The sequence below is a fragment of the Mastigoproctus giganteus genome, chromosome 6 (genome assembly GCF_048544385.1).
Source record: "Mastigoproctus giganteus isolate SK-2022 chromosome 6, ASM4854438v1, whole genome shotgun sequence".
Classification (NCBI taxonomy): Eukaryota; Metazoa; Arthropoda; class Arachnida; order Uropygi; family Thelyphonidae; genus Mastigoproctus; species Mastigoproctus giganteus.
In genome coordinates, this window is record NC_143580.1 from 20,377,014 (window position 1) to 20,492,273 (window position 115,260).

At 37.2% G+C, this 115,260-nt stretch overlaps 1 protein-coding gene and 1 non-coding gene across 2 annotated transcripts; one reads left to right on the top strand and one right to left on the bottom strand.

The window, feature by feature from the left end:
* Positions 1-1,503: 1,503 nt before the first annotated feature.
* On the bottom strand, positions 1,504-91,178 carry LOC150084050 (sodium/calcium exchanger 2-like). Its single transcript, XM_090375873.1, has 12 exons — positions 91,069-91,178; positions 70,544-70,916; positions 49,586-49,712; positions 38,950-39,166; positions 36,393-36,460; positions 33,559-33,726; positions 33,089-33,267; positions 31,462-31,697; positions 26,232-26,570; positions 12,830-13,008; positions 4,063-4,392; positions 1,504-1,966 (listed from the first exon to the last, which is right to left on the bottom strand). Exons 2-12 carry the CDS (start codon positions 70,885-70,887, stop codon positions 1,730-1,732), a joined length of 2,424 nt encoding a protein of 807 aa, XP_090231999.1. The 5' UTR covers positions 70,888-70,916; positions 91,069-91,178; the 3' UTR covers positions 1,504-1,729.
* Positions 91,179-101,125: 9,947 nt separating this feature from the next.
* LOC150084051 (U1 spliceosomal RNA) lies at positions 101,126-101,289 on the top strand. Its single transcript, XR_016547123.1, has one exon. It is a non-coding gene; the product is annotated as a U1 spliceosomal RNA (small nuclear RNA).
* The last annotated feature ends 13,971 nt before the right edge of the window (positions 101,290-115,260 follow it).

Consider the following 115,260-nt stretch of genomic DNA (forward strand, 5'->3'; position numbering starts at 1 on the left):
ATCTTTGTCATCTGCAAATTTTGACATCATGCCTTCATAGAGGTCATTTATGAAAATGATAAACAATAGTGGTTCAAGAACTGATCCTTGAGGGACACCACACTGACATTACACCAATCTGAAGAATATCCTCTAATCACAACCCTCTGCCTTCCGCCCTACAGCCACCCAGCAATCCATCTTAGAATTTTACGAATAATCCCAACCTGTTCAAGCTTATACAGTAACCCCTCACTGAGTCAAATGCTTTGCTAAAATCCAAATAAACTATGTTGAAATTGTTCCCTAAATCCAGCTCATGAGTAACTGTGTCAAAATACCATCCTAAGTTAGTTAAGCATGATTTTCCTTTAACAAAGCCATGTTGTGTATATAATCTTCTGAATTTCCCCAACCTTAAGTACCAATGGAGACAACCTAATCCAATCCTTAATAGCTTGATGGACAAAGGAAAACTTCTTACAATCCACTCTAATCCTTTCCCCTTGATTTGAATTCATTCCTGCTAGTTCTAGATCACTTAGTAAAATGAATGAAGTCAAGGTTTTCATGGTATTATATACCCCTCAGAGACATAAGCTTGAATAAGATTCCTCCCACCAAGACACCTAGTTACCAAGAACTGTAGCCCACATATTCAAAAGTCTCTCCTAATAAGGGCATCCTTTAGAGAATCTCACCAAGCACACTGTCCATCTTTAGAACTTTGAAGAAGCTCTTTTTTATAAAGGCATGGCCTCAATGATCAACTTGTTGCCTTGCAACTACCATGTTTTTCAGGAAACTGGGAAGCAATTTGGAAGAAGTCAATTCCAGGCCAATAACTAGCGTGAAGGAGGCCATCCTATAAATGCTGGCAGTAACCAAAGACTTTTTGGTGGATAACTGCCTGAACAGTTGGAGTTGCAGAGGTTTAAGATCACTTTAATGTCTCTAGTTCATAAACAAATAAATCTGGTTTTCATTCAACTCACTCTTGTTATCAAAGTTTAATACAAAACATTATTTACTGAAAAGTTTTGTTACAACATTATTTACTGAAAAGTTTTGTTACATCATAAAAATAACTATAAAATTAGCTAGGTAGAAATTATCTCTGGTTGCACATGCTTACCAAAAAAAAAAAAAAAAGCATAAATATGATACCTTTCAACAGTTATCCAGAGATTCATGCATGTTTTCAAAATTAAAACTTTGTCACATTGGGCAACAAACATTGAATCTGCTCTCAGTTTGACCTAACCAGTTTAAAAAAAAAAAAAAAAAAAAAAAATTGTTCAATATGAACTATTATCCTGTACAAAGTTGAGATATTAGTATCCCTTGATGGGCATTAAGTACAAATAAGACTGTATGCAAAATACATTGAAGAGAAACTTCACAGCCATTATATTCAAATTTCTTTTGTCTATAAAAGTCTTCTTAAAAATAATTATATTAATCTATATCAACACCTATTAGTGACCTTTGATAAAAAATAAAATTATTTGCATTTTCCCTTCTGCCAAAAGGAAAGAGAAGGAAGAATGAGTGCATTTAATTTAACACATTATCATAAATGCCAGCATTTTATGTACAATTAAAGATTCTAAACAAAACACAGATTTGTACCTACATACATTTGTATCAATTGACACCCTTAGAACCAAGTTCTCAAGATATAAATGAGGCAAATATTAATGAACGTGCAACAAATGTGAATTCACATCAAAAAAAAGTCTAAAGTCTCTTAAATCTTAATGTGCCCATAAGCTTCCAGTGAAGATAAGATGATATACAGAAACCATAAAGAGACTAGGAAAACAGCACTTCCAGTAGCCATCTTTCTTGGACCACCTAATTCACCCTTGCCAAATATAGGAAGAACTCTTCTTGCCATGAGCAATGCTATGGCAGTTAGTGACACGGCTGTGTAAATCCCTACACTGAATCCAAGGGTTCCAGAAGGAACATGGAAATGCTCTCCCTGTAAGACAAATAAAACAAAACAAATTTTACTCTTGTATAATAATCACAATTTCTCTTTTCAACACTTAATTTTTTCTGTAAACTCACTTGTGCAGAGAGAAACAAACTCTTGTGTATGTGTATAAATACTTAATGAAGAAATAAATATCTAAAACATTAATTACTTATCCAAAAATTTGACAGACAATAGCAAATGCTTTATATATTAAGAGAGACTCTTCACTAATCTGTATTGTCTGATGAAATTGAGGTTTTAAAAAGAAATGGAAGTTAAACTGAAATTAAAAAGATCCTCTTTTTGAGAAGTGCACAATTTTGTGATTTTTCAATGTCGTTGAAATTAACCCTTTACCAGTACCAAGTTATATTTTTAATGTACCAGGTACATTAAAAATATAACATTAGCAGAAACGTGAACTTTTCTCACCATTTTTATGCTTCGAACAAAAGGCACAAAATAATTCAAAATTGTTCATTTTTAAGATGGTATCTTAACTTTCAATCTTTTATGAACACAATTTTTTTTTTTTTTACTTTGAAAATATATATTTAATTTTTTTTTTTTAAATACCCTCTCCAACGCATTTCACATATGTGTGTTTTTATAACACATCTTTAATGCCCACATTTGGGCATTATCTTCGCTGCTGTCAAGTGAAACTTGAAAGAAACAAATATTGAAAAAAAGTGTTCTGCATTGTTTTGAGTCTTACTGCAAACAAACAACCTCCAAGACTAGAGAGTACAGTAGAACGTCAGTTATTCAGAGAATCAGTTATCCAGAATAATTTGTAAGGCTGATTTTTCTTCTTTTTTTTTTTTTTTTATATATTAATGGTAGTATTAGAGATAAATGTTTATTACATTACGAGAGTATTTCTACCTGTTTTTTTTTTACTTTGTATGCCTGGTGAAACGTTGGATTAGGAAACCATGCATGATAGAGTTTAGCCATTCGCTTCCGTGAACCCAATTTTCCATGGCATATTTTGTTCTCTTCATTTCATGTTAATGTTTAGTTTAGCTCCAGATTTGGTAAGAATAATATCAGCCCAAAACTGCGCAATTTATTTTTCTCAGTTTTTTTTTTTTTTTTTTTTTTTTTTTTTATGTAAAATGTCAACAAAACGAAACAACACTTAAAATGGACAAAAAAAAAAAAAAAAAAAAAAAAACAGGAAGAATGCAATATAATTAAAATGATATTATTAAGGAACTTGAGATTTAGTAGTAAAAAAGGTCACAACAAAAAATGATCAAACATTTTAAAAAATTATTTAAATTTTTTCTACATAAAATTTGCAGTAAAATACCTATCCTATACATACACATATGTAAATGTGTGAATTTTTATGTATAAGTTATTATTATTTTTAATTAAATAAGTTTTTTTTTTCACGATATTTAGTCTTTTTCTTTTACCTTAATACATTATAATATAATTTATGTAATCTTGCCTTATGTTCGATTATCCAGAAAATTTGTCTATCCGAAAGAGGTCCGACATTAGTTATTCCGGATAAGTGACACTCTACTGTATTTTCATTAATTTGCTTCAGATAAAAAGGTTACAACAGCACCCGTATTTTATTAGACCTACATATGCCACTAATTTAAATTCTTCCTTTGGAACACTTGATAATTATCATGCAAGAATTGGCTTCACAAAGCCTAACAAAAACTTTGCTTTTATTATTTTTTATGGTAAAACTTCTTCTATAGCAAAAGAATTAATGATAAAGATCAAAAGTCAAACTAATAATTATAAAGGAATACTAAAATTCTCATTGACAGCACTTTAATAGATATCTTTATTTTCAAATTTAAGTTACTTTGGTAGACATTCCCCACCACCAATGCACCTAGTAAAGGGTTAAAATCTAAAGTGTTAAAAAAAACATGTAATGTTCAAACCACGTGGATTGGCGAGAATAATTTTTAGTTTATAAATCACTTGCTATTTATCTGTTAATTATTCATCACAAGACTTGGAGCATTAACTACAAACATATTTAAAAATTCCTGAAATTTATTTAATACACACTGATGTTATCTATATTCTATTATACTGTACTCAAAAATGCAATGGCATACCTTAACTTCCCAGTAGATAGCAGCAAGAAGCCATGGCAGGCCAAGTCCCAAGAAAACATTTACTGAATTGCTTCCAGTAACATTGCCAATACAGTTATCAGCATATTTCTCTTGCCGAGCTGCTGTACGTGACGCAAAAAGATCAGGTAAAGATGTTCCTAGTGCCACAAATGTTATGGCTGTGACTGTATCTTTGAGCTCTACAAGGCAACCAAATATGCTAGCAAAATCACCAACAATGGCTGTCAAAAGACCAATTGCTCCAAGTGAGACAAAAAATGTCAACCATCCACCAAGAATAGAAGTAGGGGGCACCAGAGCAAATATTATCTGCAATTACAAAAATAAGACAAGATATGATATAATGGAGTTAGTTAATTTTTTTTGTTTATTTAAGTACAACTTGCTATAAAAGAAAACACCTTATAATCTCATCTATTTACAATAAACTAAATTTTTAGCAATAAAAGTTACAAAAAGCATGATAATCCAGGAGTCTCAAATCCATGAACCATATACAGTTGCCAGTTTATTTTCTGGAGTCTTTCTATTTATTTTATTCTAATGACTTTTATTAACATAAATTACTATAGCCACCAGCTAGATTTTTGATTAAGTCTAATTTAGTGATCCAAGAATTTTTAAAATTTAAATACATGAATTATTAGTAGAAAAGACAACATTCAATAGCAGTACACTGGCAGCCAGTATAAAATCCTTCATTTAACCCCAGCGGCTTACATCTGGTGAGTATGGGCTTGGCACACAGGGTGTGTGTGTGTGTGTGTGTGTGTGTGTGTGTGTGTGTGTGTGTGTGTGTGTGTGTGAACACAGAATAAACCCCACACTTCATAATATGGGTTTGTGCTAAAAACTGGATTTTGAGAATGTTACACTGTGGCACACATTGCTAAATTTGCTGCCAGTATTTTAATTGGAGACTGATAGCATTTTCTTTATACCTTTCTCTGTTTACTGACATCTCTTCTTTCAGTAACATAGCTCCTCAAGGAGCTGTTGTGGCCACCAAGAAATTCCTCCAACTGCATCAATCATGTGCTCTATGAGCAGCATCACAAAATGCCATGCCCAGAAGTTCACTGATCCCATCCTTTTACCTAGTTAGCATTAGCATTAGTAGAAACATATGATGCAAGCTTATGCAGCATCAGCCATAAAAAAAAAAAAAAAAAACAACCACTCCCATTTCACCCCTCCGTTCGTTCGAAATACCTGTCCAGCTGAGCCTTAAATTTATTTAGGCTATCAACTTCCACAAGGGATGGAAGTCTGTTCCACCAACCAACTACCCACTGGCTAAAGGCAAATTTCCGCACATCTATCCTACATCTGTCTTTCCTCAATTTGAATTTATGCCCTCTCAGGTGATGATTCTGAGCAAGAGGAAGAATCCCATCGGTATTGAGCATGCTCAAACCATTCAAGGCTTTATACACCGCTATCAGATACCTCGCCAGTGCCTAGTCTCCAGACACTGTAATTTGCAAAACTTAAGCCTTTCTTCATAAGAGCAACCCTTTGTTCCATCACTAATCTTGTTGCCCTTCTCTGTACTCGTTCCAGCAGCTCTACATCCTTCTTGAAATGTGGCCTGACCATTGCCTTATACAAGGGAATAATCACCTCCTTATCCCTGCTAAAAAAATTCCTGTATATCATTGACAAGACACCATGTGCTACTCTTGCAGCCCATCTGCACTGCTCAGAGAACTTCATATCTGCCTGCACAATAACTCCCAGGTCCTTTTCATTCTCTACCACTGTCAGTGTAGTACCACAGAGTTGATACATTGCTCTGGGGTTACTGTTTCCCCATATGTAGTACTTTATATTTGTCAATGTTAAACTTATCTTCTCAGCCCATCCAGATCCTGTTGCAGCAGCATAGCATCAGTAGTGTCCTTAACAACCCTGCCAACCTTTGTATCATCTGCAAACTTGGACATTAAGCTTGATATACTATCATCAATATCATTTATAAATACAGAAAACAATAATGGACCCAACACTGAACCTTGAGGGACTCCACCAGGCCCGGGAAAACTATGGCCCGCAAGCTTTAATTGTATTTTCGAAAAAAAGTTTACTTATTTTTATGCCTTTTGCGATGCCTTTTTGAAAAATAAATTTGTATATGTAATACATTATAGAATTTGTCGACTTGTAAATTGTTTTATCATCTCTCTATTGTTCAAATTGAGCGCGATCTGGAGCGAGCCAACGGGTGCTTTTATAACAGTATAATTTGCGATTATAAACTAACCACGCGAAACTACAGTAACAGACAATCGGTGATGACGACAACGGCTTTGCTGCGGTGGCGGAGTAATAGGATAGGACTGCTGACCGGCCGCAGTTCCAATGTTTTCTCTGATGGTCATCCCGCAGTTACTTTTTTTGCGTTATCTTCGGTTATCATCTTGGTGCCAGTAGCGATAAAAATAATATTTACATCCTTTTAAAAATGAATAAAAAACGAATAATTCAACGAGTGCATCGTGTCTTCAATGAAGAGTGGAACACAAAATATTTTTTTGCTAACATAAATAATGAGACTATTTGTCTCATCTGCCGGGAGAGTTTCTCAGTGTTGAAAGAGTACAATATTAAAAGACATTTCACTACTAAACATTCTGAATACGGTGCCAATTTAACTCCAGAAGCGAGAAAGAAAACTGCTGATGGATTGATTCAAAATTTATCTAGACAACAAAATATGTTTACGCGGCTAACTAAGGAACAAGAAGCTACTGTAGAGGCAAGTTTTGTTATTTCTCATATAATTGCAAAAAGCAACGAGCCTTTTTCTGATGGAGACTATATTAAAGAATGTATGACTGAAGCTTGTGGAATTATATGTCCTGACATTAAACACAAATTTGAGAATATATGTTTATCTCGGCGAACTATAGTAAGAAGAATTGAATGTATCGATACAAATTTGAATGAGCAATTATTATCAGTATTAGAATCCATAATTTTCATACGTGGATGTACCTCTAATTTTGAAATTATCGAAGAGATTCTTTCGATGGAATCTCTTAAAGACCAAACAATGGGAGCTGATATATTTTAAAAAGTTGAAAAATGCTTAACAAGATATAATTTACAATGGAACAAAATGGTAAGCGTAACAACTTTTTTTTTTTTTTTTTTTGATTTGGTAGTTATTGGCGCATCGGCTTCTGTGGCCATATTGCACCTCCCAAGGTTTTTGCAGTACTTTGATCCAAGCCCGAGGCGGGAATCGAACCCGCGACCTTTGGGTTGCCGGGCAGGTACTTTACCCACTCGGCTAGCCCGGTCGGCTGCGTAACAACTGATGGAGCACTAAGTTTGACAGGTAAAAATGTTGGAGCGTTTAAGAAAATTCAGGATAAAATTTGTGAAAATTATCCTGATTATAATTTAATTACAATTCTTTGTATTATACATCAACAAGTATTACGTAAAAATGTGTTAAAAGTTGAACATGTCACATCTTGTATTATTAAACTAGTAAATTTAATACGATCGAGGGGCCTGAAACACAGACAATTCTTTAATTTTCTTCAAGATATTGAATCCGAGTACACAGATATTACTTATCATAGCCAAATTGGATGGCTTAGCTTAGGAAAAGCTCTTCGGCGAGTATGGAATCTTAAAGATGACATCGTTCTATTTTTAGAACTGAAAAATATTATGGACTTCCCGAATTAACTGATAATAACTGGATTTGTGAATTTGTGTTTACCCTGAACATAGTGACACACTTAAATACTTTCAACACAGTGTTACAAGGGAAAACTTTATACGCCCATGATATGGTAAAAAGTTTGAATGGATTTCGATTAAGACTCCAGTTGTTCCTTCGACATTTATTGATTAATAAGGTAGACCACTTTCCAACCATGAAGTTGCTGAAGATTCCAGAAAATAAATTTTAAAAATATTGTGAAATTATCAACGCTTTGAATGACGACTTTTCACGAAGATTTGGCGACTTCCGAAAAATTGAGACAAGCTTGGCAATAGTGCGCGACCCATTTTCAATAGAAATTGATAGTGCACAGAGTGAACTACAGCTTGAGATTATAAATCTGCAGTGCGATACCGATTTAAGGGAATTGCACCGTTGTGAGGAAATTTGTAAATTTTACTATACTCTTAATTCGGACAAATTTGACGAACTTAAAGATTTTGCCCAAAAAATGTTGGTTATTTTTGGATCAACCTACATATGTGAACAAGCATTTTCCATCATGAATCTAAATAAAAATTCTTTACGATCAAGCATCACCGATGAACATTTACAAGCAGTTTTAAGAATCTCAACTACAAAATCAACACCCAAAATTAAAAAAAAAAAAAAAAAAAAAAAAAGTTAAAAGATGTAAAACAGTTCCATTCATCTCATTAAATTCTTGGTTGTTAGAGATAATTTTTTTTTATGTTATATTTCTTCTTCATGATAACAAATAATATATATCTAAAAATAGTATTTTACGTGTGGCCCGCCTTCTTTTTGAATTCCTCATGTCGCCCTTCAGCCAAAAAGTTTGCCCAGGCCTGGACTCCACTAATAACATTAGTCCACGATGAGCAGTGTCCACTGATTACCACTCTCTGTCTTCTCCCCCTCAACCATCCCTTTATCCATAGCAGCAATTTGTCTCCAATGCCACACTGCTCCAATTTGTACAGCAGCCTTCCATGTGCAACAGTATCAAAAGCCTTTCTAAGATTCAAATATATAATATCAAAGTTATTCCCTGCATCCAGTTCTTTTGTGACTGCATCATAGTATCCAATCAAATTGGTCAGACAAGACTTTCCCTTAACAAAACCATGCTGTGTCCGAGCCATAACTGAAGTCTTGTCTAGATGATCCTGCAGTGCTTCTTTAACCAGTGCCTCCATTAATTTTCCTGGAACAGAAGTTAAACTCACAGGTCTATAATTACTTGTGTTAGCCTTTGATCCTCCTTTGTGAATTGGGGTCACATTTGCACATCTCCAGTCTATGGGTACCTCCCCTGAGTCCAAAGAAATTCTCATAATTATGTCTAAGGGTTGCTTACTTCCTTTGCTGCCTCCTTTAATATAAAACTGGATAGATCCCATCCACCCTGGGTGCCTTTTTTATGTTTATCCACAACAATTTCTCCTCCACTTTCCTCTCAGTTATTACAAAATCATCTAGCTCACTGCCAGAGTATACTTCACCTCTGGCATTCCCCTTCCTGAATAACTCCTCATGTGTGAATGTAGATGCAAAATATTGATTTAGTTTGTTAGCCACCTGAGCAGGAACCTCAACTGTTGAACCATCAATATCCAGTGGACCAATCTGATTCATCCCTTTCCTTCTAGAGTTTACATAGGTAAAGAACTCTTTTCTGTTTTTCTTTACATCCTTTGCCAAGGATTTCTCATAATCTGCCTTTGCCTGCCTGATCTCCTTTGTGACTTGGTTACAGACCAGCTTATATCTATCATAGGCTTCCATGTCACCCATTAATTTATATGTATCCCATGCATTTTTCTTCTCTGCCATATGTCTAATTAGTTCATCTGACATCTATTTAGGCCTAAACCTTGAACAATATTTCTTAGTTGGTATGCAAAGCCTTTTGCAGGTCTTCCTCTGCACCTCTTCCCCTCTATTTTTCCTTCCATTAAATTCTTCAACTGAAAGTTTTCCCTCCTTACTATGTGTCCAAAAAACTTGAGTTTTCTTCTGTTGATGCTCTATAGAAGAATTTTAGGCCTGCCAATTTTATTCAATATCCACTCATTTGTTCTTCAATCCAAGTAAGAAATATGCAGTATTCTCCTGTAACACCACATTTCAAATGCCTCAATTTTCTTCCTATCAACTGTTTTCAGACTCCATCCTTCACATCCATAAGTGGAAACTGGAAAAATTAATGAATCAACTGATTCTCAGTTTCAACTTTAGGGGCAGACCTTGATCTCTCCATAATTTTGTTAGATCAGTGACCAACATTTTAGCAATTGCCTGTCATCTCTTTACATCATTTGAGCAGTCACCATTTTTATTTATTCTTGACCCTTAAAAAAAGTAATCAAATTCATCAACTGACATACAATTGTTATATTAAAATGATATTACATATCAAACCAAAAAGGATGAAATATATTCAAAGACATATAGACATAAAAATTTTACTAAATATTTGATTTTTAAAGTCTCTACAAGAGTTAACTAAAATTTAAATTTTAACTGATTTGGAAATAGTCTTATATATCAAAATCTACTCTGGTTTCTTATTTTGAGGTTAACATATTTGAGAGAGTGCATTCTTCCACATGCCTTTAGTGGAGGCATACGATGCAAGAAATAAGCTTATGCAGCATCAGAAAAAAAGAGTCCCATTTCACCCCTCCATTCATTCCAAATGCCTGTCCAGCTCAGCCTTAAATTTATTTAGGCTATCAACCTCCAACAACAAGAGATGGAAGTCTGTTCCACCAATCAACTACCCACTGGCTAAAGGCAAATTTCCACACATATATTCTACAACTGTCTTTGCTCGCTTTGAATCTATGCCCCCTCAGGTTCTTAATCTGAGCAAGAGGAAGAATCACATCAGCATTCAGCTTGCTCCATCCATTCAAGGTCTTTACACCTCAATCAGATTACCTCGCATGTGCCTACTCTCCAGGCATTGCAATTTGCAGAACTTAAGCCTTTCTTGGTAAGAGCACCCCTTTGCTCCCCTCACCAATCTTGTTGCCCTTCTTTGTACTCATTCTAACAACTCTACATCCTTTCTAAAATGAGGCCTCCAGACCTGTACACAGTACTCTAGGTGTGGCCTGACCATTGCCTTGTATAACAGGATAATCACCTCCCTGTCCCTGCTAGAAATATTCCTATATATCATTGACAAGACTCCATGACCTGCCTTGGTAGCCTGTCTGCACTGTCAGCAAACTTCATATCTGACTGTACAATTACTCCAGGTCTTTTTCACTTTCTGCTTCCCTGAGTGTAGTACCATACAGTTTGTACATTTCTCTTGGGTTATTGCTACTCATATGCAATATTTTACATTTGTCAATGTTAAACTTCAGTTGCCACTTCTGAGCCCATTTGCCCAACTTATCTAGATCCAGTTGGAGTGTCATACTGTCTTTAACAACCCTGCCAACCTTTGTATCATCTGCAAACTTGGACATTAAGCCTGATATACCTTCACTATATACCTGATAATATCATTGATGAATACACAAAAGTTTTCCATTGAGATGACTGAACTTTTGTTTTCGGGTCATAGCCATACACCCATGATTTATAACCAGTAATGATGGAAGAAGAAAATGTACACCAGCAGCAGCACATTAATGAAGACCCTGACATGCAAGAACTTGTGCACTATCACATTACCAAATTTTAATATTAAGATTGACTGACATTGCATTAAAAATGCATTGGCACAGTTAAATAACAAACATCAAACAAATGTTAAGCAAATCCAAACAGTAATCGTAAGAATCTGTGCTAATGTGTGAAAAGAGGGGAACCCATATTTTAAGATTTGACATAAGAATCAATGTTTAAAATTTGCATATACAGTGTCCATAAATGATTCACCACATTTCAGATGATTATTAAGTACAAACTAGAGCTGATATATGAATGCGTTTGTCATTTGAAAGAGTCACTCAAAAAGTTATGGCATCATGTAGATGTTGCTAACAGTTGCACCTCACAATAACTTGAAATGGCAATGGTACAGCAGAAAGAGATGTGCGTATTGTGGTTTACTGAGTTTAAATCTGTAGTTACAGTGTCACTAGGAATATAGAGGTGGGGTACCTTCAGGCATGTCCATTAAGCAATGGATAGAACAATTTAAGGGAACTGATGTGTCCTGCATAAGAAGGGTTGGGCTGCAGAAAGTGTCAAGGATGTTGAGTGCATTCATGAAAGTTTTACACACAGTCCAAGGAAATCTATACATCATGCTAGCAGAGAACTAGATATGCCCCGATTGACCATTCAAAAGATTCCCTACCACTGCCTGAAACTTTAAGCATACAAAATCCAACTTGTGCAAGCATTGAAACTGGATGATCCACTACATCGGAGAACATTTGCTGTGGATATGCTCAAATCGGATTGAAAATGATGACTACTTCCTGAACAAAGGTGTCTTTAATGATAAGTCCACCTTCCAACTGTCCAGTAAGATCAACTGTTATAACTGCAGGATCTAGGGAGGCAAAACCCCCTCATCTTTAATGAGGTTGATTGGGATTCCCCAAAGTTCCCTGACCCCCCTTGCTCACTGGATATAACCCCACTGGACTTTCTGGGGAATTATGCAAGAGATCAGGTGTATCATATGCCCGTTTGCAAATCTGGATGAACTTTGCAACCCAATCGCTGATGCAATTGCTCCCATGATGCCTCAAATGTTAGGAAACACTTGGCACAAAATTGTAAACAGTTTGGCCATCCTACATGCTACAAATACTGCCCGTGTTTTGAGTTGTTCTTTCTACTGAAAAAAACTGTTTGCTGATATCTCTTGCAGTTCCTGTTATATAATAATTTGTAATGTGATCAATAATTTATGGATATTCTGTACGTTAGAGATATGCCAAGGCTGGGATAGTTAGAGGATTATAAAATTAAACTTATATTATTATGGACCAAAGTGGAGAAAATCTTTAATGTGTGATCTCTGACAATAACTTAAGTATAAAACGAATGCAAATGATTTATATTCACCTTCCAACCAAAAGTCAACAAATGTAAGAAGTAGTCCATTGGGGTAGCATTTTCTACATCACCACCATTGACATTCATTGCACATTTAATTTGTTCTGCCCAAGTTTCTGTGTGCATCCTGACACTATCAACGTTTACACTGGTCAACACTGAAATTCTGTTCATGATGCAGTTGAAATCTATAAAAAATAAAACATACCAATTAAGCTTTTTGATGCACACATTCAAATATATTACTTTAAATAAAATATGAAGTCAAATCATATAATTAGTATAAGATAATGTAGACAGAAATAAAGCTTATATGAATTAGTGTGATATCCCAAATCAGTTTCAAGATCAGCTAACAACAGTTTATTGTATGTTGTGGTAGTTCATAATCTATTGCTTATAGCAAACTAAACAATACTTAAGTTTCAGTATTTGGTCTGCTATTAATAGAATTTTATTTCATATTCAATTTTTTTTACAGGATGGTAAAAAAAAAAAAAAAAAAAAAAATTTACAGTACCAGCAATTTTTTCTCAGCACAAAACTGCAGAAAAATTATATACGAATTATGGTAATATTTCGTTTGTTACAGGTCATGCCTGATGATATGGGCCAAATTTACCTGATTATATGGATGAAGGTCATTAATATACAATAGGAAAAGAACTGAAGCTTGGGGGATACCAGCATTAGTGGAGAAGTTAAAAGACAGAGAGCCATCTACCATCACCCTCAGTAAGCATTGAGAGAGAAAACTGGATAGCCAATTACAAAAAGCAGTTCAAGAGCAACTGCTTGTGTTTCACCAAACTTTTCCATTGAATTTGTCCATAAATGGGTAACATAAGCCAGAATATCACCAGTGGATCAACGCTGACGGAATCCATACTGGCGACGTTGATCAGACGGAAGGTTTCTAGGTAGTTTAAGAGTTGACAGTTAATTGATTTCTCCATTACTTTAGAAAGATTAAAAATAATTGCGATGGGATGATAATTGGATGGAAGGGATTTGTCACCCTTTTTAGGAACTGGCTGGATATGAGCAAATTTCCAAGCAGAAGAAAAGCACCTTTGGAATAAGAAAGTGAAAAAAAGGTGGCAAAGAACAGGAGAAAGTTCAGGAGCACAGGTTTTGAGAGCAAGTGGAGAAATACCATCAGGACCTGGAGCTTTCTTAGCATCAAGATTTGTCAAATTCATTTTGACATCCTTTGATGGAAGACCACAGGAGGCACTGAATAGAGCATGTTGGGAATGGCAAGAGGTGTTTTACCAAGATCATTAATACATGAGTTGGAAGAGAAATGGGATGCTAGCAAGTCAGCTTTATCCTTGGCTGAAGTGACAACAGAACCATCTGGTTTTGACCAAGCTGGAAGCAGAGATGGGCAAAAGTTGCCGCCAATAGCTTTCTCAACAGATACTGGAATGCTCGACTTCTGTTTGGACAAGTAAGTTTTGCACTCAGCTTTTTAAAAATCTAGTTTTGACTGATTAATAAACTGATGTTCAATTGTTGCAAGCTTTGGTCTAGACAGAAAATGAACCTGGAGATTTGGATGGAAGCCAATTGCCATATGCAGCATTTTTATCTTGAATAGCCTTAGCACATTTATTGGAAAACCAAGGTTTAGATAAAGGACAGATTTTAAGTGTAGTGTGGAATAAAGGATACCATTCTTACAAGAATAATTTCACTGACACGATCTGAGCAAACGCTGACATCAAAAGTTTTGAAACAGTAATCCGACCAAGGAAAAGAAAATGTTGCAGGTCATCCCGTTTTGCATTTTTGTAATGCCAAACAACATGAGGTTGGGAATAGCCATGAGATAAAGGTTTCATTGGAGAAGAGACAATCACCAAGTTCTGATCTGAGGTGCCTTAAGGACCATTCACTTCGACCATATACTTAGAAGGTCTGTTTGTGAGAAAAAGATCAAGCATGTTGGCTGTATGGTTAGGATTGTCCAGTATTCTGGTAGGTAAATGAAAAATCTGTGTGAGGTCATTAGTAATTGCAAAAGACTCAGCATCTTGGCCAGCTGGATCGATATGACTGGAAAACAGAAGCCAGCTGGAGTTTACCTCACTGTTAGTAAAGTTGGACTTGAGAAAGTCAAGTGGGGAGATGGTAGAGACAACAGATGAATTTGACAGAATGAGGTAGAGATGTTTTAAGCCAGAGAAGATCAAAAAGAGGAGATTCCGAATTACTAAGTCTCTGACAGGGAATATTGGAATTGACATATGCACAAGTATCACCTTTGAGGTGAAAGGAATCATACAGCGAATAATTTGGGCAACTAAGATGAGGAGTAATTGAATCAATCAATAACTCAAATTCTGTCAGGAAAAAGTATATGGAGTTTGGCAGATTGCAAGGGTAAATGGAAATCATTGAGATTAGAACTGAAACCACATATATTTGTGAAATGAACTAAGGAGTGTTTAGAAGGTTTAAATTTTCTTTTTGCAGATAAGCTTACTCTATTAGTTTTGACAATTCATGGTGAATTGAACAGTAAGAAAAAGTGGGGGGGGGACATGCTATATGAAGTAATGAAATTTTTGGATATGGCATACACATGGTAAAAATATACCCAGATCCTTGACATAACATGGCCTCTACAATGCCTCCACATACACACTACTCAGACTCCCTCCAGTCACTATTTGGCAGAGTAAAGGTAGCAAGATTATACACTAGCTCAGAGGTTCCCAACTGGTGGTTTGCAAACCCCTGGGATTCGCAAAAGTGTTCCAGGGGGTTTGCACTAAAAATTCTATAATGCTTAGATTTACATAGGTATTATTGTAAACAATAAACAATAAAGTAAAATAAAATTAAATAAAAAGTAAAGTATTGGCAAAGAAAGAAACCACATCTCCCACTTATAATTACTTTACTATCTTACAATATATCATGTTAAATAAATATCTAAAATTATTTCTTGACTAAATGTCTAAGAGTATGAAAAAGGTTATATGTGGGTAATGTGAGACATAATCAAACAATGCATGAATACTATCTGAGTAGTAGAAATGATGGAAGCGCATTACCCATGCCTAAACAACCTTTTTCATACTCTTAGACATTTAGTCAAGAAACAGTTTTAGATTAAACCATGCACACCATCAAGCATATCTCATATTGTGGAGTTATACTTCATAACTCCACAAGTTTGTGGAGTTATGTTTGCAGAGCAATCGGGTTTTTTTTTTTTTTGATTTGGTAGTTGTTGGCGCATCGGCTTCTGTGGCCATATTGCACCTCCAAAGGTTTTTGCAGTACAGTGATCCAAGCCCGAGGCGGGAATCGAACCCGCGACCTTTGGGTTGCCGGGCAGGTACTTTACCCACTCGGCTAGCCCGGTCAGCTCAGAGCAATCGGGTATGGGACATGATACTGCCAAGGGGGATGTCTTTGTGTGTGCGCGATGCAAGGAGTGTATCGATATCAGGCAACAACTCGGCATTCTTGTGGGCCTATATGAGAGCTTGAAGGACAGGGTGGATGCCCTCGAAGAAACTAAATTGAGGGGCCCATCAAGCTCTCAGCTGCCCACATCAACGCCAGAGCTTGCACTTGGGCATCGCGTGACACAGAGACAACCCCTAAGGCAGAATGCGCTGGTCCCGAAGGAACTAGTAGTTGTTGGTGACTCTATTGTCAGGGAAACGGGGAACATGCTTTGTAAAAAAGATAGGTGGAACAGGACCAGGGTATGTCTGCCAGGGGCAAAGGTTGATGACGTTGTAGAGCGAATATAATCTTTTAAGGGCACAAAAGGTGATATAGTTGTACACGTTGGCACTAATAATATTAAGAGTAGGAGACCGGCAGAATTACTTAACAAGTACAGGTCACTGTTGAACAAAAGCCGAGAATTAGAGTTGAATTTGAAAGTGTCTGCAATTCTGCCCAGACACGATAGGAGGGAGTATATGATGAGAGCCTTGTCGATCAATTCGGCCCTGGAAAGATTGTGCAAGGCTCAAGGGGTAGAATTTTTTTCAGCCTGGACTGTACTTGTTAACAGGAGAGATTGCTTCTACAGGGATGGGATACACTTAAATAGAAAGGGTGCAAGAATATTTGCTGATGCTATCGAGGCAGTGTTAGGTGGGTCGGAAAACTGCTAGCTTGGGGGGAGACAAAGACCAATAGATTGACAGTAGCCACTGGCAGAGGTGAAAGAGATTCTTGCACTGCTTCTATTAGAATGAGCAGAAGCCTGAAAAACAAGATGCATGGTATTTCAGAGACTGCTGGGAGCCATTGCGGTACAAGTAAACACATGGGTTGTGTTAGGGTAGCTAAGAATAGAAACAGGTGCAGGTATACTTGCGTGTACACCAATGCTAGGAGTTTAGTAAATAAATTTGATGAATTTGAGGTATTGCTCAAAACATCGAAGGCAGATATTGTTGGGATATCAGAGACGTGGTGTCACACAGATATAAGGGATGCAGAACTGCAATTTGGGGAGAACAACGTCTACTGAAAGGATAGACAGGATAGGAAGGGAGGAGGGGTTATGTTATTAGTTAAGAAACACATAAAAACCAAGGAAGTGAAGCCAGTCGACATCGCTGGACAGTGCAGTGTGGAGTCAGTTTGGTGTGACATAAACATTGGGAGATCAAAATTGAGAGTAGGAGTGTGCTATAGGCCTAATGACTCTGATGAGTATAATAAGGAACTGTACAGGGAAATAGAGTGGGCCAGTAAATCAGAGTGTCTTATAATGGGAGATTTTAATTTCCCAGATATTGACTGGAATTTGGGGGCTGGTTACTCACACACTAGCAGGACTTTTGTGGATTTATTGGATGATTGTTTTCTACATCAGCATGTTCGGGAGGCAACTAGAGGGAGTAATACTCTTGATTTGATTATCAGCAGTGATTCTTCATGCATTAAGAATCTGCAGATAAATGAACCACTAGGTGGCAGTGATCACAGTGTGCTCAAGTGGGATTTACTCAAAGAGGTAACTACCATTAGGGGTAAAGGGAAGGGTTATTGCTTCCGTAAAGGCGACTACGATGGACTGAGACAGTATTTAAATTCTATACAGTGGGACCAACTGATGATGTTACCAACAGCAAATTCAAAATGGGAAGCATTCAAAGAACTTATCTTGGAAGCTACTAGGCTTTACATACCAACTAAGAAATATTGTTCAAGGTTTAGGCCAAAATGGATGTCAGATGAACTAATGAGGCATATGGCAGAGAAGAAAAATGCATGGGATACATACAAATTAACACATGACACAGAAGCCTATGATAGATACAAGTTGATATGCAACCAAGTTACAAAGGAGGTTAGGCAGGCGAAGGCAGATTACGAGAAATCCTTGGCAAGGGATGCAAAGAAAAACAGCAAAGAGTTCTTTACTTATGTAAACTCTAGAAGGAAGGGGATGAATCAGATTGGTCCACTTGATATTGATGGGTCAACTGTTGATGATCCTGCTCAGGTAGCTAACAAACTAAATGAATATTTTGCATCGACATTCACACATGAGGAGTTATTCAGCGAGGGGAATGCCAGAGGTGTATTCAACTCTAGCAGTAAGCTACAGAATCTTGAAACAACTGGGAGTAAAGTGGAGGAGAAACTGTTGAAGATAAACACAAGAAAGGCACCCGGGGTGGATGGGATCTATCCAGTTATATTAAAGGAGGCAGCAAAGGAAGTAAGCAAACCCTTAGCCATAATTATGAGAGCTTCCTTGGACTCAGGGGAGGTACCCATAGACTGGAAATGTGCAAATGTGACCCCAATTCACAAAGGAGGATCAAAGGCTGACACAAGTAATTATAGACCTGTGAGCTTAACTTCTGTTCCAGGAAAATTAATGGAGGCACTGGTTAAAGAAGCACTGCAGGATCATTTAGACAAGACTTCAGTTATAGCTCAGACACAGCATGGTTTTGTTAAGGGGAAGTCTTGCCTGACCAACTTGATTGGATACTATGATGCAGTCACAAAGGAACTGGATGCAGGGAATAACTTTGATATTATATACTTGGATCTTAGAAAGGCTTTTGATACTGTCGCACATGGAAGACTGCTACACAAATTGGAGCAGTGTGACATTGGAGGCAAATTGCTGCTATGGATAAAGGGGTGGTTGAGGGGGAGAAGACAGAGAGTGGTAATCAATGGACACTGCTCATCGTGGACTGATGTTATTAGTGGAGTCCCTCAGGGCTCAGTGTTGGGTCCATTATTGTTTTCTGTATTTATAAATGATATTGATGATGGTATATCGGGCTTAATGTCCAAGTTTGCTGACGATACAAAGGTTGGCAGGGTTGTCAAGGACACTACTGACACTATGCTGCTGCAACAGGATCTGGAAAGGTTGAGCAGATGGGCTGAGAGGTGGCAAATGAAGTTTAACATTGATAAATGTAAAGTACTACACATGGGAAACAGCAACCCCAGAGCAACGCATCAACTCTGTGGTACTGCACTGACAGTGGTGGAGAGTGAAAGGGACTTGGGGGGTGGTTGTGCAGGCAGATGTGAAGTTCTCTGAGCAGTGCAGACGGGCTGCAAGAGTGGCTCATGGAGTATTGTCAATGATATACAGGAATTTTTCCAGCAGGGATAAGGAGGTGATTATTCCATTGTATAAGGCGATGGTCAGGCCACACCTAGAGTACTGTATACAGGTCTGGAGGCCTCATTTCAAGAAGGATGTAGAGCTGCTGGAACGAGTGCAGAGAAGGGCAACAAGATTGGTGAATGGAACAAAGGGGTGCTCTTACGAAGAAAGGCTTAAGTTTTGCAAATTACAGTGTCTGGAGACTAGGCACCAGCGAGGTGATCTGATAGAGGTGTATAAAGCCTTGAATGGTTTAAGCATGCTCAATGCTGATGGGATTCTTCCTCTAGCTCAGAAGAATCACCTGAGAGGGCATAAATTCAAATTGAGGAAAGACAGATGTAGGATAGACGTGCGGAAATTTGCCTTTAGCCAGCGGGTGGTTGGTTGGTGGAACAGACTTCCATCCCTTGTGGTGGAGGTTGATAGCCTAAATAAGTTTAAGGCTCAGCTGGACAGGTATTTTGAACGAACAGAGGGGTGAAGTGGAAGTGGGGTTTTTTTTTTTTTTTTGGCTGATGCTGCATAAGCTTGCTTTCTTGCATCAAATGCCTCTACTAATGCTAATGCTAATAACTAGGTTGTCACTATTGCAATAACAGGGTACCTGCCCACCCACTGATGAGTAAGCCAAAAAGCTTTGAAATGGTGATATCTGGGTGGTGGTATCCACTGAGAATAATATCATTAGTCTTCTCCATTGGTGAAGTTACTTATTCAGAGCAGTGCAATACCTCGGCAACTCATTGCGAAGGTATTCACAATATAAGATATAATCAAATGATGTATGCATACTACCTGGGTAATAGAAATGATGGAAGTGCATTACCCATACCTAAACAACCTTTTTTAAATAAAAAAGTTTTCCATACTATTTTTTTTTTCATTCTCAAATATCATTGTTATGTATAGGTACTTTTTTTTAGAACTTATAATACTTAGTACCATGCGTGGGTTGAAGGTTGAAAAAATGAAAGAAGATACATGTTGACATTAGACTTGAACTTCTGTAGATTGGCAGCACATGTTCAGATTGGTTTGAAAGAGAGTGGGAATTATAAAAGCCAAAAGCCAATTCAGAAGAACAGTGCCCGTGGAAGTATCTATAGAAAAGGCATGCAGCAGAAACAAAACATCTATAAGACAGAGAGCAGAGAAAGACTTACAGATGAGACAAAGCCTGAGAGAGGTTTTGGGAGCACAGCCCCAGATGTGGGAACAATATTCCATGTTAGGGAGGATTTGCAATTTCTACTGAGTAAACAACTGTTTGGATGAAAAGTAACACCGAGAGTGAAAGAGAAAACCCAGTTTTTTAGATGCACAGGAAGCAATATTTGCAATGTGCTTGTGCAAAGAGAGATTAGAAGTCAGGATAATCCCCAAGATCTTGTCTAGAAATCGTGGATGCATAGGAGCAGAAGAATTCTTTTTGCGAGACTTAAGACAGGACTGAGTTTTAGAAAGATTGAACTTAAGTTTTCTTTGCTCTACTGGAGAATTGCCTGGAGATCAGCATTTAAGGATTTGGCAATGGATACTTGAGAAATTCAAGCTGTTTGAGTAGGGCAGGTTTCTCAAACTGGAAGGTGGAAAGCAATGTGCTATCCAGCAGCAAAAGTATGAATAGGATTTCCGGTCAATGGAAGAAGGCTATTAATACAAGAGGAAAAGAGTGGGAGAAAGAACTGAACCTAGAAAACACCAGCATTAGGCAGAGAAGTTAGAAGACAGAGCCATCTATCATCACCAGCAGTGAGTGGTCAGAGAGAAAACTGGATAACCAATTACAAAGAACAGCTGGCAAACCATAGGATGGAAGCTTATTTAGAAGACCCTTATGCCAAACATGATCAAAATTCTTTGAAATGTTAACTTTTCCACTGAATTTGTCCACAGATGAATAACATAAGCCAGAATACCACCAGTGGAATGACACTGACGGAATCCATATGGGCAATCTTTGACCAGGTGAAAGATTTCCAGATAGTTTAAGAGTTGGTGGTTAATTGATTTCTCCATTACTTTACAAAGAGTAGAAGTAACTGCAATGGGACAATTGGATGGAAAGGATTTGTCACCCTTTTTAGGAACTGGCTGGATATGAGCAAATTTCCAAGCAGAAGCAAAAACTTTGGAATAAGAAAGTGAAACAAGATGACACAAAACAAGAGCAGGTTCAGGGCCACAGGTTTTGAGAAGAAGTATTCTGTATTCATTGACCGCCGTGTACTGGTAATGGTTTGAGGTGATTTACCAAGATCATCAATACACGAATTGGAAGAAAAATAGGATGCAAGCAGCTTTATCTTTAGCTGATGTGCCAACAGAACTATTCAGTTGTGAGAGAGGTGGGAACAGAGATGGGCAAAAATTGCAGCCAATAGCTTTAGAAAGAGACCAGATGCTTGGCTACCATTTGAACAAAAAGAAAGTTTTCTACTCTTAGCCTGTTTGAAATCTAGTTTGGTCTGATTAATAACTGGTTTACAGAATATAAATAATGATAATTTTTATTATTATGCAATGTCGCTTATAAAAATGTACACTGGTGTGCATAACTTAAGGACCAAACAGGTTTTCACCTGTACCTTCTCATAGAAGTGGCATGGATATGGGAAAAGCATACCAAATGAACCTCATGAGGTACAGAAATGAAGGAAACAACACTGACACAACAATGGAAACAAAACAGTACAGAAGGGCTTTATTCAAAAAAGGCAACATAGCACTGGCTGCCAAGATATAGATGAAATAAAGGGAAGAGGTGGTCCTCAGTAGGAGATAGGGCCACCCCTAATGTCGATGCAGGCTTTGCACCGCCTGTCCATACTTAAAACAATTAGCATTAGTAGAGGCATTTGAGGCAAGAAAGCAAGCTTATGCAGCATCAGCCAAAAAAAAATAAATAAATAAATAAATAAATAAAAAATAACCACTTCCACTTCACCCCTCTGTTCGTTCAAAATACCTGTCCAGCTGAGCCTTAAACTTATTTAGACTGTCAACTTCCACGACAAGGGATGGAAGTCTATTCCACCAACCAACCAACCACCCTCTGGCTAAAGGCAAATTTCTGCACGTCTATCCTACATCTGTCTTTTCTCAATTTGAATTTATGCCCTCTCAGGTGATTATTCTGAGCAAGAGGAAGAATCCCATCAGCATTGAGCATGCTCAAACCATCTAAGGCTTTATACACCTCTATCAGATCACCTCGCCGGTGCCTAGTCTCCAGACACTGTAATTTGCAAAACTTAAGCCTTTCTTCGTAAGAGCACCCCTTTGTTCCATTCACTACTCTTGTTGCCCTTCTTTGTAATCGTTCCAGCATCTCTACATCCTTCTTGAAATGAGGCCTCCAGACCTGTATACAGTACTCTAGGTGTGGTCTGACCATTGCCTTATACAAGGGAATAATCACCTTATCCCTGATAGAAAAATTCCTATATATCATCGACAATACACCATGAGCTACTCTTGCAGCCCGTCTGCACTGTTCAGAAAACTTCATATCTGCCTGCACAACCACCCCCAGGTCCCTTTCATTCTCTACCACTGTCAGTGAAGTACCACAGAGTTGATACGTTGCTCTGGGGTTGCTGTTGTTGATAAGTTCTTGTGGTAACATTGTCCATTCCTCTGTCAGTGCCATCTTCAGCTGGTGAACATAAGGTTGGCAGAGTTGTTAAGGACACTACTGACACTATGTTGCTGCAACAGAATCTGGAAAAGTTGAGCAGATGGGCTGAGAGGTGGCAAATGAAGTTTAACATTGACAAATGTAAAGTACTACATATGGGAAACAGTAACCCCAGAGCAATGTATCAACTCTGTGGTACTACACTGACAGTGGTAGAGAATGAAAAGGACCTGGGGGTAATTGTGCAGGCAGATATGAAGTTCTCTGAGCAGTGCAGATGGGCTGCAAGAGTAGCTCATGGTGTCTTGTCAATGAAATACAGGAATTTTTCTAGCAAGGATAAGGAGGTGATTATTCCCTTGTATTAGGCAATGGTCAGGCCACATCTTGAGTACTGTATACAGATCTGGAGGCCTCATTTCAAGAACGATGCAGAGCTGCTGGAACGAGTTCAGAGAAGGGCAACAAGATTAGTGAATGGAACAAAGGCTTAAGTTTCGCAAATTACAGTGTCTGGAGACTAGGCACCGGCGAGGTGATCTGATAGAGGTGTATAAAGCCTTGAATGGTTTGAGCATGCTCAATGCCGATGGGATTCTTCCTCTTGCTCAGAATAATCACCTGAGAGGGCATAAATTCAAACTGAGGAAAGACAGATGTAGGATAGATGTGCATAAATTTGCCTTTAGCCAGCAGGTAGTTGGTTGGTGGAAAAGACTTCCATCCCTTGTTGTGGAAGTTGATAGCCTAAATAAATTTAAGGCTCAGCTGGACAGGTATTTTGAACGAACGGAGGGGTGAAATGGGAGTGGTTGTTTTTTTTTTTTTTTTTTTTTAGCTGATGCTGCATAAACTTGCTTTCTTGCATCATATGCCTCTACTAATGCTAATGCTAACATTTTCTTGTGTGTGTGGGTGTGCTGCTAGGAGTCTCCCCAGAGCATCCAATATGTGTTTGATGGGATTTAGATCAGTGGAATGGGCAGGTAAATCCATATGAACAATGTCCTCACTTTCCAAAATCATATCAACAGCTGCAGTGCAATGGAGTATGGCATTATCATCCAAAAACCCACTCAGGGCCAATGGCATCTCAGAACAGACACACATGAGGCAGGATTACCTCAGTACAGTACTGACTTCCAGTATCGTCCGTGCAAGATGACACCTTCCAGGACGAGAACACCTCGACCACCATATTGATCCCTTTCAGTGATGTTTGTGGGGTGATACCATGTGCCAACCTCTTGCCAGATCAGCTGAAGTCCAGAATTGCTGCTGAGACTGAATCTACTCTCATCAGTAAAGAGTACCTTACCCCATTGCACTGCTGTCCAGTCCTTGTGTTTGATGCACCACTGTAAACAGTGCCTCCGATGGGCTGGTGTTAAAGGGACACAGCATACTGGCCATCAGGCAAACAGTCCACCTTTGTGGAGTCACCTGGCCACAGTAAACTGTGATATCCTGCACGGCTGGTTTGCAATGGATCCCTCTGTCTGGTGGACAACAGGATCCGCTATATGTATCTGAAGGATGTGGTCGGCCTTCAGAATGATTGGTCCTTCAAACAGCTGTACCTGTCATTCTGAGGGCCGACCACGCACGTGAGACAATGTTATGGGCGATACTGAACTCTGCAGCCACACACCTCGCACTTCAACCTTCCTCATTATTCTACCCCAGGTAAAGTCATCCAGATGTTGTCTGGCCATTCATTTCATTGTCTGTAGCACTGTATGAAACCAATCAAACATCTGTAATGATCATGCTCACCATTTGGTAATTTGCACATAACTGCTGAATTTATCTATTTATGCGAGTCCTCCCGTCATGATTCAATTTTTTTTGCATGTGCACCAGCTTTCTACTGAAAGGCCACAGTTATGCAAATCGCCACAAGCTGTTTTGTTTGATTTTTTGGTTGTAACCTTTAGAAATAGTGTTGGTCCTTAAGTTTTGCACACCAGTGTAGCACTGGAAATATTTTAAAATAAAAATTCAGTACTTTTATACGATTTCAGAGAATATAGGCTTAGGGGTTCACGATAAAAATATTATGTTGAAAGGGGTTCGCAAGTCAAAAAAAAAATTGGGAACTGCTGCACTAGCTGATCCAGAAGCCTCCTAGAGAGTTGAAAATAGGTTTTATCAGGTGTACTAACTAGCGGCCAGCCTGTAAAGACAGTTTTAGAGCTGTATCCTCGAAATGTAAGGAAGATTGGATCTCTCGCCATGATGTCCACATAACCTCAAAAGCCATCAGTCATACTGCATGATGGAAGAGATGGGGAAGGATTGACCGGAACTTAACTCTGGAGACTAAACAAGGGTTCCACCGCTTCAAGCCACCAATAAGCAAAGTGGTGGTATTGCACCGGTTGATGAGAGTCATCTACCACCTAGCTACTTTAACATGTATAAATATTTTGGAAGGATAGGAAAGCTAGGTGAGGTGGGGTAATTACTGCTGCTTATTAAAAACTGACTAGACACAACAGAAGCCTTTCCAAATTGAACAAACAAACCAGAAGATTGTGAAGAGCCTCTACATGCAGATGGAGAAGTGCAAGTGCCTTCTTATGGGAGACTTAAATTTTTACCCTTATTGGCTGAAACAAGTGGGAGGAGAACTCACCATGGGTGACAAAATCTTAAAATTAACTAGACAACTATTATTTACATCAGCATATAAGGGAGATTGATAGGGACAAAATATTCTAGACTTAACCATCAAACCAGATAGCATCACAGGACTGGCAATGGGAGGAAGTGATCACTAGATGATAAGCAAAAGACTGGAACATGTTTCATTCCAAATGAAGCCCTAAATTGTCCAATAACAAAAAATTTAATCAAATTAATTTTTTTTTTTTTTTTTTTTTTTGCTTCCAAAGCTGTAATGTGCAATGGTAATTCAAAATGATTTTTTATTCCATGTGGCACAACATTTTTGGTCTCTCTCTCTCTCTCTCAAAAAAGGTATCAGTAATAAAATTAAAAAGTAAACTAATTTATCTCTCAAAAATGAATAATACCAGTAATACTCAATATTAAAGTAACCAAGAGCTTATTAAAATATAAATTACAGTATAATCTATGAAACCTTCAAATATTAAAATCTAATATTACTTTCTCACCATCATCATTAGTAATGGTCACAGTAGTACGATTTATTTGCCCAATAATAGCGCCTCCTTTGGGTTCAAAAAGCTGTATCTCAAAATGCTCATCTTTCTCAGCTTCAAAGTCATCTATGATAACAATCTTAATATATTTTTCAACTTCCCCATGGTTGAAGACAATATCACCTTCCCCGCCCACATAGTCTCTCCCACTTTTTGCAGATTTATCAATTGTTTTCCACTTTGCTGACACAATACCGTCAGCACCTTGCTTCCGAATAACTGGTATCTGAACAAAACCAACACTTTCCTGTACTAGAAGACCTCTTCGCTTGAATTGCAAAAACCCAGGTTCTGTAAAAGAAATGGAAAAAAGGTTTATATATGTAGCAAAAAAATTTAAAAAAGACACTTTTTTCTTAATGACACACAATATATACTAACAGAGCCTAACAGTACCCCCTAGAGGTGCAACTTTGATTTTGATTCTGCCCCCCTCCCAAACACAGAAGAATCTAGAAAAGATTCCTATAAGAACTTTAAGCCATATACTTTGGACCTTTTTTTGAACAGTAATTGGAAGAATGAATGTGTATTTATATTTTTAACTTTCTAATTTTACTATTGGATACTAATTGTATCCAATAAATTTTAAAAATACAGTAATCATCATATTGTTTAAAAATTCTCTGCCAAAGAAAACAGGGCTGAATTTAGATTGAAATAAATTAAAATCAGCACTCTAACTTCTTTTTTATTGCATAAAACAGCAACATACCATAAAAATTAAACAAAAATGCAATAATAAAAAAAATTATAGAACTTTTGGAGAATACAAATGTTCTGTAGAATACAGATTTAAAATCACTGACTTAAATAATAAGCTGATCTTAACTTTTATATTTTGCTTTAACAGTTAGCTTATAAACCTCATAAGTCATTTGGAATTATACCTTGTAAGCTCAGAAAAAGGCAAAGTGGCCTTCAAAACATCACCCAACCTCCTTTCTCATTTAATTATCATCTTTCTTAATTTTAGTACAGGGCAAGCAAAAAATGATGCAACCCATAAGTGAAATATTTATTGGTGGTATTAAATGAAGGCAGTTCAACTAGTATCATAAACAAATATACACAACTGTGACTAAACCAGCACAGAAGAAACCACACAGGTCATGTGATTTTGTAACAGACTTGTGACAGTCATCTTTCAACAAAAAGTGCACACAAGCATTTTTTTTGCAAGTGCAACAAGCATTCATTATCAAACATTGCTTAGCATCTCATTCAACTTTCCACAGATAGTTTTTGTGAGTTTTGTGATGCATTTTCCAGGTCTCCTGTGCCAAATAAATCAACAATATCTCATCAGGTGAAATTTTTCCATGTCACAGGAAGTGTGCAAGACAGAACATTTCGGTTGGACATCATGGAGAGCATGTAAACCACCTTCAATACTGTCGGTGGTTTATATGCTCTCTATGAAAATCCCCAAGAAAACTTTCACACTACTGTGGATTATATTACTGAAGTGTAAATAAGGCTACAAAGATTTAAAAACTCTATCCATATCATGCAGGAACTCAAGAAACCTAATAGGGAAAAAGAAATCCCATACTGTAGGTAGTTTACATGCTTCATTCGAGTGGGCATTAACATTTTATATAAAGTTTTCTTGTTTAAATATAAGATAGCTTATCATTACCTTTTTGTGGGAAATATCTTCACCCAACACTCACATCAAATTGATCCGGTTAATATATAATATAAAAGATCTTAGTGTGCAACACGATAATATCCATATTAAAAGATGGTTAATTTATGCGGTTTTATAAAACTAATAATCTTGTATTCCATTCCCGATGTCTACTTACTGCTACCAAGGAAGAGCAAAGCATAGTTTATGTACATCAATCTATCCCAAACTAAACCCATCAGCAATGATGGGCTAGAAACAGAAGACAGTTGTCAAACTATATTAAAAATATTTTAGACTAGACTTCTTTATAGGTGATTAAGTTATTTCAGTTATGAATTGTGCTCACAAGAAGTAAAGTGACAAATTTAACAATATCCACGCTCTTATAATTTAAAATTAGTGCACCGCGACAAGATTATTTTTGTTAACCAATGTGAATCTCACTATTCACACATGTGCATAAAGGTCCACGAGTCCGAAATAGTGTATGGTCTCCGCACATTTATAGAATTACAGTTTAATTTCATTTCAAGTGTTTCAGCTATTAAAAGTTATGTATTCATTCTGTGTATTAATTACTTTAGCCTCGCTAAAAAAAAACAAAACGTGGTTCTCCTAGATGGCGTGAAAGGAAAGTTCAGATGCACCTGTCCTTTTCACCCTCACATATGCCAGGTGTTGTTGTAATTGCATCATAAGATAATTTTGGGTAGAACTGATGTAAAAGGAGTTGCATTCCCCACAAACAATGTTATAGACTATATTGGTTTGCTCCATGTTAGATAGCGAGGTTGGCTTCCTCGTCCTCAATACTGTCTGGAATTTACTTAATCGGTTGTGCAGTTGCACAACCGATTAAGTAAATTCCAAAATAGTTATTTTGAATTCTGTGTTTTTGAAAAATGTTAATAAACTGTTCATACCATTGTTGTACTTAAGGAACTTAAATATTTTATTAATGTGTAGTATTCTTACTCAGCAGAACTAGTTCGGATTTTTGTTTCGCCTGTTGCTGAATGTACCCAATTATACCTAGTGTATATCCCCTGTTTAAAAATCTTGTTGCAAGGTCCCAGAGTTCGTCATTGAGAGATTCTTGTGTAGAACTATATTCGTACGCACTATCATCATCATCATCAGCCATTTTCAATCCACTGCAGGATGAAGGCCTCTCCAGCAACTTTCCAGTTCCTTCTGTTTTGAGCACTGGCCATCCATTTACTACTCAAAAACTCATGAATTTCATCTATCCATCTCCGCCTTTGTCTTCCAGGTTTTCTATAAAATCACGCACTATAAAATTGGTTAAAAATGATACTCCTTTTATACATAAAAGGGTGGTAACTTGAATAATGCAAAAATTTCCCTGTATTAGTATGTCATAGCTGATCCTTGTTAACAAAGAGTTAAGAAAATTTATAGAGTTCTCACCTGGGTTTTCCTTTTCCAAAGTAAATTTAAGTCTTGTGTGTATATTATTAAAAGAACCCATAAGATTATTTACATTATCTTCATGTTAAATAACAAGGATATCGTTCAAGTATCTACCATAAAATGTTAACCTGGGAATGTACAGATTTAAGTATAATTGCCCAATAGTGTTAAGATAAATTTCAGCTACTAAACCACTCAGGCAATCGGGAGGCCAAAAATTTGTCTGTAAATGTCTGATTGAAAATCAATGCAATTAAGCCTCTATAAGAAATCTGATTAAATAAAATATTTCAGTTGTAGGTAACTTCGTTTTATTTAACATTATGGAATTACTAGTAATAAAATCCCATAATGTATTGAGCGAATATTTAACATCTACATTAGTATATAATGAGACATCAAGAGAAAACAATTTATCATCATTATCCAATTTTGTCTTTTAATATATTAAGAAGTGAATTGGAATTTTAATGTAAGACAAAGGTTTTATGATTTCATATAAATAAGATGCTAGAGATGCAAAAGCTGAATTTTTGTAGGAGACAATTGGTCTAATCTAATACTCCATTTTATGTAACTTAACTTGTACAAACAGGGTAGGCACATTATTAGTTCTTGCTTTAAGATTCTTTAGTGTTGTCGTTGTAATATAATCTTTTCTTCTATATTCAGTTAAAGTGTTATTGTATTGTTTTATCATTTTGACAAACATACTTCTATTTTACAATTGACAGGTGGAATTATTGAATATGATAGTCTTCGATTTCTCAATATAATCTTCCCTATTTAAGACAATCACAGTGTCCCCTTTATCCACTCTTTGTATTACAATATTATCATTTTTCCTTAGTTTTTCTTTTTAACAAGGCTAAAATAATTAATACACAGAATGAATATATAAAAAACTCTTAATAGTTGAAACGAAACTGTAATTCTATAAACATGCAAGACCGTACACTATTTCGGACTCATGGACCTTTATGCATGTGTGAATAGTGTGATTCACATTGGTTAACAAAAGTAATCTTGTCACGGTGCACTAATTTTAAATTATAAGAGAGTGGATATTGTTAAATTTGTCACCCATAAAGAAGTCTAGTCTAAAATATTTTTAATATAGTTTGACAATTGTCTTCTGTTTCTAGTCTATCATTGCTGATGGGTTTAGTTTGGGGTAGATTGATGCACATCGACTACGCTTTGCTCTTCCTTGGTAGCAGTAAGTAGACATCGGGAATGGAATACAAGATTAGTTTTATAAAAACCCTATAAATTAACAATCTTTTAATATGGATATTATCACATTACACACTTTGATCTTTTATATTATATATTAACCGGATTAATTTGATGTGAGCGTCGGGTGAAGATATTTTCTACAAATAGGTAGGATAAGCTATCTTATATTTAAACAATATTATTTAAAGTAGGAAAAATTGGGCTTCATAGCTCTTATTTGAAATAAAGTTTTCTATACTGATAAAGTGTGGTTTCATCTAAGTGGTACATTAATACTCTAAACAGAACGTGGCATGCAGAAAATCTACATCGTTCATGAAAGACCATAGCACTCCTTGAAAGTTTGTGTATGGTGTGCTGTCTCTTGACCAAAAGTTATTGATCCCATTTTCTTTAGTGATATGGTAACTGCTCAATGTTAATAGGAAATAATAATGGATTTTGTATCCTTATTGGAATGTGATGAGCAACACTACTGGTTTCAGCAAGATGTGGTTATGACTCAAAGCAAATTCAACAATGCAGATGTTGTGCGAATTCTTTGGTGATTGCATCATTTCTCAAAACTCACACATAAATATGGAATGGAAGTGGAGCTATGCAAATCAAAGCACAATTTTCTTTCCAGTGGCAATATTCGGGATTTTTTTTTTTTTTTTTTTTCCGTACAATTCTCTTCCACATCCTCTGAAGAACATACCTGCCAAATTTGTTTGCATTTCCTCCTTAGATAGTATTGGAGAGAGTTCTAGGCAAGGAGCTAGAGCTAGTTGTGGCCATCCAGTATATTATGTTAAAAGGATATGATTTATAAAACTAAATTATAATATTTTAATATTAAATTATAAGTAATAAATTTCAGCAAATATTTACCATCATCATCAAGAATGGTTATTTCCATAATACATGTACGACCAAGGGCTACATCTCCTACATCTTCTTCCTTGATACTTAACTTTAAAAAGAAAGTTTCATCAGGCTCCCACTGGTTGTCATTTACTATCTGGACCTGCAGTTTCTTATCAGTCTCATGGGGTTCAAATGTGATAGTTTCCTTAATTGGTAGGTAATCTTCTCCAGCTACTGCAGTGCCATTTATAGTCTCAATCCTAAAACAACAAAACATAAAAACCACCTTCTGTAAACAGAATCTACCATCTCTAATGAGCGTTTGGTTTTAAATGAAACACTACTTAAACAGAATTCAATTTGTACAGAAAAGAGACTTGGGGAGATTATGGTTAAAGCCAACCAAAAAACATAAAAGGCATCATCAAAACACTAAGGAGAATTAAAAAGGGTCATAAATCTGAGAATTCAAAATTTAATTTTGTACTGGGGCCCAATAAGAATTTGCTATGTTACTAAATGCATTCATGGAAGGAGGGGAAGAGTTACAGTATGATCCAGAATGTAACTTGTCCTTATTACGTTTGTTTCTACAGAAACATTTCCAGGAAAGCAATAGTTGCATAACTCTAGATACCTGTTAGAAGTTTTTCTCTAATGGCATGGAGAAATGTACTTCAATTCTTTATTTTAAAGTTAAACTGTAAAGTTTAACTTTACAATTTTTAACAGTAGCTGTACAAAATTTGAGATTTCCTCAATTTTAAAAGCCCACTGACTATGCTTAGAATTAATGTACCATATAATTTGTTTGTTGAAAGAAGCTTATTACAATGTGTTTCTGTAAAGAAGCAATAGTATTGAATGTTGCTTCCTAAGTTTTTCTAGTTTTCAATGACAACAAAAAGAGCAATAAACTTCATTTATGCTAAATGAAAACAACCTCATTGTAGCATTCATTAAAACATTACCCTCCGACTCTTTATAGTTGGACTCTATAATTATAAATTCACACTGCACTATATCCACTGAATCATAAAGAAAGTGGCAACTATAATTAAGTTACTATTCTCCTTTGTAAAGAAGCTCACGGAAACCAAAACCTACTAAAGAGTAATGTGAATTACTCTTTATTGTAAATAGGTTTCCCTATTAAAAAAAATAAAAAATCTCATTTAGAAATGGGGAATCATTATAAGAAACTGACAGTTTCAAATATTGTCACGCTGTTGTTGTTGTTATTTGGTTTTTAGGAGCATTAGCAACTTGGCCATATTGCTCCGATATTGTCATGCAAATACAGCATTGTTTATGAATTATGTATTGAAAAAATTCCATCATCAGACAGACAAACTAAATTACCTGATTATGTGAATACAGTAGAATCAATAAATGCAAAGAGAATATACACTCTTTTAACAGTTCATTCTAATAAATTTTTTTTTGTTTTAATTTTTGTCAAATAACACTAATAAATCTTTTTTGAAATGTAAAGAAAAGTGCAAGAGGGATTTTGCTGAATTATATATTGTTGTTTATAGGGTTTTAGAAGCATCAGTAACTTAGACCATATCGTGCCATATACATGAAGCATCTTACTGAACAAAAAAAAAGTCTAATAAATAAGAATCCAAAATAACAACTGTCTCACCTGCAATGAGCACGACTTGACACCTTCCCATGACGATTAATTGTAACAGTTACATGGCCAGCATTCTCCAAAACAGCTGCAGTAGCTGCAGTGAATTCAACAACGGCAATATCCTCCCGTTCATATTTTGCTATCGTTTTCACTGGCTTCACATCTTCCTCCTCTAACATGTCATATACCTGAAACAGAAACCAAAATAGTGAGTCCAAGTATCTACTCAGAAAAACTGATGAGAAACAAGACACAAAAATGCAATAAAAAATTGTTTATTAATTATAATAATGAATGGTACAATCAATTCAGAATAAGAAATAAAAAATAAGTAGGCAATGCAAAGGGAAGAGGAAGCAAAATGGAAAAGATTAATTTAGGTTATAATAGAGAGAAAAACCGCAATGAAAAAAGGAGAAAACCATCTATGTTGGTGTTTAAAAAAGAAAACAAAAAAATAAAATAATAAAATAAAATACCTGTTGTAGCTTTTCACTAAGACGAGGCTTTGTTTTCTTTCCTCCTGAAATGTCCCTAATAGCTCCAACCCTGTACCACATTCTAGAGTGTGGATGCTCATCTATAAGTCTAGCAGCTGCTAAACAAGCTGCATCTTCATCTGTAAGTCCTGGATGTTTCCTTATTTCCTGGAAAAAATACAAAATATATTACATCTAGATGGGTCATTCTGCATATATAAATATTTTTTTTTTTTTTTTTTTTTTACCAATTTATGCAATGAATTTTAATTTATTTTTTAATGAACAATAAAATAGTTTTGTTAAGATGTCTTTATACTTTTATACATAATTTGTTTAGATGTCACATTTGGTCTGGACTGAAGTAAAACCAATTGGTAATGAAAATGTGAGACAGAAATGATGCAAAGCATCATTTAGGAAGTGATGTCACTTCCTAAATAATGCTAACTCACTGATTACATTCACTAATTAAAGAATCAACTAACGTTGATTCTGTAAAGTAGCAGGCATGACCCTGCTACTTCCTCTACTGAATCAATGTTAGTGAATAAGTTACAAGACATTCTAGCCATTCGATTTTAAAAATCAAAAATGGTTTAAATTTTCAAAGATGTTTTTATATAAAATAAAACATCTTTTGTACTTACAGGGTGCACACATCATTTTTTTTTTTTGTTTAAGAGTCTGAGAAACCCTTCTCAAAGTACCATAAATGATGAAACTTTTGATTTAAAGACTGAATATATGTGCTGGAGGAAAAATCTTCTTAAAAGAAGCAAAGAAAATGGGATGCTTCTTGATGGGGGTATTATAATTGATTTATATTCTTTTAAGATATTTCACATCCAGCAGTTGTAGACCAACCCATAAATCAAAAAACCAGCAGACACTAAAAATGCATCAAAAATGATAAGACTAGGACTGGCAACAGGGGTACAAAACCTAGGAAAACATTACAGGCAGGGCTCCTTCCATCCCTACTCCCAATTTTGGAAGGCTAGTTTTCATTTTTGCGCAATAGTTTGGTAGAGAACATTGATTTTTTTTTTTTTTTTTTTTGCAGTATCTAAGCTAAAAGCAACCTATCTACCTTCAAAAAGGTAGGAGTTAAATATGGAAAAAGGTGCATGCACTGGGAATGATTTCTACGAAGTAAAACTGATTCATAATTCCTAGAATTTGCCCTCTATCATCCCTTTCCCAAAGCCAAAGATCAAGGGTAAATTTTTTTTGTAGTAGCATAAATGCTCAATCTCACATGTGTATTTGTTTCTGTGTATGTTACCTCAGGACCATATCAAACTTGACTAATGAAACTGTTCAAAATCAACAGGATATCAACAAGAAATTAAATTCTGTTGATTTACATCAATGTACTATCCAACAAACATAACTATTAATACATATCAGTAACTTGAATAGCACAATCCACACACACCGTAACAGATACTTCTTCTGTATTATACAAAAATCATTCTTGCAGACTATTTTTGCAAGATCTATATTGTAAATATCAGTGCTAGATCTAAATTTAATCAAGTTATTTGCATAATCTAAAGAGATGATTTAAATGGAATAGCCACTTTATCACTATTAACAAGTAAGTTAATGTTTTCCAGTATGTTAAATTTCAGGGTATGTTAGCAAATAATTCATGATTTATAACAAAAAAAAAAAAAAAAACTGAGCAAAATGTAATGACCTTTATGTACAAACCAAGAATATTTCATTTCTGCATATCTACCACATTGCATCCTCATTCTTCTGACCAGTGCATGACAACAGACATAATATCCAGCACTTCAGCTAAAATAACATAGTACATTGATATGCACTATGTGACATAAACAAAAAATAAATAAATAAAAATTGCTTTATTTCTATTGGTCCAATTTTAATTAAATTTCAGAAGGCTCAATGTATTTTTCAAAGAGACCCAAATATAAAATATCATGAAAATCCAACATCTATTAGCAGTGTTGTTACATGCACATGGACAGACAATGCGAAGACAATAGGCACATTACACATATATGCTAAAGCACCTAAAAAGGTTCCTGTACATAACTGATAAAATACTGTTCCTGTGCAATTTAAAAAAAAATAGTGTTGATGATAAGCCATTTAAAAAAGTAACCTACAAACACATTTGTAAGCTGGAATGGGATAGCAACTTGTCTATTTTACCCATTCCTATCAGCTGCATCCCAAGAAGTGGCCAGACATGTCGATGTGCCAATTTTCTTTTTTTTTTTGGCTCCAATTAAAAAAAAATAAATAAATAATAATCTGGTTTCATTCACAACTGAAATACTATAATATTTGACTTTATTATTATCAAAAAATATATTTGCATATTAAGAACTTATTGTTTATGTGGCTAGGTCATCAATATTTTCAAATAAGTTTAATTCAAATTAGATAATATTTTGCTAATAAGGATATGATATTATTAAAATTAGCATAGGCATATGATGCAAGAAAGCAAGCTTATATAGCATCAAAAAAAAAAAAAAAAACCACACCTTCCCATGTCACCCACCCATTCACTCCAAATGTTTGTCTAGTTCTGCCTTGAACTTATTTAAGTTGTTGACCTCCACTACAACAGATGGAAGTTTGTTCCATCAACCACCCACTGGCTAAAGGGATTAGTTCCTCTTTAAGAAGCATTGGACACTTACAAAGGAGAAAAAAACATAATAAAAATGAATATGTCATGTGTTCATGAAATTCTCATTTTAGAAAAGTTTAAAAGTATGTGTGGCCATAAAAATTGCAGAGTTTTCCCACATGCATATAATGATTATATTTAATTACATCAAACCTACCTTGATAAATTTAATGAGAGAAGTTTTATCTGGTTCTCCTTTAGGAAAATATCCCAACATCCTTTTCTCTGGAAAAAAAATGTTTTTAAATAAAATAAGAGGCATGGAGTAACTGAAATGCTCATTATATTCCTAACTATAAAAAAACTCAAATAGCAAATTAACTTAAAAAACTCTGGTATTCTAAAATTAAATTTTAAATTAATTAATTTCAATACCAAGATGCAATAAACATAATGCAAACATAATGCTCGCCGAATGACTATTCAATATAACTATAAAATTAACTTTGCAACTTAATAACAATAATAAAAAATAATATAAAAAAAATAAGTTTTTTCAAAAATACACCTTAATTTCGATAAAATATAAGGTGTGGCTTTACCATTTTTTAAAATGAGGCATTTTATGTTGCAGGGATAAAGGCAACACCTTATACTGTATTTTATCAGAATTAAAGATATATTTTTGAAAAAAATATTTTTTATTTATTTTTTTTTATTATTTATGAATAGAAATTTTCATACTTTTTTTTATAAATAATAAAGTATGATTACGTCAAAAGATGGTTTACAAAATTACATCCTTCCTTCTAATCATATAAGAAGAGGGGGCAGGTCCGAAATGCAGGTAGCCAATACATGCAATGGCTGCAGGGTTCATTGCTTGATTTAGCTCAAATTCTGATGGAATGCATTGTCTTGCGAATTAGGAATATGTGCAAAATTTCAGCCTTCTATCTCTATTAGAAAGTGACTGAAAAAGTGATCGGCAGATTTGATGACAGAGCCAGTGACTTAATATAAGGTATATAAAAACACTTTTCTCATCAATATGGTATGGATACATATTTACTCATCATGACATTATTTAATGATGTGCTAAATGTTGATGATAAATGAGGATACACCACATATTTATCTATAACTTAAAGGACTGCTTAGGGAGGAGTGTATTTTTAATATTCAAAGCTTATAGTATAATAATAATTTTAAACAATTTAAAAAAAAAAAGATTGAAACCTGCTATAACAATGTTATTTTAGAGAATATTAAAAGTAAAGGAATTTTTGGCATTAGTTTATCAATATAGTTTAATAAATATAGTATCATAAAGCTTAAGGATCTACCTCTATGTCCTATAGAGTTAGAATTTCTGAACTTAAATTCCTTTTTTTTTTATCATTACATGATTTTGAAAAAAAATGAGAAATCATTGATGACTTTGCTGGACCATTTCTATTTATTGTTTTGTGGGGATCTATCTGGATCTGGAAAAACACACACACACACACACACACACACACACACACACACACACACACACACACACACACTTAACGTAAAAAAAAAAAATCTCTCTCCTTTGTTCTTGCATTCAAAATTTATAGACTGGCTAAATCATATCTATTGTCTTTCAAGATACAATCTCCCTGGTTGGTGGCTATATAGAAAAAAACTAATAATGTGCCTGCATTCAATCTTCTCTTGCCAAAGATTCTAGGTGAGTATAGATCTTAACCGAGCCACTCGTATTTAGCGTTGGTTCGATTAATGTAAGGTTGTCCAACTTCAAACCACTAAGGGACTGCATTATACCATTGATATCTATTCATTGACCACACTATAAAAAATATTTTTCTAATATACTGATATAAAAGTCCTCCATGGAATCTTAGTGAAGATGATACAGTGCCATCTACCACTCATTTGGAGAGTCTTGTTTTAATTCTCATCACTGTCTAGAGGAACTTCTAAAGTCCTTTTCAATCTAGGCTGTAGTTAGCTGATCTCAGACAGAAGGAGTAGAGTTCCCCCCAAGTTATTTGGGTTTTTTTTCAGTCCACACAACATGCAAATTGGTTCATGAACACACACACACACACACACACAATAACTAAAGTATGAGCAATAGGCTCTGCTGTTATTAAAATAAATATTAGTATTTTTTCAAATACTGATACAAATATCTGCCCTGTAATGATGTTAAAATACTGTAACATTATATATCAAAATTAGAAAATTTTAATAAATATGATTCTGAATAAAGATGTTTATTAGATGTCATATGAAATCAATTGGAAAATTGTGTTCAATACTAAGTAAGCATTTTCTGTAAAGCATTTGACAAGATTCACTTTTTTTTTTTTTTTTTAAGAGGAGGAAAGCATTAACATATATTTTGGAAAATACTCTTATTACCACATGCATCTGTGGGCTATTAGTTGGATAGTTCTGGACTAATAAATTAGTAGTAGGCAACTTAATCAACACGGATTTAGTGCATAGCTTTTAAACTATGTTCTAAAGCTGGTTTGTGTTTAATATATATGGGAATTTTAAAAAAATGAGAGAGAGAGAGAGAGAGAGAGAAAGAAATCTTAAGGAAAGAACTGCAGAATTTTAGACTTTACAGGATTTCAACAGCTTTCCATAATTCTGCAGTTGTAGGCGTTACCCTTTTCGATATCTAGTTTTAATACAGTTTGCAATGTTGTTTATGGGTGAGTGTCAAGTTCAACATTTTCACATGTAAATCCACTGTGAGAAACACTTACCTGGTTCAGTTCCAAGCTCCAACTGCTTTTTCTGCTGTACCTTTGACCCAAAGAAAATATTCTTATCCACAGCATACGAAACAACCACAAGTAATGGAAAGAAGAGAAATGTGATTACAGCTTCCCACACATCTATTCGATTTGGAGTTATACCAACCAGAATAATTAGCAGCCAAATATAAGCAAAGACACTGAAGGATGCTGTGATGGCAAATACCTAAAGGAAGAGAATTTCACTTAATCCCAATAACATTCCACTCATATATTAGATCAAGTTTATATCAGCACAAAGACAACTAAGAATTTAATATAGTTAATGTTGTATTTATAAACTGCATGTTCTAAAAAAAAAAGTCGATTTGTTTGTTTTGGAGTAACAAAAGAAAAAAAGTTTTTGGTAAATAAAACCCATTCTACCAATTTTTTACAATTTCTACCAACTTATTCTGAACCTTCCCAAAACTGATGGAATTCTGATAACTCTTTCCAATCTTACTCCTACAACACAGCATATCTTATATTAGATTTTATCAAGTCTTTCTGCATTTATATACTATTCAATATGTTTGGAATAAAAGTAAAAAAAAAATTTTAATTCTGCATTAAATAAAGAATGCTATTTCTTTATTTTGATATTATGCTGGATGTAAGAATGAATAATATATTTAAAACAGAAATAGATTTTAAAAAAAATCTTATCAATATACACACACACACACACACACACACACACACATATATATATAATAAAAATTATTATAAAAAACTATCTCATTTCCAACACAAAGCAGTAACATAAATCTAAGCTGAAACCAAAACTAAGCAAATACTAGAAGTCACAGCATCACATCAATGTTATTTTTTCTTTAATGACCATACTTCTACAATTTTAACATGATTATTGCAGATCAACTAGTCCTTACTGAAGGAATACTAAATTTGAACTGACATAATTTTAACTGATATTTCAAATATTATTTATTTAGTTTTTATTACATTGAGATTGAAAATATGTTTGCTAGGTTTTAAGGAAACCTAAGGTAACATTTAAGTTAGCACCAGTTCTGTCTGGAATTTATTACTTATTCTGTTGATTTATTATTTTATTTAAATTTTTTACTTATTTATTTCTGCATTTCAGAATACCATTTGCAACCAGTGATGTATCCAGAGTACAGCCAGTATTAAAAATAACAGTAGACACTATTAAAAATTATAACAAAGTGCTATTTGCCAACTAGGCTACAAGTTTGAATAAAGTAAAGCAGGGTACAATAGTAAATGCATAAAAAGCTACTAAAACATTGTTCTTATCAATTTGTATGGAATCAAAGATGAGTATCAAAATGTGTTGCACAACAAACTAATTAAATAAGGCCCCATATGGTAACAGAGAATGAATGAGCAACAGCAGTTCCAAAGGAAATGATCTGTAGATGAAGAGGAAAGTGGAGAAGAAAATAAAGAAATAAAAGTTAAAATATGAACCAGGCACATACCTGAGAGAGAGTTTTTCTATGCTTTCCAATGAGCTACTGCTCTAACAGAAAAGAAGACAATGGGAGCTTTATTCTACAGAAAATGCAATTTCTTTAAAAAAGACAATCCAAGTGGGGAGGGCCCACCTGCATATGATTAAATTTGTTGTTGTTAGCGTTGAGCACATTAATCCTCCATTACTTACTCCCCTAAATGAAACAAATTTATTCGTGTGGCATCTGTGAGATATCACTTTATTTTAATTGTAAAATAAAAAAATTTGCTTTTTTTCACTTAATTGATACAGTGTTCTATTAATTATGATATTCTAAACTCAATAGCAAAATATTAAACAAATAAATGAGAGAGACCAATAATAATGAAGAATATTTTAGAATTTTAAGTCACTCATCCCCAAGAATTGAAGCACAGGTGCTCACAGGATGTCTGGCAGATGCAGTGTGAACAACTGCATTTTTATCAGCTGTTCAGATTTAGACAGCAAAAGTAAAGCTCTATGTCAAGATTACATAGCTCTCACTGAAGCCTCACAGATTCCACATGCAAATGGGACTTGAATAGATGAGACATTTTTGCTCAAGTGGAATCTGTTAAATGGCAAATAATTATAGATGTACCTCTCTTTAACAAACTTCCATATAGTGAATTTTTCTATGTAGCAAGCTTTTTTGAATTCCCCTTGGTCATTAGTCATTACATAGAAAATAGTTTCCATATAACGAACTGATTTCAAGAGACCTGAGTATGCATTGTTTGCACTTCTGGCCTTTAGGCAATAAAGCTGATGTTGTATAAAGCACAATTTGAGAGCTAAAAGGATTAAGAATTAATCCCTTTAGTTTTTAAACGCTAAAGGAGATTAATTCCATGAATTAAGAGCTAAAACATTTACAATTTAGTGGTGCCCGTAAAACCCTGCAGGAGGAAACTGGCCAACCACGGCATGGGATAGAAAAATATGGAAGGTTTTGGAAGAGGTCTTTGCCTGACAGTGGTCAGCAATGGCTAAAAAGAAGAAGTAAAGCCTATACACTACTGTACCAAGAAGTTGCGCTGGTCAACTGCTATCTGTGTCCACAGGCATTGGCAAAGATTAAGGCATATTCCTGATGCAGACATTGGCTCTGGTCAACATGTTTCCTGCTGTAAGCATCCTATTAGAGAATTAAGAGAGAGTGGTTTTCCTTTATCCTGGAAATTCATCTGTTGTTTCGAAGAGATGAGTCATCCACACGTTTACTAAATTCACCTGTCCCTGTTTACATGCTAGGTAAAAGTGGTCCCTAAATCATTTTTTTGTAGCTGCTGCAAGTGACCTTACAGCATCTAAGACAAAATCCTTGAGTGCAGTGTGAAAAAGTGGAAGTGCTTAATAGTGTAGATCGGAGCGTTAAAAAAAAAGAAAGAAAAATCACTTGCAATCGAAGAAGACTATACCAATTAGAAAGAAACAGTTTTTAAAAAAAAATTATGGAGAACTACAAATCTAAAGACATATTCAACGTTGATGAAACAGGTCTATTTTTTAAATGTTTGCCGAACAAGACATTACTTTTCAAGGTGATAAATGTTTAGGTGGTAAAAATAGTAAGGAGAGAATTAGTCTTGGTTGGTGCAAATATGGCTGGTAATGAAAAACTGAAGATTTTGGTAACAGGCAAAAACAACCTCTATGTTTCAAAGGAGTAAAATCATTAGAGTTGGGCTAAAACTGCAACAAAAAAAAATGCTTGGATGACAAGTGAAATTTTTTGAACAGTGAAATGTTAAATTTCGATAGAAAGATGACGAAGGAAAACAGAAAAATTGCGTTGATTGTTGACAACTGCCCCACCATTCGGTAATTTCGAGACTTACAAGTGTGAAGCTTGTTTTCTTCTCCCAAATATCTCTTCTAAACTGCAGTAACCAACAGACCAAAGCATTATCAAGAATTTGAAAATGCACTACCGAAGGTGCATACTCAGAGCCAAACCAAAGTATTTCCATGCCCTGAGCAGAAACATTTTTCAGAGCTCTGTTACTAAGGATATTTATATTTCTTGCCTCATTGTTCTGTTTTTGGCACTCTTTAAAGAAGAGTGCCCCAGGCAAGGGCTCTACTAGCCCATGCCTTAATCCAGCACTATGCATACTGAAAAAAAAAATTATACTGAGAATAGAAACCAACCAACCTATAGAATCTATGGCAAAAGCGTTTTAGCAAATGCTAAAACGCTAATTAACAGAGATGAGAGAGAACTACTACAAGACATTAAGCAATTTTGGGAAGAGTTCCAAGCCATGTTTGATCAGTGGAGAAATTGTTCTTGACGAATTTTTAGGAGTTGATAATGATGTCATAGTAGTTGAATATCCGAGTGACTCCAACATTTTGGAGCATATTTAAAGAACTGGACAATATCGACGATGAGTTGAGTGAAAATGAGGGCAATATTAAACCTACCAAACAAGAAATGTTGGCAGTATTTGAAACTTTGCGTCGAGACCCTCAGTGGGAAGGAAATGTAACAGAAAGTGTAAAAAAATGAACATGTTTTATGAACGGTGTACAGTAGAATTCAACATACAACAAAAAATAACCAAATATTTTACGACACAATTCTTAAAAGTGTACTAATATATTGTCCACATCATGAAAGTAGTCATTTTTTAATATGTATGTATTAACAAATTAATTTGGTGAAGGTAAAGAAAGCCAACACAAGAACCACTGGAAACTTTTAGTGGTCAAACACGTTTCCCAATACCACAGCTTCACCCTGCATTCTCAGTAAACAAAGTGTGTTATCGGTAATGGCAGTAGAAGTCAATAACAATGTATTGATTAATTTTTTCCCATTATTAAAAGCAGATTATTGGAGTTCACGAGTGTAATGCCTTCACAGCAGAAATTTACTTACGGGTACACCCTCCTGACTGCCTCAGTCTTAGGGTGTTTATCCCCCCCCTTCCCGCTGTTTTAACCTGATAGGAAAACAACTTCTACTGCAACTAATGATAACATGCACCATCTGTAGAAGTCATTTTCGTATCGGGTTAAAAACAGTGAGAAAGGGAATAAACACCCCATAAGACTGAGGCAGTCTGGAGGGTGTACTCAAAAGTAAATTTCGGCCTACTCGTGAACTCCGATAATCTGCTTTTAATAAGAATAAAAAACTAATCAATACATCGTTATCGACTTCTACTGCCACTACCAATAATACGCACCATCTGTTTACTGAGAATGCAGGGAGAAGCTGTGGTACCGGGAAACACTTTTGACTGGTAAAAGTTTCTTGTGGTTCTTGTGTTGGCTTTCTTTACCTTAGCTACTAATTCTTTTAAAATGTTAGAAAATTTATTCATTCCCACTTATTTCTGATTTATTTCCCATCTTTTACTATATTTCTGAATTTACAGTATTTCTCATTGCTGAAAATGTCTTTCTTCATAACGAAATTTCGGTTTAACGAATTTTTTCAAGGGAACGATCAATTTTGTTATAAAGAGATCCAACTATATTTAACTTCTTGTAAATTTTATTTCAAAATGAAAGCAGAAGATACTGCATAATCATCTGGAGAATATTGGTGAGGAAGGACACAGGAGGTGATTTATAAAATTAAAAAATTAACAGAATTTTAAAAAAGAAATACCATATTATCAGCATAAGACTAAAAGTTATTTTAAAAAATTTCTATTATTCATAATTTACTGTATTTTACTTGAAATCTTGTACTCAAATTTTGTTTTCATATCAATATTTTCGTTTCCTTTACATTATAATATCATTTAAATTAGCACATCTTGCTGGACTGGATAAATTCTTCTTTTTATGAATTAAGATGTCAAAATATTTGAATATAAATCACAGTAGTACTGCTCTGTGCATATAATCACATTGTGCAGTTTGGACTATCCTTCTTGCCTATTTGTCCGAAATGAAATTGTTTATTTTCAATTTTATGGCATCGTAAATGGAAAGAAAGCATTCAATATAACATATGATCACGTTTTTAATGTCAAACATTGAATTACTGTAACTTACAAAAATGTAAAACAAAATTATTTTATTTACAAATTACTGACTGAAGTTAGTCCCAGATGCAGACCACCTATTTGTAAACTCAACTAACGTTCTTTAGTTATAAAATGCAATAAACAAAAAATGCATCTATCTGTGCATTAGATACTCACACTAGCATCTAAGATTACACTCTGAAAACCAAGAGTGTAACTAGGAATTTTGACACTCATGGTCAACTATTCAGAAATGCATTTAGTTTTCATAAAAATAATTAAATTGTATTAAATTATTATCCATGAGATGGTATTTTATTAAAAAATGTTTATAATAATTGAGTCAGATAACAATTCGCCATATTTTTAGAATAACTGCATTTATAATTTACTTTATCATTACTCCATGTTTATGCCCTAGATTTAATTATGTCATCCACTAGGACTATGTATAAGTATAGTGTGAAAGCATCAGTAATACAGAGCCAAATCTGAATGAACAGAATATTAACAAAGGGCATCGTTTTAAGTTATCTCATATTGTGAATACCTTCACAGCGAGTTGCCATGATATTGCACTACTTCGAATAAGTAACTCGTCACCTGAGGAGAAGACTAATCTTACTTATTCTCAGATGGATACCACCGCCCAGACGGCACAGTTTCAGGGCTATTTTGTATATGTGTGGGATAATAACTCGACTATCCACTTGTCCTTATTAGACTTAGAAAAGCAAAAAGGTAGAGGGAAAGTAATAGTAGGAGTGGAAGAGGAAAAGAAACGGTGTAGAAGAATGAAAGGGACAGTAACTCCAACTCACACCGCTCAAAAACTCAAACTCCTTGAATAGGCAACGCTTCCCCAGTGAAGAAGGCTGTTGTTACCTATTCTTGGAAACTCCGGACATCATCAGGCTCCCCCTGGTGCAGTTTCAGGGCTATTTTGTATATGTGTGGGATAATAACTCGACTATCCACTTGTCCTTATTAGACTTAGAAAAGCAAAAAGATAGAGGGAAAGTAATAGTAGGAGTGGAAGAGGAAAAGAACCGGTGTAGAAGAATGAAGGGACAGTAACTCCTTCAACTCACACCACTCAAAAGCTCAAACTCCTTGAATAGGCAACGCTTCCTCAGTGGAGAAGACTGTTACCTATTCTTGTAAACTCTGGAAATCATCGGGCGCCTCCGTAGCCAGGTGGGAAGGAGCAGCAGTGCGTAGCACACGCTTCTTGATTAGACCGGGGTTCGAGCCCGTCACCACCAAATACGGAGGATGCGGAAAGGTCAGAGAATGACCACCGCATATCCCGGAGCAATATGGCCTTAGTTGCTAATGCTCCTAAAATCCAAATACCAAAAAAAAAAAACCTGGAAATCATCAGGCTCCCCCTGTGCCTTTTCAGGGCTATTTGGCCCTTCTTAGGTAGGTTACCTGAGTGATGCAATGATGGCAAAACAGTTATGAAGTAATAACTCCACAACAATATGAGAGGTGCCTGGTGGTGTATATGTATTTAGATGATAAAGCATTTAGGGCGGAAACGGTGCCATCTGGGTGGTGGTAATCCATCTGAGAATAAGTAACATTAGTCTTCTCCTCAGGTGAAGAATTACTTATTCAAAGTAGTACAATATCATGGCAACTCGTTGCAAAGGTATTCACAATATGAAGATATAACTTAAAACGATGCAGCTTTGCTAATATTCTGTTCATTCAGATTTGGCTATGTATTATTGATGCTTTCGCACTATACTTATACATAGTCTAGACTTTTCTATAGCTTGAGGCTTACACCCTAAACACCGAAGGAGGGCCAAATAGCCCTGAAACGTCACCAGGGGGAGCCAGGATGATGATGATGATGTCCGGAGTTTCCAAGAATAGGTGACAACAGCCTTCTCCACTGGGGAAGTGTTGCCTATTTGAGGAATTTGAGTGGTGCGAGTTGAAGGAGTTACTGTCCCTTTCATTCTTCTACACTGTTTCTTTTCCTCTTCCACTCCTACTATTACTTTCCCTCTACCTTTTTGCTTTTCTAAGTCTAATAGGGACAAGTGGATAGTCGAGTTATTATCCCACACATATACAAATAGCCCTGAAACAGTGCTGTCTGGGTGGTGGTATCCATCTGAGAATACGTAACATTAATCTTCTCAGGTGAAGAATTACTTATTCGAAGTAGTGCAATATCATGGCAACTCGTTGTGAAGGTATTCACAATATGAGATATAACTTAAACCGATGCCGCTTTGCTAATATTCTGTTCATTCAGATTTGGCTATGTATTATTGATGCTTTCACACTATACTTATACATAGTGTAGACTTTTCCATAGCTTGAGGCTTACGCCCTAAAAGCTTTATAGTCTAAATACATCATCCACTAAGATAAACCAGTGCCTGTAGGCGGAGCCACACTCGCCGTATTACAGATAGCCTCTGTTGAAAATTTTGTACTAAGAACGCTAATTTCGCAGAGTAGTTATATTATTATAATTAATTATATTAAAGTATCATCCATGAGATGGTATTTTATTAAATAAAATGTTTATAATACTAGTCTGTGACTAATTAACGGGAATGGGCATAATGTGCCGTCTTCTACCTGGCAATTCAATTTTTATTATTCCAGCAGCACACGCCTAAAAAAAAAAAAAAATGGCCCTTTGTAAATGCATGCAATATAATCGATTCGTTGTAACTTCTCAATTTTTTCTATGAAGTTATCCAAAGCCATGTTATCTTTGCAACGGCCAACTACAAAAGCTTCTTCCAGGTGTATACGGTTAAAGTCAGTGATGTGTCGAGGCAATAAAGAGGCCGTTTCCCTCCCCAAAAAAACCTTACTAAGGTTCGGGGGGGGGTCGATCCTTCATTCTTACCCCCATTTCCCTTTTGACACCACTGGCGACAGTAATAAATAATACTGAATAAGAGCAACAGTGCATTTTCCATATTCTACACAGACTTTAAACAAAAACTGCCGTTTAAGATTCTATAACAGAACTATTTACATGATCTCCTTTATGGTTTTCGTAATTTCGCACTTTTTGCGATTTTAGTATTAATCAGGACAAATGATGCAAGGAAGCAAACTTATTCCTACATCAATAAAATGAAAAAAATAATTCCTAAGAGTAACAATCCAATTTCGTTTTGAACTTAGTCTATCTCTCTGACTACAACTTATTCCAATGATCAACACACTTTCTGAAGGTGAACTTCATGAGATCTTTATCTTCTGTTGCTTACCAAAATTGTACGTCTCCTTTACAGTCGTAACTAGGTATTATTGCGACCGTAGAAAAATAATCGTTGCACCCCATAAATAAACACTATTGAATGAATATATCGTGTAATAACGAAAAATGTGTAGTGCTCATTCATTTTTCGGGATCTCAAAGTTTAAGTACAAGTAGCAATAAATTAATATATCTTCTTAGGGCAAGTTTAACCCAAGCACAGTACTAAGTACTGTAGGTTCTAATACCTCTCGTGTTTGGGGTTTACATTAAAAAAAAAAAAAGTGATCTGTCCTATTTACGGTTCTCATTCTAATTTTATCTGCGAATGTGAAAATATCTCCCTCATTCATTCTGCTTATTTCCTTAAGGTCCTTAAACACCTATCAGGTCACCTTTGATGTGTCTATCTCCAGGCTCTGCCAGTCCATCATCTACAACATTTGTCATAGGGACAATCCTTTGTACCAACTAATCTGGTTGCCATTCTTTGTACCGTCTCTGGAAAGATGCCTCTTTTATGTGAGGTCTGAATATTGTATTCAGGTCTGGAGACCTCGCCTAAATAAAACAATGACGAGACTCCAAATTAAGTTTCATTGTGGTTTCATAAAGGAAATAATTGCATCCTTCTTCTGCTGGCAAATGTCCTTTTGATCATTGATAGCATACCCCTAAGCAGAGGCGTAGTTAGGACCATAATCTGCCACGCTGGTCAAGTGCGGGTTGGCAGATCGACCGTATTTAGCAGTCAGGGGCTTGAACCCCGGTCTACTCAAAGAGCGTGTGCTATTTGCATTCCCGCTCCCGATCACTCTTACCCATTGATCTTTGCAATACCGAGCTAGCTTAGCGATGGGGGGGGGGGGTTGATTGGTTGGTTTGGTTTAGCGTTTAATGGCGCATTGGCAACTGTGGCCATAATACACCAAGTCAAGATGGGAGGGGGGGGGTAGTTTCCTGATTTTAAACCAGCGCCAAAGGGGAGGAACTCTTTTCCTAATAAACTGCTTAGGGTTTCCCCATACCACTGGTTTTAAATTGGAAATCAAAATTACACAAGCACTGCGAAGCAGTAGGAAGAGCTAATAAAGGAATAATTTAATACAAAATAAAATGTCCGATTTCTCCTTATTATTTATTGAAATAGAATCAACAAACCTGACAAATTATGATGCTGATGTATTCGCAAAGACAAAGGCCAGAGGAAAAAAAAAAAAAAAAAGTTTTAGTTTTATTTAGAGTATTGATGAGAAATACCTTATTTTCGATTTGAATGTTATTTATTATTGTATTAAGTTATTATTTCTATTATCTGAGATTTTTTTTTTTTACTTTTGTGATCATTACCTGATATAAGTGTATGTGTGTGTTATCAATTATGATATTAAAAAGTTTCTCTTGTATTGAATTTTTTTTTATCTAAAATACCCAAAACATGCCCCTCACACGTAAAATACTCCTCCCGAGGTGATTTTGAGCCTCAGGCCTCTAAAGGTCTAAATTTGGCTCTAGTTTCAGACTGTAGTTCAAAGACTATCATATGATATTATCATTGTTCTAAATAATAGGCGAAGGCAAACAGATACCAACAGTCACAAAACAGTTTTGCATTGACCTTGAAATCGGTGACAGGCAGTAAGTTAGTAAAGTGGTTGATATTTGGCCAGGGCAAAGAATGCCTGGTTGTATTACAGTAACGCATCTCATAATAACAAGGCCATAGTATACAGGTTTTTATGCAGAGAGCCATAACTAAAATAAGGTTAATATTTTCAGATTTAATAACAAAGATTAGGCTTTATCATAACACAAAAAAATTGACTTGTTCTATTTACAGTGGCAGTAAACTATTTCAGTGCAGTTATCTATTGTAGTTATACTTACTCCAATCATGCGTATCCTGCGACTCTCTTCATTTGGAATTGACATCACACATACTGCCGAGATGACCAGCAGATTAAAAGCTGCTGAACCAACGATGGTTCCAGGGCCAAGCTCTCCAGCATGAAACCTTAAAATATATACATAATATTAGTTTATATTTTGTTTTCTACAAAAATGAATAAATGACAACGATTGACTTGGGTTATTCATCTGGAATTTGAACTTTGGCAGCTGTTCGGATTTTTTTCAAGACGACTGAAAGGAATGCATACATTAACAATTCACATACTGTACGAAGTGTGACCAAGAAGTTTAGGGACTGAACTAATATTTTGGAAATTGTAGCAGCCATTCGGATGACCCTCGTGGGTCATCCGAATACAATTGGTATAATCACCGATTTCCCCCTCCTACCCCCACACCGGGTGGAAAAGGTTAGAGTTTGAAACCCGTCAATGATAGGAGGAATTTATGGGTTTTTTTTTTTTTTTTTTTTAATAATGTGCTGAGTTAGTCGGTCTCAGGTGAGAATAGCACGGTTCCTCTCCCCTCCTCCAGAAACTCGGTTTTTTCGTCAGCAAACAGACCACGCAATTTACAAACATTATATACGGCGCAAGTTGCTGACGTGTCTAAAACCCTACAACTAACCAACCCATTCGGATGAACCCTTTCTCTTGAAGTACTTGACACTGTACACACCAATTCCAACGTTTCTGCAACTTCTGAAAACATTACTGATAGGCTTATTTTGGAATTGTTAATAGTTCCTGCGTCGTTACAAATCCGTAACTTTTAAAGGGAGCTTTAAGCTAGGGAAACAAAAAGAATCACAAGAAGCTAAATCTACTGTGTTACACTGTAGTGGTACATAACTCTAAAATTACTCTCATAAATAAGTATAATGCTATGTTTGTGCACTATTATGTGTGTTATTGAGTTGTTTATGGCCCCTTTGCTACCAGAAAGCAGTGATCACTACAAGGTTATTTTTCAGTACCCGTATATGGCCCATCTAATCCCATATCCAGCATCCATACAGACCAGAGCAAGTCCTATGGATGCCGACAGTTCCCTACTATCTTCTATAGTAGGAGGTGGCAAGTGAGTGCATTGAACCATTAAGGCTAGTTATGAGAGCATCACTGGACTCAAGAGAGATTCCGTTGGATTGGTGTAAATTGGAACATAAAAGCGGTTCTAGGAGTGCAACAGGAAATTACCGACCGGCCAGAATAAATTCAGTAGTAGGGAAAATCATGGAGGCAATGATCGAGGGTTGAATTCAGGATCATTTAAATGGAAATGGAATTCTGTAGGATACACAGCATGGTTTTGTAAAGGGAAAATAATATTTAACAAATCTGGTCAGCCATTTTGACAGGTCATTCGTGAGCTGGATTTAGAGAATGATGATTTCGATATTGTTTATTTAGATATCAGCAAAGCATTTGACTCAGTCCCACATGAGCGGTTAATTTATAAGTTGGAGCAGGCTGGAATCATAGGAAAAATCCTTAGATGGATAGCACGATGGCCTGAGGGCACCAGGCAGGGGGGGTTGTGATAAATGGTTATTCCTCAGACTGGGTTAATGTAAGAAGCGGGGATCCTCAAGGATCAATATTGGGACCAATAATCAATATTTAGTTGATTTGTTTTTGATTATCTTAAATGACATCTATGAACGGATATAGGCTGCGATGGCTAAACTTGCAGATGATGTAAAGATCAGTAGAGTAGCTAATGATCGCCGCCAAGCAGAACTTCTTCAGAGTGACCTAGATAGACTACCGGGATAGTCAGAAAAGTGACAGCTATGCTTTAATTCAGCAAAATGAAAGGTCTTACATTCACAAGGTCTTATAATCTTGGCCCCGGGTGCCAAGCGAATTCGAGGTCAAGCGATTTTTTCTGCGAAAACAGAGTGCTCATCAAAAGCGATTAAAGTTTTTTCTAATTTCCTACGTTTCTATTAGCTTTATTTCTATATTGTTCTACACTTAAAAGCCACAAGTTAGAACAGAGAAAGGAAACTCACCTTTCTTTATTTATCCATATATTTCTATTTCCACTAACGAACTAACACTTTAACCGCTTGGCCTCCTAGCGGCACTGCTCCTGCCTCCCCGTGGCGGGGCCGGAAATCTTGGCAAGCAAGTCCACTTGCCAAGGGCTAAAAGGAGCAAACATGGCAAACACAGACCATCAGCAGGATATTGAGAACGAAAATCCAAAGAGACAAAAGACTGATCGGATGGAGCAACCTTGCCCATCGTTCTTAATTATCCACTCTCTTACTAGTCAGCCCATTAATAAATTGTCTCCGTTTGTCATACAAAAACATCTGGAGGGTATTGCAGGATCTCCCAAGATGGTGAAGAGACTGCAATCAGGAGACTTACTAGTAGAAACCACCAACCACAGACATTCTGAGAAGCTGTTACAACTGACAAGTTTTGCTGGAATTCCAGTTAAAATATCCCCGCACACAACCTTAAATTCATCTAAGGGTGTGATATCCAGTTGGGACTTATTAAACGTTACTGAGGAAGAAATAACCCAAGAGCTGCAGGGACAACACGTAATTGAAGCAAGACGAATAATGATCAAAAAAGATAATGTACTTACACCTACAAGAAACATTATTCTCACCTTCAATACACCCAACTTACCCTCCTCTGTAAAAGCAGGTTATTTACTTTGCCGAATCCGGCCTTACATTCCAAACCCTTTAAGGTGTTACAAATGTCAGAAGTATGGCCACTCACAAACTGTATGCAGAGGAGTTCCTGTCTGCCCTAATTGTGGTTCTGCAGATCACATACAAAGTAACTGTACAGCTACAAAAATGACCTGCCCAAATTGCAAAGGTGACCATCCTGCATATTCCAAGACATGCGAAAAGTGGAAAACCGAGAAAAAAATAGTAAAATACAAGGTTGAGAACAAAGTAAGTTACCCAGAAGCGAGAAAATTAGTTGCTCCAACTATAACCAAAAATATGACCTATGCCAATGCTGTGAAAAAATATCAGACCGTCTCCACTCAAACTGATGTAACAGTTCCCACTAACAAATCAATTTCTGATTGGGCTAGAAATGTTCTTTCTAAGCAACAATCCAAGTTCTCTGACCAAGCCAATAATACTCCTCTGACAATACCAGCGGCCTCACCTACTCCGGTCATAGATACCATATCTCATAGTTCAAACGCAAATGTAGTAAAAAATTTTCAGGACACAACCATGGACACAGATGGCACATCCATACAGGATGATCCCCCTCTAGAAATCCATGCAGAAGAAGAAATGGACACAGGTCGACCAGTTTTCTCTAAAAAAGATAAAACTAAATTAGAGCGTCATAAGCCAGTAACCTTCAAAAAACAGTCAGATACAGCTCCTTCAATAAACCACAAATAATGCCTTGTATTTTACAATGGAACTGCAGAGGCTTTCGTTGCAACACAGATGATATCCGTGATCTAATTAGCCGATATTCTCCAGTTGCCCTTTGTCTTCAGGAAACTTACCTAACCTCGCAAATTTCTCCTTCAATAAAAAACTATTGTCTTTATCGAAGAGATCGTAACACAGCAAATGCTGCCCATGGTGGTGTAGCAATCCTGATAAACTCAAAGATCCCAACTAAACATATTCCACTTCAAACTGAAATAGAAGCTGTTGCTGTTCATATAACTCTGAATATTTCAATAACAGTTGTTTCAATATACCTACCACCAAACCATGCTTATTGTTTAAAAGATCTTGAAGATCTATTCCTACAGATACCTCCACCTCTCTGTATATTAGGGGATTTTAATGGGCACCACCCCTTATGGGGCGATCCTAAACTAGACACACGTGGTCGACTCGTTGAAAGCTTTCTAGAGTCACAAAACCTCACCTTACTCAATACTGGTACGCACACTCACATACAACTCCCAACTGGACACACCTCAGCAATAGATCTCTCAATTTGTTCTCCAATACTCTTTCCAACCATAGAGTGGTACGTTTTAAATGATCCAATGGGCAGTGACCACCTTCCAATCATATGCAATGTTTTAATGTCACAGACTCCATCAAACAAGCTCCGCAGGAAATGGAAATTTGTTCGCGCAAACTGGGCAAAATTTCGATCATCAATCTCTCTTGACGAGGAAAAAATCCAGCTCCAAAATATTGATAATGTAACAGACTACATCACATCACATCTCCTAAAAGTGGCCAAGGACACAATACCATTATCAAACCCCCCTGATCGCAAGCATTATAATTATTGGTGGAATGATGAGTGCACAAAAGCAAAGAAAGCAAAAATCAAAGCCTGGAATTTATTTCGGCGATGTCCAACCACAACCAATCTCATTAATTATAAGAAGCTAAGAGCAAAAGCACGATTTGTACAAAAGCAAGCTAAGAAAGAATCCTGGACCCGTTTTGCATCGACCTTTAACAGAAACACTGATCCGAAAACTATATGGAAGAAAATTAGACAGTTATCTGGTAAGTTTCCTACTATACCATCTCCAATCCTCTCCTGGAAAGGGCAAGATCTATCCAATTCCTTAGACATTGCTAATGCTTTGGGCAATACTTTTGCTGAAATATCAGCGGCATCAGCATATCCTACATCATTCCAACGAATTAAAAACACTAGAGAAAAGCATGCCATAAAATTTCAAACCGCATGTACTCTTCCATATAACAAACCTATGCAATACTTTGAACTTCTGCATGCCATTAGAACAGCCCACAATGGTGCAGCCGGGCCAGATGGGATTTATTATGTCATGCTTCAACATCTCGATGACAAAGCTTTAAGACTGCTTCTGGTTTTTTACAATCGTATATTTTTAGAAAACGTTTTTCCAAATTCTTGGCACCACTCTACTGTTTTGGCATTCCTAAAACCTGGGAAAGATCCAACTAACCCCTATAGCTATAGACCGATCTCTCTCTCAAGCTGCCTGAGCAAAATCCTTGAAAAAATTGTCCACCGAAGACTCGTATGGATCATTGAGTCACAACATCTAATGAGCCATAACCAATATGGCTTTCGTAAAAATAGGTCATGCTTAGATCTTATGGTCAAGGCTGAATTCGCCATTCGAAATGCCTTTGTTAAACGGGAACATCTTGTAATGGTTTCAATAGATATCGAGAAGGCTTTTGACACTACCTGGCGGCATGGCATACTTAGTGATCTTTACTCTCTTGGTTTGCGAGGCAACCTTCCTATTTTTGTTCAGAACTTCCTACGTACTAGATCGTTTCAAGTTCAGTACCAAGATGCCCTTTCCAAAACGTTTATACAGGAAGAAGGAGTGCCACAGGGATCAGTACTGAGTGCCACTTTGTTTGCTCTTAGAATAGATTCCATCATCAATCAGCTTCCAAATACAGTTGAGACCTACCTTTATGCAGATGATCTTTCCATCTCCTGCCATTCCCAAAATATGAGGTCTATTGAACGGCAGCTCCAGATATCACTTAATAAAATTCAACAGTGGGCCAGCCTCAACGGATATCGACTCTCGCAGCAGAAAACAGTTGCCATCCATTTTTGTAGACAGCGCAAACTTCATCTGGATCCTGAACTTCAAATTTATAATGTCTCCATCCCGGTCACTAATAGCATCAGATTTCTAGGATTAACATTTGATAATAAGTTAAATTTTATAGACCACATTAAAAATGTACGTACTTCCTGTCTAAAAAAGTTAAATATACTCAGAGCTTTATCCTCCCAAACATGGGGCGCAGATCGTACATCTCTGCTTCGGCTGTACCGGGCATTAATCAGATCCCGTCTTGATTATGGAGCTCCCATCTATGATTCAGCCAGATTGAGTGCATTGCGTTGGCTTGATCCAATTCAACACAGTGCCTTGAGACTTTCACTCGGTGCTTTCAGAACATCACCAGCACATAGTCTCTACATTGATGCCCATGAACCCCCACTAACTTTACGTAGGAAAACACTGTTATTGAACTATGCTGTCAAGATACAAAGCTGTGCCATGCATCCGACTCAGTCATACCTGTTCAATCCACCATTAGAAAACCTTTTCAGAAATAAACCAAGCGTAGTAAAGCCAGCTGGTCTTCGCTTTCTTGAACTGATGCAAATTTGGAATGTTCCCATCCTTTCTGTGCAACAGACAACAACTTGTCCTCAACCACCATGGGTTCCACCACCTATACCGACCTGTGACACCTACCTCTCTCAATGGGGTAAGAACATTTTACAAACATCAAATAACTTCACGAAGCTCACATTCAAAGATACTTTGACTTCTCTCCAATTTATACAGACGGCTCTAAATCTAATTCAAACGTTGGAGCAGCTGCAGTGTTTCCAAATACCGTTATTTCAGCATCCTTGCCATCTGAATTCAGTATCTTCTCAGCTGAATTATATGCTATCAAACTAGCTTTACAGAATCTCTCTTCTGACTGTGCTTTAAAATCTGTTATTTATACTGATTCCCTCAGCTCAATTTTGGCTTTATGTAACCCCTTAGATAAAGTACACCCTGTTCTAGATGAAATAAAAAGCATATTACTACAAATTGAAGAACGCAATCAACTGGTCACCTTCTGCTGGATTCCAGCTCATTCTGGCATTTTGGGCAACGAACTGGCTGATAAAGCCGCAAAAAATCCAACTAGCTTCGACTTAACTGATATTCCTGTTCCGCCATCAGATTATGCATTAATCATTCAGGCTGCAAGCCTGTCAAAATGGACAGCAATATGGCACTCTCAAATTAATAATAAACTCTTTCAATTTAAACATGATCCAAAAATTTGGCGCTCCAGTGTCCGCACATCAAGACGAGAAGAGGTAGTCCTTTCAAGGGTAAGAATAGGCCATACTTATCTGACCCACCTATATTTACTCACAGGGAATGTCCCGCCACAGTGTCCACTTTGTAATATAAATCTGAGTATTAAACACATTCTCATTGACTGCCCTTACTATGAACAAGACAGAACTTCAACCCTGCTATCACTGGTTAATCTTCGTAGACCAATAACTTTAGAGAATCTCATTGGAGATGATGCAGATATTTCCGAATTTTTCAACTTCATAAAGCAAACAGGACTTTTTAATCAATTCTGAATTTATGAAACTTTTTCATCTCTTTTTTATAATAAATGAATAGGCGCATTATGGCCAAAGTAGCCTATGCGCCATCAAACCTCCATATCAACAACAACAACAAATCTTATAATCTTGTTGGAGTTGAACTAAAGTCAGTAGTGGAAGAACGGGATTTGGGAGTTACGATACGGTCAGACATGAAGTTGTCCGAGAATTGTAGACAGGTTGCAATGTTGCATGGTGTCCTATCGATGATTTATCGAACATTTGCTAGTAGAGATAAGGACGTCATAATGGGTTGGTCACTCACACACTAGTCAGACTTTTGTGGATTTATTGGATGATTGTTTTCTGCAGCAGCATGTTCGAGAGGCAACCAGAGAAAGTAACACTCTTGATCTGGTTATCAGCAGTGATCATTCGTGTATTAAGAATTTGCAGATAAAGGAACCACTAGGTGGCAGTGATCACAGTGTGCTGAAGTGGGATTTACTCAAAGAGGTAACTACCGTCAGGGGTAAAGGAAAGGGTTTTTGCTTCCGTAAAGGTGAGTACAGTGGTCTCAGACAGTTTTTAAATTCTGTACAGTGGGATCAACTGACGATGTTACAAACAGTAAATTCTAAGTGGGAAGCATTGAAAGAATTAATCGTGGAAGCTACTAGACTTTATATACCGATTAAGAAATATCGTTCAAGGTTTAGGCCTAAATGGTTATCAAATGAACTAATGAGACTCGTGACAGAGAAGAAAAATGCATGGGATGCATATAAATTATCAGGTGACGCAGAAGCCTGTGGCAGATATAAGCTAGTCTGTAATCAGGTCACAAAGGAGGTTCGGCAGGCGAAGGCGGATTACGAGAAATCTTTGGCAAAAGATGCTAAGAAAAACAGCAAGGATTTCTTTACTTATATAAACGCTAAAAGGAAGGGGATGAATATGATTGGTCCATTTGACATCGATGGTTCGACTGTTGATGATCCTGCTCAGATAGCAAACAAACTGAATGAGTATTTTGCATCTACATTCACACGTGAGGAATTATTACAATTTGAAAATGGAAGAAGGTTATCAAATTGTAGCAGTGTGCTTAATGATTTTGTAATAACTGAGAGCAAAGTGGAGGAGAAATTGTTGAAGTTAAACATAAGAAAGGCACCTGGGGTGGATGGGATCTATCCAGTTATTTTAAAGGAGGCGGCAAAGCAACTAAGCAAACCCTTAGCCATAATTATGAGAGCATCCTTGGACTCAGGGGAGGTTCCCACGGACTGGAGATGTGCAAATGGGTCCCCAATTCACAAAGGTGGATCGAAGGGTGACACGAATAATTACAGACCAGTTAGTTTAACTTCTGTTCCGGGTAAAATAATGGAGTCGCTGGTTAAAGATGCATTGCAGGATCATCTAGACAAGACTGCAGCAATAATTCAAACACAGCATGGGTTTGTTAAGGGAAAGTCTTGTCTGACAAATTTGATTGGTTATTATGATGTGGTCACAAAGGAACTGGATGCAAAAAATAATTTTGATATCATATACTTGGATTTCAGGAAAGCTTTTGACACTGTTGCGCATGGAAGACTACTGTACAAATTGGAGCAGAATGGTATTAAGGGTAAGTTGCTACAATGGATAAAAGGATGGTTAAGTGGGAGAAGACAGAGGGTGGTAATCAATGGGTGCTGCTCTTCGTGGACTAATGTTATTAGTGGAGTCCCACAGGGTTCGGTGTTGGGTCCATTGTTGTTTTGTGTATTTATCAATGATATTGATGAAGGTATATCAGGCTTAATGTCGAAGTTTGCAGATGACACAAAGGTTGGCAGGGTTGTTAATGACAGTAATGGCAGTGTGCTACTGCAACAGGATCTAGATAATTTGGGCAGATGGGCTAAGAAGTGGCAACTGAAGTTCAACCTTGACAAATGCAAAGTACTGCATATGGGTAGAAGTAACCCCAGAGAAACGTACCAACTGTGTGGTACTACACTTAAGGTGGTAGAAAATGAAAAAGACCTGGGAGTAATTGTGCAGTCAGATATGAAGTTTTCTGATCAGTGCAGACAGGCTGCTAGGGCGGGTCATGGGGTTTTGTCAATGATATATAGGAATTTTGCTAGCAGGGAAAAGGAGGTGATTGTCCCTCTGTATAAGGCAATGGTCAGGCCACGCCTTGAGTACTGCGTACAGGTCTGGAGGCCTCATTTTAGGAAGGATGTAGATTTGCTTGAGCGTGTACAGAGAAGAGCAACACGATTGGTGAGGGGAATGAAGGGATCCTCTTACCAAGAGAGGCTTAAGTTCTGCAAATTGCAGTGGCTGGAGACTAGGCACCTGCGCGGTGATCTGATTGAGGTCTATAAGGCCTTGAATGGGTTGAGCACGCTGAATTCTGATGGGATCCTTCCACTTGTTCAGATTACCAACCTACGGGGACATAAGTTCAAATTAAGAAAGGACAGATGTAGAATAGATGTGCGGAAATTTGCCTTTAGCCAGCGGGTAGTTAATTGCTGGAACAAACTTCCATCTGTCGTTGTGGAAGTTGATAGGTTAAATAAATTTAAGGAGGAACTGGACAGGCATTTGGAGGGAATGGTGTGATTTTTTTTTTTTTTTTTTTTTGGCTGATGCTGCATAAGCTCCTACACTTGCTTTCTTGCATCATGTGCCACTACTACTACTACTATAATCACATAAAGGTGATTTTATAACCTTTGTGATTAAATTATAAATTATTATTATTTTTAAATTAGTACCGAAAACAGTATTTTTGTATCAATACCTGTATTTGAATACCGGAAAAAAATGACCGGGATCTCGGTATTGTAAGCCCTAGTAGTGCCCCTTTATTGTTATCTACGAAGATAATTTTCCTACCAAGGAAACAAAAATTTCAATTGTTCATCTTTAAGTTTATCAGTGAATTATGATACTTGGATAAAAATGTGGCCTCATTACAAAAGAAAGTTGTTAAAATAGGATTTTGAAAGCATCGGCGACTAATATCACATTGCTCAGTGTATATTGTCAGTAAATTGTATGTATTCTGTGGTCGAATTTCTGTTTGCTGGATGAAACACCACAGTTTCCGGAAAAAAAAAAAAAAAAAAAAAATGCTACCCTCGCCTACAACCGACTACCCAGCTACGTTGTGAAAAAGGTCTATAAAAATTCATCGAAGGGACGAACTCAGGTCTTTCCCACAGAGGATGGCGATTCTACCAACTCTACTATCCACCAGGGCCAGAAATGAAAGTTGTCAAACTTTTCGTAATTCGTGGAATCCTTGAAGGAAATTCAAGGAGCAAATGTACAAAAGATTTGTGGTAACAGCAGCCTGACATAGCCGAGTGGTCAGGAAAGAGAGTACAGTAGCACACACTCTTTGAGTGGACCGTGGTTCAAGCCCATGATTGCTAAATATGATGAACAACTGTATATCGACCGCCGTAGCCGGATGGTCAGGCGCTAGGGTACATAAGTACACGTGCTTTGAGTGACCTGGATTCAAGCCCATGACTGCTAAATAAGGTGCCGTTTCTTGCATTCTCTCGACCTTGTCAACTCCTTTGACCGTGTGGTCGTTCCAGTGTATAAAGAGAAAATTTATTTATTTTAATTTGTTTAATATATGACTTACTTTCAACTACGAGTTGACTTAGTTCATGACTTGCTTTAACCTCGGGTGGCCTACTTCAAGAAGATTCGTTGCACTCATGTGATCAAGCATTAAACCACTAATTCTGAATAAATTTCTCAGCTTCAATACTTTCTTGATATCCATGACCGTGACTTTCAATTAAAAGGAAAGGTTGACTAATGGCACTGAATTGGGGTTATCAAGCTCACCGAGCATGACCATAGACCTCGAAGAATGTTTGCAGTACTTAATGTCAATAAACCGATGGTGACATTAGAACTTTTTCAAAGAAAGAAAAAAAGTATGTCAAGAATTAGCATTATGCTATAGAGAAAAAAAAAAAAAAAATGTTTGTTATGAAGCAAGTAATACGAGATTAATGTTTATGAAAGCTGGTAATTGAGTTAATAGAGAAAGACTTCCAAAAGCTTGCTCTAGGCATACCTTCCGTTCGTCAAGAGTTCAATGATTTTTTTCAGCCATGGGAGTCTTCTGTACAAAGAAAATTTAAGAGTTCAAACTTAATACGATGAATGTGTACCCAAAAATGAATGATTGAGTGAATATCAGATTTGGTAGTCTGGGACACATTTTTAGAGGCCCTAAAAGTAAAGTCGAAGGAGCCTTGGACTAACAGCTGTTACGGGCGAAAGGCTTTGTAGCAACTGTGCCTCGGTAAATGCTGGCCTTATCGCCTTTTAGATCAATTACCTCTAAAAGTGGCTTTTTGTTGCAATAGGGCAGTGGTTTTCAACCGGGGTGCCGCGGCACCTTAGGACGCCGCAACAACATTCCAGGGGTGCCACGTAATTTGGGTTTAAGTTACTTAAACTTATTTTTTTAAATTTATGTTTATTTCAATATAAAGAGGTGTGCAGTATCTTTTTAATGTTGTGGTGATCTATAATTGATGTTTACTTAGTACCTCTATATAAAGAATAAAATTATATACTGTATATATATAATTTGTATTATGAAATGCAATTTTTATAATTATATTATTGTAATAAATATCATATAACATATATTTTTAATATTATATATATACTGTATATATATTGAGAAAATTGTAGGGGGTGCCGCAAAATAAAAAAAAAATTACCTAGGGGTCCGTTATTAAAAAAAAAAAAAGGTTGAAAACCACTGCAATAGGGTTTTAGAAGCATCGGCAACTAAGGCCATATTGCTCCGTATATACGGTCTGTAAATCACGTGTGTGTGCTGTGGTCGATTTTCTGTTTGCTGGTCGAAAAACCCAAGTTTCCAGAAGAAAATGCCTAGATATACCCTTGTTTGAGACCGACTAACTCAGCCACATTGTGTAAAAGGCTCATAAAAATTCCTCAAATCATCGAAGGGACTCGAACTCAGGTCTTTTCCACCCAGTGTGGGGGTGGACAGCGATTCTACCTAACTATGCTACTCACGAGGGCAAGAGTGGTTTCTGCTATTCCTTCAACAAAGGTGGCATGTTTTGCTTATAGTTAACTCAGAGAAAGTAATTTCACAGTTCCAATCGATTGATCATGCTTTTTTGTTATCTCAGTAACTTTTTATTATTATTAAATTGAAGAATCGGAGCGAGGACATCAATAAAATTTTCAGTACCAGTGTATAATGGCTGCATCAGGCAATAAAAAAAAACAAAAAAAAAAAAAAAACATCCATTCGTTGAATATTTTACAAAATAAAAATAAAACCGCAGGGAAATATGTCCTTGCGTACTAATACATTTTATAAATAATAACAACAATAAAGTCGAATTTAAATAGCCTAGGATCCTAGAGTGTCATCTTGTCTCTGAAGCCTTGCACTTTGCTTCTGGAAGATATCATTAATTGATCAGAAACGCTATTTAGGCCTAATATTATATTAATGCCGAGAGATTCACTGATGGCGCCCCAGTCCGACTACCAGTTTATTAACAATAAAGGAATCTACAGGGAACGTGAAATTAAATGAACATAAGAATCGAATTTTTAGAATTATTAGTTGGCATACCTTGGTCAATGATGCATGCTGCAATAAGAAGATTCTTGGTACTAGAGTTACTGCAACTCGGAAGGAAAAGATTTTTACAGTTATGGTGCTTCCCCACACCTCTATGTCGATTAATAGATAATAACATATGTGCAGCTTAGATGGTAATGATCAGTCTAGGCTAGGGATGTTACATACTAACCAGATTAGCTTAGTTATTAGGGGATAGGGACCAAGTCAGCTGCAGGCGTTTGTTCTCTCTCCTGTATGTACGGCGGCTAAGCTTTGAAAGCTGCAGGTGGTAAAAGGAGTGTGTAAGAGGGGGATGACCCTAGAACCCATGTAGGGCAAGCCTACTCCAGGCGGCCGCCAACTTGGTGGTCACATGAACGAGTGAGCAGCCCAATTGGGTTGAGCCATATAGAGATGAGTGAATAAGGGCGCTGTCCCTTTTCGGGCTTTTTTGTTTTTTTTTTAAGCCATACAGGCTACTAGATAGTCCCAAAGCAGGACCAATAAAGGGTTCCTGAAGGGTTAATTCCATAGAAATATCCAGAAACTGGAAAGCACGTCTGGTCTAACAAGTACTCCTATCTACCCACTGATGAAGGCTAAAGATCCAGAAATGGCACCAGAGGATGATCTTAATCATCTTTGCAGGACTCTGACTGGGTAACAACAGTCCCCGTCAGGGGGCATGGAGCTCTGAGTTCGTATGAATTATAACTAATTATCCATTTCATTCTTCTAAGGCATCTTTTCCTCTCCCTCTCTTACCATCACTTTCCTACCTCTTTTTTTCTTTGCTCAGTCTTATAGGGATATTGAGGATAGCTGATATCTTTATCCCATACTTCAAAACGGTGCAGTTTGGGTGGTGGAATCCGCCGAGAATAAGTAACGTTAGTCTTCTCCACATGTGAAGCGTTACTTATTCAAAGCAGTGCAGTACCTCGGAAACTCCTTGTGAAGGTATTCACAATATGAGATATAATTAAACGATGCATGCATACTACCTGGGTAGTAGAAATGATGGAAATGTATTACCCATGCATAAACATCTTTTTACACTCCATTTAGTCAAGAAATATTTTTAGAATAATGATTATATTTGATTTATAAATAATTTTTATAATACTGTATATCACGAGTGAATAAATGTTTAAGAAAAAACAAATTTGAATTTTTGAAAAACTAATCCTGAAATTTGTATCTAGCTATGGTCCTGCCACCTATGCAACAAATTTTAAAATTAATTGACTGTTTTAATGGATTTCAAAGGATATTGACTAAGGTTTTGTGTAGAATTTATATATTTCTATTCTTTTTTTAGAAGGGATTTTGTGGGAATGTTATTAATCTTACAAAAAAAAAAAAAAAAGAGATCTGCACTCCGTTATATTTTTAATGGAAATATGAAAATACAGTACTTTAGTTTTAAATTGTAATATTATGATGCTGCAGACGACATGACGTTTCATTGGCAACTTGCCAAATCAGTGTAAAGACGAACAAATTCTTACTAATTTACTAGCCATCACATTTATATTACATTATTATTAATTTTTTTACATGGTTAACAAAAAAAAATGCCATATACTATTCAATTAAACAGTGAAATAAAACAAAACGTTACAAGCTTCTTTATGGTATTAGTGTGTCTGACATTTTTTTTTTTTTTTTTTTTGCTCATGTTGTGTAGCTTGCATCATATGCTACAACTAATGCTGCGCATATGCTTTTACGAATATTGTTATATTAATAAAAAATGTTTATCTTCTTGATGGTAGCAACGCCTGTAGAATGAAAGAAATAATTTATGCTTCCATCTGGAAAACTATGAAAGCATTTTGAATGAATGGAAACAATTTATGCAACTTAAATAATGGAAATACACGATAGCAAAATATACGAGGTCTGTCCAAAAAGTATTCGGACTGTTACAATATGGTCGATACCCATACTTAGGGGTTGAGTTGCCTCTTCGAAATAGCGTACTTCCGAGGGGAAGAAACAAGGTTACTATTTTAATACCACTCATATACCACGTGATATGAATAATATAGTTTATTAAGCTATTCGACTAAACCACTATACATTAAGTTGACGTTTCAGGTATCTTACAGATACCCATTATTACACCATGCTGCTGACAGACTCCCTTTCCGATGTTTCCAGAAACCACGAAGAAACAGTCCAATGATTTTCTCACTCGGAAGCACTCTGGTGACTTGAGGGATTCTGTGTTTGGCTAAAACTGTAGTGGCAAATGCCATGGCAACCAGTCTCTGTAGTTTCATTTTTCCTTCAAACTGCATTACGAACGCGTCTCTGAACTTCATAAGACTCTTTAATTGTTTGGCCTTATTCGTAGGGTGTGGAGCTTATTGGTAGTGATAAACAAATTCAGTAAAAAAGAAAGCGCCAGGAGGAGTTCCACTAAGATGACTGCTGTTTGGTTTCGGGATCATGCGTGTATGGGTATTTCTAAGCTATCAAAGTCGCGTACCAAAACAATTTTTCCACCTGGGAATATTAAGTTGGTTTTTATGGCTGTGATAAATGGAGACACTTCCCGTTATGTGTAAATTTGTGTTCTTTTTAGGTATGCTATATTACGAATTGTTATATTACATCTTCTGTTATACGTGGGTTTCATCAAATATTTATGCTAACTTCACGAAGGGATTAGGCTTGATATCAGTTCCAAAAGATCTATTGAACCGATGAATAAGCCAAGCTTCGAAACGGTGCCGTCTGGGTGGTGGTATCCGCCGAGAATAAGTAACGTTAGTCTTCTCCACTGGTGAAGCTTTACTTATTCAAAGCAGTGCAATACCTCTGCAACTCGTTGTGAAGGTATTCACAATATGAGATATAATTAAACGATGCATACATACTACATGGGTAGTAGAAATCATGGAAGTGCAGTAGCCATGCATAAACTTTCAAAATATATTATTAATGACAACGTAATAATAAAATCTTAATTATTAAAACTTCCCAAACCGCGGATCTGGGATGACGCAGTTTTGTATTTGTATATGAAATAGGCGTTTTAAGTATACGCCGCTACGTATGCTTAAACTGAAGAGACAGCATGTGAAGGGTTTTGTTTGTCCTTTACCGTGTGGTTCTCTGAATCTTTAGTGAAGTATCACGTGAGTCATACTATAAATTAAAAAGGACTATATATTCACGACACACTAGAGTAATTGCCATCGAACCGAGTTTTTCCAAATAAACTCCTAATGCTAATCTCACAGCAAACCATTGTGTGGGTGTGTGTGTGTGTGTGCGTGCGCGCGCGCGCTTGCTCTCTTATCTTGTTTCATCACCCTATTATTATTTATTTATTTATTTTTTTTTTTGGATGGCGAAGCAGTAACATATGCGTAAAGCGCCTATTTATCTTCACCACGTCCGTCTATTCACCCGTCCGCATGTAATAACTCCATTCTCGGTGGATAGATTATTAAATTTTATATTTCGCTCTATTAGAGTGATTTATCCAGCCAAATTTCATTAAAATCGAAACAGAAATCCGGCAATTATTATTTTATTATGTATTTATTTGCATATATATCACACAGGCACTAGCGTAGCTACCCTTTTTCGGGCCCGGAGGCAAAGAACACGTTCAGGTCCCTACTTAATGAAAATTGCAAAAACAGGAGACAGCCAAATACGCCGGGTACTTAAAGGACCCGGGCCCGGAGGCAATTGCCTTGCCTGCCTACATGGTAGCTACGCCACTGCACACAGGATATTCATATACAGTATATCGTACTCGAAGCACTGTATATTATGTTTATTGCTGTGAGCTGATTGAAGAAAATAAATGGGCAACTATGGCAGATGGGCAGAAACGAAATGTTCTCAGTTCGCGCATAAAATTGTTGCTTTACTTTCTTTTCTTGTTAATTCATGATTTGTATTTACTAAATACATAAATCATAAACTGTTGCTATTTTCTTATTATATTAATTACTGCAGAAACGTTAAAGCGAGTTATATATTTCAACTATCGTTGAAATCAAAGAACAAGTAAGTGCATTACGAAAGCGTTGACAGTATACCGCAACTGTTTAATTTATTAAATCACAGAACCCGAAATACACGTTACGTTCCACTCTGTTGATCACACACACACATCACTGAATTATGACCACCCATCTAATACTGTACTGTGTTGGGCTACATTCGCAGCCGCAATTCGCCTAAGCATTGACTCCAGTAGCTATCCGAAGACATCCGTAGGGATCTGCAGCTGTGCTGACTATAAGGCTTTCCACAGTGTCGGAATAGATGACGGTTGCGTGTCCATACGCCTCACTTTCGGTCCAAAACATCCCACAGGTGTTCAATTGTACTGAGGTCAGGAGAATTTGGAGGCTAATCAACATGGGTGATATCTTCACTGAGCACAGTTCCCGATGACATGGCGCATTATCCTCTTGGAAGGTCAGCTTTCTGTCCGGGAAAAATGCATTGGCAAGGTGTGCATGGTCTCCTAAGAGCTGCCGATAGTCCCCACCAATGAAACGTTGATCCATACGCACTAGGAGTCCTAGTTCTTACCTCCAAAAGATGCCCCGTATTAAGCAATCACCTACTTGGGTAGTGAGCGTGATACACGATTGGTACATGGACTCTTGTTGTTTGCGCCACACACACACACACACACACACAGAGTACATTGGCGTGTTGTATCGGTATTTGGACTCATCCGACCAGCACACTCGTTTTCAGTGTTCCAGTGTGCAAACCAGCGTTTTGTACATATTTTAATGTACATGCGAAATTACGTTTAAGCCTGTATTTTATCATAAATAAATCAGAATAGCACCAGCTACTAAAACTATGGCAGTATTTAAATAATAATACCCAACGTAAAAATAAATCGTTTTAAATTTTTTATAAACGTAATGCTAATTGCAGTCTTCTTACACATTTATAGACACTTGATTCGGGGCTAACCTATTAATACTTTTTTTCTCTTTTCACCTGATTTTAATCAAATTAAATTAGTGTAATCACTGTTATCAAAAAATATATAGGGGGCGCTTGTTTGGAAGACTGATCCACAAGAATTTATAAAATATTTATTGAATTACATTTCATAATAATTAATACCCAATAAAGTTATTTGAAGCTTTCGTTACCAGTCTTATGTAATATTGGTATAATGTTCACAGAAACGGATAGAAATTAAGCTAATTACTTATTCTTTATGCATTATAGATTGACTTCTGACGAAGTGCATATAAACATAATTAGCATTACTTTATATAATAATAATAATTATATTAATTGACTCCAGTAAATATCCGAATATAATATAATTATATAAATTTATATAATTATATTAATATAATATCGGTGTGTAGATACACCACAGCCAACTCTTAAGAAATTACAAAGTAGTTGTAGGCATCATTTGCTCTTTCTCATATTGTGCTCTGCCTTCACGACGAGTTGCCATGATATTGCACTACCTCGAATAAGTAACGCTTCACTAATAGAGAAGACTATTGTTACTTATTCGAGGTAGTGCAATATCATGGCAACTCGTCGTGAAGGCAGAGCACAATATCTAAAGAGCAAATGATGCCTACAACAACTACTTTGTAGTTTCTTAAGGGTTGTCTATGGTGTATCTACACACCGATATTATATAGATATTAAACTCTTAATGTATTATGCCTTGTGCATTTAGTTATTTTAAATATAATTATATTAAGTAATTAACATTACTTAATATAATTAGTTTAATTATATAATCTTGAAATCTTCCATCTGATCAATGATCGCCAACATCAATCCATTCAGTACTGATCTACTAGTGATATATTGCCCTCCACCACAATGTAGTCTTCGCCACTTGTCACTCGTTTGGAGAGGTCTAGGTTGAATCTCGTCGACGACTGGAGGAATTTCCGCAGTCCTCTTCCATTAAGGCTGTAGTTAGCAACTTTTTCACTAAATCAGTCATATTGACTGATTTAGTCGGTCTCAGGCAAGGGTGGCAGGCTTTTTCTCCCAGAAACTCGGATTTTTTTAATCCAGCAAACCGACATAGAACACATGCACAGCTTATAGACATTATGTACGGTGCAATATGGCCTAAGTAGCCGAGTGGTCAGGAACGGGAGTGTAGTAGTAGTAGTAGTGGTATGTGATGCAAGAAAGCACACGCTACTTGATTAGCAGTACGGTTGATCTGCCAATCCGTTCTGGACCAGCGTGGCAGATTATGCTCCATTTCCCTCAACATGAACTCTTCATTTAAAGAAAAAAAAAAAAAAAAAAAAAATATATATATATATATATATATATATATATATATATATGTTTTTCTTTTTCGCTCCCAGCCTTAATTTTCTTTTAAACATCTACTCACTCTGTACAAATCTCAAGTCTACATAGAAAATATAGTAAAACCTCGATTTAACGGACCCCGATATAACGGATTTAACGGACTGGGCATAATAATACAGTAAAAATTTTTTTTTAAGGTTATACAAAACCTCAGTGTTATTATTAATTAAAAATTAATTAATACTAATAAAATTAATTAAAAATCACCTATTTCCATTATTGTTTGATAATTACCTACTTTTATTTTTATAATCAAATTCAGGAAATTGTAGTCAAGAAATCGGTTTTTATTCTTTCTCAAAACGTGTTCAAATAGCTGCTTTCCCAGATTACTCAGATAAGATAAGAGCAAGCGGTGACTTGCGAGCTGAACATGACTCGGGACACTAAACTGCAGGTCTACCAACTCGCTTTATTTCGGTCTCAGTCTGCCTCAACCTATCGTGCGGTCAGGCTGTATACAGTGTTTCTGTGATTTCTGAATTGTGACTTTATTTATTAAATAATTTTGCAATCCTTACAATTTAAAATGGCATCAAGTGATAGAGGAGTTAAAAGAAAGCGTATAAACTTAAATGTGACACAGAAATTAAAGCTAATTGATAAATTAGAACAAGGTGTCTCAGTAGCAGATGTTTGTGAAAATTACGGCGTAATGGAAAAAAAAAAAAAAAAACTGTTTCTGATATCCGTAAATCAAAGGCCAAATTGCAACATAATTTTATATTGTACAGTACTGTATAATTGTATTAAAGCTTTTTTTTTTTACATTAAGAACAATAAAAAAATGCCCCCCCCCCCAGGTTACATTCGATTTGACGGACACCCCCCTTCTTCCCTATTAGTCTATTAAATAGAGTGTTTACTGTATTGTTCCATGGGTGGATTTGAGAACAATATTCCACCCATGGAATATTGTTCCCACGACTTGAGTAATACCCCCAAAACTCTGAAGCTAAATTCCCTTCTAAACAGGGCTGCCAGGTTAATTAATGACCCATCTCTTACAAAGTCTCTCCATTTTGTCTCATAGATGTTCAGTTTCTACTGAAAGCCTTTTATATATATACTTCCATGGGGACACTGTTCTTTGAATTGGTATTCCCCACTCTCTTTAAAATCAATCAACTTCAAACTCACAGAACCAACTTTTCCTCTTCCTCATTCATCCCTTCCAACTTCTGAAACAACTTTCCTTCATATGCATTGCTGAAAAATTAAAATCTACAGAAATTCAAGCGTAATAGCAACAAGTATGTTTTGCCTTCTCAACCTACAGGTTGTGTACAAGGTACTAAGGTTCTAATACTTTTCGTGTTTGGAGATTTCATTAAAAAATGTATATATATTACTATACTGGTCTCTCTGCTAAAGTCCATAGTACTGCACAAATAATGCAATGGTGTTAATTATCATAGAACAAATTTGCCTTTGCAACGAGCTGCCATGGTATTGCACTACTTTCAAACAGCCAGCTACTCCAAATAGTTAATTTTCCATATGTTTAAAAGATGAGACTGCTATGATGTTCTGTTGCAGGACTAACTAGTCTCTCATTAGATAGCAGGTGATCTCTAGTCACAAACGGACAAATAAGTTGTAAAGATGTTGTTAGACGAACTTCCATAGGGCATACGAAATAAGGTTTCATAGTTGTAATATAGATAAAAGTTCTGTTGAAAGCCGTGCAATACCAAGACAACTCGTTGTTTCTTTTTTCCTACCCGGTGTGGGGAAGACTGTGGTTATACCAAATGTGCTACCCACAAGGACCCGAGAGTTATGAACTGCCATAGTTTAATAAGTGTCTACATAAATAAACTAATGCATTACCTTTTCCCAACGATTTCTATAACGGATAGTAGAATTTCTGGTGCACTGGAGCCAAGTGCCATTAAAGTCAGGTTGGCAACGGTATCATTCCATACTCTTACTTCAATTACCTCTGGTTCAGTTTCAACAGCAGTGGATAATATAATTTTACGAGTTTTGCTGGTAATTTTCTCAATGGAACACATAAATATATCAGCAATGATGGCGATCCCTAAGAAGCAATAAATTAATCCTACTAGATAAAGAAAAGCCCGTGACTCTCGACTCCAAGTATACTCATTGATTATTGGTAGTAGCAACCCTTCATCGGAACAAGTGTAGTTATAGAGTGTTCCCTCTGACATCTTGGTGCTGATAATTATGACGTCACTTCCTAGAAAAGAATTAAATTATATTAATAATTCAGTAACAATAATTCTGTCTACAAATAATTTGTTTGTTTAATAAAGTGCAAACAAATAACAGGTTATTTGAACTGAAACCTGAACCACAAGTATGGACATCTAGCCCTCGTAAAAATAGAAAAAGAAGAGGTAATCTCAGCCAGAACCCGAATAGGTCATACTCACCTCACACATCTCTACTTGCTTACAGGAAATGATCCTCCATAGGGTGCGCACTGCTCGCAACCACTTACAGTAAAACATACTTCTTGAATGTAACTTGTTCAACAATGCCCGACGAACGTCTTTCAGTATCATTTCAGATCTACAACAACCTCTGTCTCTCAATAGCATCATAGGCAAAGCAAATCTCTCCGAATTCTTTCTGTATTTAAAACAAATTCAAATGTATGACCGTTTCTAACTGCTTCCCATGCAGTTATCATAAGTGACTCAATTAATTTGGGAGGCGCAATATGGCCTAAGCAGCCCTTGCGCCAGAAAATACCACAACAACAACGGGAATTGCTTAACACTTTGAGTTGCTCACATTGACATCGGCTGCACAATGTGAAGGAATGGGTTAAACGCGACCCGCACACCCCTGCCTTAAGGGTTGAGAATAGAAAGTTTTGCTATCCTAGAATAGGAACAGCTCGAACAGAAAATATACCATACCTGGAATGCAAACTCTGAATCGAATCACTCAAAAATCCATAAGGCTTTTAAATCAGCGAAAAACTACAAGACTCAGCTCTGGTCGTGGATAACACAGTTCGTAGAATCGCCATCCTTCCCATGCCCTGGGGAAAGAGACCCGAGTTCAAATCCTGTCAATGACAAGAGGAATTTTTATGGGCCTTTTTCACAAAGTGGCCGAGTTAGTCTGTCTCAGGGGAGGGTAGCATAGTTTTTCCTCCCGGAAACTCGGGTTTTTCGTCCATAAAATCGATCACAGAACACACACAATTTACAGTTTGTTATTTGGTTTTTTAGGAGCATTAGCAACTAAGGCCACATTGCTCCGGGAATATGCGGTGGTCATTCCCTGACCTTTCCACATCCTCCGTATTTGGTGGTCACGGGCTCGAACCTCGGTCTAATCAAGAAGTGTGTGCTATGCACTGCTGCTCCTGCCTACCTGGTTACGGAGGCGCCCCAATTTACAGACATTATATACAGTGCAATGCGGCCTAAGTTGCTGATGCGCCTAAAAATCCCAGAATGCCTCTTTGGTTACCACTGTTGTAGTGGGTTGTTATATGATTGCCTTATAAAGGCCACAATCAACCAAATTCTGTTAACTTTCGTTGGCCTCTGGAATCACGAACTGTTTCCGACCACAGGGTCGCCTTTTTCTGGTTGTTATTTGGTTATAGGACCAATCTCGATGCACTCGAGACATACAATCGTGAAAACCCCAGCAAGGTCCAAGTTAGAGTCACTTAAATCTTTCGTCTTGCCTATTCTCGCACTGAGTTGCACATAGAGGACCCCCTACGTGTCTACCCACCTGTTTTATATCACATGGAAGTAGCGCTCCATTTCATAAAAATGGAGGTGTAACTAATAAAGTAGCTATTCATTGCAGGGTTAAATTACTTAATCTTTTTCGTAGACCTACGCTAAATTCTTTTAATACACTAAGATTTTCGGAAGTTTGCCAGGTTGAGACCAACTTTATTAGCGTTAAGAGGTGAAAGAAAGAAAGAAAAAAAAAAGATTTTGAAATCATTTTCAAATTATTGAAAATTCAAACGCCAAGGAAACCTGAGCGAAGGAATTCTTGGGGCTTTGAAATCTTGGCTCAGCCTCCAATTCAACAGATCTAGCACCATCAGAATTCCATTTATTCCCTAATTTGAAAAAAAAAAAAAAAATCTGGTTGGCATCCATTTTTCCACCGACAGCGACGTCATTGTTGTAGTGGATACATTCCTGTAGACTGAAGAGAAAGCTTTTTCTCAGCTGGAATCAACTCATTGCATCGTTGGCAAAGGTGTATTGACTCCAAAGGAGAGTATATTGAAAAGTAACATGTTACTAGAATCCTCAAACAAATCTTTCATATACTCAGGCCACGAACTTTTCAAACACAGTACGAACCAAAAAAAAGAAGAGGTCAGGTTAGATTGTTCAGAAAAGCACTGAGTCCTGGTTATTAATGAGTCAGTATCATGTTTGTAAATTGTGTATATGTTGTATGCTCGGTTTTCCAGTTTTCAGGGAGGAAATCCAATTTATTTGAAAGGAGAAACCCATGCACTTCAAGCACTGGCAGATTAACTCAACCGCTGTTTAAAAAACAATAAAATAAAAAACTGTAAAAAAGTTCCTCTTATCCTTAATAAAGGTTGAAAATATCGTATATTAACTATCAGTTTGGTTAGCCTGATTTGGAGTTTGAGATTAAACATGGAGAAATAACTATAGTCTACAGTAGGGCGGGCCTCCCTAATCATGGAGCTGATAATGCACCAACTCTTCAGGGTATATTACAGTAGGCGATTTAAAGACGAAAAATAACAAGACATTAGTTACAAAGGAACAGACAGACTTAAACAAAAATAGAATAGTTATCAATAAGGTACTACAACAGACGTAAAGAAGTTTATGAATATAAATAACATTCTATAATCATTCCACACATGACTAAGTAGGCTACTCAATGTACTCAATTTGCGAAGTGCAGCAGGTCACGATGTTGCAAACGTGTCAAGAAAAGCAAATGTTGTCCATAGTTTCTCATTTACTTATGTGGCTATTCAGGTTTAACGGCTTTCGATACTAGCTATCACCGGTTTCTTTGTAACTGAGGACTCTTGACCATTCTACTGATGCATCGCATCAGTACAGTAACCTCTTGGTTAACGAAAACTAGGCGCTCCTGAAAAGTAATTCACAGAGCGAAAGTTCGTAAAGCGGGAGCGATGTTCTCATAGATACAGGTGTCCATAAAGTTCTTGCGCATTTTAAAACTGCAATAGCTTAGGTCCTATATAAGGCAAAAACAATCTGTAAAATTTGTATTAATAGTGGCAAATTATGCAAGAAAGCAAGCTCAAAGCATCAGCAAAAAAAAAAAAAAAAACCACCATCTATCCATCTCCTCCAACAGTTTGCCTAGTAGTTCTTTGAATTTATTCAAACTACCCACTGCCACAACGACAGATGGATGTTTGTTCCAACAATCAATGACCTCGCTGGCTAAAGGCAAACTTCCACATATCTACCTTGAAACTATCTTTTCTCAATTTGAATTTATGTCCTCTTATGTGTGTAGTCTCAGCAAGAAGAATATCGAGGTGCCTATCCTCCAGAAGCTGCAATTTTCAGAAATTGCAGTCCTTAGTAAGATGACCATTTTATTCCCCTCACCAATCTGGTTGCTTTTCTTCTCGGGCCTCGCACTGAAAAGTGTCTCCAAATCTTTACAAAAGGTACCTTTCAATTCAGGGAAGAACTCCTAGCTGTCCTTTTCCCGAACACCAATTCTCGCACCCGGGTTCACTAAAACTCTAGGACCGGCCTTGAGCTAACTACTACTTTTAATAACTATTGAAGTTAAACGAAACCCACCATTCAGATAATCTAGACTTGAATATCTTAAAATGGAGAAGGAAAATAATAATCGGGAGTTATTTTCAAGAAAAAAATTTTTAACATTCGCTAGAAACATAACTTAAGAATTACTAAGTGTTAAATCGTCAGCTCATCAAATTAATGTATAACCCTTTGATTACTTCTTATAGTAAAATATTCAATAATTAAGTTTACTAATTATGATTGTTATAATAGCAATTAACTATCACAGCGACGAATTAAAGCTCCATAAATAAATCGTTTTACAGATGATGCTTAAGAAGAAGCATGCAGCTTACCGAGAAACAGCAACACACCAGAAAAGTGTTTTGCTCTTGTAGGACAGCTCCACGCGAACCAACTGTTCTTAGGTGTGAGCTTTTAGTAACCTAGAAACCAATTCGCCAAGGGACTACATTGAAATCATCGTAGTAAACAGACCATGTCGGTGAAAAACACGGTCAAGAGCTTATTTGTTTCATTTCCAGTACTGTTCGGAAGACACGGGAAAGATTAAAAGAAATTATAAGTTGTACACATATCCCTGTAGTAAATATGGCATTACTGATGGTAAAATTCGACCAATAAGGAAAAAAAAATATATGTACTGGAGGAAAAGACAAAAAAGAAGCCAAATTTAGTTCTGCGTGTAGTAAGGAAAAAATACGATGAACAAAAATGGAAGGTGAGAACAAATCAAACGTATCTTGCAGCAGTGACACAGCTGGCTTGTCTCCGGGAAACAAAATGGCGACAGTCATCCCACCGATTTACTTCAACAGAAAACAATCTCTTCTTTGCGTGACAATATCACTTCGGATTTTCCATTGATAGTTTTTCTACTTTAAACCAAAGCAATTTCGAAACAGCTGTGTAAATATTATTTCCAGACATACACGTGCGCCAGCTAGTGGTGTAATTACATTTTTGGACTAGAGCCAACCAAACGACTTCACTTCTGTATATGTAAACTTTGCTATTATATTTTCAATTTTAATGAAACAAGTGTGACGTCTACATATAAAATATTGTCATAAAACAGTAAATAAATATAATATATATTTAATAATATACACTGAATGATCACTGAATTATGACCACCTACCTAATACTTCGTAGGTCCTCCTTTTGCCCTCAGTACAGCAGCTATCCGACGTGGCATTGATTCAACAAGATGTCGGAAGCGTTCTCGTGAGGTAGGGACAATCAACCTGTGTGTAATGCGGTCAGAAATGCAGATATGGAGGTGATTGGTGTATCCAGACGCCTGATATGCCTTTTCCATAGAGTCCCACAAGTGCTGTATGGTATTGATAACGGGGGAGTTCGGAGGCCAATGGATATGGTGAAAGTCAGAACTGTGTTCCTCAAACCATTCCTGCACAACAAGTGACCGATGGCTCGGCGCATTATCATCTTGGAAGACACCATCGCCATTCGGGAAAAGTGTAACATAGCGGGGTGTACACAGTCAGCAAGCAGTTGACGATAGCGTAGACCACCGATACATTGTTCACAAACCAGGGGTACAAATTCCTGCCAGTGAAACATGCCCCACACCATACAACCGCCTCCACTGGCTGCACTTTTGATACCATGCATGATGGATGAAGAACCTAATGTTGTTGATGCCAAATCCGTACACGACCATCCACGGCGTGGAGTAAATAACGTGATTCATCCGACCAGCACACCTTCTTCCAGTCTTCTAACGTCCAACTTGCATGCTCTTTGCACCAGGCGAGCCTATTACGCCGATGAACCTTGGTTAGGAGAGGATGCCGTAGGGGTAATTTGCTGGTATCGCCCATACGTGCAGCGTCCGACGCATGGTCATGCCAGATATTGTTCCGGGTTGGCCCATGTTGTATTGGGTAGTCAACTCTTTAACAGTGCTGCGCCTGTTCAAGTCGTCGGACCCGGCGCTCACCTCTAACATCAGCCTTTCGCTGACTTTTGCAGTTTTGCCGTCGGGTCGTTGTTTAACCATTTTGACGACAGTCCTGGTACACTTTAACTACGGCGGCTCTCCAACACCCACCAGTTCAGCCGTTTTGGAAATGGAGGCACCAGCTCGTCGAGCACTCACAATCTGTCCTTTATCAAAGTTCGATAAATCCTTCTTTTTACCCATCACGCTCGGAATGGAATTTTACTACTTACTGAACCACTGACACCTTATCTATGCTACGCAGGTTGACTAACTCTACATTCTCGTACCTCACGTGGTCAACGGGTCGCATTCAGTTTCCATAGGAGTGGTCATAATTCAGTGATCACTCAGTGTACAGTAATTAATACAACGTTTTCCAAACTTGTTTTATCACAACCACAAAATTAAACAAGCATCTCTTGTATATCTCCCTCGTTCAAAGATGTTTCACGTATTTTTAATTAAGTGTGAAAACAATTTTGCAGCATTACACTACAAATTTGTAAGATTTCATTAATACAAATTGATTCTGTAGCCATTGACCAAACCCACCACAATAGGAATATTTCCTCTTTTCCAGGAAGAAAGCATTTAATCTTTTTGACCAATCATCGTACACATACGTTACCCTCCAAAGAGCGGATACATGTCGGTTCCATTGGCATCACTGCCAATCACTTCAGTGGTATGTAATTTTTCCTTTTGATATACTTCACATCCTAGGTAGGCTTTAACAGGTATGAGTCCTCCATTTATCGTGAACAGTGACTAGTTGAGTTATCGATGTGTGACGTGTTAGTCCGGCCTCACCCTCGTGGCCGTTCGATAGGACTCAAATTGGGATTCTGCGTCAGCCATTCCAACTTTTGTACATTCATGTCCTACTGAAAGAAACAAGAGTCTATACCAAAGAAACTGCCACACAGTAGGGAACATGGAATTGTGAAAAAATTTATGGTAGGAGGGGAACCTCCACCTCCTCCGGATTTTATTGTTGGCACAAAGCACTCTGACAGCAAGCGTTTTCTAGAAATCTTCCACACACCCGCCTATCTGATAGGTGTGGCAAGATTCGTCACTCCATAGAATGGAGCAGGTTTGCCATAGTCTGTCTTGGGACCGCCCTAACTTATAAAAAAAAACCTAGAATGAATTTCCACTGCTCTATGGGCCAATTACGACGTTTATTGTAGCATGCACGGAGAGATCGCTGATTGTGGTTGGTGACGTTTTGCTTATGCGCCACCGATCTCCCATGAAAACTGAGGCTGTGGACATACTATGTACGGGAGGTACAGAGTATGTTCGTACAGACCTTAACGTCCATTGACCCCTTTAACTAGAAGTTTGTTTCACAGGATATCCGACGAAATTGTCATAGTAGCCTTGCGAGTACCTCTGGCGACGTGGTTTAACGTCCGTGGTCTTCCCATGGGTTGCTGGCGATGGTAGTATCGTCATGCTTCAATTCGATGGTAACATCACCGAATGTCGACTTTGGCTTAGGCTGTTAGCAATTGTACGAATTGACAAACCAGCAATGTGACATCCCAAAAACAACCCTCTTGGGTTGTTTTTGGGATGCCAATCACTTCAGTGGTATTTAATTAATTAAACTACCAAAGTAGTTTAAATATAAAACTTTAAATATAAAAACTGATTTAAAACCGTTTGTGTTAATTACAAGCGACTGACCTTGCAAGAAGGGAGGGTTAAAAAATATATTCACATGCATACAGAATGCTTTATTCCCTTCCCCCATTTTGGCTTCATCATTACTATGATTTTGATGAATTATAAAAAGCTTCATGTCTACAGAAGTCTGTTTTCATTCATGAACAACATACAAAATTAATCACGGAGCAAAGGTCTGCACACAGTGACAATAAAACTGCAATTTAATTGGAGTTTCATAGTGAAAAAAAAAAGTTCTTATTTATATCCCGTCACAACCAGACGTCAGAGGAAATCATGAACACAATCGATAATCGCATTTGGTAATCACGCAGGCTTGAACTACGGTTCAATCAAAGAGCGCGTGTTACTCCAATCCTGACCACTCGATACATCAGGTAACCCTTTAAACAGAGGAAGGGACTATGCCACCAATGGAACCCTAAATCAGACTGGGCCAGAAGCAGAGAAATACATTATCGGGCACTTAATAGAACTATGGGCTAATAGCGTATTTGCCCGAATCACTGAGCTGATCGGTATGGAGCGAAGGGGGACAGAGGTGCTTTTTCAGTTCAATTTATGCTCAAAAGGGATTGAGATCGAAGATTGGGCTAACCAGGGGAGATGCTCGAAGTTTTTCTCAAACCGCTCTCACACATTTTATGCGGCGGGTGGTTGAACTTCATCTTAAGAGTATCCTCTCCATAAGTAAATACGACAAAAAAATTAGATATGCTCTGACGATTACGGTGCCCTCAAGGGGGATCAGAAGACCAAGGGTATGCCATAAAAACATGCCCGGTGGTCCGTATTCTCGAAATAAATCAAGATGATTCCAGTGCCCTGTGTGGTTCCCTCCATATGTGCTGAAAAGCATAATAATAAGACTCCTCCAACTATACTATCTTCACATAACTTGTCTGAATACGTCACATACCTTGTTACTTCTTCGATTTGCATATTTTTCAAGACTGTTGCTTAATACGATGCCCAAGCAGTTATACAATTTCAGTGTATATATAAGTTTCTAGGAATTCTTCCCCCGGCCACAAATCAAAGCCCTGATTTAATCTATTTTCCACTTTATGACTTTGGCTTGTCCGTCTATATTTGTTGGTAAATTAATCCCAATAAAAATTGTAATGTTACTCTTATTGATGCTATAGGAAAGGGGAGAAAAAGGATTCGTGGTAAAGTGGGTGTACCACGAAAATAATAAATCTTCAGGGTTCTAGGAACCAAAATCTTGGCGATATTTGATGTGTTATAAAAAAAATACTGTCACCTATTGTGAATACCCTTATTGCATACTGTAAAGGCCCGTGGATAGCGCATTATGCTCTCTCTGTTCTACGCGGTGTGCAAGTACAGCGATTTTGACAATTTTAGATACTGCTTAATATCTACAATTCTCTTTTTCAACCTGCTCACGTATCCCTTGAGGCAATGATGTAAGCAATGGAGGAGTTCCACTGTCAAATGATCTCACATCCTGCCCACATTTTCCGGGAAAAATAGGAAAAAAAGAAAATTAAAAACATTCATATGACGGAATGACTTCACTCAAAATAATCCTGTAGAATGAACCTAATCCAACGCCTTTTCTTTGTACTTAAAGGAAGTAAAAAAAAAAAAAGACAATGGCAAATTACTGGTGAGAAATGAAATATAGGAGCCAGCCAGAATGAAAAGCAGGATAACCTCACACTGTATTATCATGTCCTCATCCAATCAAATTAGCGCTAAAAGTTCAATCTCAAGTTCTTTCCAACGATTTCTCTTGCTTTCAAACTATTTCTAGTTATTTATATTCAATTATTTGCATATCTATGATAAATTTGTTTTAATAACCCAACTTAACGAAACAGCAAACGTAACTAATGTTTAAATAAATAATTTTTATAAATTAATAAAATGACAAATATATCTGAAAACCAACGCGCCACCACACGTCAACCAAAAGAATGCGTTAAAAATCGATAATTTAGAAAAATCAACATAGACATTATTTATGGAATAACAGATAGCGCAAGATAGAAATGTGTAATAAGGAGTTTTTAAAATGTTTTTGGTAATCATAAAAACTTGTGTAGAACATTTAGTTGTAATTTCTAAACAAATTGTTACAGTGGTTTAAAATTATTCGTTTGATTATACTGATATTTTTGCTAATAAAATATGCATTTCACTTCACTGCCTAAAATTCTAGGCTTATGATGCATTTAATATCGCATCATATTTTTACAGTTAAATTATTAGCAATATCTCAGTAGAAGTGATAATTTAAAGTTCATGTCGGAAGGCGAATGACCCTTAGAGTTCACAGATTTGTAGGAAATTGCTATACGTGAACAATGGCTACAAAACACACTTGACCTGTCCCAGTTTTCTCCCCATTAGAAATGTTTCGACAGTCCAATTTAGTTCGTTATCGCGACGAAATAAATCTGTTATAAGAAACAGTACTCTTTTAAAAAAGCAAAGAAATTCTGCGGATCATAATTTCACAAGAAATGTGACCCGAATTCCAACTGTAGGTTAACATTGTCAACTGCTGCGGAACGGTATGTTTTTTTAGACACGATAAATGTAATGTCGGCTATGGTAGAGTAATTCTAGGGAAAGAAAGAAGGGGTAAAAAGTCAGTGTTACGCAAGACTGTCTAAGACAACTATCAATGTCTAGGTCAGATCGAATAATACTGATGCGTTCATCATGGTGACAGATTTAGCTTAGCGAAACAAAAGTCAGTCCTGTTACACCTTATTTTTTGTCAATAATGCAGTGGATGAAAGTGGGAATATTACTGGGGTAGAGTTATTTTCTTCGAATGCCCGTAACTAGTATACTACCGTTACCATGGAGTAATTATTTAGTCAGATATGAAGTTTTCTGAGTAGTGCAGACAGACTGCCAGAGCAGGTCATTGGGGTTTAATCAACGATATACAGAAATTTTGCGTAGGGAAAAAGGAGGTGATTATCCCTTTGTATAAGGCAATGGTCAGGCCACGCCTTGAGCACTGCGTACAGGTCTGGAGGCCTCATTTTAGGAAGGATGTTTAATCGAGTACAGAGAAGGGAAAAAAAAAACTGGCGAGGGAAACGAAGGGGTTCTCTTACTGAGAAAGGCTTAAGTTCTGTAAATCTCAGCGTCTGGAGACTAGACATCTGCGAGGTGATCTGATTGGAATGTATAAGGCCTGGAATGGTTTGAACAGGCTCAATGCTGATGGGAGTCTTCCTCTTGCTCAGATTCCCCATCTGAGGGGACATAAATTCAAATTGAGGAAAGACAGTTGTAGAATAGATGTGCAGAAATTTGCCTTTAGTCAGCGGGTAGTTGATTGCTGGAACAAAGTTCCATCTGTCGTTGGAAGTTGATAGCTTAAATAAATTCAAGGAGGAACTGGACAAACTTTTAGAGAAAATGGGTGTGTGAAGTGTTTTTTTTTTTTTTTTTTCTTTTACTATTACTACCATGGTTACCAGCCTGGCCAATAATACTATTGTTATTTTGTGTTACTAAAAAATTAATTATGTCATTTTTCTAATGTAATCTAGAAGCTCCAATTACAATGACGTCATCAGACCACCTGTGCATATTTGTATGAACACTGGAGAGAGAGATGACAACCCTTTCCATACATAACCTTGACACCGAAGTTCCGCCTCACACGCAACGTCATTTATAGGCAAACAAAACCACACAATAGCAACTGAAATTGTTATTATTATCAGTAAAGCATGCGCAGGAATGCGGCATCCGGCCGAGTTAGTTGTTGACTTTAGTCAGCGCTGCGCATGCGCAACTAACAGAAAGGCTGACTCCTACACGTATCGTAAAATGTAAGAAGGCTAACCTGTTTCTCGGGCATGTATGACATTCCGACTTAGATCAGTCGGAAGTGGGAGTTAACCAAGCTTGCTGTCTTAAGGGAATTATCTTAAAAGGCAGACAGACCATATGAGGAAAAACTGGTATATCGATAGATTCGAAATCATGTTCAAGTTTAAATAAAATGGATTTAATTAAAACAATGAGATTTAAAATAGCAATTGTATGGCGTGCCTTACGCACCCTTGACATAAGGTACCAATGCGTAATGCAGGTCAAGGCGGATCTTTTACCATCAGTGACGTTTCGGAGAGTACGTCTGAGGGTTGCTTGATTACTGTTACGAGCCCGAAGAATGAGGGGGAAGCGGAAAGCACGAATGTGGATTAAGCGGGTAGGTCAGGCACGTGTGTGTGTGACGTGGAGACAAAAAAAGCATGATGTCAGGGCAGAATCGCGTGGGAACAAAAAATAAAAAAAATAACGCTTTCTAAAAGTAATGAATAATATTTCTGTTACTTCAAGGGACCTTCTTGCGCGGGGTTAATGAGATCAAATATCGATGTGCCGAAAATCCAAAATAGCTGGAAATCCAATTACAATTTAGATTAGATGACATGCTCAGATTAGAGCAATGTCATATTCCACTTTCCTGAAAATCCAATTGTCTTATTTATTCCGAAAAGATCCAGCTGTTCTTACTTATTCTTTACCGCAATTTCTTCCCAGTTTTATTTAAATTCAAAACCTCTTCTCAGAACAGAACGCTAGTAGCAAATCTGAAGTTGCCCTGACAGGGAGTATTGTTATGACACTGCGGCTGTAGTTATTCTCTAACAAAGTCGCTCGAGTCCTTATCATACAAATAATTCTACTGCACGATTTTCTAAAGATATTTTCACCTTTCTGAAAAGACCCTGGCGGAGACCAGCCTGGCTCACCTCCCAGTGGTGGCGGCAGGCAACGTAGGATCCCATTAGGGGCCCTGGGGCTAAGCAGCCAGAAACACAACAGAATACTACATAAACTAGACACTTTTTCCTGGCTTATGCAGTAGTTCTGCATTTCATTAACAGAGTGCATAGGGCGCAGATGTGGGAAACCACCGGTGGCGCTTGACCCTAAATATTATGTCACTGTGTTCTGAAAAGAATTTTTCCTAAAAATATGTTGTTGTAGGGTTTTAGGACTTCCTAAAAAGGATAAGGATCCTAAATGCGTTAATTGTTGGAGATGAAAAGGTTCTTTCTGACCATGCAGCTGTCAATAAGACACGTCCCGAATACTCTCGTGCGCTCGATATTGTTCAACGCAGAACGGACTATGGTTAGGTTGTTGACAGCGTGGTTGGTGGGTCTCCTCAGGCGTGCTAAACATGATATAATCAGGTTAGGCTAGTCGGCCTATTGGTCATTTGGTCCTGGTGGCTGTGGAGCGTAGCTCCTGCATCTGAGATGACATCTCGGCTGGAGGAGGTTTCTCCCCTGTGTGGTTTTAAGCCGATTAAACAATGTGATAGTTTTGGGCCCTTAAGATCTCTGTAAAAATGTGAGATTAATATGACTAAAAAGAAGTCAACCAGCGTGGTGACTATGTCTCAAGTCTGTTATGACTGATAAGAGTTTAAAGATTGTTCTTTTCTTTTACACCGGATTGGTTGTGGCAAAGTTGATTATTGTCTCATCTTATATTTGTTGAGAGCATTAGGTAGTAGTTCCCAACCTCCTCGTGGTGGGGATGGTTACTCATGGTGGGGTGTAAGTGCCCATCCCTACCACGAGGCCAATGGTCGTTCTCAGAATAATCTCTTGTAATTATTTAGTTTTATGTTTGAGTAGACCCGGTTGGGTTTATCTGTTATCGTTTATTAACAAGATAACAGATGAGCTTAAGATATATATATATATGGTTGAAAGCCTATGGGGCATCTAGATTGTCAGCTTACTCAAATGGTCTTCCGGAATACTTTTTTTTCTTCTGAAATGACATCATTTTTCATCCAATTCTTTCTGAAAAACAATCTTCTAGCTAACACCAATTCATGGTCCAATTCCAAACCTGATCCAATTATTCTTTTTCACGATTCCCTCATACTTCTTTTTTCCTGTGTATTCCTTCTCGATTTGAATTTCCACAATTTTTAATTATCATTAAGAAATATATAAAAATCGAGATTAAAAGTTGATCATGTGTGAGTGCTCGATAGGTAGATATAAAGGCAAGTCCCACTTTTTAATTCTATTCTTATTTGAATAAAAGAAAGTTTTTAAAAATCAGATATGTAACAGATAAAGTTTTTCTGTGTGGACACAACGTGAATATTGTTTTTATTTAAAATAATAAAAAAGAAAAGAAGAAAAAAAAAAAAAAAAAAAAAGAAACAGATCTGTTTCTGTGATGGCTTCAAAGACCTAATGGGGTGATTTTGGCAAAAAGTTTCTTAGATCAGATTGCCTAAATCACAATTCAATACTAGGGAAATGAAAAACAAAGAATGGGTTTCAAAGACATATATTAAAGTGAAGTCAAAGAGAAGAAAAAAAGCTCCCTCAGTGAATCCTTTACGCGCATTAATTTTGTAAGGGTTGGATGCAAGCTTAATTTTTGTTTTTCTTTGTTGGCTTTGCAAGAGGGGTTATTTTGCCTTGGAACTAAAAGTAGTGATCATGCATAGTCTAAATAAACATTTAGACTATGTATGATTACAAAAAGTACCGAACTTTCTATGAACAGTCAATGTGAGGAAAAGTTGCTTTGCCTTTATTTGCAAAAGCAAGTCGCTTTTGGCTGTTCAGTTATTTAAGTATAAAACGCAGTTGTATTGCGATCATTAACAATCATTTTTAATATCGGTTGTTATAAGTACAAAAAAAAAGTTTTTTCATTTTCGGGCATGTTAGCATATATGCTTAATCCTCCTATTATCTTCATCCTGTCTGTCAGTGCGCATGCAACACCTCGATTTCCAGTAGACAGATTTTCATGAAATTTTATGTCTTGGTCTTTTAGAAAGATTTGTCGAGCCATCCTAAATTTCATTAAAATCGGAATAATAGAAATTCAGTAATTATTATTATTTCATAAACTGTCCATTTATCATATAATGCAGTTGTACTGGATATTATGTGTGGCGATTGCACAGAAAAGAATTTCTCGGTTCGCTGAAAAAAAAAAAAAAAATTTGCTTTTTTTATTATAAATCATGAATTATTACTATTTCCAAACGGGACTGAAATATAACCATATCGCTGTCTTCAACAGACGCCGCTATCACTCACAACCACCAACTGGCACACCTATGACTACCGCAGCTCATTCTATCGACTAGCTTCCCAACTGCCAGTCACACCAGAAATTAAATAACTCAGCCATAAGGATATACCAATCCCAGTAATGAATCTGTGCTCCACAGGATGCACAGTTGCAATCACATCACCAAGTTCTATTATGTGGCCACTCGAGAGTCGCCTCGAATTTTTCCCTGTCCATCCACAGATGCTCCGACATGTTCTCTGCTGCTCCTGGAAGACTTCACTGGGTGATTCTCAACTTCTCTTGACAAAGCTTCCACCAGAGATTCTTGCCGACGCTTCTCTTTGCATGGGATAAACCAAAAGGGATTCCTGCCTTCACCTCTTCTCCTGAAGTTCCTTTGCTGACGCCGCCTCTCCATCGGCGTGGGATTAGATGCTTTCGGGCTCTTTTGTTGGCCTGGGACACTCCTCAGACTGGATTTCAACCACCCTCGATGAGTTCTCATCGAAGGGGTTCTGCTGACGATGGTCAACTGACAGGCGTGGGATCACCTGGCCGTTTGGCTCTCTGCTGGGCTAGCCTTCCGCTCTGCCTACCCTTGCTTCCTTCCCCTTTTCTTATCTTTCCTATCCAACTCGCTCCGTTCCTCTAACTTGGCCTCTCTCCTCTCTTGCTTTGCAGGTGGGGAGAGAGCCCGTAAGGCGTTCCTTCTACCTTCCTGGCCAGTGGACGGATGCTGAAAGGCTCCTCAACGCGGATTTGTGGGGAACCACTGGAACCGTTTGACAAAAACACTATGTTTACTATTAACTAACTTATTTCCTTATTATGAGAATGCCATGGCTCAATGGAACTTCTGGCTGGTTGACAATGCACTGAACTCGCTTAATATTTCATATTACAGTACACCGTTGAAAATATAACTTTCATTAATTTTCAAAGCAACAGATCCTTAAGGAAATTGCTTCTATGTAGAAGTTTTTATTTTCACACTGATAAATGGAAGTGCAGTACTTCCTAGCTCAAGCCAGAGCCATCAGATGCAATTAAATATAGCCGATATAACTGGAGTTCAGAGAACCGTTATATTTAACTGCCGGTGGAACGATGTAAGGAACTTTCCCTCATATTTACCAGTCTGTATTATTCGACTCAAGCGTGGGGCCGAATAAGACACACCTTTTACACCCACAGAGTCGCCCCAGAATTGAGCAAACAGAAATTGAGCCCACCCGCCACTTAAAAAAAACAAACACCAAATAAAAGCCGTTTGAAACCATCTTAATAGCTAGTAACAGAACGCTAGCCATATATCTGGAATGCTCCCCTGAAACAACCCCGTTTCTTTTAACCTTTTTTATTTTTCATTTAAATTGGGTGTCTGAAAGATACCATCAAAACGAATGTAGTTTAGTCCTGCTTATCTGTTCTACCAGAACCCTTTAACCTCCCAGCAAACAAACTGTTCCTTCCCCAATCCTGCTGTATCAAATGAACGTAGTTGTGTTTATACATTTGGCTGTTAACAATAGTAAACACCTCGTATTCAGCATCCATGTCGACTTCACCTCTATAAAACCAGTTTTTTACCGTCACGAATGGATTGAGACGCCCACTATAGCGTTCATTACGCAAAGATACCCCCTCTAAAAGCGAAGCAAAATTTCAATGTAGTATTAACCTAACGTCTAGTCTGTCTTTTTTTTTTTACTAGTCTGTCCTTCAACATATTTAAAACTTCCCATCTAAGTATGTAATATTCAATAACATCATTATAGGCATAAAATAAAGGGAGTTTTGTCTCCAGGAATAGAACAAACAAACAATACTTTGTTTCTATTAATTTAAAACAGCCAGACAAACATCTTTAAATGAATGAACACAATTAATATAATGAAAGGATTTTATTTTTTTTTTTAATTAGAACTGCACTTGACTTAGAAAGCTTTTATTTTATAAAAATACGGTTTTGTTCTTCAACATTTTCCCAATATATTTTAAAGTTGCAATCTGAAGGTTCTTTTAATTCTAGCGTTCCAAATACGTCTTTTGTTTATTTAATTTTCATCAATTTCATTGAAAGAATATCGTTTGCGCCTTTGAATATCGTTTACACGCAGACGAAACCTTATCGTCTGCGTGTTTCCAGCATGCTGTGTCATTTTTAATATTTCTGCGAAATATTAAAAATTTACTAAAATATTACCAGAGAACGCATCAAACTATAAGAGTGTATGCCAATGAACACCAAAACAGTTAGAACTCAGTGCACAGAACTACCCGCAAAACATCCTTTAAAGATGGTGGCCACGAAGATTTATAAGCCCTATTAATTGTTTTAGATTGCAAACATTTTGGTGATTTGGATTGATGATTCTTTTTTTTTAAATCAGCCATTTGGTGATCTCATAAGCTCGCCTCCCATTTTTTTTTTTTTAAAAGTAGGCCAAAACTTTCCTCAACCCAGTTCTCTTTTTGCAATGTTTTGGGAAACAGTTTACTTTTAGAAACAAGGGTATTTTGAGCAAAGCTTTGTATTACAAATTGCCAGTAACTTCGCCTTCCATTTAAAAGCGATCACGAAGACGCCAAAAACGGAACTGAGCATTTGAGACAGTAGTGTGTTCTGAATATAAAATTAGGCAACCGGAAGTAGAGAACTTGCAAGTAAAAATCTAGTTTAAATAATTAACCTTAATTATAGATTTCCCCATCACTGCAGTTGTCGATGAAATATATATTTTTTGTTTTCTGGTATAAATTATACGAGTTTTATTCATAATTTGACATACTAATATTCTTATCCGCCCCCTTATTAGGCCATAACTATAATCATACATCTTATAAGTTTGGGTTTGTTAATAATTCTAAACTTAAGCAGGAAATACCTAATCAATCAAGTTTATTTCGTCAAGGTACTATGAGATCCAGAAGATCCTTCTTATATAGTTTTGATTTCCTTTGACCAGGAGATAAATGTTCTGAATGAATTCGATACGAATTCTGAGAATGATAAAGTTTTCTGACAAAATCTCTCTTTATGATGACGCAACAACGTTGGATATCATCAACAACACAAGTTTTACAAAAAATTGTTAATACAGATTCTAACTGCAACATAGCTCTGTCCAGAATCTTTATTAGAAAACGGGGGGGGGGGGATTATGGGTCGCCTGGTCCTACGAATCCCGATTCCAGCAGCTTTATGTTGTTACAGCAGTATGAAACAATGGATCCAGCATACCAGGTGTCAACACTGCAGGTTACGGGTGGAAATATGATGGTGTGGGATGTTTTCAGTGGCAAACATTAGGTCCTATGATGCCGGTGGATCAACATTTGAATAGCAGCTCCTACTTGAACACTTCTGCCAACCAGGTGCTTCTTGCCTTATATCTGGTAACAGTTACTTCCAGCACGATAATGGGACATGTAAAAAGGAACAGATCGTTCAAGAATGGTTCAAGGTCATGGAGACCGTGCCTCGACAACTTCAGGCTGTTCTGAGAGATAAAGAAGATGCTACTCGCCGTCATTAAGGTGTGGCTAATAAACTGACCACTCACTGTAAATAAATGAAAGCATTTTACGAATATCCTAACATTTACTTGATAAGGAAAAGTCTAAACATTAAATTTCAGCAGCATGTTCTGTTGGTCTCTAGAAAGGTTTTAAGAAAAATTCAGGAATTTATTTAGAATATTCTTTATTTAGAAATGAATCACACAACTTGAATAGACAAGAAACAGCGCTGTCAATACTGCTTTAAGGTTATCCTAATTTAAGCGGTTGCGAAGATGGTACTAGAGAAGAAATCAGCAGTATACGAAGAAACAAAATTCTCAGTATTTGTAGTAATGGTGATCTTTGGATGAAATCATCATCCAATAATATAGAGACCCTTTATAACTGTCTATCCCAGACGTGGGAGATACTGTACTTGTAAACTCATTGCTAAACCTGTTCCCTCCCAAATAGCTCGTGCATGAATGACGTAAAGAGAAAAATTAGAATAGTCTTTGGCACATGGCCTTTCCTTGACAATTGTATTTATTTCAGTTGCTTTAGAACAGTTGTATATTATCATGAGAACGTTGAAAGGCTCAACGTCTCACGAATTAAAAAAAAAGGTTTTTTTTTTTTCTCTATAGTTTTTTTTTTTTTTTTTAATTAAATCCTCAGTCTACATTGTTTGCCTGTTACACTGGATTTTTATGTTTGCCTGTTACACTGGAGAGAAAGAAACGGACTGCTCTACTGTCACATGAACAGACATTTACCACTGAACTGGCACGAGGAACATCAATTGAAGTTACGGCATTAGTCATCGTCGATGAAGACCCGTCTCCGTCAGTTTTCGAGGAGAGGGGGAGTGTCTCCATGGCAACAAAACAGCATAAAGTCCACGCCCTCAGTTGCATAAAATTCATTCAAAAAATGTACCAATACGTTATCTATTGTGGCTGATTCCATAGGGAAAGACTCCACTTAAGAAGTTACGTTATCCTAGGCCATTTATCTATGATTTCATATGAGGCTAGCATTCGGAGAGAACTTGCGACCTGTTGTTAATTAGGTTATGATCTAATTGACCTCTTTTCCTTTTCCCTTCCCAAGATTGAAGCGTGTCAAATTTTACTATCCTTAGTAGGAAAAGTTAATGGAGCACTTGTTGCTGTGTTGGATTGTTTGGGTTAGCAAGCAATACAAACGATGCTTCAGTGCTTTGTTTCTTCAAATTACGAGTATGTATGCTTTTAAAAAAAAAGTTTTGAAATCCTCGTGTATTCTTGAAGAGAAAAATGAGACCTCAGTTTGAGATCGATAAATGAAACAGAGCACATGATTCAGCGTATAACGATCAACTACTGGGATAGTCTTTACGCAAATATGATCCAAATTTGGCCATGCAAATATTAAATAATTTAATTCTTCTTCCAAGAATCTTCAAGGCAGCATGCTTGCTCTCTTTACACCACCTATTTATACAACTTTAACTATTGTAAGAGCAGGTTTCTTTTATTATCTAAAAAGTGGTGACCATACACTAGTAAATTGTGGGAAATCCCTTCCAGAAGGATCATAAAACGCGGCCAAGGACTGTATATAAAGCACTACCGGTTTATATCTCTCTTTTATCTATACTTTTTTGTAAAAGGGGTGTTAAAATTCAAAAGGGTCCAAAGGAAAATATAATCACGGGATAGCTGCAAGACCCGCAAGATCTAGAACCTTAGCAGTTCTGTAAAGTGTAAGTGGGAAGTAAAATTTTAGTCTACGAAATGTGTTCAATACAGCTTTGCGTTAATCAGATAAAAAGGACGTCTTCTTACCTTTAAAGGCCATTATTATGTCTCCAAAATAATATTATCTAACCTATTTTATTAATTTGAAAGAAGCATTATTTATCGAAACAGGATAATAATTATAAGTATACTTTTCAGGCAGGGGGGGGGGAAATAGAAATGGCCTAACTTGACTACTTAAACGCTTCGAATAGGATACAGTATTTCCACTCTTTAAATATTAATTTTTAAAATTCGTTATATTAAATAATATTTTATTTTCAATATTATTTAACAGTCCAAAATGCTGAAAGATCAACTATAGTTTGTTGCTTTCACGTGATCAGTGAAACTTACGTCTTTTGGTTATATTAATTTCTCATAAAATGCATGAAATTAGAGGGCGCTGGAATTTCATTTCATTAAATTGCACTAAAATATTCACTAAAATATTGAATATATATTTTAAAAAAATGTTAACCATATTAAAAGAAAAAAAATCTGTCAAATCTACATTCGAACTTCAGCGTTATCAAAAGGGCACATGTATTAATAAATTCATATCAAACTTACCAAGAAAATATTAGATAAACTTCCCACCAAACGAAACGATAGTCACGAGTCTTTCTGAGATATCATTGCAGGGACCACAACTACTATTAGATGCTCGTACCACTACTACCGTCAACAACCATGGAGTAAGTTTTCTAACGCCCCGCTTCCTATTTTATGGCGTCATGCGCGTAGGCTCAACGCCCGCAGAATAATGACGGGCTTCAGAAGCACTGTGACGTTTTAACCGGAAGTCATACACTTCAATACACTGCCCTAGTGCATTTTCTCTCTCTCTCTATTCTTTCCGCTTCAAATCAGGATTCATTTTAGATGGTGACGTTATCTCATGACCTACTACAAAGATAACGTTTTATTCTTTAATAGCATGCAGAATGCGAAATGGGTTTGAGAACGTAATGCTTATCCTGGCTTAAATAACTTTTAATCACAATGTATCCAAAGCCATTATTGCAGTTAACGAGAAAAAATTGGGTTGAGTACAGTGTATTACAATTAATTGATCGTTAGATCCCAGTAAGGATTTTATTCGTCAGGAATTTTTAGAAAATTTACACAATTTTCTGTTCATAACCGTGTGGTTATACGTAAGAAACTTTTTTTTTGATTACAAGAAACACTTTTTCTTTTGAAAGCCAAAGACCTAAAAATATCGACTCAGTCGTTTCAGAACGCCAAATCAGTCGACTATACAGGGTGCCTCAAAAATATTGGTACAAACGTTTAGGGGAGGTAGGTAACATCTAAAGGAATGTGAATCGCATAGGAACCCATAACCGGAAACGTCACCGTAAGTCGGTACATGGCGCTATTCATCAGTTCGCGAGAGGGAAAATTTCTGGTTTACTCATTCAAGCAATAGTTGCCGCACGAAGAGCATACATCGATATACGAACTGTGAGCTGGCAGACATGCACCTAGTGTATGGATTAGCAGAGGATCCACACGGTGTGCGCCCCCATGCGGCACAACATCGCTTCGCAATAAATGTGTGCGCAGGTATGGTCGGTGACTGCTTAGTCGGCCCATACCTGTTACCATCCCGCACGAACTCCGCTAAATATCGGATCTTTCTTGAACAAGTTCTACCAGGGTTACTTGACGATGTTCCAGCAAATGTGAGACGCTACATTTGGTTTCAACATGACGAGGCGCCTGCCCATTATGGAAGGTGGGTTCGTGACCATTTGAACAGGCGTTTTGGGCGTCGATGGATTGGCCGTGGTGGACCCGTTGCTTGGCCCCCACGCTCACCTGATTTATCGAGCCTTGATTTCTTTCTGTAGGGGGGGGGCCTCAAATCTATCGTGTATGAATCGCCTGTGGAGACGGAAATGGATCTCGTGGCGAGACTCGTCTGCTCTGCTGCTACTGTCAAAGAAACTCCAGGTGTGTTCGACCGTGTCCGCCAATCCATGCTGCGTCGGTGTCACGCATGCATCGCGTCTCATGGTGGAACCTTCGATCGAGCATCTGTTGTAACATCATGAAATGCATCCATCTCGTACTCCATTGTTAATATTATGTCAGATAAATGTTTGCCACTAATTACTGTCTTGTGTCATTTCTGTTTCTTGTGCCTCTGCTACTACTTTCCCGTGACGTTTCCGGTTATGGGTTCCTATGCGATTCACATTCCTTTAGATGTTACCTAAATCCCCTAAACGTTTGTACCAATATTTTTGAGACACCCCGTATAACCTATTTTTCAGTGGTTCAATAAGTGTTGAAAACCGATCTAGATTCTAGTATTAATGTTACCACAAATGAAATACATATGTTAAAAATTTCTAATTCAAATTAACTATAGCTAATAGCCGTAGTTCCTGTTTCGTTACACCTGTTTTTGAACTTTGTGTAGTAGTTCATTATAGTGTTGACATATGAAGTGGTTCATGCAATGCTGATACCTGGGCAATGTGCAATGATAATATGGGGGGGGGGGGTGGAGTATGATAAAAGGAGAGGAATAGATAGCATTAAAGTTCAAACAAAAATAAATAAATAAATAAAGTTTAAAAAAAATTTCAAACAAAAAATAATATTAAAAATATAATATAATAAAGAGCACTCCATATTATACCATTCCTGCACAATCGTGTAATAGCTCGTGCGCTGTGGCACTCCATCGCGGTCCCAGTACATCAACATCATGGGATGAACTACCCTAGCAGCAGTTCATTTATGATGATTCATTCATGACTGGATAAGCTTTCCACTAACTAATCGATAGACTGCTGCGGATATAGTCCACCATTCCTCTTGCAGAACAGTGACCAGTTCAGTGATCGATGTGGGACTTGTTAGTCTGGCCCTCGCTCGATGTTCTAGTAGTCCATCCCCTAGGCATTCGATAAGGGTCACACTGAAATCTGCGCCGGCCATGCCAACTTTTACACTACAGAGGCTGAATGAGTTCTTAATAATGTTCGTTCTATGACCCCCCCCCCCCCAAAATCCCTATTATTATTTATGTGCAGGACGACTCAAAATTCTCACAACCAAAATGAAAGCTAATTTCTTTCATTTTGTGAACCATACACGATCCTTACAATACCACATCGGTGGCAACGTTGCATACACGCAAAACAGTAGCTAAGGTTACGCTTGCACAAAATCATTCATACCAATTTGTTCATGACGAAGCCATCACGATATATTCCCCATCTGAACATGTTTTTATGGTGGAACAATACCTTTGTTCAAAATGTATATGAACATCAAATCCAAATATGGAGAAAAATGTCCAGATTCACCAGTTACAAATAAATCAGCCATTTCACGATTATTAACCCGTTTAAGTGAAAACTTAATCAACATTTATTGCATTGCCAAAAAATCCCTTAGAAGACTTGCACGTAAACCCTTCAAATTTCTTATTCAAGTATACAATAGTTGTTAAAACGTTAGGTCTTCGTCCCTATTGCAGCCCTTATGGATAGTACAGTTGATAAAATCACCGTCTTGGGTGGTGTCGGGAAGACGGTGTTCGAATCCTGTCGATGACGTGAGGAATTTTTAGGGGCCCTTTATCACAACATACGAGGGATGATCATTTAATTCGCGGACTGGTGCAAGATTTTATGTTTACTGCTCGAACTTTCCATAACTGCCGCTAGAGGCGCTCTCCCTGATCACTACTGAGCAGACTGTGTGTGTGTGTGTGCATACCAGTACTTGTCGAGCTAGTATTGCGTGAAGACAGTTTTTTAGCCACTGACGATCGTTTTGAAAGCAAGCATCGTGTCGGACATACAGATTGAACAGCGATATGTCATTCGTTATTGTGTCAGACGGGGTTTAGATGCATCGGAAAGAGTTAAAGAGATGAATGAAGCATATCGCTGCTCAATCACACCGAACTTTTCGGTGTGAAGTGGCTTTTCCATCAAGACAATGTCAAGCCCCATACCGCTGATATTGTGCAGGCAGTGATCACTGCCATAGGTGCCGAGGTTCTGCCACATCCCCCTTATTCACGGACTTAGCCCCGTGTGATTTCTTCCTGTTTCCACGTCTGAAGAAAGCTCTGAAAGGCAAGCGTTTCTCGTCAAACACAACGATGCTCGCAGAGCCACAATGGAAACACTTCGCAGTCTTTCGAAAAATGGCTTGAAGAAGCATTTAATGCGTGGGTACTGTGACGAAAGTGTATAAAGTTCAAGGGGGAGTATTTCGAGAAGGGAAATCCACAGAAGATTCAGATGATGAAAATTAAGATAAGATCTTGCACCAGTCCGCGAATTAAATGATCGCCCCTCGCAGTTAGGTAAATTGGTCTCAGGCAAGGACAGCATGGTTTTTTTCTCCCGTAAACTCGGGTTTTTCGTTCAGCAAACAGCAAATCAACCAAAGAAAACACACAATTTACAGACAGAATATACATGATGGCCTGAAACCCTACAACACCTATTGTATTCGCGTGATCCAGGAATGTCACTCTCGAATAGAATCATCCTGGACTGTGTTTTCTTCAATGACGAAGCTTAATTCTGTTTGTTGTTGTTTGTTTGAGTTATAGGTGCAAGGGCTACTAAGGCCATAATGCACCTAAGCTTGGTTCTACTTAGATGTTCAAATATTACAAAAGTGTCATCGAATACGATGAAAAGAGTCCGTGCATAAAGGGGAACAGTTTAAACATTTATTATATACATACTATCATTATGGTTATTATAATTACTTTATTACTTAATCTTATAGTAAAAGAATTAATAAATGTTACTAATACTGGAGTTTGATTCAATAATTTTGAATCATCTTGTAAAAGATCTTGAATTGGAAGACATTTTACCTTTGCTGAGTCATTTTCTGAATGTAACATCGTGCTGTACGAACGCGTATGTGTGCATCTTAAAGGGTTTTGGAGACAGTTGTGGTGGTCTCGCTTGGGTTGAATTCACCATCGTCATAACTACAATTAGTTTGCAATTATGTTCACCATCTTCGAACACAATACATCACTGCTGTTGCGCCATCTGTTGTTACTGTGACCAATTTTTGAATATGAAAATAAATTTTCTTTACATCTTCTGCCTGATAAATACCTTTACACAAGATTTCAAAATAATTCTTAATTTGAATTCTAACATATTTATCACTGTCTTATTTCTCGTGAACTGTATAAAGAATAATAAAATGTTCTGCCTTACTCTTTTCTTTTAGATCCGTTGGTATTTTGCAATCATAATTTTATTAATGATTGTAGTGTATTAATTCCAGACTTGTCCTCTATAGTAAGGGCAATTTCGTTAATTAAGCAAGTCCCAAGAGTGGGAATCATCACATTAATGGATATTAGCAAGGGATAATATTTCCCATGAGTTGATATTAATCACCAGTGAATGGTATGGAAAGAATACATCTAGAGGGATAATAAACTCGAGGACTAAATAACCCAAAATAGCTCTTTCCACATGCTTTCTGATCAACGTCATGATGAACAATAAACATTATGGATAACGGCAAGAATCACTAATAAAGCCGTTAAACTGATAAACAGAATGTGAAAGTTAAGAGCAAGCTGAGAGATGGATTGAGTACAAACATTTTTAACTTAAAATAATAATGATTTTGAGAGACCAGCCTTCGTAAGTTGGGATGAAGGGGCCTGGCTACACCCAAGTCCTTACATCTCAATAATTACGCCCCCAACAGGTTGTCACTAATCTAAACCTTGGTTTAGATTAGTGACAACCTGTTTCAGGACTTGTGGTCCTTCAGATAGTAGACAGTCTTCAATGACAATTAGACAAAACATAACGGATGTTCACACATCACTAGTGTAACGCGTTATGAGGACGAAGTTCAACGCTAGTTGAACTCATTTAAAATAAATGGAATCGGCAAGAGGTTAATGTCATTCACTTAAAAGATGACCCAGTGTCGGGACCTACTGGTTACTCTCACGAAGCAGGTGGTTTCTGTTAAATAAAAAGTAGAAACCTTTTGGCAATGGCACTTTTTTGAAATTAGTGCAATATCAAGGCAACTCGTTGTGCAGGCAAATTTTTCTTCTGCTTTCAGATTAAGACTGTTGTATCGCACTCTTAATCTGAATGGACAAGATGTACCTTCGAACTTCATATAAATGAAAATACCTGACACATTTAATAATGCATATTCATTTATTAAATTTTAAAATGCAAATTTAATAAATTAATATAACTGATTATTAATAGCTATGTTGTGCAAGTTAATATTAATCATTCATTGTATATGTTATATGATATGTATGTTCATATTAATCACTGATTTTTTTTTCTTTTAATCTGTTACTTGTTTTATTAAAATATTCTGTGCTTTGTAAAAAGAAATGCTGAAATTCAGGGTATACAGAGTGAAATATATACATGTATTTTATTTATTTATTTATTTTTTTTTTATATGTGCATGTACACCGATGAGCCAAAACATTATGACCACCTACCTAATATGATGTTGGTCCTCCACGTGCAGCCAAAACGGCTCGGCATGGACACTACAAGATTTCTAAATGTGTCTGGTGGTATTTGTATCGTTCCTCTTGCCATTTAGCCGTTAGACCCCTGCTGGGCCCAAAGTTGCCCACACTCAGCCCCATGGATTCAGACCAGGTACACCAGTATTATAGTTATTTAGGTTTTTGGTTATCCAGTTCAGAGTAGCTTCAGGTGGGTCACAGTCTTGGTTCAGTGTCTCACTAATCTCGTGTTCGTCTTATGAGGTCAGGGAGAGGAGTGATGACTCTTCAGTTTGTAGTACTGCCTTGAATGTCAATTCAGGTAGTCATATTCGTTGAGAGCATCAGTCCTGGCCTTTTGCGCCAGGTCATGAATGGAGAGGTATCTTTGTTGGTAATTTCCTCTGGTCGGTTGTAGTCATTCGGTACGTCCATTTTTGTATGTCCATGCTGTAGTCTTGATGTAGAGCTGTTGGAACGAGTACAGAGAAGGGCATCAAGATTAGTGAATGGAACAAAGATGTGCTCTTAGAAGAAAGGGTTAAATTTTGCAAATTACAGTGTCTGGTGACTGGGCACCTGCGAGGTGATCTGATTGAGGTGTATAAAGCCTTGAATGGTTTGAGCAAGCTCAGTGCCGATGGGATTCTTCCTCTTGCTCAGAATAATTACCTGACAGGGGATAAATTCAAATTGAGGATTGCTGGAGAAAACTTCCATCTGCCGTTGTAGAAGTTGGTAGCTTAAATAGATTCAAGGTAGAATTAGACAAACATTTGAATGAGTGGATGGGTGAAATTAGATTTTTTTTTTTTTTGGTTGATGCTATATCAGCTTGCTTTCTTGCATCATGTGCCTTTGCTAATGTCAATGCTAAAGTAGTAACACTGAATGCAGTAGTACATAACTTATTTTAAATATTAAATAAATGCCATTAAATTGGAATAATGAATATACTTGCCATTTACGGTTTACCTGTTCTTTTATTATCATAGAATCTTTAGTATACAGCGTGAGTCTAATCGAATGTCAAAGAAAAATACTGTGTGTGGAGCTACTCATCCTCAACACGAATCTGCTTGTAGTTTTTCAAACAAATTTTCAATTTTCGAGAAATCAATTATTAAATATTTATACAGCCGTTATGAACTGTCGGCGATAGTTCCCAACTGGCGATCTAGGTCTAGGTTGCCAGAACCAGAGGAACAACCCGAAGAATCAACGCCAGACAGATGTCCAGAAGATAATTCTGAATCAGTACCAAAAGAAGAATTCAGTAACATAACACAAATGATTTAAATATGTGTTACTGAATGATTTATATATGAAATACAGTAATGATCCAGCTGATTGGATCGTAACAGCTGATCTAATAACTTATTACGCAGAAAATATTCCCTCCCGGAATATGGAATCGAATTTTCGACTTAAAGGTAGGCTGATTGGCGATAAGATAAGGTGCGCTAGAAAAGAGTTTTTCTTTAGAAAGTTAAATAATGGGGAAACAATACCAAGAGACTGGAAGATTTATTCTCCTTCTTCTGGTAAGATATATTGTTATGTCTGCAAGCTATTCAGCAAAAATATAAATTCAATTGGTCATCAATTTACAAACAGTTTCGATGACTGGAAGAATGCCACAACCAGAATTACATCACAAGAAAAATCCAAAGAACACATTGAAGCCATATCAAATTTACTACAACATAAACGATATACAAGAATAGATGCAGCGTTGCAAAAAGATAACAAGAGGTTGCACATGTACTGGACTGAAGCGCTAAAGAGAGTCGTTGCTGTTGTAAAAATTCTGGCTGAATTGACAAGCACAATGCACAAGTTGTCGAAAGATTTCTCAAATTTGTCCCAATTGAGAAACATGGAGGAAAATACTTATTTGATACCTTATGCGACACTCTCAAAAAAAATGAAAAAATTTATTCGTTCTTTGCAGCTTTACCACAGAGATGGCTAAAGTTAAAACAACATATGAAGGAAAATACAAATATATTACACAGCTTGTCTGAAACTAGGTGGTCGGCTAGACATGATGCTACTAAAGCATTTTGTGGTAGTTATAACTGAATTCAGCAAGCATTAATAAGTATAATTGATTGTAAAAGACAACCACTAAGTGCTAAATACGAAGCAAAAGCTCTTGTTAAAAAATTTGAACAGTTTGAAACATCTCTAATGTGTGTTATTTAGAAAGACATTCTTCGAAATATCAATATTATAAATATAGCTTTACAGCAGCCTGGCATTGAATTATGCACTGTTATAAACCTCTATGATAGTCTTTTATCTTATTTAAAAAGTGCTCGAAATAATTTTTTTGATTTTGAAAATTCTGCCAAAGAACTTGCACCAAAATTGGAATTTAAAATTTTCGAAAGACAACGGAAGCGAAAAATATTTCATGATGAAATAAATAGTGAAAATGACCAAACCTCAAATCTGAATCCATCAAATAAATTTCGAATTCAAGTGTTTTTTCCAATTATAGATAGATTAACAAAGGAGTTCGATAAAAGACTAGCTGCCTATAATTCTTTTTATGACAGATTTGACTTTCTTATTGATAAATCAATGTCAGAAAGCGAAAATGTTTCCAAAGCAAAGACTCTAATCCACATATATAATCAAGATTTAGAAGATTCTTTTGTGGACGAATTTTAATTATTGATGAAGGTATATCAGGCTTAATATCGAAGTTTGCAGATTATACAAAGGTTGGCAGGGTTGTTAATGACAGTAAAAACAGTATGCTACTGCAACAGGATCTAGAAAAGTTAGGCCGATGGGCTGAGAAGTGGCAACTGAAGTTTAACATTGACAAATGCAAAGTACTGCATATGGGTAGAAGTAACCCGAGAGAAACGTACCAACTGTATGTACTACACTCAGGGAGGTGGAAAATGAAAAAGACCTAGAGGTAATTGTGCAGTCAGATATGAAGTTCACTGCAGACGGGCTGCCAGAGCAGGTCATGGAGTTTTGTCGATGATATATAGGAATTTTGCTAGCAGAGACAAGGAGGTGATTATACCCTTGTATAAGGCCATGCCTTTGAGTACATGTACTCAAGTAAAATGAGACTTCCATGTAAAATGAGAAATGTAAAATTTCTCATTTTACATGTAAAATGAGACTTCCAGACCGTACAGGTCTGGAAGTCTCATTTTAGGAAGGATGTAGAGTTGCTTGAGTGTTGGTGAGAGGCACGAAGGAATCCTCTTACCAAGAAAGGGTGAGGTGATCTGATTGAGATTATAAGGCCTTAAATGGGTTGAGCAGGCCCAATTCTGATGAGACCCTTCCTCTTTGCTCAGATTACGAACCTAAGGGGACATAAAAAAAATATATTCTTTTTCTGTTTATACTCCGGGACGACCAAACGGTCAGAGGAGTTCACAAGATAGCCAGAATACAAGAAACAGCACCGTATTCAGCAGTCACGTGTTTAAACCCCGGTTACTCAAGTCACGTGTACTTATGCACCCGCTCGCCTGACCACATCGATGTACGGAAATTGGTCTTTAACCTGCGGGTTGTTGATTGTTGAAACAAACGTCCATCTGTCATCGTGGAAGTTGATAGCTTAAATAAATTCAAGAAGAAACTGGAGAATGGATGTGTGAAATGCTTTTTTTTTTTCCTGATGCTACATAAGCTTGCTTTCTTGCATCATATGCTAATCTATTATTTAAATTTTTTTATTTTTTAGTTTCAGGTATTATTTATTAATATATTTATTATTGCTGTATAATAGTAATATTTATACTAGTATCCCAATCCTAAATGTAGTATTGGGATATCTTCCCTATCACCATAAATTAGCGCATCCCTCACAACCGAAGTTTGCCCTAAGTTGCCTGCCCTTGAAACAGATACAAGAACAACAAGTGTACAAAAACTCTCCTTAAAATACAATAATTATGCAATATTTAATAATTTCCTCTTAAAGATCAGATTGCAAGTATAATTTAAGCAATAAAAATATTATCAATATTGGTGAATAGAAAGAAAATAAAGAAACGTCCTATATTACATGTAGACACCATTTTATTATCTACATAGTGGTAGTAGTTATGGTCACTAGAGGCTCTGAGAAGCATACTTACCTGGCGCTGAGGAGACCGTGATCATTAAGGCGGCGCCTCCAGGGTGAGGCTTTCCCATTGCACTTAGGGTTAGCTGACTCCTGCCACTTTCCCAAACTGGGATAGCTGGAGCGTGAAATTTTTGTTAGTAGGGGGTTGCGTTCGCGCTCCCCCCTGTTTTAATAATCAAAAAAAAATTGTTTTTAGCGGTAGGTGGCGTGCGAAAGTAGGTGTAAATAAAAAAGTACAGATTTACAGGGCCCACCCAGGGGGCTCCTCCAACTTCGCGTTTAATGCACGTGTTTCCCAAGCTTCAGTTCTTTCTCCTACTCTTCCTTCCACACGAATGACCTCTTATTGACTGAAAATCTTATCTATAGTTCTGCTGATGATAACACAATGCATTCTAATTTAACTTATTTACATCTGTAAACATTTATAATAACTATCTTGTCCTTTCATTTGTTTTTGTAGGCAACAGAATAGGTCCTCAATGATCTTAATTCTCACAGTAGAACAAAGTTTCCTTTGTAACGAGTTGCCCTAGTATTGCACTACTTTCAGTCAAAACAATTATTGGCCCCTATTTTGGCTAGGTTGTCATAGAGACCACTTGCTACACTATGACAGCAGTGTGAGATGGACCCTGTGCTGAAGGCATGGGCGTGTAAAAGCTGGACTGACCTGTACAGAACTGTAATGTTACTACTGAATACAGTACCTTTGGATCAGGCTCGACAAGCGGGGGATAGGGGAAGACAGTACCCGCATGAGCTTGACACACCCAGGGTCCTGAGCTGAATATCATAATTTTTCTCTTTCTTGGTGATTCCTTTCTCTCTCAGGGTAACTTGGGAATTTTTTTTGGCTAGTGCAGCATAAGCTTCAGGCTTCTTTGCACCATATGGCTAATAATAATAATAATTTCCTCAAGGGGCCTGGCCAAGACCTTGATATTACATTTAAGTAATTAAATTAATTTTTAATAATTGGCAGAAAGTTTACAAACTCAAAATAACTTCTAATAATTTCTTTTTTCCGAAACAACTAAAGCTATAAGGTTTCAGTGCATTGTCAATGTATTGCTGGAGAGAAAACCAGAATTAACCGAAAAAAAAAAAAAAACGTTCAACCACGTACAAGGCCCATTAATTCAGCACGGTGTAGAAAAAAAAAGGGGGGGGGGATATATATAAATAATATAATATATAATTTAGATGATAACATATAATTTATAATATAAATACAGTGCATTTATATATAGGTGAACAATTTATTTATTGTAATTAAATAAAATCATTGCCAGGTGTCGCTGTACCTATAATCATTCTACCGTAAGTTGATTTAATTTTATTTATTAGTACTTTTCTTGAATTTTTTAATTTTATTTCCTAAAAAATATTAAGCAAGCTTAATATTTTTTAGGAAATAAAAATATTAAGATGTTATCTCATCTTTTGTGTTTTAAAATAATAATAATAATAATGCTGTTTGCTCACATTGGCCATAAAACTGTCACTTTTAGTCAAGTTTTTTTTTTTTTTTTTATTGATCTAAGATTTGTTACTGATTGCTTCAAAAATATGTATGACGTTATTTTTTTTTTAACTCTCTTTTTTTTATTGCATTAACTTTATGACATGTGGAACTATTCGAAAACCAACTTATTATAACTTAATATAATTTCTTCTGCAAAGTTCGTAAAAAGATAAAAAAAATACCAAAATTATCCAGTTAATCAGGGTATTAAGAGAGAACTGAACCACAAAAAAAAAAAAAAAAAAAATCGGTTATAAGGAGAAAACAGGCAACAGATGAGAACTAGAGAGCCTTCTACAGGAAAATCGGACAAAAGAGGAAAGAAAGCAATAGATTCCTTCCCCAACCCGAAGACATTCGAGGAGTTCTGGGGAAACCTGTGGAGCAGCAAAGTTAACCATAACGGCCGGTCCCCCTGGCAGATGTAGAACGGAAGAAAACTAAGGAAGTACAAGAGACAGCAGGTTGAGAGATTCGGGAAGAAGAAATACAAGAGGAAAAAACCAGAAAGCCTTCTATAGGAAAATCGGACAAAAGAAGAAGGAAAGCAACGGATCCATTTCCCAACCCGAAGACATTCGAGGAGTCCTGGGGAAACCTGTGGAGGAAACTAAGGACGTACAAGAGATGATAGGATGGGAGATTCGGGAGGAAGATATACGACAGTCGATCAGAAAGTCCCACAACTAGCGAACCACAGGAATAGATAATATCCACAACTACTACTACAAGAAGTTCAGCTGCATACAGGCACATAGTGGAACAGTTCACCTAGATGATAAAGCACCCTTGGCATAATCCCATAGTCTCTGACTCAAGGAACCACCTACCTGATAGACTACAAACCTCTCGAAGTATAGACTAATCACCTGTCTCCCAACAATGTATAAGATTCTGACCAGCTGCATAGCTAAGATATTAGACCACTTATAGAGCCAGAACATAATGGCCGAGTAGTAGAAGGGATGCAAGCAGATGAGCAAAGGATGCAAGGAGCAATTGACCATTGACGCTGCAGTTATGGAGCAAGACTACAAGAAGTACAATAACCTGTGCATGCCTTACATCGACTGCTGCGCAAGGCCTACGACTCCGTGCCCCATAGTTGACTGATAGAGAAAGATCAGACCACACTGATCCCCATCAGAAGGGGAATCTTTCAGTGAGATGCCCCGGGTCCACTATGGTTCTGTCTAGCATTCAACTCACTGTCCACCATGTTCAATAATAGCAAGTACTGTAAAAGTGAAGAGGAAGAACCTGTACACATTCTCTCACTTAATTTACATGGATGACATCAAACACTGTGTCGCAACCGAGAATCAACACCAACAGCTACTCCGGATTACCAAAGAGTTAAGTACTAACATTAGGATGCAATTTGGCCTAGACAAATGCATGACCCATGGATTGCATGAATGACATCAGTCGGACGAAACTATAGCTGAAGACCAGTGAAGAGATTGAAGCCATGATAGAGGCGAAGACCTACAAATATCTGGAGATGATGCAGGCTCGGCAGCTAGAACGAATTCTCAAGATGAAATAATCAGGACATTTCCGGGGCTCATCAATACATGCTAGAATGGTACAATTGCCACATGATATTTTTAGATTCGCTTCCAGTGTAGAGAGTGCCATTAGATTTTGTTCTGTATGTTCAAATAAAATACTGTTTCCACATTTCCAATACAAGAAAGAATTAGAAATATATATACACACTCAGTGATCATTGAGTTATGACCACCCCATCCATAATCGAGTTTCAAGGAGAAAAAACCATGCAACTCTTACGGTTTCTAGAACTATCGCCGTTTTGATCACAGTCTTGCAAAAAGGCTTCGGTTCGAATCTTGTCAAGATGGCAGGAATTTTTATAGACTCTGTCGTTTGAGCGAATGACAACACCGGAAAATTGGCTGAAAACCACCGGTACTTTAGTTTTCTATACAATAAAACTGGCAAACGGCCTATGGATTAGAAACAAAGAAATCAGGAACAAAATACTGTACACTGATGCCTTCGTGCTTTGATACGGGGGGGGGGAAAGAGTAAACTATTGCGTTAAATTTCTTCAGAGAGAGACCAATTGCTGTAGGATGCGCCTTTCTCAAAATCATGGAAAAGGACATATTCCCTGCTCTTACCCAGCATATGTTTGGCCATAATCCTCCATACCTCCATAGTATACTACACGGATAATCCATTATCACAAACCTCACTGACACTTTTCAGAACAGAACATAATTTAAGCAACAAAGAGCAACTTGATATTGTGTTCCTCGATATTAAGGCGGCTTTTGACAACCTTGCCATCCCTTCACTATGCGCCATTTTATCCGATTATTTCAAAATCTCTAGCCACATATTGGATCTTCTCAAGAAGCGCCTACAGTCCAGGACCCTATAGATAAGAAACCAGAACCATCATCACCGAATTGTCTGCTCCAGAGGGCTACCCCAAGGGGATGTTTTCTCTGCCGTCCTCATTGCCGCCTTTTTAGAACCCTTCCTCGCAAATCATGCTAACTTTACCTCTTACGCCGAAGATTTAAATTTTTTTATTGCAACAAAATGTCCTCAGGCTCTCCCGTGTACTAATGTGACCTCCAATCGACAGCTACAAGAACTTGAAAATTACCTTCATACGATTATGCTCTCCATAAACAAAGAGAAAACTGCTTAACTTACTAGAACCAAGAAGAGTAATCAATGATGTGAATATCATAATTTGGAACTCTCCAGTAAAAAAAGTCAATCAGCATAAAGATTTGGACTATTTCAAAATCGTTGTGCTCTCCAATCTAAACTTGCTACCATGGAGGTATCACATCATCTCTAGGAACCTCATTATATTCGCTCAGCTCCTGTCCTGAAAACTAAACTCACCTGATATCTGGCAGATCATTGCCAGACCGTCAGGTTGGGATAGAAGCCTTACCAATGCAGTCCCATACAGATCTACTGTAAGCTGCATAACATGACCTGCCTGGACTACATGTTTCCATATCACTCTACTAAAATATTTGACACGTTATCCATAGACTTCTAGAAGCTGTGCAATGACATAACCTACAGGTCTTCCACTCTCGCAGATATATATGCCCTCGTTAAGCTCTAAGTGAGATTTTGTCTGTGAAGCTACATTGCACGCATTGATGTATATAAACCAGAGGCTGATTAAGGCCATGTATTGTGTTAACCTGCCTGACTACTCCGTACATAAACTGTATATAGTATGTCATTTTTCATTCATGTAACCTTGAGTTCCCCTCCCACCAGAAGTAGTGCAATACTGGTGGGAGCCAACAATCACTCTCCCAGGCTACCCACTCCTGAGAGCTTAAAAAATCTTCCCCTGTCCAACACAATAGACAGGGTGGAAGAATAAAAACAAGTTAATCAACATAATATAAAATATATAATACAAAATATAACTAAACTCAACAACAACAAACAAAAAAATAATAATAATTATCTATACCTTGCCAAATAAAGTTGACAAACGTTTCCTCTTTTGGAAAACCAACCCACAGAATTCTTGGAAAACTAAAAAATTTTCCTTACTTCCAATAAATAAACTTTCATACCCTCTATCAAAGATACGTATTTTTTTTTTCTCAATGTACTTCATAGATGGGACAATCATAGAGAATGTGGTCCCAACTCTCTAGCCCAGTGGTTTTCAACCTTTTTTTCATAACCGCACCCCTAAGTAATTTATTTTATTTTGCGGCACCCATACCATACTGTACACCGTTTTATAATGAAATAAACATTTAAATTTAAAAAAAAAATAATGTTTAAGTAACTTAAACCGAAATTACGTGGCAACCCTGGAATGTTGTTGCTGCACCCCGGTTGAAAACCACCGCTCTAGCCCTTCACAATCACAAAAAGGTTCAGATTCTCTTCCTAAATTGTATAACGGATATCTTAAAGACCCATGCCCAGTAATTACACATCGAGACACAGGGCCAGCGTTATCGTTTGAGGCGCATGAGGAAAAACCTTGTAACGGCGTCTGTGGCAAGTGCCTCACTTGCGCACCCCTAGTGCCAGGCCTGATGAGGTCGCAAAGAAGGATCAATTATTTCAATGGTACCCAAGCAGTGCTTATATCCTCATGTGTATTATATGTGTAAAAACGTGTGTATCAGAGCCGATTTTCATGAATAAATCGCGGGAAATCCTACACCCTTCTCTGAGATAGGCTTGATTAAAGAGGACCTTAGAAATTCGTCAGAGGGAATTGAACCCAGATCTCTCCTAAAGCCCTTGCGGTAGCGGAATGATTATGACCCCCATCTTCCTCCGACCGCACTGAAACGATCTAAGTGGATGTAATCATCGTTCTCCTTACACTTGATGTAAAAAGCATGGGTTAGAGTCCCGTCACTGATGTGAGGAATTTTATGAGTTTTTTTTTAAGAATTTAGCTGATTTAGACAGTTTCAGGTGAGGGGTTGCACATTGGAGTGGTTTAATCGCCCGGAAGCTCGAGTTTTTTGTCCATCAAATAGAATAAGTGTCCACAGAATACATGTCCACAGACTACATGCAATTTATAGATACAATATATTGATGCCTCATAGCCTTAGATGCTTTAGATCTTAACACACACCTAACCTTGAGCTGTAAGCCATCTATCATTTACCGACCGTGCATGCAGATCGAAAAATCATATACAATCGAAGCTCTATATAACGACCCTCCAAGGAATGGGGAAAACGGTCCCCATTCCTTGTGGACCGTTTCGGAAGGAGTTATACGATCGTTTAGAAAATCAGCAACAAAACAAGTAAAAGCTTGAACATTTAATATAATTCTTTTAATACAATATAGTATAATCTTATTAATAATATGTACTGCAGTATTAAACAAGAAAATTATGATTGTAATTTTTGCATTGATTGTGGAGTGCAGTAAGGTTACAATTCGACTGCAAATTTCGGTACATAGACTACATACCTATCAAGACCAAACAAGAGAATTGTGTTTCAATGGTAGAGCAGGATTTAAAAGAGAATTATGAAGGTGGCAATAGCAGTTTTTTCATTTCACGTTTGCAGTTATGCTGCACTTGGAAAAATCGACGTACAAGTTCTAATCTTTGATGAGCATCTTTCGCTGAAACTTCTTGTTGAACCACAGTAGGTTCCTTATCTTCATCACTACAAATTTCACAAGATTCCATTACGTTTGCAATGAGTTCTTCTTCATTCGTGCATATCCTGAAGCATTCACTGTCCGCATCCAGTTCAGAGTAATCTTTGAGGCTTAATTTTTCCTGGAGATGACGCACATGCTCACATATTTCTTCCCTATTATCGGACTGTTCTTGGGCAATTAATAGAGGAAGAAGCATGCGAAACTTCACACATTGCATCATTCAAGGCGATAAATCCAGCAAGTTTGAAGCAGTCAACGATCACTTTTTCATCAACTCCATCCCATGCTGAAACTCATAAATATGCATTTATGGGTTTCAGCACTTTTGCATTGAATTTTCTTTCAAGATAGCTCAATTTTGTTTAATAGTTTTTTGGTTAGCAGTTAATAGGCTTCGGTAGTTTTTCTAAAAATAATGGCTTACACCTTGATCAAGTGGCTAAAAAACTGATGTCATGTTTAGTGGTAGGTACTCGACAGTGATTGCATGGAAGTCGTTTACTTGACAATGAGGGATGCAGTTATCCACAAACAGCAAACTTTTTCTATTCTCACTCATCCTGTGATCTATGTCTCTGATCTTTGATCATTACAAATCTTTGTAGATTTGTAATGTCATCCATGCCTTTTGGTTTGCTCGATACATAGTCGGTAACGTCTTCAAACTTTTAAATCATCGAGGCTTCTGGGCTTTCCTAATGATTAAAAGAGGAAGCATCTCTGTGCCAGACATGTTTGCTGCTAGGAGAACGGTAATCATTGTTCGGCCTTTTTTCTGCCGCTACATTTCTTGCCTTTAAATCTAAGCGTTTTATCTGGTAGCAATTTTTAAAAAAATTTAAAAAAAAGAGTCCAGTTTCATCGGCATTGAAATGCCATTGTGGTCGTATCTGACATATCAAATTCACCAGACTCTGACAAAGAAGACAGAATGGGACCTTCGTCCCAGGTGTGACACTCCACCAGCACAGCTCAGCTGCTGACATTAGGTCTTCCTAGCCTCTGTCTGTTCTATGAACCCCCTATCTCTGTCTTTTCCCCCTGTCTAACTTACAACTAGCGTCCGAATCATCTCTAAATTGCTTGAGCCCTACACCCAAAGACTTAATAACATTAAATCGCATAACTAGTACTCCTTTTGGCTGACCCCTATCTATAGGATTTTTTTTTTTTAGGTCCTAGCCACTGAAATCTCAGGAAATTAGGTGGCAGAACCTGCCAGAGTAAATAATTATAATACCTGGTACACCTGGTCTGCCTCCACGGAGCGGAGTAGAGTGTAGAGGGTGTTTAGTATACATTGTGGGTGTGGAACAGAACACTGTCAATGCCAGAGGTTTAAAAGTGTATGGGTTTTGTATATGTGTAGTGTCGTGTACCGTTGTTCCTCTGGTCATTTAGCTGCCGGGGGGCCCCTAATGGGTTCCAATGTTGTTCACACTCTGCCCCGTGGAGGCAGACCAGGTACACCAGTATTATAGTTATTTACTCTGGCAGGTCCTGCCACCTAATTTCCTGAGATTTCAGTGGCTAGGACCTTAAAAAAAAAAAAAAAAAAAAAACTGCTACAGATAGGGGTCAGCCAAAAGGATTACTGATTATGCAACTGATGTTGTTATTAAGTTTTTGGGTGTAGGGCTCAGGCAATTTAGAGATGGTTCAGACGCTGATTATAAGTTAGAGAAGGGGGAGGGAGACTGAAGGCCGGGGGGAAAAGACAGAGATAAGGGGTACATAGAGAAGATGACCTCCAAATCAGTGGAGCAGGCAGGCGACCAGGGGTAGCCTTCCCCCTGTCTGAGTGGTGGAGAAAAAGAACCACACAAGGGAGTGTGGCAAAGAAAGCTTAATGGCAGCAGGTGAGCTGTGCTTTGGAGTGTCATAGCTGAGACGAAGGTCCCATCCCATCTTGTCTTTTTTTTGTGGGCAATGCAACGTTGGGTCCCATTAGGGGCCTAATGGCTAAATGACCAGAGAAACAATGGTACACGCGGAGATGGAGGAAACCCCTGGTGCCGTTCTCACTCTACACTCTACTGTGGTCGTATGTCAGCAAAACATTTTTTAAATGATTTTCCTTTCATTCCTTTGTAACGCCACCGTTCACGGCTGCATTTTTGTTACTCACTTTTTTGGAAGACAGGCCACAACAGTCTTAAATTCATCTCAACTTTTAAATTCTCCAATATCCATTCGATACATAAACGATTCAGCCTTAGCTTTTAAAAGATTACCATCTACAGGAACGTTTTTTGCACGCATCTTCTATAACCATTCCAAAAAGTACCTTTTCGAGATCCGGTTACTTCGCCTTTCGTGCTCGAATTCTACCCGGTGCAGCAGATTTCTCTAAATTTTCAATCTTTTTCCGACCTTTCAGAATAGTGAACAGAATAATCTTAAGAAAGACGAACAGTTTCGCGATGGCAGTCTTAGAATGCACACCATTATGTACAGCTTGCAAAAATCCTAATTTTATCTGCGATTGTCAAAGCTATCCGCTTTCTTAGAGCCATACCAATAAACATATTCAATATTCATCTGGTGATTCAAAGAAAAAATGTTCAACTGAAATAACCAGGTGGAAGAGAAATTGGAACGGAAATATGCTGCAAGGTGAGGGATTGATAAAGGATGTGATGGAGAGAAAGGATGAAGAGGGGAGGCTCAGACGGAGATTGAAGAAAACTATGGTAAATTGAAAGGAAATAGTGGATATGATATAATGAAGAAGAAGAAGGCTGAGAATAGAGAAATTTTGGAAGTGATTGTTGAGTTGTGTTTGAATCTGCCCATGGCAGAAGGCTTATGATGATGTGTGTGTCAACCGAGGAAGAGTAAGAATGTCATCAGAATTTAGTTTACTCATTGATTAAAATCCTGGCATTATGGGGGACGGGTAGTTTTGTCACTGTTATTGGGTTTTAGGCGCATCAGCAACTTAGGCCATATTGCACTATATATATTATGTCTATTAATTTGCATGTGTTCTGTGGTCGATTTTCTAAACGAAAAACCCGAATTGCAGGAAGAAAATATCACTCTACTCTCTCCTGAGACTGATTAACTCGGCCAAGTTGCGAAAAAGACCCATAAAAATTCCTCGTGTCATTGACTGGATTTGAACTCAGGTCTTTCCCACTTGGTGTGGAAAAAATCCAGCAGTGGCTACCCAACAGGGCATTTGTCATTGAGGTTGTCTCTAAAGGTGATACCCTGATGATGCAATCAGACACAGGATCTCACCGAGGGTTATCTGCTGAAATCCTGCCCCTCCCAAAGAGATTAAAGGAAAATAAATACAAAATGTAAGCATAAGCATTTGCAAAGGCTTTTAGTAGCAAAATCCACATGGGATTAATGTAGGAAGGTGGCTAGGACAGTTTATGAGGTTTTGTTAATGATATTCAGGAACTTTCCTAGCAGTGAAAAAACAGGCGATTGTCCCATTCAAAAAAAAAAAAAAAACAAGAAATTATGATATTAGGGTCCCCCATAAATGGTAATTTACATCTACCTATTTATTTATTTATTTGTCTGTAAATTGGACGTGTTCTTTGGTCGATTTGCCTGCTTGCTGGACGAAAAAACCCCAGTTTCTGGGGGGTAGAAACCTTGCTATCTACGCCTGAGACCGACTAACTAAGCCACGGAGTGAAAAAAGCTCACTAAAGTTCTTCGCGTCATCGAAGGGTTTCGAACCCGAGCCTTTTCCACCCGGTGTGGGGAGAACGATGGCGATACCACTCTGCTAACCGCGTAGACTAAAAGGTAAAGTTAAAGTGCAGCCATTATCAACCCACTGCAGGATGGAAGCCTCCTCAACAATTCATGCTGAGGGAAATGGATATTAGTCTGCCACGCTGGTCCAGTGCGGGTTGGCAGATCGACCGTATTCAGCAGTCAGGGGCTTGAACCCCGGTCTACTCAAAGAGCGTGTGCTACTGCACTCCCGCTCCTGACCACTCGGCTACGGAGGCCGTCATGTGACGTCATACGTCATGACCGAGTGGTCAAGCGCGCGGGTGCATAAGTATACGTGCCTTGAGTGATCCGGGTTCAAGCCCGTGACTGCTGAATACAGTGCTGTTTCTTGTTATCTCTACATGTGAACTCCTCTGACCGTGTGGTTGCCCCGGAGTATAAACCGAGTAGACTGTCCCACTGTAAAGCAATAATTAGGCTAACTTTTGAACACTGCATATAGATTTTGAAACTTTGTTTTAGGAAGGACATGAATCTGTTGCAAAAGAGCTCAGAGTAGAGTAGTTAAATTAGTTAGAAGCACAAAAGGACATTCTTATTACTAAGAATGACTGGGGTTCTGTAAATGGCAGTATCTAGAAACTTGGCATCTTCGTGGTAACTTCAATTTAAGGTTTTAAAATTGAGTTAACTAAATGCTAATATTATTTTACTCTTCGTCACACGTCGCTCTCTTTTTTTTTTTTTTTTTGCTGCCACTTTAAATTTTCTTCCTTGCATTTTTTGCCAGTAAGGATAATATTAATATTAAAACTGCAAAAATTAAGTTGCTATCACCTTCTATAGAATATTTTAATTTAGAACTTTGAAATTATAAAATGTAATTAATGCAATTTTATATTCTTGCTAAGATTTTTAGTGAATACTCTCATGAGAATTTCACTAGAGAATAGAGATCACCTATTTTCTGTTGAGGTACCAGTAAAATCTGAAATCGGCCTGTTGTGGCAGTGTTTTTCTTATTAATCAATCAGTTATTATGTAATCTTTCTTATTAATAGGGCGCCTTCGTAGCCAGGTGGGCAGGAGCAGCAGTGTGTAGCACACGCTTCTTGATTAGACCGGGATTCGAGCCTGTGACCACCAAATACGGAGGATGCGGAAAGGTCAGGGAATGACCAGCGCATATCCCCAGAGCAATATGGCCTTAGTTGCTGATGCTCCTAAAAACCAAATAGCAACAACATATTATTAATAGTGGCTGATAATCTTTTGTCTTGCAGCGCATCTATAAATTCTGTTTTGAGGGTGCTCTAACATGAAATGTACGAGCACCCTCCAAACAGTCGTCCTCCCCACACCGGGTGGAAAAGACCCTGCTGAAAAAGAAGGTTCGAGTCTCGTCGATGATGTGAGGAATTTTTATGGACCTTTTTCACAACGTGGCTGAGTTAGTCTGTCTCATGAGATGTAGCATGTTTTTTTCGTCCAGCAAACAGAAAATGTACTACAGAACACACGCAATTTACAGACAGTATATAGGGAGAAATATGGCCTTAGTCGCTGATGCTCCTAAAACTACACTACAACTACAACATTTTCCAAAGGAAATAATTTTAGAAACAGTAATAGTAATAAAGGCATGTGATGAAAGAAAGCAAGCATCATCATACAGCATCAGCCAAAAAAAAAAAAAAAAAAACGATTTCACACAACTATCCCTCCAAAAGCATGTCCAGTTCTTCTTGAATTTATTTAAGCTATCAACTTCCACAACGACAGATGAAAGTCTGTTCCAGCAAATGACCACCCGCTGGCTAAAGGCAAATATCCACACATCTATTCTACAACTATCTTTACTCAATTTGAATTTATGCCCCATCAGGTTCGTGATCTGAGAAAGCGGTAGAAACCCATCAGAATTCAGCGTGCTCAACCTATTCCAGGCCTTATAAACCTCAACCAGATCAGCTCGTATGTGAATAATCTCCAGCCTCTACAATTTTCAGAACTTAAGCCTTTATTGGTAAGAGGACCCCTTCGTTCCTCTCACCAATCATGTTGCCCTCCTCTGTATACGCTCAAGCAACTCTACATCCTTCCTAAAATGAGGCCTCCAGACATGTTTGCAGTACTCAAGGCATGGCCTGACCGTTGCCTTATACAAAGGGATAATCACCTCCTTTTCCATGCTAACAAAATTCCTGTCCTGTATATCGTTGACAATACCCCATGACCTACTATGGCATCCTGCTGCATTGTTCAGAAAACTTCATATCTGACTGCACAATCACTACCAGGCCTTTTTTATTCTCCACCACCTTAAGTGTAGTATCACACTGTTGGTACGTTCCTCTGCGGTTACTTCTACCCATATGCAATACTTTGCATTTGACAAAGTTAAACTTCAGTTGCCACTTCTCAGCCCATCTGCACAAATATTCTAGATTCTGTTACAGTAGGAAACTGCCATTACTGTCATTAACAATCTTACCAACCTTTGTATAATCTGGAAACTTCGACACTAAGCCTCGTATACTTTCATCAATATCATTGATAAATATACAAAACAACAGTGGGCCCAACACCGAACCCTGTGGGACTCTATTAATAATTAGTCCGCTAAGGGCAGCATCCATTGATTACCACGCTCTGTCTTCTCACACTCAATCACCCTTTTATCTATCGTAGCAACTTACCCTTAATACCATACTGCTCCAATTTGTGCAGTAAACTTCCATGCACAACAGTGTCAAACGCTTTCCTGAAACCCAAGTATATGATATCAAAATTATTATTATTTTTTTTTTGCATGTAGTTCCTTTGTAACCACATCATACACTGGTTTGCAAAATTTAAGGACCAGTCAGGTTTTAACCTGTACCTTATCATAAGAGTGGCCTGGATATGGGAAAAGCAAAACAAAGGAACCTCGTGAGGTACAGAAATGATGAAGGAAACAACCGACACAACAACGGAAAAAAAAAAAACTTTACAGAGGGAGTTTATTAAAAAAATGGCTACATTGCATGGGCTGCCATGATACAGATGCATCACTGCCAAAGATGAAACAAAAGTGAGGTGGTCCTCAGTAGGAGATATGGCCACCCCTAATGTCGATGCAGGCTTTGCACTTCCTGTCCATACTTAGAACAATGTTGTTGATAAGTTTTTGCGGTAACATCGTCAATTCTTCTATCAGCGCCATTTTGAGCTGGTGAACATTTTCTGGTGGGTGTGGACGTGCCGCTAGGCATCACCCCAGAGCGTTCCATATGTGTTCGATGGGGATTTAGATCGTCGGAAACGGGCAGGCCAATCCATACGAACAATGTCGTCGCTTCCAAAAGCATATGAACAGCTGGACGGAAATGTGGTGTGGTGTTATCATTCATAAACACGAACTCGGGGTAACTGGCACCTCGGAACAGACGCACACGGTCAAGGATTACCTCACCACAGTAGCGTGCGCCAGTTAAAGTACCGCATTCCAGTAGCTGGAGTTGTGTACGTCCATCCAAGATAACGTTTCCCCAGACGAAAACACCTCGATCTCCATATCGATCCCTTTCAGTGATGTTTGCGGGCTAATACCGTGTGCCAACCTCTGGCCAGATTAGCTGACGTCCAGAATCGCTGCTGAGACTGAATCTACTGTCATCAGTAACGATTACTTTAAGTAAAGATTTTGTGGTTGTAACCTTAAGAAGTGGTATCGGTCCTTAAGTTTTT

What these genes read in the sequence shown, in the direction of transcription:
- LOC150084050 (XM_090375873.1), bottom strand. Translation starts at nt 70,887, where the DNA reads ATGTCAGAGGGAACACTCTATAACTACACTTGTTCCGATGAAGGGTTG. An exon ending in GCAGGATACGCATGATTGGA is followed by an intron (nt 39,167 to 49,585) that starts GTAAGTATAACT and finishes CTCTTCCTTTAG; the next exon opens with GTATTTGCCATCACAGCATC. An exon ending in TCAAGTCGTGCTCATTGCAG is followed by an intron (nt 31,698 to 33,088) that starts GTGAGACAGTTG and finishes TTGTTGTTTTAG; the next exon opens with GATTGAGACTATAAATGGCA.